The 144,179-nt window shown below is 49.0% G+C and overlaps 1 protein-coding gene across 1 annotated transcript; it reads right to left on the bottom strand.

Annotated features, from left to right (window-relative positions):
* Positions 1 to 51,776: 51,776 nt before the first annotated feature.
* Positions 51,777 to 94,134, bottom strand: STK35 (serine/threonine kinase 35). Its single transcript, XM_024559404.3, has 4 exons — positions 93,829 to 94,134; positions 92,635 to 93,235; positions 79,167 to 79,916; positions 51,777 to 56,374 (listed from the first exon to the last, which is right to left on the bottom strand). The coding sequence occupies exons 1-3, from the start codon at positions 94,132 to 94,134 to the stop codon at positions 79,204 to 79,206; spliced, it is 1,620 nt and encodes a 539-aa protein (XP_024415172.2). The 3' UTR covers positions 51,777 to 56,374; positions 79,167 to 79,203.
* Positions 94,135 to 144,179: the final 50,045 nt, after the last annotated feature.

The following is a 144,179-nucleotide window of genomic DNA, read 5'->3' as shown; positions in this document are numbered from 1 at the left end:
TCATCACAGTAGCCCTGGGTTTTACAAAGATGAGGGAATTCATCCTCAGAGACTTATCCAAGGGCACACGGGGGCTCAAATCCTCTCTGACTTTCAAAAACAATTCCTGGGAACCTCCACAAAACATTGTTTACCACTTAACCTGTGGATTAACCCCTAAGGAGGTTAAATCGGAGCCTCCCCTTCTGGTGAGTTGAGGGATTTCCAGAAAACAAAAGAGAAGTATTACAGTTATGAGCTGCACAATGATGTTTCCATCAGTGATGGACCCCTCGCATGGCAGTGGTCCCATAAGATTATAAGGGGAGGAAAAATACGTACTGTACCTCTTCTTCATTCAGATATGTTTAGATACACAAATACCATTGTATCACTATTGCCCACAGTAACATGCTTTACAAGTCTGTGGCGTGGGAGCAGTAGGCTGTGCCACGCAGGTTTGTGTAAGTGCATTCCGATGTCCACCTGGCGAAATCGCCTGTTGCATTTCTCAGAACATACCCCATGGTTAAGCGACACATAGCTGTGTTACCAGGTGCTCCAGCTGGGGGAGGTCAGCCCGGGAGCCCCAGTCTGGGAATCCTTGGCCGCTGTCAGGGAGCAGATTAGACGGCAGACAGGAATGCATTTAGCTGTGTAATGGCTGACTTAGAAATGAGGGTGGGGCGGAGTGGGGGCAGGGGGGTGAATTCAACTTCCTAGATTTTTTATTAGATGCAGGGATGGAACCATCCTCATTTTACCCCCAAATGCCTAGGTGTTTGTACCTATTAGAAACAGAAAGTATAAATTGGAAAACGATTACTCCCTGTTCTCAGAATTCCTACGGCATCTCATCTGTACCTTCTTCACAGGACTTGCCACTTTCTTACTGTTCTAGAGACTTGCTGACCAAGAAGATGCTAACTAATTCTTACTGAATACATTACTAGGAAAGGCCAAACATACATAAATAAATACCAGGCACCCTTTGTTGAAAGAGCCCTAAAGATAGAAGAGGCAACCGTGATTTGCCCAAGGTCACACAAAGAACCAAAATCCAGTGACTCTCAGTCCGGTCACCTTTTGAGAACACCATATTGCCTCTTGTAACCATGTGAAAGACTAAGGAGCTTTGAGAGGGAAAAGGAGAAATTGTGGGCAAACCTATCTATCATCTAGCCAGAGGCTGGGAGTCCTTGTAGCAGGGCAAAACCAATTGTCTCCAATTCACAAGCGCCCCTGCAAACAGGTGATAATAGTGATAACAGTAATGTAGTCACGTGTGGTAACCAGGGTGCCTGCTGTCATTCTAGGAATGATACAAACGTTAACTCATAATCCTCACAACTTTGTTAGGTGGGTACTAGTCCTGCCTCCATTTTTCAGTGAGGTAAGGTTAAGTACGGAGAGGTTAGGTAATTTGCCCAAGGCCATCTAAGGGCAACTAGCATTTATGGAGCACTTGCAAGGTGCCTGAAACCGAGTCCAGACACTGTACAAGTCCCCTTACCTCGTTTAACGCTTAAAGCAACCCTAAGATAATTACTACCATTATCGCCAGTTTCTGATGAAGCCAGTGACTTGTCCAAGCAATCTGAGCTCGGACTCCATGCCCTTAACCACCAGCGATGTCACCACTACGTGCGATGGGAGCTGACACAGCCTGGGCGTGAGGGGACCTGTTCACTGCAGGGCATAGAGTGTCCCGGCATAACCCTCGGCCAGGGCCACGCCAGGGTCTTCCTCCCCTCCAGACCTCCAAGCCCCAGCCCGAGATCTCTGCACAAGGAGCGGCCCCGCACCGCAAGCCGCTACTGCCCCCTGCTGCCCGTCCGACCCGTGCTCGTGACTGACGAAGCACCGCCGTAGGCCCTGGCCCTTAGCAGCGCGACCACCGCACCGGAGGCTGCCACAAATCCCCGGAGCCCCCTACACCCAGAAAAACACCGATGTCCACGGCCCTGCACTTTCAGCACTCTTCTCCTCGCCTTGACGTCCCTCTCCCCACTTCCAGCTTGCTGCACAACTTCGTCCCTTTCCCCTGGCCCTGCCTGAGGACCAACGGTGGAACCCAGGTTGCCATGGTGCTGCGCGGTACGAAGGGGCGGGTCCGGGGCTGCCAGCGCGCTCCGGCTCCTGCAAGCGCGCAACAGGAGGCCTCGTGGATCCTTATACGACTCGGGTCAAGGCACTTCAGTCTCCTTGGAGTCGGGGAACCCCTTGAAGCCCTCGCCTCAGGGTTGGAGTCACAGACCAACAAGAGGAGCAGGGGTCGGGGACTCCCTGGGCTCTCCGAATTCCAAGGGTGGTCCGGACGCACCGTTTTGGTCCTCGGTTACCCGCCATCAGTGCCCAGTAGTCCCCGGTTCCCGTGGTGATGCGGGCCACCAAGGAGGGCCTCGTCACAAGTGGCGCGGAGTCTTTTCTTCGCTTCCCCCCATCCGCTGGCTGTGGGTAGTAGACTGTGATGAAAGTCACACCAGAAACCCAACAAGACCTTTAGACTGTCGGGGTGGAAGGCTGCTTCAGGCATTGGACAAGCTCCTTGGGGCCCCCGAGACTTGTCCCTCTCCGGGAGAGTGCACGAAGATGGGGTGAGCCCTGTCGCTGCAGGACTGTGTGACCTTTTCGAGGCTGCCTAGGTTTTCGCAGCGTGGAAGTGCCGTGATGCATTTAACCAGCGTCCTGCTGGAGGACATTAGTTTTTTATTCAATCATTGTTACTACAAACAATGCTGTATAATATCCTTGTATATACCTCTGTGTACATGTGCAATTTTCTCTGTAGAATAAATTTCCAAAAGTAAAATTGCTATGTCAAAGCCAAAGGCAATTTTAATTTCCATAGATATGGCCAAAGTGCTCTCCAAAGGCACTAGCAAATTTACATCCCCATCGAAACTGGAGCCCAATAATTTTAATTAGGATTATATCATCAGTGATGAACTGCTGCAAAAGAATTTTCCAGAGCCAATGCCATTAAGCCAATTTGCTTCTTTGATCAGTTTGTTTATACAATACAGCTACACAGTATCCAATCCCATTTTATTTTATGGAAATTATCCGAGGTATTCTTTTACATGTTAATTTCATTACAGACATTCTTCTTATTTAATAATTTCTATACTGGTTTTACTTTAGTTTCTTATGTCAACATCATTTTACGAAAAAAAAATAATAATAACCCCTGACATTCAGAAGCTGGCCTGGCAAACTCGGCCAGGATACTCTCCCACTGGACATGAACAGCATCACAGAACACCAGCCTCAAACAAGGCCACTCCGAAAGCGCGAGACGAAGACTGAGCAAGTCGACTTCATCATTTTTTCTAAGACCAAACATGGTCACTGTCCCAGTCACAAAATCCCAAACACCCCCCTGTCTTAGCTAAAATGCGTGGCTGCTACCTCTCTACCACCTAGTTTTATCCTCATCACAGTCCGTCTTCCTTACCGATTAGATTCAGTGAGGCACCCAGCCGTAGAATTTCCCCACTGTCAGAAAGTATCCCGTCTACAGCATCATAGGCCCTCTCCGAATCCCTCAACCAAATCCCAAATCCTCTAACGGCCTCTTTCTGACCCCTTTCCTGAGACCCCACAGTTTCCCACGGTGCGTGTTCTCCCTCTTCGGAACAAGGGACTGTGTTTCTCACGGTCTCTGGCTAAGGGCATCAACACCAGCAAGTGCAACTTTCTTTGGTGAAGTCTTGCCGGTGTAAAATTTGTCATTGGCAGCTCTCCATAAATAGTTAATAAAGAACAGATTTTTAAATTATTTTCATCAGATCTGATTGTTCCCAGCTTTTGCAGTTTTCAATGTTACCCTGCAGGTAAGAGTCTCCTGAGTTTTTTCTTTAGTGACAACTTTAACAAGTGCCATCTTCACCTTTTCCATTTTATTTTGTATTACTTGTTCCTGCCAGTGATAGTCATTATGAATTGGACCACAGACTGATAATTTTTATCTACTTCTTGACTCAAGAACTATCATTAGTTCTTGAAATGGTGTAGGACCTGGATACACAGCCAAGGAAAAAATGTTGTTTCAATCGGCAGGCTTACCCCGTGCCACCATGCCCTTACTGGGCACAGGGGACACAGACCCTGCTGTGAAGGAATTCTCGGTCTAATTAGAGAGGTGGAGGAGCTTGCTGGTCCCGGGGAGGGAACAGCTGAATACGAGGTGTTTAGCCACTCAGTAAATATTTATTGGTGCCTGCTGTATGCCAGAAACTGAGCTGGGCAGGGGGATGCAGGGGTGACCAAGTTCCACAGGGCCTCTGGCTTCCTGGAGCTCTCAGTGCTGTGTGAGAGATGCGTATCAGCCACACCGATGACGATTAATTGGTGATGACTGCTGCAAAGAAAACCACGGGGTTCTGTGTGTGGCTGGGACAATGGCAACCTGGCCAGTGGGTTTCAAGGAAGGCTTCTTTGAGATGGTGATTTCTCATCCGAGATGAGTTGGGAGGGTGTTCCTGGCAAAGGGAACAACGCATGCCCTTGAGGGAGAAAAGGCTTGGCTCTTTTAGGGCAGGAAAGCAGGCCAGGGTGGCTGGAAGAAAGTGGACTGGGAAAGGGACGGGGGGAATGAAGGCAGGAGACAGGTGTCTGGTCCTGCAAAGTTTCATCCATCATGCCGAGAAGTTTATATTTTAACCTAAAAGCAGCAAGCCTAGGAGGAGTGTCAAGAAAAGGGGCGATGTGCCTAGAAATACATTTTATTATAATGTCTGTGTGGAGAACGAATGGGGCGGAGGGTAGTAAATGCTGCAAGACCAGTTAGAAGAAGACTACCGCAGGTGTCCAGGGGCGCGATGATGACCCTTACTGGACCGGGTGGTGTTCAGTGGAGTGCTGAGGCTGGAACGAGACTGGCGTGGATAGAAGAGTGTGTGAGGTGAGGACATGTCTAGTGAAAATTACAGAAACGACCCTGTGATGAGCTGAATTGTGTCTCCCTCAAGTTCATCTGCTGAAATCCCAATCCCCAGTACTCAAGAATGTGACTGTATTTGGAGATAGGCTCTTTAAAGAGGTAATTAAGGTTAAATGAGGTAATCTGGGTGCCCCTAACACCAAGATGGTGTCCTCACAAAAACAAGACGAACCCCCAGGGGTGCAGAGGAGAGGCCAGGAGAGGACACAGTGAAAAGGAATGCATCTGCAAAGACACAAAGAGAGTCCTCAGGAGGAACCAGACCTGCCCACACCCCTATCTTGGACTTCCAGCCTTCGGCTTTGTTAGAAAATGGATGTTTGCTGTTTAAACCACCCTGTCTATGGCATTTTGTTATAGCAGCCCTAGCAAACTAGTACAGACCCGGATGTCTATCTCAGGGCCATTGGGAGATAAATTATGATGCCTCTATACCACGAGAAAGAGTTTTACCCCAAGATATGCCCATGCAAGTTCAAGATTTTGGTGGTCTTCTTGGTGCAGGCTGCAGTTAAATGTGCTACGTTATAGCAGCGACAATTCCAGGCATCATTTGCATTGTTCCCTTTGTTTCTATTATTCTGCCTCCCCCCCAACACCCAGTTTCATAACTTTGAGAAGCATATACATGTTTTGTTTATAAACTCTTGCAGTAATTGTGTACCATCATTTTACATAGTAATTATCTTTTTATGAAAATTTTAAGAGCCATACATTAACCTCATAATGAGGGAGAAGATTATTCCATGCAAAGATTTAAAAGAATAAGGCAGGAAAAAATGAGGTAACTCCTCCAAAAAACGAGGTAACTCTATGTACTGACATGAAAAGATGTCCAAACCGTACGGTTAAGTGGGAAAAAAAAAAATGCATGCAGATTATGAACCTATTTTTTTTTAATAGAACCATTTGTCAGTAGATGTTTAGCGGAAAAAATCTGGAAGTATATGCAGCCAACTTCTAACGTATTGTAAAAATTCTACCATTGAAAGATCTGCGTTCTGTCGGGGGAACGCTGTTGGTGATCTTCTGTAGCAGGGAAACCCCAGACACGGTTTTGTGCTGCAGGCCAATGATGACGGAGAGTCACCGCCCCCAGCACTGCCCCTGCCAGGCCTGCTGTTCGTGACACAAGACCGAGGGTGGCCTTCGGGGTCAAACCACACCGTAAACACTAATACCGTAGTTCCCTTTATTTGCGGTTTTGCTTTTTGTGTTTTCAATTACCCATGGTCAACCACAGTCCAAAAATATTAAATAGAAAATGCCAGAAATAAACAATTTATTAGTTTTAAATTGTGCATTGATTGAGTAGTGTTCTACCCGGTCCCCCCGGGGGACACGAGTCACCCCTCGGTCCAGAGTATCCACGCTGCGGTATCTCCACGCTTGAGTTCAAGTCACCCTGACCGTAACCTAAAGCACAACGCCCAGGTCACCCGCCTCCCTTCACGTCATCACATAGGAATTTTATCATCTCGCGTCATCACAAGAAGGGTGAGTGCAGTACAAAAGATATTTTGAGAGAGAGACCATATTCACATAACTTTTATAATAGTATGTTGTTTTAATTGGTTGATTTCATTATTCTTGTTGTTAATCTCCTCCTGTGCCTAATTTATAAATTAAATTTAATCATAGGTATATGGGTACATGAAAAAAACATAGGGTTCAGCACTGTCCAAGTTTCAGGCACCCGCTGGGGGTCTCGGAACATATCCCTTGAAGATAAGGGGGACCGCTATAAACTTAATGTCTATCTTATTTAAAAAAAACATAACCATAAATACAAACCCTAATATCCTCTTCTCTCAGCCAGTGGGTCATCTGGTGCTCCCCCCATGTATGCTGCTTGACAGAACACAGTGTTTTTCTGACCATACAGCAGACCGCTCTACCAATGGAGTGAATGGTTATTCATCAGAACAGTGTGTTTATGCAATTAGAATACCATTTTGTACATAAAACACCTACTGTGCATGATTAGAGGACATGACTGTTCTGAGAATGGAGGTGCCAACTTTACCAGATGTGTGTTTTCTTGGCTGAGAAAGGAGGAAGATTGACTTTGATGATCTTTCAGAGAACTTCACACTGGCCTTCCGAAGCTCTGAGTCCTCTCCAAGCCATTGGCTCAGCATTCAAAGTGGCTGTACTGGAATGAAGTGGTGACCTTTCTTTAAAAAATTTTTTTAATTGTATTTTTATTTATTTTTAGAGAGAGTGGAAGGGAAGGAGAAAAAGAAGCAGAGAAACATCAATGTGTGGTTGCCTCTCATGTGCCTTCTCCTGGGGACCTGGCCTTCAACCCAGGTATGTACCCTGACTGGGAATCAAACCTGCGACCCTTTGGTCCGTAGGTCAGCACTCAATCCACTGAGCCACACCAGCCAGGGTCAGAGTGGTGATTTTAAAGGGCTCAGGGGAAACCGCGACTGGGATGACCTTTTGACAGTGTGCTCTGTGGCAGTCTTTGAAACATAGGCATTTAAAGTCATTTAGTCAATTCTGTCTAGTTCTTCCATGAATCTATTTTTTAGAATTTGAATTTAACAAAAGAATTTAATAACTATCTTCTCAGAATACATCCAAATAATTGGTTTTTGGGCTTTTAACTACTTCTGTTGGAGGTGGAGCTTCCATAAAGGAGCTTAAGCTAAAGGCTCAGCTCTGTTTCCAAGGGGGGAAATGAAAATTGCAAGTTGCCAAAGTGATGGTGTACATTTGGGAGAAAAAGAAATGTTTTTATCAAAATGAAATTCACAGAACTTTTAAGCCAAAGTGCACAAGTGATTGTAATGGCATTGAACTGGAAAAAGTTAATGGATCAGTAATAGCGCAGTCTTCACTGCATCTCTCTGCGGTGGGGCTGGCGAAGGAAGCGCGGAACTACTGGCTGACATTTGTTGCTGTTTGTTGACAGGCTGAGCCAGACCGCGGGGTGTTCAGGGCACTAATCCCTAAGCAGCACTAAAGCATCGGGGGCACAAGTAGGAACTCGGGTGCCAGGTACTTGAGCATTTCACACAGGATTCCTCCGTGGTTGGTAAACTGTTCAGTGGTCCCACCCCCACCAACAGAGACAGCACGGGATGGGGGTGGTAGGGCTTTAGGTCAAGACTTTCAAGCAAGGACTACCTGAATGTTCCAGGCAGAGGGACAGTGAGTGTGAATGTCCTGGCCCGAGGTGCCCAAGAAAGAGAAGGAGGCCACCGTGGCTGGAGCACAGAGAGCCTACAAGAGAGATGTCAGTGAGGGTGGGATATAGTCAGGAGCCATGGGAAAGAACTTGATTTTATTTAAATATTATGCAAACTACCATGGGAACACATTGAAGTTTTTAACAGGGAAGTGGCATGAGCTGACTTACCTTTGAAATGCTCCATTGGGCTAATGGATGGAGAATGGCTCCCAGAAGAGTGGATGCAGTGAGGTAGATAAGCGGCTACTGGGGTAGAATAGTAATCCTGCCCATAATGAAAGATAATGGAGGAGGGAGGTGTAGACGGTGCAAATGAAGAGAAGTGGATGGACTTGGGATGATACTTCTAGTTAGAACCAATGAGGTTTGCTAAGAGAAGATGGGAGATCAAATATGACTCCTAGGATTGTACCGCACGCATCGGGTGGACGGTGGATAGGGTGGCTGGTTTCTGATAGGTGGCAGACCTGGGAAGACAGGGTTGTGAGCAGAGGGTCAGGGGTTCTATTCGGAACATGTCAAGTGTAGGATGTCTATTACGTGGTTGGGTATCCAGGGAGAACTCAGGGAACAGCCAGAGCTGAAGATAGAAAACCGTGACTCAGTATGTAAATGCTTTAAATACCAGAGGGCAAGAGGAGATCCTCCAGCGGATGACGTAGGCAGGGAGGCAGCAAGGCTGGGGCCGATCTCGAGGAATACCGGAATACTGGTGTTCAGGCATCAGGTGGCGGAAGCCCTGAAAAGGCAGCTGAGAAAGAGCAACTGGTGAGCTCAGAGGAAATTCTTTGGAACTGATTCCTTTCTTCAGTGGAGAGTGGAAAATTCCAACTGAGTGTTATGTTACAATTAGTGTATGTGTAATACATGTTTTGGTTTTGTGTTTTACCATATAAGGAAGAGTCTCATGCAGAGTATCCATTTTTTACTGCCCGTCTCCTGCCTTTTCCACCCGCTCTGCTCGCAGAAGTCAGACATGAAATGCTGTTGAGAGAGTAGGGGAGTCTCACCCCAACCCCACTGGTAAAGCTCAAAAGTTGTCCTTGATCCCATTTTATTTATCACCCCCGCCCCCTGCCCTGTTTAAGCTACCAGCTAGTGGCTTCTATCTTCTAACCCCACCATCCACCCCTTTCTCACGCCCTGCCCTCGCTGCCACCTCCCTGTCCCAAACCATTAACTTCCCCTTACTGACAAGGACAGCCCTTCCTCACTGGGCAGGGATAGCCTGCTGCTTCCCCTGCCACTCCTGATGAGGCTCTTTCTAACGTAATCAGAATGCTTCTCCCCCTTAAACCCTTCAAGTGAAATAACCTAACCAATAGGGAACTGGTCAAATAAGTACTGGCTAGTGCTTACGGAATGGAATATTATGCCGATACACCAAAACAAAACAAAACAAAAAGAACAATTATGAGAACTCTCTACCAGGACTGAAACGAATGGTCTCTAGGACATGAAGTGAAAAGAGCCAAGTGTGAATATTACGCTACCATTTGTAAAAGGAAAAGTGGAGGGGAGAGAGCATGTGTGTATGTGAGTGTGTATGATGTAATATCTGTACCAGCAACACAGGAACCTAGCACAGAGATGGTTTCCAGGGAAAGCATCTGGGCAGGAAGGAGGGAGAGGGCAGGAGGGAGGGAGTTTACCTTTTGGTACTTCTGAGTTTTGAATGGGATGGCCATGTCACGTGTTCAACAATAACTCAATCAAATTAAAATGTTTACGTGAATTAGATAAGGAACTCTCTCATCTCACTTCCCCTCTCTCTTAATCAGAAGATCTAGCCCCCTCACTCTGCCCGACAGAAACTCACAGCAGGGCCCTGCCGGCATCTCTGCTCTTCCTCCCCAAGTTCCAGCCACTCTGCCTCCTCTTGAACCTCAACCTGCCAAGCGCAGTCTTGGGCTTCTGCTCTTTCTGATCCTGGTACCTTGGCTGTGCTCATAGCCCTCTGTGGCCACTGCCGTCATCTCTACTCCAAAGGCACGTCTTCAGAGGTGTCTTCCCCAGGCTCAGTATAAATCTGTGAACCCTCACCACCCATCACTGAAAATCCACGTTCTGCTTTCTTCATAGCAATTATCGCCATCTCAAATTACTTTGTTTGCTTGCTCATTGTGTGTCTTCCCATGGTCACCACTCGCTCATAGGCCACCACTATCAGGCGCCCAGACCAGTGCCTGGCTCACAAATATTTGTTAATGAGTGAATAGTTTTCTATTTTTTCTCATGGTGCTCCTGATAGCGCATTTATAATAATTCCTGTTTTGTTTCTTTACGGCTCCTAGTGACAGCATACAGACTGGAGTTCTAATCCCGGCTTCTCTTCTTAGTTTTGTGACGTTGGGCAAGTCACAGAACTCACCGGGTTTTGTAAAGAATAAATGCAATCTGAGGAATAAAGCGCCCGTTCTGGCAGGCCTCCCTCCGTGGACCCTCACAGCCCGGAAATGACTACTGTCCACTTGAGGACGAGGAGATGTGCCTGGTGGGGGAACGACCTGCCTGTCCAAGGTCATGTATCCGGGGCAGCAGAAGCAGGTCTCCACTCCAGGGCTTCTAACTCCACGCTCAGCACCGGGCACAGCAGGCTCATTCTCCTTATTGTTTTCGAATGCAGAGCCCCCCCCTCCCCTCCCCTGGGAATGGAGCCTAAGTTTATAATCAACCACCTCGATAATTTCCTCCTTTAGGGGGAATTGGAGGGAGAATTGGTCATTTATCTTTTGGTTTTCTTCTCATAAGTGCTTGCTATGTGTTGGCCTGGCAAACAGCACAGAGTTTCTGAACAACATCATCAAATTAAATGCGGTGACGCACTGACTTAGGAAAACCATTCATCTCCTCTCTCCTTAAACGCAGTGAAACGGTCCATCGGCTCTGCCTCCGCATGTTTGCCTGTCGTAACGGATGGAAACACCAACAGCGAAAGCCAGAGAATTGAACCTGCCTTCTAATCTAAGTGCTGAAATACGGAGTCATTTTCCAGACATCGTGTTCACGTGTTATTTTCTCAGCTGAGGCCGCAGACTGCGGGGACAAGGGCTGGGTTTGTAACGGCCTGCGGGAAGCAGTGAATAGCTGAAATTTGACAGCAGCTGTCACCCGCACCGCACTGCTCACAGAGCCGCTGGTGCTACCTGGCATTTCAGAGTTTATCCATTTTCTTTGCAGCAATAAAATTTTTTTTTTTGCAAGAATGCAGCACCTTATTGTCAAAATTTTCTGCCTCCTTGTGCCTCCACATCTTATCCTTTCCACCGCTGCAATCACCTTAGGAAGTCGCAAACGTGCTCTCCATTTTATCGATAGGGAAACCGAGGCTCAGAGTGGCCCAGTATTGCCCAGGGTCATGCAGAGAGGGATCCATGCCTACCGGTCTCCAAAGCTGTGCCACCCAGGGCCACTATAAATAGTCCCCAAACTGGGCCCTCCCAGGAGAGCTTCTACCTTGCCGACTTTTGAGCCAATCAGAGCTACCCAGATTAGGAATGTCAGACTGAAGCAGATCAATAGAGGCAGAGTGGGCTGAAATGCTGAACTGAAACCAGCAAAGAGAAAGCAAGAAACTCCCAGAAGCAGAATCCCAATAGGCCCCCCAGCTTGCCGCTCCCTGAGGCTAAGTCACATTTGAAAAGCCTGCTCCTCAACAAAACGTGCATCCTACTTTCCTTTTCCGCCTCCTCTCTGTGAAGCAGCAATCAGCTTTGTCATTCATCCTTCAGGAAACCAGTCAGCGTGTGCCAGGGAAACAGCAACTGAAAACTTAATGTCTCTTTCTTGCAAATCCAGAGATCAAGGAAGCTGTTTTGTGCCCTTTGATTCCTGTCAGTCTTCAATATTGCGCAGGGAATGTGTGAAACACACACCAAGGCTTGTGGGAGGCGAGGAGAGCAAGGATGCAGAAGTGGGAGGCACAATGACCATCCCACCCTGAGTGTTTGGGGTGGGGGACAAGGGCGACACTGGCACTTACAAGTCCCTGCACTGCACCAAGTGCTTTGAGAATTAGGTCCTATCTAAACCCAATAACCCTGCTAGCAGAAATAACCCTCATTTCATAGATGGGAAACCAGAGGTATAGAGGTCACATGACTTAGCCAGGAGCCAGGGCCTGGGCTGAAAGTCAACCCTCCTGTTGAACCAGCAAATTTCCGCTCTTGGTGTTCCCAGGGCCAGGCCCCTCGCCAGACCCTCATCCAGGTTCTGGGGTGGGCTGTGCCAGTGTCTGGCAGGGCAAGCCTGGGCAGGCCACTTCATGCCTCTGAGCCTCAGCTGCCAACCATAAATTTGGGATGATGACCATTGTTACAGGCTCAAATCAGGCCATTCGGCACCACTGCTGGGGCTCCCGCCGGAGTCGGTATTGGTGCCAGGCACTGCGGAGCACAGGGTCTTACACTTGTGCGTGGGGGGCCAGCAGGTGCAGGCTTTGTACTCTGTAAAGCACCACACAAAAATAAGTTAATATTAACTGATATTATTACACCATGGAAATGTGGGAAGATTCCTCTTCTTAAGATTAGCCTAAGACTAGGTTGGATTTTTTCAAATAGAACATCAACTAGGAAACTAAAGAAAAATACATCCACCAAAAAAATCGTTAAAAGAAAGAAAGAAAGTTAACCAAAGGCAAATTTCAGGTCTCGCTTTTTAAAGTCCTGTGAGCCCGGTGGACTGTTACATAGGCAAAGTGTCCGTGAAGGCTGAGGGAGAGAATTTCTCCCTCACAGTGGTCCACATGTGACTTCTGTGCAGTGTTGCTGCTGTCCCTCCTGCCCATTCATTAGTTCATCATCTACGGCTTCATTCATTCATTCATTCATTCATTCATGTCATTCCTCTTTTACCCAGTGCTTGGCATTAATGGTTTTCTTAAGAAAGCACTTAATACAATAGAAAATGATATTGTGTACAATTCCTGGGTAGTCCTGTTTTCTCCACTAAACCACCTCTACTTCTTCCGTCCTGGCTCCTCAGCTGGGGCCTTGCTCACATGATGCTAATACCCTCAGGCCAAAGGAGGGGAGAAAGAGAAAAGGGCCACACCAAGCGATGGGAACCCAGGAAGGAGCAAGCCCAGCCATCTGTTCCAACATGTGCTCTAGGTGATGCTATCACTCAAGTGTGAGAGACACTGAGCTAGGTCATGTCCAGGGGTCCGGGTGTAGGTGCCCAGCAGTCCCCAGTGCAGCCTCCTCCATGCCTTCTTGGCCTCAAGGTTTCTGGGGATTTTTCTTTATCTCCCAATGGGTCTTCTCCAGGTCATTCCATGCACATAATCAGTAGGTTGGCACCGGGGAGTGGAGGAGGAGATGGTTGGATTCCAAGTGCTTCAGTTTTGAAAACAGTGATCCAGGGGCCAGAAGTATGTCCAGAGAGAGACATCCTAAGCGGGTATGGCAGCGTGGGCCTGCTTGACCCATCCTAGGGTTGGTGAGTGGGCACAAGTGGTCCCTTAAGCAGCCTCACTTCTGGCTCTGTTGTCTCTGAGTACAGGCATCCGGCAGGACCCCAAACAGACGAGGGTGCAGCAACAAAGATGTGCAGCTGTCAGCTTCCTTGCTCTCAGGAGCTGGAGTGTAACCCCACTCTACCTCCTCTAGTTTGGTTTTCTTCCACCCGACATTATTCAACATACTTATCTGTTTATTACATACCACCCCTTGCCACCCAAATGTAAGTTCCATAAAAACAAAGACTTGTTGCCCACCTGATAGGGATAGGATAGGGATGAACCTTTGTTGAATGAATGAATAAATGAATGATATACTTGGCTGAAGTAATCAGCTTCATTGGGCAGGTATAGACACAACTTTGGGATTCTTGCTTTTGGGCCAAGGATAAGGCCTGGGTCTACAGTCTAGGCCAAAAGTGCTTATTGATCATTCATTCATTGTTAATACTCCAAATATATTAAATGGGCCCCTAGTAGTCAAAGGCTGTAAAGTAGACATTGGTGATACAGTGATCAGCAAAAACAAGCAGTGCCCTTACTATCCTGGAACTTGCCATCTAAATGCTGCAAAACAATCACACAAATAAAACACACATATGTTTTGAGGTGTCCCTCATTCCTCTCATGGAAGAATCTGAGCTAGTTGGGGCTAGTGGGGAGAGCGTCCCTGCTTCCCCAAGGAAGTGAAGGATGAGCAGAAGTTGAGAACTGAAGAAGAGGACAGATGATGGAGAAGAATATTCTAGACAATGGGAGCAGCACAGACTCAGATCCTGTGGCAGGACAGGAGCCTGCTGAGTGTGAAGGGGCAGGAGGAGGCCGGAGCTGCTGGAGCAGAGAGAATAACAGGGAGGATGACCTGAGAGAGCCTGGGACGGGGAGAGGGGCTTGGAGGTCACAATAAGGGATTTCTCCTTAGTCCTAAGAGCGACATAGAAGCATTAATGCATTTTCAACTAGGGTAGTAGTGGGCAGGTGGGTAGCACGGTCAGATTTTTGTTTTAATAAATCTCTCTCTGGCAAACCATTTTGAATGCATATACTGATCTCAAAGTTATATATTCAGGGTAAGGCAAAAGCATATTTACAGTTGGTCATATGGAAAGTAATACAATAACTAATAAATAATAATACAAGAGTAAACTCTGTGTTTCAAATACCCATAAATATAGGGTGGGTACGAACTCTGAACCTGGAATGTCTAGGTTCATCCCTTATTACCCATTACCTATGTATCCTCAGGGAAATTACTTAATCTCTCTGCTTCTGTTTTCTCATGTGTAAGATGAGGACAACAGTAATACCCACTATTTAAAGCATGTGAAGATGTTTAGAATAGCATCTGACTCGCAGTGTGCTTATAGTAACGTGAGCCACTATTACTGTTGTTGTGAAGTGTAGTGCGAACGGGTACTGCTGTCCCCATCGAACGGACGAAAAACTGCAGCACCGAGAAGGTAAAGCTCGGGTCCCAGGTTGTTGGGCAAAGAGGAAGGAACAAACCTGAAACCCTGCCTAACCCTACATTGTCAGACTTCTCAGCACCGGCCGTGTAGGTCAGATCTTGGTGCAAAGCTCCCAGATGGATCTGGAAAGTTTCTGGGGGCAGACTAAAGGGTGAATAATCCTAAGTAATTAGCTATCTTGACCACAGTCACCCATTTATTCCAGATTTTTCATACATATATACTAAGCACCAGGCCCAGCGCTACATTAGTGAAATCAATTTGATCATGGATCCTTGTCTTAAAGAGATCGGAGTCTAGAGGAGGAGATATGCCAGGACACAGAAAAAAATAAACCAAACACGGAAGTGTTGCAGGTGTTGTGTTTGAGTGCCTTGTAAGGTGGTTCCTACCTGATGTCACTTTCCTGCGTGGAGAAAGCCCTGCTGGCCTTGGCGCAGGCTTCATTAAGCTTAGCATCAATCCGGCTGCTGTTGGCTACCAGCAACAGAAACATTCAAAATAGGACTTTTTTTAAACCTCAATGACGAGAAGTCAAAGAAGCTCGTAGGCAGCAAACTCGAGTGTTGGCTAAATCAAAGATCCATGTTCCGCCTTTGAACCAACGTCCAGAATGGTGGCGGGAAGAGCTCTGCAGACCATCTTCCCAGTGAACCAACCATAACTAGTAACAATTGTTTTCTGGAAAAAAAATCTCTAGAAAGCGTGTTATGGGTATATAGCAATGAAGAAACATTCCATGATAAGCAAGAACAGCACAATCTGTGCGGTTTGAGCCACGGTTTCTTTCCTCCCACTGGACCAGTTCAGCACGAAGAAGCTCCGCCCCACGTGGGTGCAGATGAGAACACAGGACTCCCTCTTCCCCCAGATCCCTGCTGAGCCGAGGGTATTGCAGGCCGCCGGGAATTCTCGCCCCGCCTAGCTCCATGGTGCAGAGACTAATTCTAGGCAAGAGTGGCTGAGAAGTCTCAGACTACTTTCTCTGACTAACCCCCACCCCCACTCCGCCACCCGCAGGATGGAAGATGTACTTGTAGCGTGGCAGGCTGAGAACACTGGGGTCCCGATGGCTCCCAGGCTAGCTCCCTCAGAAGCCTGAGCTTCCACACCAGGAGAAGCAAATCAAGAAGGCCAGAAGCAATGACCCCACCCAGCTCTATGCTTACAGAGCAAGGATGTTACTGAAAGAGGAGCAGGCTATTGGGGGACTAGAACAGAGATTTTGCCCTGGGGTTGGGGGCGGTGAGAAAGGGAGGCCTAAAGAGCAGAAAATTCTGACGTTTTCCCAAGTTAACTGACTTTATTGGGAACAAAATAAGGAGGAGTTCAAGCCTAAGGATGCACTCAGAAATAACAGAGATTTTGGTGTAAGCAATTACAAGGAGGCTGGTAGCTCCTTGAATGCAAGAGCTAAATCTTAGAGCATCTAGTAATTTAACAGAGAGAATCATAAAAAGAGACAGCTAAGAATAGCCCTTCTGGGATGAGAACAAGTATTAGAGACTGGCCTTAAAGACCATTCTCTTGCAAAGGTATCCATCCAAATTTCACTGGAGCAGACTGTGGAGCAATTTATGCTCCAGGGCATTGTCGAAGGCGATAGAGCAATCAGTCATCAATTAATGGAGGCTGACAGCCAGGTGTGATAATAAGAGACACAGTTTAATATATCAGCATCTGCTTGGCACCTTCTCCTGCTCCTGTTCTGGAATTTACATCCTTAGCTCCTCTGGTTCTCAGGCTTTTGGACTCAGGCAGAATTATACTACTTGGTTTCCTGGCTCTCCAACCTGCAGATGGCAGGTCATGGAAAGTGCCAGCCTCCATAATTGTGTGAGCAAATTCCTCATAATAAGTCTCCTTTTGTATATCTACCCCTATATCTATCAGTTCTGTTTTTCTGGAGAAACTAATACAAAATATTAGTAGACTAAAGAATGAAAATCACACGATCATCTCAACAGAGGCAGAAAGGTGTTTGACAAAATTCAACACCATTTTGTGATTTTAAAAAATCAACAAACTAGACAGAAGGGAATTTCTTCAACCATATAAAGAGCATCTATGAAAAATCCATGTCTAACATCACAGGTAATGGTGAAAGACTGAATATTTTCTCTCTAAGAGGAAGGACACTAGAAGAATGTCTGTGTTCTCAACTCTTGGTCTCACTGCTTCTACTCTAGAGGTTATAACGAGGGCAATTAGGCAAGAAAAAGAATAAAGGCATTCAGATTAGAAAGAAAGAAGCAAAAATATGTATTTGCATATAACATAATTTTGTATATCAAAAAATCTTAAGAAAACCACCAAATCCACTACAATGAATGAATGAGTTCAGCGAGGTTGTGGGATCCAAAGTGGACCAGCGATGAACAACACAAAAGTGAGGTTCATTCACAGTTCCACTCACAACAGCATCACAAGGAAAAACACTTAGAAATAAGTTCGACAAAGTAAGTACAAGACTTCTGTTCTACAACCCTAAATACATGGAATGACATCCGATGTTGATGAATTGGAAGACTCAATATTCTTAAGCAGATAACCATCCTCAAATTGACCCACAAATTCAATATGTTCTCTATCAAATCCAAGTTATCCGCCTTGCGGAAATTCACTAGGTGGTCCTAAAATTCATTTGGAGTCTCAGGGGAGACCAAATAGCTAAAACAAGCCTGAGAAAGAAGAACAAAGCCAGAGGGTTCACATTTCCTGGTTTCAAAACTTATTACAAAGCTCCAGCCATCAAGACAGGGTAGTGCTGGCATACGGGTGGATGGATAAATCAATGAGATAAAATTGAGAGTTCAGAAATAAAGCCTTACATTTATCATCAATGGATTTTTGACATTGATCTCAAGGCAATTCAATGGAGGAAAGAATAGGCTTTCAACGAATGCCGAGAAAAGTGGCTATCTTCACATAAAAGAATGAATTTGGACTTGTATCTCACGTTCATTAGTCACCACAATTAACTCAAACTGGTTCATAGACTTGAGTGTAAGAATTAAGAGTATAAAGTTCGTAAAAAAAAAATAGAGGAGTCAATCTTTATGACCTAAACTTAGGCAAAGCTTTCTCGTTTATGATACCCCAGATAAAAGTGACAAAGGAAAAATTAGATGAGTTGGACTTTATTAAAGTTGACTTTTGTGCTACAAAGAACACCATCACAAAAGTGGAAAAGGCAACCCAGGGAATTGGAGATACCTGAAAACCACATAAATGATAAGCAACTAGCACCCAGAATGTATAAAGAGCTCTTAACACTCAATAACCCGGTTTAAAAATAGGCGAAGGATATGAATGAACAGACATTTTTCCAAAGAAAATATACAACTGGCCACTGTCACATGGAAGGATGCTCAATATCATTCACCATGAGGAGAATGCAGCTCTAAACTGTGAGCTGCCATTCACACCACTGGGATGGCCATAGCCAAAGAGACAAGCAATGATAAGGACTGGCAAGGATGGGGTGCGATTGTTACCCTTGCACATTGGTGGCAGGGATGTAAAATGTGTTTGCAAAACAGTCTGGCAGTTCTTCAAAAACTTAAACACGAACTTGCCATCTGACCCAGCAATTTCACTTACAGGTATCTGCCCAAGAGAAATACAAAAATGTGTCCATACCGAACATTGGTGCACAAGTGTACACAGTAGCATTGTTCATAAATAGCCAAAAAGCGGAAACCACCCCACAATGTCCATCAGCTGATGAATGGATTAAAAAATTGTGGTATATCTATACAATAAAATGTAATTCATCAATAAAAGGGAATGAAATATTGATACGGGCTCCAATGTGGATGAGTCTTGAAAACATATGCCAAGTGAGAGAGGTCAGTCACAAAAGGCCACATTCTGTATGATTCCATTTATACAGAATGTCAAGAATTGGCAAATCCATGAAGATGGAAAGTAATTAAATGGTTGCCTAGGGTTGGGGAAGGTGAGAGGAAATGAGGAATGAGTGCTTATGGGTAAAGGGTTCATATTTGTGGTGATGAAAAATTCTAAAACTGTTCGAGGGGATGGTTGCATGACTCTGAATGTATTTAAAAACCACTGAATATAAAATGGCCAGTTGTATTAATTACATCTCAATACAGCTGTTTAAAAAGTTGCATCTTGGCCACAGTTAGTATCAGAAGGTCCTCATCAGCACAAGAATACCGCCATGGCTCCAGGCATCACACCTTCAAGGGACAATGTCTAGAAGAAAATACAAAGAGGTGTGTGGGGGAGGAGGTATGAATTTCTTCCTCTTGGTTCTTCTTCAGATCAAACAAAACAAAACAAAACTTTCCCAGATGCCCTCAGGCAGACTTCCTCTGACACAACTAGGTGGCATGTCCTCACTTACAGTAAGGAGATTATCACTTCTCTACTCACAACCCTCTAAGAGTTTTCCTTCTTACTTAGAGCTGAAGTCCTTCTGATTCTCCACAATATGCTGCCGGGTTGAAATCTTCCCTGCCCCCCTCCTGACTGCTCGGCACAACCATCAGCAGCTCAGGCCTGAAGGGTGATTTGGCCCAGCCCAGTCTCGCAGAGTCCCCTCCTACCCTTTGCTCTGACACAGGGGACTGTCTTGTTTAGAAGGCTGTGTTTCCTAAGTGGGGAAGAATCTTTTAACTCCAAGAAGTTTTAGCATTAGTAATAGAAACAATGAAGTAAATGATACCCACGTTGAATATTTTTTGTGTGTTTGGTTTAGGAATAATTTGTGTCTATTTAATACTTTTAAAGGACTTGTAATGTTAAAGATTAGTTGGCATATTGATATAGCTGCGAGAGTAACATAACTCCAATTAAAAACTGTAATTGAGCAATTGATTTATGGTTTTACATTAAAAAGTGTAAGTGATTTCATTATGTGTGTAAACTGATTTGGAACATGTAAGAAGCCTTAAGAGTCAGCATATTGCAAGCATTACTCAGGTATTTAAAAGTTTTCATTTACTATTAAGCAGATAATTAAAGCACCTAAAATAAAATAAACTGTATTACATTTAATAATTCAGTTCCAAATGTTTAAGTGAATTGCTAAGGACCTTGATTATTGATGTTTGCTAGATCTAGAGATAGAATAAAGATTTACAAGTTGAACTTAAAAGTTTAAAGAACTAGGGTTTTAACATCTGACCTTCACATATTTAATGTTAAATTTAAATTTTAAAGTAACCCAAAATAGTCTTTTCTGTGTATAAAAGTCATCCTCAGGGGACTCACACAGATACTTCAGGGATGAGCACGTGACCACCACAGCCAATGAGATGTGAGAAATGTTTGCCGGGATTTCTGGAAAGGTGAAGCTGTTCTCCTCTCCTCTGTACAAGGGCTGCCATAGCACACCTTCTCCCTTCTCTTCGTCAATAGTACAAAGGTTTGTTGTCTAGGACAATGGGATCATTGTGTACATGGGAGAGCCTGGATGTATTTTGTGACAAAGCACATATGGGGTCAGAGGAAGATGCTAAGCAAGACAGTGCTGTGAGATCAAAAGAAAGCAAATCTTTGGTGATCTCCTTTGAGCTACTGGATCAAACCTTACCTGAATCCACACTAGACAATTTGGTTACATGGTGCTGCAAACACTCTTTTCTGTTTAAGTCAGTTTCAGCTGGGTTTTCTGAAGGTGTCCTAACCAGTGGAAGGAGTTGCTACAGTACTGGATTGAGCCTGAATTTGGATTCAGGCATAGCTGGGTTCAAATCCTGACTTAGCACTCACTGGGTTTGAGGTCTTAGGCAATACTTCTCCTTTCTGGGTCTCAGTTCTCTCCTGAAAATGGCGATCACCCCTCCAGATACATACCAAAGTACTCATCACAGTGTCTGTCACACACGGTGGTTAGTGAATGTGTTCATAAGTGAACATATGTGAATATGAACAAATGTACATGTGAACAAATGTTCATAAATGTGTTCCACACGTTCTAGTTGCTGGGGACCAATCAGGAACAGAGTCCCTGCCACATGGAAAAGTCCGTTCCTTTCCCTCCCTTCTTTTTATTTTTATATATGTGTATCACATGTACCCCAAGAGTAATTGTGCAGCTTAATTGAATCACTTCCTCTGTCCACCGGAAATACAAAGTCAAAGTTATCTCACTTCCCAGGACTCATTTTGTTCCTCTAGCGAGACTCCCAAGATCCCTTTAGGGCTTATGCTGCGGGTATTTGAATCCATGGTTTATTGTCCCTGTTACACTCAGAGCATCTTCCTGACACCCAGCATGGGACTTGGTATGCAGTAGGTGCTTAATAAGTGTTTGATGGATGAGTCAATCGATTTAAATCCAAAGAAAGCTCTTAAAGCGCTCATCCCATTTTCTCACATATAAAACAGGAGCCAGTTACCTACTTTGGGTTGGTTTTCGTTGCCCATGAATGCCTGCTCCTGTTCCTGTGAGGTGAGGCGACAGGCCCTTTTCTCTCTTGGTTGATCGTCCGTTTCTCCAGCGGGATCTGAAGCTGTTGGTGATTAAGGGACTGAAACCATAGCGGGCTAACAGCTGATGTGGCAGCATCTGTCGCTGGCTTCATTTTGCGGCCTTGGCTTTGCCTGTGGATGAGACTGAGATACGCTATTAAGTTTGATGCTTCACTGGAGGACTGTTCTGTGCCTTTGGTAATGAGATTTGGCAGTTCTTCTCTATTCTCTACTGAGCCTGGAGCTGAGCCTGTTGGTTCCAAGCATCTGATTAAAGTGTCCTCTGAATTTGTCTTTAATTCTCAAACACGAGTAAAACCAAGTCATTTGGGGAGCAGTTTCCTTCATCCACTTCTGTGCCAGTTAGAAATGTGTTTTGTGCAAGAAACAGAAAACCTGACTCTAGTGGTAACAAACCAATAGAGGTTTATTTTTCTAATATAACAAGACCAGAGGTAGGTGGCTGCTGCTTCTGGCTCAGTAGCTCAGCTGTATCAGGGCCTATGCCTCCCTTGACATGCTGACAAAATGGCTGTCACCACACCAGCCCTCACGTCTGTGCTCACGGCAGAAGGAGAAAGCAAAAGCTGTCAGAAGCCCCCAGCCCTACCTACACCCAACTCGGCAGACTTTTGTTTAGGTCTCATTAGCCAGAACTGGATCAGGAGGCCACCTTTAGCTGGAAAAGAGGGGAAGATTGGCTTTGCCAATTGTGATGTGTGCCATGGGCCTGGGCACGTGGTCTTGCTGGGGATGTCTGCCTCAGCCTTCTTCAGATGCTGCTGCTGCTGTGTTTGAGGGATGGGGGCTGCAGTTGTAATCTTTTACGTTGTTATGCAACTCCTGTGTGAGCAGGGGTCTCGCTACATCTTGAGATCTAAATAAGATTGGCTAGCACCCTTGGCTTCAAGCCCTGTTAAAGGTTTCCCCAAGGTGTCTGTGAATTTCCAGGGTGGGGTGGGAGAAGGGCTGATGCCCTCAATGCCAATTCCAGCTTTGGACACCTGTTTCCCCAAGTGGCATCTCAGTTCCACTCTGGGTCCCTCTAGATGTCCCCATACTGCTCCATCCCCTCCATCATCAACAATATCCTCTGCCAAAGATAACAAAACCCATCCACACCAAGCATTTGTGGAAATGGCAGACTTTGTATAAAGCATGGAGTCGTGGGGAGCAGTCGCATTGCACACCGTTCTACAAGCAACGTCAAATTTCATTACCCAGACTTGTTCTTAAAACCCATCCCGTCCCCAGCACAGGGGTCTTCTCCAGGGCGTGTGCCCCATGCAGTCCAGGCCCACCATCTCTCTGCGGCAAACCCCTTCCCTTCTCTGCTCTTTCCTCTCATTTCCTGCTCCCTCCCTGTAGAAAAACACGCTGTCAGCAAAGCAAACATCTCAGGCAGAGCAGTGTGGCCCTTTCTCTTTGGCACCCGGACCCTGCCAAGACTGAGCCCTCATCTTCTACCTTAGTGATTATCAAGGTATTTTTCCAGACACGGAGAGTTCCCCATATCTACTGCTCATCAGAGATACGTTCTGAGGACGAATATTAATACAATTTTACTTTGTTACATGCCCAGCTTTAGCTGCGGAATGGCAGAGGCCTCAAGTTGTTCTCGACTCCGGGCATTTGATGGAGTTGGGGCAAGACCAGACCGGAACACACGCGTCTGAGCTATTTTGTCCTGACCACACTGAGAACGGAGCGGATCGCCACGGTCCTCGTCACTCACTAGGATCTCTTCGCTGGCAGTCAGGGCAACACTCACCTGGTCACGAAGCGTCACCAGGCTTCCCCTTTGTCACAGCCTTCTTTATCTATATAGCTGCTCAGGGGGAGACGGCAGAGGGTTTTCATCTATGTTTCGTTTATATGCAGTGAACATGAGCAAATCAGCACACCAATTTGTATACATGTGTGTATACATGTGTATACATATGCACTTGACTTACACCAGCGTCCCCTGGCCGTCAGCTTGCCAGGTTTCCCAGGGACCCCATGAGGTGGGTGTGAGAAGGGACTCCATGAATCCAGAGCTGCCTGACTCCAAGTGTTCTCCATATGACAGCACCTTGGTTGCTCATGCTTCATGACAGGTGACTGGGTTCTCACCTCAGGCCCTTCTCATCATATGACCTTGGCCATTTCCCCCTGAGCCTCAGTTTCCTTTCCATTAAGCAGAAAAGAAATCCATAATGGTCAGGTTGTGTGGTGTGGAGTCACGTGGTGGCTTTGTAAGTTGTCAAACCCACTTCCTTCTTGGTTCTAGATCTAGATTCAAGGAACATATACAAGAGTTGGAAGGTGGCCCTGGCTGGTGTGGCTCAGTGGATTGAATGCCGGCCTGTGAACCAGGGGGTCACCAGTTCAATTCCCAGTCGGGGCACATGCCTGGGTGGGTGGCAGGCTGGGCCCCCCATGCGGGGCACTCGAGAGGCAACCACACACTGATATTTCTTCCCCTCTCTTCCTTCCTTCCTTCCCTCTCTCTAAAAATAAATAAATAGATAGAAGGTGGAAGAAAAGCAGTGATCATGTCCACGGTGGCTAGGTGGGCACAAGCCTGGCTTCTGGGCAGCGCTCACACCCTGCTGTGCCTCGACTGGCTCACCCTGCTGGCGGGGCCTGCAGCTGGGGCTCCTCCTGCAGTGTCTCTGGACCCTGGGCCAGGTTCATGTGCATCTCCCTGGCAAAGTCCTTCCCACAAGTCCTTCCCACCAGTCACTTGCCTCATCCCAGCTGGAGGCCTGGGACTGCTGAAAGACTGGGGTCCAGCGCATCCCTGGGGTCCATCTTCCTTGTCCTCTCCCGCTTCATGACCACCTTTCTGTCCCAGCCTCTTGCCTCACTCACTTCAGGCCCAGCACTGGGTCGGCCCCCAGAGTAGCCAGCCTCAGAAGCATCGACCATGGACAGATTAACTTAGCTAACTCCCTCGACTGCATAACGCCAAATACCTATAATAAAGCTCCTGTTCTTTTCTGGTGGATTTGTTTCTCACCTTGAACTCTGATGATACAATTAACAAAATAACATAGTAGGGCCTCCATAAATAGTCCTCTCCCTGCCATGATCCTCATTCCACTTTGTTCTCATCAGGTGAATTAATGCCGATGATGAGGGTTTGGGGGGCAGAGGGTCTTTGAGTTCCAACTTTCCATTTTAGAGACTCCCATTACAATAGTTCAGTTCCTGGTCATAAATAAAAGATACACCCACCTCCGCCCAAGGTAGTTGAAGGGAAGAATTACAGGATACAGATATTTCTCCGGAAGCTCCAAGGACAAAGGGATGGCACAGATTTGGGACCCAGCAAGCCCTCCTTCTCTGCCATGGCCACCAAGAACAGTTAAGGCTTTTGTAGTTCCTCTACTCAAGAGAGCAGCCCAAACTAAACTCTTAGTCCTGAATTTATATTCCCAGGAAAGAGATTGGTTCAGCCAAGTTTAGCCTCAAACTCGGTTTCACGCTTTGCTGTTACCATCTTGAAATTCTCCATACACTTCAAACGAGGGCCTCACATTTTCATTTTGCGCGGGGAAACACCCTGAGATCTGAGAGGCTGTGTGGAAGGGGGAAGAGTGCAATTACTGTGTTCCAGGCAGGGCACACAAAATGTGCAAAGGCTCAGAGGTGACAGAGCCTGGAGCATTTTAGAACCTGCAGTACTCTGGTCCTGTTTAGTGTAGAGGACACAGACGCCAGAGATTGTGGCGGAGGCCGGGCTGTAAAGGGCCACGCGGGTGCTCCGTGCTAGGAGTTGACTTTACCCAGGGGCCGCGTTGGGTGTTATTTATGAGATAGGAGGGCACAGGGGGCAGCCTGGAAGCAGAAAGCCAAGTTAGAGCTGGTCCCAAGAATCCAGGGCAGAGAGATCAGGAGAGCCTGGCTGATCTGAATGACATTTAGGAGGTGGAACGCAGTAATCGGTGACTGATTGACTGTGGTGGTGGGGTGAGAAATTGTGCCAAAGTCTACGTTTACTCAACACCTTTAACTGAGAACCCCAGGGTTGGCTCCCACAGACCTGGACATCTTGCCCCTCACCTACTGGCTTGTGACACCTCCCAGCTTAAGCTGGGGGAGACAAACCCTGCGGGGAGTCTCCAGCTTCTTTGCTCCCAGCTCAAACACAAGCTCCAAATGAGCTTTCTGCCTGGAACTTTAATATGTTAAAAATGACTGTGGAGCCTGCCTCTGCCTTTCAGCACCTGATGCTGCAGGAATTGAAGCCTCCCGGAATTAGGGGGCGGGGGGGCGGGTATGGGAGAGGAAGAGAAAGCTATGGCACGATGAAGGGGCCTGGCTTGACACCTCCTGAGTCCCCAAGGTCAGTCTGTCCCATCTGGTGAGTCCTAGAACAATAAATGTCGAAGCCAGAAGGAGAGTTAGTCATAGTCTCATCCAACCTCTTTCCCATTTTCTGGATGGAGAAACAGACCCTGCAGGGGAGAAACAAATTTCTCCAGGTCACAAGGGAGGGATGGAGCATCCTGGGCTTCTGGCTCCTGTTCTGCAGCTTATTCCACTAGATGGTGTTGTTTTCTTGACCCCTGACCCCTGACCTCCCCTACCTCAGAGGATTTGAGAGGCACACAGCTCAGGTCATGGGATGCCTTGGGATGCCTTCAGCTTTGAGGAACAAAAGCCTTAACCCCAAATTCTCTAAACAGTCTCAGAGTGGGGTCCCCAGACCAGCCGGCCTCAGCAGCACCTGGGAACATGTTAAAATTGCAAATTCTTGGCTCTACCTATGGAATCAGAAACTGTAGGGGTGGGCTCCAGCCATCTGTGTTTTCGCAGGTGATGTTAATTCTCGCTCAAGTTTGAGAACCACTGCCTGAAGCAGTAAAGATGTTCATCTCATAGAACAGGAGGCTCCAGCCCCATTACTGCAGTGTCTTGATGGCTGTGTAAGGACCCTGTCTCGCCAATCCTCCATCCTCCGTGCGTGGACCTCCGTCTCCACCATGAAATTAGGAAGAGAGGAGACTGGGTTTGACCTACATCTCTTTTAATGAGAGAGAAAGCTCCCTTCCTAGACCTCCCCCGCCCTGGGAGGTGCACCCCCTCACATCTCACTGGCCAGAAATGGGGCATGTGCCCTTCTCAAACCAGTCAATGGTCAGGAAAGTCAAATATTATGATTAGTTAGTATTCTCCACTACCAAGAGGAACTATAGTGTAATGACTAAATGAGCACAGATTCTGCAGCCCCTCCACCCTTTGAATCCTGGCTCTGCCATTTACTTCATTTCTTACCTTGGTTAAGTTACTTAACCTCTCTGCGCCTCAGTTTTCTCATCTGCAAAATAGATGTAACTATAACACCTATTTCACAGGATTGTTAGGGCTAAGCAAATTCATATTTATAGAGCACCTAAGACAATACTTGGCCATGTAAGTGTGCTAAATAAATACCATACACACTGTTTTTAATCAGGATTTTTAATTCTTTAAATTTATCTTGCTTTTGTGTGACTCACAGGACTTGAGGATCATCCAATAACAGCACAGAAGGCATTTCCTCATCTCTCCCGCCCCCGTTGGGAGTTGCAGAATATTCCATTGTATGAGTGCATATAATTTATTTAACAAGTAAGTTAATGTCTTTGCTATTACAATTCTGCAATAGATAAACTTACAGACACGTTGTTTCATGTGTGTGTGAGTATGTATGTGGGACCATATGCTAGAAACGAAATTGCTGGTTTGGCCCTGTCCAGGTTGCTCCGTTGGTTAGAGCGTCGTCCCAATAAGCCAAGGTTGCAGGTTAGATCTGAGCTCAGGGCTCATACAATGAATGCAGCAACCAATGAATGCAGAAATAAGTGGAACAACAAATTAATGTTTCTCTCCCTTTCTCTCCCGTCTCCTCTCTCTCTCTCTCTCTCTCAAATCAATAAATAAAAAAAATTGCTGGGATAAAAGGTTCATGTATAATTAAAAAAAATTTTAAATCTTCACCCAAGGATATTTTTTATTATTGACTTTTAAAAGAAAGAAAGGGAGAGAGAGCAAGAGAGAAATATCGGTGTGAGAATGAAACATCAATCGGCTGCCTCCTGTATGTGCCTTGACTGGGGGTCGAACTTGCAGCCTTTTGGGGCACAGGATGACGCGCCAACCGAGCCACCTGGCCAGGGCTATTTGTAATTGTGACACTCACTGCCGCATGGCCTTCCACAGCGCTCACACCAAAGACACTCCCAATGCAGCCCGTGAGGGGCCTGCAGTCTCACGACCAGAACAGTTTCTCAGGCCCCCTACCCTCATGACCCCCCACGTGCACTGCTGCTGTCGTTTGCCCAGAAAGACATAGGCCCAGGGAGGTGAGGTCACTTGTCTGAGGGTCATCAGCAAGCTCAGAGAGGACACCAAATGCGGACCCTCTCCGAGCCTGGCGCGGCCCTTCGGTTTACAGAGCACTTCCCTTTGGTGGTAGATGGCCCCTCAGAGGCCAGCCCCCAGTAGGCTTCCACTCTGGCAGCCAGCACCCGTCTTCAGAGGACCGCTCGTGGCCTGCAGTTGCAGAGAGCTGCAGTGCCTGGGAACGTGTGTCCTAACCCCAAGCTCCCATGCTCCCCCCAGTGGGACGACTCTGAGTTGCAGCCTACACTGTCTCCAAGGCACTGCTGCAGGCCTCGTCCCACAGGGGACTTTGAAATGACACAGCCTTGCTTAGCTTCCGTCCATTACCGTCCCGATTTCCTACCTTCTGCCAGCTGTCCTGGGAAAGATTCATGGGGAGCTGATAATGCACCATATGACAGGAGACGATGTGATGCGGAACCCTTTCTTCGCCTTCCCAGGAATCCTTGTTTCAGGGCCCACTACTGGGACCCCTCACCCGAGGCACCTTCTGAGGTACCCTTCACCTTCCCTGTCAGCACACCCATTGTAGAGATGAGAAAACAAACTGGGGAGAGGAGTACTTGGAAGTCACAGAGCCACCAAGTGGCCCAGGCTGGGACTAGCACCCTGAAGCTTCCCGACTGGCTGAGCATGAAATTTGCCCCCTCCTCTGTTCTCACCTCTTGAGCTCGGTGAATCTTCTACAAACACCTGTCCACGTGTGCCTCTCCCACATGGCATGTCCGTGTCTCTGGGCCTCCGCCTCATCTTGTCCCTGAAGTGATTATGCTGTCTGATACTAAACCCAGTTCAGCATTTCATGTCGGTCACATCCTAAATGCTCCCGAGTTGGACTATAATCGCAGCAGGCAAACCATAATACGCTTAACATACCCTGAGTTAGGACCTCTTGTATATATTTGCATCCTATTTTCATTTATTTGACTAGACAGGGAAAAGAATCAACCATGTATCTCCTGAGTCGGGGGGGGGGGGGGGGACTGGAGGCGGCTGAGTGCTAGGGGGCTCACCTGGGCAGGGGCCGAGGCTGTCACGTGAGTCGCCCCGCACCCCGGGACTCCCCAGGCCTAGAACTGGGGTGATGCCCTCTGCGTCCACCTCCCCACTCCCGTGTATTACCCCAGACCACGCTCTGTGAAGGCCGACCTCTCCTCTGTCTGGTCACTGCTGGCTTCTCAGAGCCTGTTAGATGAATGAGTGAATGAATGAATGAATGAGCCGCTGAGCGTGCCGGTGTGGTTTACCTTTCCAGAGCACAGTTCTGATCCTATTCCTCCCTTGCTCAACAACTCGCGGGCCCCCTATGAACGACAGGATACACCCAGGGCTTCATCCCGACATTCAAACAAAGCCTTTCACGTCTCACCCCGAACCTGTGAAGGTGTAAATGTCGGCGGCGTATCTACCGCGCCAGGCCTGTGACGACAATCCCGAGATTTGCCTGGAGAGGGGAAGAGGTGAGCTGTCTGACTCCCTACTTCTCCTTCTTCCCTCTTCCTTCCGCCCACTTAGAGCATTCTGAAGGTCCGGCCATGGACCACATGCCTGGTAGGGCGGAAAGGCTCAGAAATGATACCGAGACCCCGCCTGGAATCCCCCTGGTATCTGCAAAGGAGAGCTAGGATTAGCCAGCCAGGGTTTGTGGCCAGAACCTGACTTCACTTCCTCCACTAGTCCAGAAGGGGGCAGAAGCGTCCCTGGTTACAGGCACCCAGGCGGCGCAAACTCGTCTGTGGAGGAGTCTGGGAGTGTCTTGCACAGCAGCCAGCCGAGGCTGAGCGCGTTTGCGAGTGTGGGAAGAGGGTGATGGAATGCTCGCAGAGAGAACGTGTGTTTCTACAGGTGCGTTTATTCATTAAACGCTCTTGCTCATTCACAGGTGTTTTCACTCTGCCCCAAACGCCGCCTTAGATACTTAGGACGCAGCAGTGAGCCCGTTAAGACCAGAGGGCTAGGTAGAGGGAGACAAAGAAAAAGCATGCCAACTAGAGTGACGTCACAGGGTGATATAATGGCCTCAGGTGAGGGGCAGGGACTCATTTAGACCAGGTGGCCAGAGAGCACCTCTCCAAGGAGGCGGCGTTGCAGCTGAGACCAGAGGCCAGAAGGAACCAGACAGATGTGGAGACCATTCCCTGCGGAGGGGGCGGAGAGGGCGAAGGGCCGTTGGTGATGCCTGTTGGAGTCCAGTCTGAAGACTTGAGTTTTAGTCTAAGGATAGAAAGTCCTCCGGCTTTAAGCTGGGAGTGTTGTGACCAAGTTTGGTTAACAGTTTTAAATCCTCTCCAGCTGCCGAGCGGGAAGCGATCTGGCGCTGGGGTGGGTGGACACTGGAGGCCACTGCAGCTGTCCCAGCACGAGCTGTGGCGGCTGGGCCCCGCTGTGACTGAGGCTGAGGAGGAGGCACAGGCTCACGCCTCGTGGAGGTGGCACTGACCACGGGGACAGAGCAGGAAGCAAAGGCACTCCTGGCTCCTCGGCCTGAGCCAGGCTGGAGTCCCACGTGGAAGCAGCTGTGTCCGGGTAGGTTTGCATTTTGAAGGCCAGTCCCTGCCTGGGGCCTCTCTGTCACAGCTCCCTGGCCGTCCGACAGGCTCAGAGCTCTGAGGGCCAGTCCTGCCCCCCTCCTCAGCCTTTGGGAGAGGGGTTCTGGAGCGACGCCTTCAGCCCTGCCCTCCAGGCCTGCCCAGAGTTCACGGGCAGAACATTCTGCTCAGATCCTGTCATCTCCGGGCAGCTCCCTCACAGCGAAGCTTTACTCTCCCTCACTCAGTCCTTCCTGGGGGAGAACACAGGCTGTGGAGACAGACTGTCTCAGGGCTCTGGCTGTTGGAATCCAGCGCCGTGTTGTGAGGAAGCCGAGGCCCCATGCCAAGCAGGCCGCCAAGTAGCGGGAGTCTTAGCAGACAGCCAGGGCCAACCCCCAACACACGAGGGAAGAAGCCTTCCAAAGACTCCAGCCCCAGCCTCCGAGCTGCCCCAGCTCATGCAACAGGAGCAGAGGTGAGCTGTCTCTGCCAAGCCCTGCCCAAACTGCACGTTCTTGCACACTGTAAGGGTTGCTGCTGGAAGTCATTATGTTGTGGGCTAGTTTGTTGCGCACTAATAGACAACAGGAACAAATCACCTTGAATTCCAACCCTGCCCTTACCGGCGGCGTGAGCCCGAGTCAGCCGCCTAACCCTCTGAGTCTCAGTGTCTCCAACTGTGGGGTCAGGGTGACGGTGCCCATCGCGAGGATGACTCAGGAGAAATCCCCCTAACAGCCAGAGGGGTGGACTCACTTGTGAAGAATCCACAGACAGCAAGCAGAGACCTGGAGGCCAGCACAGGGCTTGTGCCAAGGCGCAGTGCAGGGGCCTCTGTCCCCACAGCCTGAAGCGCTCCCTAAAGGTCCCAGCTGGCCCGGCCAAGGAAGGGGCAAGGTGGCATCTGAAGATACAGGTCGGTGTGCAGAGGCTCAGTGCCTCTGGGGCCTCTATCCTGACTGTGTTTGTGGGGGAGCTGCCTCCGGGAGCCATGGCCTGGGTGCCCGCAGGCCTGTCCCGCCCCACGTCGCTCAGGGCCTTGACCACTTCACCTCCGGGACTGCCACCTCCACCGCAGTTGTAACCTGGACCGTATGTCACCAGGACTTAGGAGGTATCGCCCACTTCTCTCCACCTTCTCATCTTCCACCTCTCTCACCAGACCCCCTCCAAAACCTACCCAGGACCTCCGGTCCCTCCGCCCTTCCGCCCTTCAGGCGGAGGTTGAAGGGCTGTCTCCGTGGCCAGACACTGGGCCAGGATGGGTTTCAGTTTCCTCGCCTGTATGGGGGGATGATGGTCCCTATTTGGTGATTACAGCCAGGAGCACCTGGGTACTTCCGGGAGGTGCTGGAGGGCTGGAGGCAGGGAGGACCCCATGCCCATACCCCTGGAAACAGGGATGCTTTCCTCCAAGCCTCCAAGGGCTCTCTGCCTGCGCTGTTCAGCACCTAAGCAGATCTGGTCAGGGCTGGGGATGTGGTCCACACTGGTACCCTTGACCACCCACAGTGTGCTGTGGTACCTGTTGCTAGGCAACAGGCATCAGCTCAGGCCCTGAGTTCCCAATGTCAGCCGCCTACCAGCTGGCCTGCTATTTCTGGTCTGTGGAAGCTGCTAGTGGCCTCCTAGATTTCTCTTCTCCATAGAGTCTGGGAGGAAGGAAGGGGCAAGCCGTGTTTTGGGGACTCCGTGATTTGCTGTGCCTCTCGAGAGGCAGACCCAGGAGAGGCTGGACTGAGGAATCCCAATCTGTCATCAGGTTTGGGGACCAGCAAAGGAAAGGGACCTGCCAAGATGGAGCAAAGCAGTGGTGGATGGAGCAAGGGCTGTAGAACCCAGGTGTATCTCCTCATTCCTGTCCCCACTGGAGAACTGGAGAGATGATACAGACAGATCAGAGAGGTCAAGTGACTGACCCAAGGTCACACAGCAAGTGTGAGGCAGAGTAAGGATTCCAGCCACCTCTGTCTACTCCAAGACATCATTTATGCTTGTGATTAGCAGGCAGGACTCCTTAGAGCCTCCGATGACTGCAGAAGGGCCTCAGGGGCCTCAGAGGGCAGGAGACAGAGAAGCTAGCCTCACAAGTGGGACTCTGATACTCCTCCTCAATTTCAGGCATTTTATTTGGGTCTCACAAGGAACGCAGGAAGGCCAAACTGTTTTTGAAATATTGCTGACCCGTTCAACACCTTAACTGCATCAGTGTGGAAAGTGAGGCTTGCAGGGAAGAAGGGACTTGTACAAGGAGCTCAGCCAGGACTGGGAGCCAGGGCTCCTGACCCCCACCCAGGGGCTTCCCTGGGGGCAGGGGGATGAGAAATAACACGAATGGAGGACAAGGGCCTTTGAGTACATCAAGCAGCAACCACCGGTTAATGAGACGCTAAGTCCCCTTTTTTACACCAGTGCCACGGCTGTTCTATCACCCCTCCCACCACCTGAGCAGCACCCTGGCCCTCTCTTCTCCGTCCTTCTTCGCACACGGTACTGTCAGGGACCATTGAGATTCAGGGGCTCACCCCCTCCGTGCCAGCCACCCTCTGACTGGATGGCCAGCCCTGCAAGCTGGGGCTAGGTCCATCTTAGCTGTCGCCTCTGTCTCCGGGCACGAGGCTTGGCTCAGTAACAGGCATGACAAAGCTGAGTCCTCACAGCACCCTTAGCGGGGACACTGGTCATTTCTGGTCGTGTAGTATCCGGCCTCCCCTTCCTAGCAGCGGCCTGATTTCCTCTGGGGGAGTGGCCTTTCCCACACTGCATCTGAGCGACCTGACAAGTCTCTCAAGTAATTTCTGTCCTTCTCCCCTCCCACTGCAGAATACAATTAATAATAATAATAATAATAAACAATTAATATTCACTGAATGCTTTCTGAATGCCGGGCACTGTTCCCGGTGCTTTACATGTATCACTTCATTCATGTTCTCAATAAACCCAGGACACGGGGCGGCTCCCAGCCCATTTACGGAGGGCCAAAGGCAGCTCGAGGTGTCCTCGCCTGCATGTAGCAGGCTGGGACTTCAGCTGAGACAGACCAGCCTGGGGAGCATCCTGCTTTCTCACTGCCCTGTGGGTGTCTTTTCCTCGAGGCTTGCTTCTTAGCATGCTGACACCACTGAGGCAGGACATGGGATCTTGTGCAGCCAGATGGGACTGGAACTCTTGAGTGGAGTGACGTAAGGAGCTGCTCATTCCACAGGCAGGGCCCGCACAGTCTGGCAGCAACTATTCTAGTTCCTGCCTATGTCCTGGCTGTTCAGCTTTCCCCTCAGTTCTGTGATCTCCAGCAATCTCCCAATAAGCTCTCCTTCTACTCAAACACCAAGGAACCTAACGGATACAAGGTGAGGAGAGGGTGCATCAGTTAGCAGCTGCTGTGGAGCAAAATACTTCCCCCAATTAGTGGATTAAAACAACAAGCAATTATTCCTCACAGTCCTGTGGGTCTGCTGGGAAGTTCCTCTGGCCTAGCTCATCAGGACTACAGAGTCTAGGACGGCCCTGCACCTGGCAGTGGACAGGTCGGTTGGTCCGGGGACTCTGTCTCACATGGCGTCCCAGCCTCCAGCGGGCTAGCACGGGCTCGCTCACTTGGTGGTCGCAGAGTCCCAAAAAGCAGCCAGTGCTTTGTGAGCCTGTCTGTGTCATCTTTGCTGTTATGCCGTTGGTCAAAGCAAGTCACGTGGCTGCACTCAGAGGCCCAGTGAGGGGCAGCGCCAAAGGGCCCCGATGGAGGAAGGGCATAATGCGTGGCCACTGTCACCATTACCACGGTGGGTATTTTTAGAGGTGGGGGCTGTGATGGTCACTTTTGCCCAGACAGGAAACTAAGTCACAGAGAGGGAGAGTGACTTTCCCAGTAGCACACTTGGGCGGAGGCGGAGAGGGGCTTCCCAGACCTTCTGGAATCTCCCACCTCAGCCCACTGCTGAGGGCAGGGCCTGGTGTCTCTCTCTGATGTGAATCAAGCTGATAGAATAATCCTTCCTGCAACCAGCAAAAGCTACAGTGAAACATTTGTTGGGTGGAATTAGCGTGTCCCATTTCCTGTGTGGAGGGCTGACCGGGGATAATTGCCTTTATGGACAGAAAAATAAGAAAGGGACCTGAACACATTTTCCGGAGCCCCGAAAGGTTGCCTCCTTTAGAAAAAAATCAATTACCTATTCCTACTTCAGAGAAAACACTTCACACATGCATTTTACATTTTAAGTAGAATTCAGTGCTCCCGGCTGAAATCTACCTGGAAATTCCTTTCAGGGACTAAGCAACCAGACAAAGGCCCCCAATTACCTCTGCTATTGACGGCCCAGGCGGTGGCACGGCAGAAGGCAGGGGCTATCTCCATGATGAACTGCTTTTCCACTGAGAAGAAAATCCCAAAGTGTAACGTAAACCTTAGATTCAGTTTCTCCTCTGCCTGCCTGGTCTGCCCTCCACGTGGGCTCCCCTCCCACGCACGCTTCCTGGTCACGTGGAAAAGGCATGGAAGAAACCGTGTTCCTCTAGGTTGGAGTGAGCTCTGATGTCACACCCACCCGAGTTCAATCCCTTTCTGCCTCTTCGAATTGTGTGAAGCTGGCTCATGACTCAACGGCTCTCGACTTGATTTTCCTATCTGTGAAATGGACACCGAACAGGACATCACAGAGTTGGGTACAATGGCGTTGTTCCAGGTGGCAGTTCCATGTAGGCAGAGGTGAGGGAGTGGATGTCTGTCGAGTACTTTCTGGGTTCCTTGGGCCTCAGCCACCCCGCAGTCCTGACTGCTAGGCAGCCAAGGGTGGGGTCAGGCTCTGGAGCAGGACTGCCTGGGTTCAAATCCCAGCTCTGCCACTTACCAGCTGGCCGACTTAGGCAAGTCCCATACCTCATGTACCTTCATACCTCTGTACCTTGGTTTTCTCACCTGGACAAGGGGCTATCCATGGTGCCTGCCTCACTGAGCAGAACCTGCTGAGGCCTGGGGGAGGCGTGTGGTTTTCTCATCCCCGGACATGGGAGGAAGAGTATGAAGGAGGCTGGGTGTGGAGGGATGTTCAGCTCTACCTTCAGCCTGTTGACTTTCAGGGGCCTTTGAATGGGTGAGTGGACACACGGGCACACTGGACGCAGGGGTGAAGCCCAGGGCAGGTGGCTATGGCCCAGATGGCTAGAAGACACGGGGATTTCGCCTTCGAGCCATGTGACGGGGAACCTGTGTCTGGCAGCGATCTCTCAGAAGGAAGCGCTGTGTGCATCCGGGAGGAAGAGTTTGAGTTGTGGGTGGGAGGAGACCCCCAGCCTGGGCCCCGGCCTGGGCCCCAGACTCTCTGTAGAGGGAATCTCTCTGAGAAAGGCAGTGCTAACCCTCTGTGTCCATACCTAGGCTGCGCCAGCCAGCTCTGGTTCAAGCCACCGTCTCTCATCGAGCCCCAGTCCTCCCATCTTTAAAATGAGGACAGAAATGGGCAGCTCTCAGGGTGCTGTGGTCCTCAGCGATCGCCAGGGAAGGTGTTGAGTCTATGGTTGTGAGTACTGCACCTGCCCTGACACTCCACTCTCCTCCACTGTCACCAAATTGTCCGCCAATCCCAGTGGCTCTGCCTTCAGAATCTCCCCGGACTCGGACTACTTCTCACCACCGCTGCTGCCAGCCCGGCCCAGCATGGCCACATCTCCCAAGGTTCTGGTGCTGGCCTCCTGGCACTTTTCCTGCTTTTCCAAATCTATTGGAGAAGCACGCCACCCCAAATCTATTCCCAACATGGAGGCCAACGGACCCTTTGAAAATGGAAGCCAGATCTGTCATTCAGCTCACAGCCCTCCGAAGGCCCTGTGGAGGCGTCCAGGCCCTGTGTGATCTGATGACTCCAACCTCCTCTCCCCTGCTCTCTTACTCTGCTGAGCCCACCCTGCCTCCAGCCCGTCGAGACCCTCCACTCGGGGCCTTTGCACTTGCTGCTCCCCCGCCACAGGCACCCAGCAGGCCCACCCCTCACTTCAGCCAGGCCCCTGCTCAAGTGTCACCTCTGCAGGCAGGCCCACCCTGCTGCCTTGACCCTCTCTATCCCGCTGCCCTGATCTCTCTCCTCCAAACGCTCGCCGCTGCCTGCTGCATACCTTTAGGTATTTACATCTGCCTCCTGGCACTGAGCGATAGGGGCCAAGAAAGCAGAAGTGTAACGAGTGCCTGGCTCTGGACCCCCAGCAGCCGGCCTGGGCCCGCCTCAGAGTGGCCCCTCCGTGCCCGGGACCATGACAGCAGCCCTCACTCGCTGACCTCTGAGAGGGAGCCGGACCTCTGGCTTGCGTTACATCTCATAGCTATGTGAGGTCACTCACCACTATGCCTCCCTGAGGCTGGCAGAGACCCGTGACCTGCTGTGGTCCCTCTGCGGGCGAGAGGAGGTCTGAGGCACCCGGCTGTGCCCCTCGAGGCAGCTCAGGCCTCCAGTCCCAGGACAGAAAAGGCAGTGGGCCGAGAGGCAGATGCTCAAGAGCACCTGGAATCCCAGGCATGTGTGGGCAGGTGGACAGGTGAGTACAGCTTCCCGGGGTCGCCGAGGCCCCAGGCAACAGCCAGTGTCCACGAAATACCAGCGCCTGAGCTCCTCCCAGGCCCTGAGTGCCCATGTGTGCGGCTTCCTTCACAGCCAGTGGGCAGAGTGACGGGCAGCGGGGTCTGTCGGGGCGATTAGGGAGCACAAAGCTGAAGGGCTGGCAGCTTGAGGTGCGTGCGGCCTGGGAACGCTTCTCCAGGCAAACAGAATGAAGGTCCTGCCAGCCCTTCTCACCCCTGCCCGGTGCCAGATTATGTAACATGTTGATGCCTCCACCCAAGTCTCCGAGAACTCTGCCCACACTCCAGGAAATGAGTCTCGGGGGTGGCCCGGCGGGCTCCCCACCCTTTGCCCCAGCCTGCGCAACATGTGCACGCACACACACACGCACGCACAGCACTGTCCAAAGGAAGGCAGACACTGGGCTTTGGAGTCAGTCACTCAGTAAATCTTCACTGAGCACCTGCTATGTGCCAGGCACTCTTCTGGGTGCTGGGAAAGCAGCACGAGCAGGACGGACAGACGTGACTGCCCTTGGGGACCTGGCATTCCGGCGGGTGGTGTGGACAGTGACCAGGACCAGGGATGTGTGCTCAGGAGGAGAATAAAAATAAAGCCAGCAAGGAAGACGAGGGGAGAGGGAGGGGGCTGGGTAGATTTCAGGAGGGACGGGAGGGGCAGAGGGGGAGAAGCACTTCAGGAGAGCGAATGAGTGCTGTGATGCATGTTCCCCGAACACAGAAGCTGGTGGAGCTGGAACAGTGTGAGTGAGGCGCGGAGCGCAGACGAGTTGGGGAGGGGTCAGTGGCAGACTAGGGGCCTCTATGGCATCCATGGTAGGACTTCAGTTGTGCTCAGTGACAGGGACCCCGCCCTGTGAGCGTATACCATGTCACTCGTCCACACATGGAGCTGGTGGCCTCGCACCTCTTGGGGCCCATGCGGGAGGGGCAGGAGGGGACTGAGGAGGACACCCTTCCTGCTATCAGTGCCCAGGCCACACAGGGCTGTGGCTGCTGAAAGGAGAAAGGAGCAGCTGGTCAGGCGGTAGGTGGGCAGAGACCCAGGTGCTTCCTGGGGGTCAAAGGTCTGAGCCTTGATCTGACTCTCCCTTCCAAGCCAGCTGCCCACACCTGTCTCCTCCAGCTTTTAACTGGTGTCTTTTTATACCAATACAAAAATTAAAGGAAGCTTGCAATGAATGAACACCCCACATACCCTTCACCTATGTGCTCCCTTTCTCTTTCTCTTCTGACCTCTCTCTAGGAAGAGAGAGATGAGTAGGAAGAGGAAAGAAAGGGGGGAGGAAGGGAGGGAGGGCTGGAGAGAGAGAGAGAATGAATAGAGGTATAGAGGTTTAGCTATTGGGCTACTTCACCCCTAAATACTTCAGCCCGTACCCATGCATCACCCCCAAACAAGGGCATTCTTCTATACAACAAAACAGCAAACACTACAATAAAATAACCAAAATGTTTAACAGGGTTAGGATTCAATCAGCATGCAGCCCGTTATCATACAACCCAGATTCCGAGTTCCCCGGAAGTAGAACGCCATTTGATAGATGCTTTATTTTAACGTTTTCCTAGCCTTGGTTTCATCAGGGAGTGGAGTCTTCATTTGGCTGGTGCCTTCCTTTGGTGTCTGATCTGGAATGAATCGCACCCGCTGTTCCACCACGCTGCCTTCTTTTCTCTCATGACCCTGGCATTTGTTTTGAGACGGCCCAGTCGTCTTGTTCAATGTCCCTCCATTCGGGCGTATCTGATCGTTTCCTCGTGGTTAGGTTCGGGTGCAACATTTTGGGCAATAACACCACAGAGGTGAGGTCGTGGCCTCGACAGTGAATTACATAAGGAGGGCACCGCGCCAGCTCGCCCCATCGCTGCTGATGCCGAATGGAGGTGACTGTTCGGTTAAAGTGGTTCCAGCAGATCTCTCCATTGTGACGTTAATCTCCCCTTTGTAAGCGACAAGTCATCCGTGGGGTGGGTTGTCTGCTCGAGGCCGTGGGGCTGTCCTGCGTGAGTTCCCTCACACAGGACCACTCCGTGATTTCAGCAGCTATGGATCGATGCCTTTTCCGGATTATTTTGTTGGTGGCCGCGACAGGGAGAATTTCCTAATGCTATTATCCTCTCCCTCCACGGGGTCGTTTGTTAGTACCATTACTCAAAGTGTAAAAATCCATTGTCATGGGTATTTTTGACGTTCAAATTGTCCCAAGCTCGGCCTGTGGGAGTCCCCTCACACTGACTCTTATGTCCCCTACTTTTCTGTGTACCAAGTTTATCAGTGCATAGTTGACATTGACGTGCCCACATTTGAAGTGTATAATGGAATACTTTCTGATGTGTGTGTGCCCGTGAAGCCATCGCCGTTCTCGGCATAGAGCACGGGTCCGCGCCCACGAGGTCTCCCTGTCCGTTTCCGCTTGCGTCGTGTCGTCCTCCTGTCCCCAGCCCTCCGCCTCCTTTGTCTCTCTCAGGTCCAGTCCTCCTCACTCGGCAGAATGAGCCTGAGGTTCACGCGCATTCCCGTGTGCCGATCACCCTCTTTTGTTGCCGAGCGGCATTTTGTCGTGTGGATAGGTCACAGCTCGCTTATCCCCGTGTCGATATGTTCATGGGCATCTGGGTTATTCCCAGTTTAGGGCTATTACGAATAAAGCTGCTGCGAACAATGTTTCTTCTTTTCAAATCCTCACTCGAGGACGAGAAACATCCATGTGAGGGAGAAAAATCGATTGGTTGCCTCCCCATATGTGCCCTGACTGGGGGCCAAACCCGCAACCTAGGTATGTGACCTGACCTGATATCAAACCTGTGGCCTTTTGGTGTCCAGGACGACGCTCCAACCAACTGAGCCCCGCTGGCCAGGGCTGGACGTAGGAGTATTTCTTTTTCTCTTGGGTAAATACCTGGGAGTGGAATGGCTGGACCATATGGGAGGTGTACGTGTCACTGTAGGAAACTGTCAATGTGTTTCCGTGGCGGTCACAGCATTTCCATTCCCACCAGTGCGGTGTAAGAGCTCCGGTTCCTCCGCACACTCCCCAAGGTTGTCACGGTCTGTCTTTTCATTTCGGCCATTCTCCTAGGTGTGTAGTGGTATCTCATTGGTATTTTCATTTTTTAATTTAAATTAAAGCATTTTTAATTTTACTTTTTCTTAATGACAAATAATGTTGAACATCTTTTCATGTGCTCTTTGCCGTGTGTTTATTTTCTCTGGTGACACCTATCTATTCAAAGCTCTTGCCAATTTTTTATTGGGTTGTTTGTTTTCTTATTGTTCAGTTTTAAGAGTTCTCTAACTACTCTGGATACAAGTACTTCATTAAATACACACTTTGTAAAGATTTTCTTCCAGTCTGTTTTGCCTTTTCCTTTTCTTAACTGTCTCTTGAAATCCAGAAATTTCACATTTGGATGTAGTTCTATTTACCCACTTATGAGCTGTGCTTTTGGTAGCATATCTAAGAGGCATTTTCTCCCGTTTTCTTCTACTAGTTTTACTATTGTAGATTCTACACTGAGGCTTATAACCCATGTTGAGTCAATTTTTGTATACAGTGGGAAGCATACATTGAAGCGTTTAAAAATTCTTTCATGTGTTTATCCAGTTTTTCCAGCACCATTTTTTAAAAGCTGGCCGTCACTCACCGCATCATGTTCATAAGTTGTAAAACATCGGTGGTCCAAATGAGTGTGCCGTGTCTGGGACTGTGTTCTGTCCCGTGTCCCGCTCGTCACTAGGCTGTGCTGCTCTCACGGCTGTGGCCTCCTCACAGTTACTGAAACCAGATGGTGGCATCCCTCCAATTTTGTTCTCTTTCAGAGCTGTGTTGACCATTTTAGGTTCTTCATATCTCTATATGAATTTTGAAATCAGCCTGTCCATTTCTACAAAAGAAATGCCTGCTGGGATTTTTTTTTTTTAATTGGGACTGCATTGAATCTATAGGTAAATTTGGGGAGAATGCAATCTCAGCAATATTGAGGTTTCTGACCCACGAACAAAGTACAGACGATTCTCATTATTTCTGGTAGTTGTGGTCTGGAAAGTCTTCATGAACACAGAACTGATGAGTACTGAATGGCTGCTCCTACGGGAAGTACGGGGCTGGGTTCCTGTGAGCCTCTAGTCCCAACACTTTCATCAGCTGATCAAGACAGAATCTTGTTTTATGTGTGTTTCTGCTTAAAGTCACATTGTGTAATATCGGTTGTTGCTTCATTACCACGGAGCTCACGGCCAACAGCACTGTAAGTCGTGCCTGAATGAGGTTCATCTAACACACAAATTTTTCTCATGAAAGTGCATCACCGCCCTCTCGCACAAAGGAACACTATGCGGCACTTCAGCACCCTGCTTCGGGGCCGTGTTAAAGTCATCGACACAAATACAAATGCGAGAAGCGTGGCACTAAATAGACTGCAGAACAGACACTTGCTTGTGGGACGAGAGCCGAGACAGGAAGGCGGAAGAGCATCGCCTCGTCTGACCTCCCTGGGAATGTGGGCGCCGGGCTACTCAGATGTCGTGCTGCCCTGCGCCTGTCTGCGAGGGACTGCGTCAGCACTGCCGCCTGTGACTTGTGGGTTACAAAGTACTCTCGGCTAGTACATGAATTCACAGATGCAGAATCCACACATGATGAGGATCGACTTACATCTCTTCGTTTATTTAGGTTTTCTTTCATTTCTCCCAGCAATATTTTATAGTTTACACTGTACAAATTTTTCACAACTGGTGAGACTTATTCCTAAGTAGTTGATATTTTTTGATGGTTTCATAAATGGTATTTTTTTTCTATTTTAATTCCCAATTATTCATTGCTAGCATATGGAAGTACAATTGTATATTGGCCTTGTATCTAGCAACATTGCTATACTCAATCATTTCTAGTAGTTTTTCCTTGTGGATTCCATTGGATTTCCTACACAGATGATCATGTCATCTGCAAAAAAAGACGGTTTCACTTCTTTCTAATCTCATGCCTTTAATTTCTTTTGTTTTTATTTGTTTGCACTGGCTAGTAACTCTAGTACAATGTTCCTGATGCGAGGGCACAGTCTTTTACCAGTGACTGCGATGTTAGCTGTAGTTTTCATACATGCCCAAGGAAGGACAAACTTAGAAGGGATCTAAGCCCCTTGGGAAAGGTGTAGTTCAGCCACTGCGGAGAAGAGAAGTTTGAGGGTTCAGCCAGGCTGGAGCTGGTCTGGAGTTTCTGGACAAGCAATAGGCAGCCTTCCAGAGTGCATGTATTGGGAGCAGCCGGCCCTCAGCAAACAGTGCCATGGGTGGTGGGAGAATGGGCACTAGCAGGGTAGGAGGCCTTCAGGCTTCCAGGGTCACACACGGACCTACAGAGGGAGAACTGCTGGCTCTGTGAGACTCTCCAGCACACAGGCAACTATGTGCAAGCCCTGAAGAGGCTTTGGTGTTGGAAGGGCTGCAGAAAGGTCATCATTGGGCTGAGACTGCAAGGTCGCAGACCGAAGGTGTTTTGCGCCTGTGACTGAGGTGAGGATCCACTGCAAACCCTTCACCCAGAGCTGGAAATTGCAGGAAGCCTTTTCCTCCTGCAGCGTCCCTCCAGGGTCCTCTGTTGAGAGCTCAACATCATGCTCACTTGAAAGGAGAGATGCTTACAGGAATTCTGTTGCTTATCAGAGAGCACATATTGAAGGAGCCCTTGGAACTGAGGCAATAAGTTAACAACAGGAGGGTAGGACTTACCACTTTAGCCACTCTCCAAAGCTGGCTGGGGAGGGAGTGTGAGGGTCTCAACAGTAGGATAGGGTAGGGAAGGGGTCAAAGGTTCAGCCCTGGGAAGCAAGTCTGGGGCCCTGAGAGCAGAGAACTGGCTGGGCTCCGGGGTGAGGGCAACTGGCTCAGCTGCCCAGGCATCCGTGGCTGATCATCCTTTGTTCCCAGATTACCACTCATCTGACAACCCAGGAAAATAAAGGACCATCTCTCTGTGCTGGAATCAGGTGGCCTCCTCTCCCAGGCCCCATCCACAGGCCTGGCCTGGCTGCCTGTCTAGAATTGTGGGACACGGATGCCCACAGGCTGCATCCCACCCACAGAGCTGGGACCAGACCCCATGTCTCTTAGCCCCTTAGCTCCATCTCGCCTGAGCCAGAGTTCTCGGGAATGTCCTGTGTGCCCCACTCCAAACTGCACACTTCTTTCTGCCCAGTCTCCTCCAGGACCGCCAGCTTGTGACATGGAGCTTGGCACACAGTAGGGGCTCAGGAAATATCCCAATGATGAGGGAATCATGTCTAGATGTATTTCATCTAGGCACTTTGAATCTCCAGTGCCCAGCATAGCAGGTGCTCAGGGAGCGCTCAGGATGGGCAGGAAGGAAGCAAAGTAGGTGTCAAGGAGCTCCATGGGCCCATGGAAGAAACCAGGGCTGGTTTTTCAGTGTTGAAAGCACTGTATTTGCAGTCATTCATTTAACCCTCAGAATAATCCTGTGATAGTGGTTATCATCTCCACCTTAGGGATGAAGGCACTGAAACCCAGAGAGGTTAAGTAAATTGGCCAGCATCACACAGCAAGTGGCAGAACTGGGATTCTAAACCAGGGACTGTGTTGCAGACCCCATTCCATCCCCACAACATGGCTCTTTCCCCATCTCTTCTGTATCTCCGGCCACAGGAGGCTGTGGCACACAGATGCACATGCAGATGTGTGTGTACACACACGCACATACAGATATGTGTGTACATGCACACACACACACACGACATGCCAGCAGACAAGACCCCAAGTCTACGATGCTCCCAGCATCAGGTAGCTCTGCTGTTTGCACCACACAGGTGCCATTATCCCAGCTCCGAATAAGGTGCCCTGGATCCCCTCTGGCTAATTTGCTTCTTTATTTCTTTTTTTTATACCCAGGTCTGCAGAGCTATTATTAATAACAATAATCCATCTTTATCAGAATGCCAGAAGCACACTTGTGGGGCAGAGTGGCTACTTGCCTTACCCAACACCAAGTCTCCCCTCAACTTAGTGACAGGACCACTGCCCTGCTTCCCCGTTGCTTTGGCATCGGTGTGGCCATGCGCTAAGTTCTAGCCAAGGGGACGTAAGTGGAAGGGAGATGTGGGGCTGCAGGGAAGGTTCCATAGAAAGAGGAGGCAAGCTCTCTTTCTTCCTCTGCCTTTTGTGCTGTTGCCCGGGATGAGGAGAACATGCTGGAAGCCATCCTGGACCAGGAGGTAATCTCGAAGATGGAAGCTACTTGCTGACGAGGCTGGAGCTGGAAGGCAGAGGAGATGGGGTCCCAGTGACCTCCTGTAACCAGCACAACAGCCCTCGACGGCCCCCTTCACTCGCCCTTTTCGGGGACAGAGAAACCTACTTCTTCCTTGTCCCGTCTGATGTCATTTAGGGTCTCCCATTTAGCAGCAGCACCGAACTGTCACAGACGCAGGTGCAGTAGTTTTCCCTGTTCGACAGATGACAAAGCTGATCTGAGCCCAGGCAGCCCCACAGCCGGCCTGCGTGCAGAACTGCTACCTACAGGTGCTTCCCAGCGGAACGCTAATTGCTCCCTGCACTGGGTAAACAGTAGCAGGAGGGTGGCTGCGCTCTGCCAACGTGGGAACCAGGAATGTGAGGGTTTTGGCAGTGGCCTTGGGCTGCTGGCGGGGGCAACGGCTCTCTGTGTTCTCACCGCACTGCAGTCGTCTGGGCCAGGGCCCCACAGCATTTTGGCGGGGGACCAGTCCACGGTTATTAAATTCCTCATATTCTGATCTGCCCTCAAGGAACCGGTAGACTGTTCAGAGGCAATTATTGGAGGCTTTGCAACGGGAAAGTGATTCCAGCCCCATGAGCAACAGGATGGGGTGGCTGAAGCCCCCTGACAGGGAGTCAGGATCCGAGAGCTGCAGAGACAATCTCATTCAGCATCTCCCAAAGCGGGCCCTCAGCGACTGCCCCAGAACACCAGTACTGGGAGAGGTGAACAGGTGTTCAAAGTGGAGGCAACGGTGGTCCAGGAGGCTCGGGAAACAGAACTTCCTACACGACTTCTCAGGGCTTTTTGTGTATCGGGACACCCCTGGAGGGGAATGAAATGTACAGTATTTCTTAACAGTATTTATATTTCGAGTCCTTTTTGTTTGGTGTTTTTCAGAAGTATCTCAAAGGATGTTTTCCCCTTTAAAAAGTATTATCAAGCCCTATCTCAGTTGGCTGGAGCATCGTCCCCTGCACCAAAAGGTTATGGGTGCGACCCCCTGGTCAGAGCACACACCTAGGTTGCAGGTTTGAGCCTGGTTTGGTGTGTATGGGAGGCAACCAATCAATGTTTCTCACATCTCTCTTTCTCTCTCCTCCTCCTTTCTCTCTAAACATCCTTGGGTGAGGATTTTAAAAAAATTATCAAGAGATACTACCCCTTGTGGGTAATTTGCTTCATGCCAGGCACTGTGCTATGGATTATACTATACATGCATTACCTCACTAATTCTCAGAAAAACCTATGAAGTGGGTACTGGTATTGTTGCCATTTTATAGGTAAGAAAGCGGAGGCTCAGGGAGTGACAGGCTGAGGTCACAAGACTGTAAGTGGCAAAGCAGCAGCCCAAGCCCTTCCATCTGATTCCAGAATGCACTGCACTATTTGGCCCAGAGAGCAGAGCATTTGCCACATCCCTCCCAGGGGGCAGGAGGCTATGCTGGATCTGGATTCTAGTTTCTTGAATCCTGTTACAATTGTTTTTTTTCTTTGTTCATGCTTTGCTGCTTCTAGCTTCAAGAACATATATTATTTGGAGCTGTGACCAAGAGACCAGCTGGAGGCAAAGCAGAACTTCTGGGCCCGGTTCTTGCTTCGCCAGCCATATCCTCCAATGACCTTTATGGACCTGCCATATGACACAGGGACACCTCCCTGACCTGGATCCATCAGTTATGGGGCCATGCTGTCCACCACGGGCCCAGCTCACAGAAGCAAGCCCAAGACACTGCTCTGGGTATGAGGTTTTCACATTTTTAAACGGTCAAAGAAAAATAATATTGTGTGACCCTTTGGTGGAAGTTATGCGAAATCCAAATTTCCGTGTCCCTAAATAAACTTCTACAGGCACCCAGCCGCGCTCATCTGTTTACCTACTGTCTACGGCTGCTCAGGTGTCACAATGGCCAAGTGGAAAAGCCTCGGCAGGGGCCCACGGCCTGCAAAGCCTGGAGCAGGTGCTTTTGTGCCCTTAACAGAAAAAGTTTGCGCATCACTGTTCCAGATGAAAGAAATCAAAGCCCAATAGTATCTTTGCCCACAGCTGGTGATTCCTTCTCAAGGAGCTGGTTTCATTCCTCCTCTCAGGGGCTGACGGGAGTGAGTCGGGCTGCGGCTAGCCCTCAGGAATGGGGAGACGCTGCAGGCCAGGCCACGAGGGCGGGCGGGGCTCGGGGGTCCTGGGTTCCTGTCTCAGGGCTGCTGCCCCACCCACTGCAGGCTCCCGGGCAAGTCCCTTCCACAGGGGCTGTTCTTCCAACTGACAAGACGTGCTCTCATCCATCGACTTAATAAATATATACTGAATGCCTACTCTGAGCCACGTCAGGCACTGCGCGAGGAGAGAGAGATGATTTAAATACAATTGAAATTTCCGATGTATGACGGCCCGGCTTCAGAGGTTTTGACTTTACTATGGTGCACAAGCGGTACCCATGTAACCCCTCTGTTTTTCACTTTCAGTGCAGTGCTCAATGAAATACATGAGATATCTAACACTTTATTATGAAGTAGGCTTTGGGTTAGACGATTTTGCCCAACTATAGGCTAATGTAAGTATTCTGAGCATGTTTAAGGGAGGCTGGGCTCAGCTATGATGTTCCATAGGTTAGGTGTATTAAATGCATTTCAACTTAAGATGTTTTAAACTTACGGTGGGTTTATCGGTATGTATATGTATATGTTTGTAGAATATATATATATATATATATACACACACTCCTATATGTATTACATATATATGTATGTAATATGTAAAACTTTCTGCTAGTGGTAAGTGCTGTAAAGAAAAATAAGGTGCCCTGGCTGGTGTGGCTCAGTGGACTGAGCACCTGACTGGAACAGAAAGGTCACCGGGTCAAGTTCTGGTCAGGGCACATTCCTGGGTTGTGGAACCGGTTGGTGGCATGTGAGAGGCAACATCTCTCACGCATTGATGTTTCTCTCCCTCTCTTTCTCCCTCCCTCCCCCTCTTTCTAAACATAAATAAAATCTTTAAAAAAATGAAAAATAATGTTATATGCAAATGATACATCTGATGAGTTAACACCCAAAATTTACTTACCCAAAGAACTCATACTACTCAACACCCCCCCCAAAAAAAAATCCAATTAAAAAATGGGCAGAGGGCCTGAACAGACACTTCTCTAAAGAGGACATGGAGGATATAGAGAATAATAGACATGACAAAGATGCTCGATGTCACGAATCACCAGAGAAATGCAAATTAAAACCACACCTGTCAGAATGGCTCTCACCAATCAATCAATAAACAACAAGTGCCGGGGAGGATGTGGCAAGAAGGGAGCCCTGGTGCCCTGTTTGGGGGAATGCGGATTGATGCAGCCACTGTGGAAAACAGTATGCAGTCTCCTTAGAACATTAAAAATGGATCTGCCTTATGACCCAGCAATTCCATTTCTGGCGATTTATCTGAAGAAATTTGAAACACTAATTTGAAAAAAAAACCCATATGCACCCCCATGTTCATTGCAGTGTTATTTACAATTGCCAAGCTATGGAAGAAGCCCAAGTGCCCATCAGTAGATGAGTGGGTAAAAAAAGCTGTGGCACTTTTAAACAATGGAAAGTTACTTGGCCATAAAAAGGAGGAAATCTTAACCATTTGTGACAACATGGATGGACCTAGAAGGTGTTATGCTCAGTGAAATAAGTCAGAGAAAGACAAATACTACCATATGACTTCACTTAGATGTGAATCTAAAGAACGAAATAAACAAGAACTGAAACAGACTCGTAGACACAGAGAGCGAATCGGTGGTTGTCAGAGGGGGCTTGGCGGCTGGGTGAAAGGGGTGAAGGAACTGAGAAGCACAAATTGGCACACAAAATGGTCATGGGGATGCAAGCAAAGCACAGGAAATATAGTCAATAATATTGCAATAACTATGTATGGTACCAGTTAGGGAACTAAAGTACATTATTGTCTAACCACTAAGCTGTACGCCTGAAACCAATACAAAATAAAATTAAGAGGAAAAAAAAGAAAAATAACGCATGTCTAAGAGACAGCGATGGTGATGAGGTATTTCTTTAAAGTCGGGGGCCAGGTAAGACCTCTCGGGTGTGCGAGCAGACACCGATATAAAGCAATGAGGTAGTGCATTCCAGGCAGAGGGAACAGCCAGCGCAAAGGCCCTGCGATGGAAATGTCTTGTGTGTGCATAAAGGACAGCAACAAGACCATGGTGGCTGGAGGGTAGAGCCTAAGGAGTAAGCAGGAGGAAGGTGGAGAATGGGGTCTTACCAAGTGGAGGGTCCAGGTGATATCCTACGTGCAGTGGAACTCTATAGAGGGTTTTGCACCATGATCTGTTCTGATGATTTAAAAGGAACTCTGTTGTGTGGGGGCTGAATTAGGGGTAGAGGGTGGAGGTCTCAATGCCACAGGCAAAGATCTCCCAGGAGGCAGGGAGATGCTGCCACCCCCCAAGTGGAAAGGCTAGCAGAACACAAGTGTGTCTGGCCCGCTGCAGTCTGGCAGGCCACTGAAGACTGAGGGGCGGCAGCACGGCCTGGAGAGGGCCAGGGCCCTGGCCAGGCATCAGGCTGGACGGAGGGTGGGTCTCGGAACTCATTCCTCCAGCAAGTCTCCACTACACCCTCGCTCCACAGCTGCTGGAGATTCTCTCTCTCTCAGGCCCAGCAGGCCATGATGACATCCCTGCCTTTCCTGAGCCCTTCCCCCTCTGGACCTGGAGCTCCTGCCAGCAGGGTCTGTCTGGTTCACAGGCACTGGGATTGGCCGGGAGTGTGCATTTACCCACAAAGCCAGAGGCTGGATGGGCAGATGGCAGCAGGTCAGGAGGGGAAAGTCAGCGAGGGAGGTCTTGGAAGTCTAACTTCTCCTTCCAATGGACTGGACACAGGCCTGCTCCAGGCACACTGGACCCTTCCCTGCAGGGCCTGGGTGGCACACCCCTCTCATCTGTGTTGAGTCTGGCACTTAACGGACCCTGTTACAGGGATGCGTCCCTAGTTCCTCATCACCAACGCCCAAAACCAACGCAGAGCCCCTCAAAGCCCCTTCCTTTCTGAACCCTGCCTTCATTAACTCCATGGTGCCAAGGGCACGGGGTGAATGCTCACTGGTGTGCCCCCACGGATTCTGCATGAAAATCTTTAGTCCTGCCAACCATCCTATGACGTGGATGTTGACTACTTTGCAGATGAGAAAATGAAGCCAGAAAGGTGGCCTGCCTCAAGGTCAAAGAGCCAGTAAATAGTACAGCCGGTCTGTGTTCTCTGAGCTCTGCTAGGCATCCAATACTTGCTGGATCAGTGACTGAATCGTGGCTAAAGCACCGATTTGTTATTTTCCCTACCTTTTTAAATACCGTTTTTTAACATTTAAAGAGAGAGAGCCGACTTTGTTTTGCCACTCATTTATGCATTCCTTGGTTGGTTCTTGTAAGGGCCCTGACTGGGGATGAAACCCTTGCAGTGTCGGGACGATGCTCTAACAACTGGGCTACACAGCCGTGGCGTTATTCTCCCGTTGCCTGCTATTAATAGTATCAGGATGTAGACATCTGTAACGCCCACCAGGACGGCTATAAAAAAAGACAGTAACGAGGGTTGGCAAGGATGCGGAGAAAGTGGAACTCTCACACATTCCTGGTGGGAACAGGAAGTGGTGCTGACTCTTTGGAAAACAATTGGGCTGTTCCTCAAAAAATTATAGTTACCATATGACTGACCCAGCAATTCTACTGCTAGATACATTATGTGTCCAAGGGCATTAAAAACATTGGTCTAATCTGCAACTAATGCAAAATGTTAAATGTGAGCTGTAATGGAAAAAATAAACACCCATAAATTATGCAAAAACTTGTGTATGTTATAGCAGCATTACTCATAACAGACAAAAATGGGGGAAAAACAGATGTCCGTCAGTTGATGAATGGATAAGTATCTAGTATTTGCATACAATGGAATGCTACTCAGCAATAAAAAAGGAGCGAAGCGCCGATACCTGCTGTGACGTGGATGAGCCTTGAGAACATCGCCGAGTGAAAGCAGCCAGACACCAAAGGCCACGTCCTGTGTGGCTCCATGCCTATGGAATGTCCAGAATGGGCAAACCCATAGGGCCAGGAGGTCTATCTGTGGCTGCCAGGGCCTGGGAGTGCACATTGGGGAGGGGGTGAGGAGTTACTGCTGATGGGCATGAACTTCTTTTTGAAGTGATAAGAATGTTGTGGAATTAGGTGATGATTGCACAACTCTGCACAAACTAAAAACAACTGGCATAAACAGTTTAAAAGGATGAACTATCTCAACAAAGTTGTTAAAATAGCAAACTTGTGGGCCGTCCTTCTCCAAGCTCCAGGCTGCTGCACAGGCTGGGCACAGAAGCCTCCTCTGCAGAAGCCTCACCCCAGCAGGCACTGGACACCAAAGCCTGGGCCTGGAATGCAGCTTGTTCGCTCAGATTAGGCAGGAAGCCTGTCCTATCTTTTTCTCTAACGCACAATCCAAAGTCCCGATTGTCCTCCCGCAGTTTTGATTCCTGGGTTTACCAGGTCTCCTGAGCAAAGACCTCAGTGGTGAGCCCCATGCCGAACATCAGCTCTTACTATTACAGACTGATGAGCTTTCCCGAGGCCGTGGGACGCCAGGGGCCAGGGCTCAGTGTTCAGCGGCCTGGGAGAATCCCAAACCTCCCTGTTTGGTTAAAGAAAACTATAGAATCATTCATTGAGAGCCTACTAAGTGCTGGGTCTTATTTAACCTTCAGCTGCACTGAAAGCAGCTCTCCCCTCCATTCTGCTCGAGGAAGGGGACGTGCAGCGAGACTGGATCCCCTGCTCAGTCACAGGTGGCGGAAGTCCCTGTTCTTCCAGAGCGCTCAGCATCCACTCACCCAGTACCCTGGATTCCCCTGGGCTTGTGTCCTCCCCGGCACAAGGGCTCACACCACACCTACCACACAGGCCCGGTGGCGGTGTCGGAAGTACCTGGCTTTTAATGAGTACCAGTCCTCATTCCTCAGGGAATGTGGCTTCTGTCGGCCAGGCAGAGGGAGATGGGCCGTATGTACTTCCTCCCACCCCCAGACCCACCCCCATGGCCTCGCTTGATTAGAGCCCTCTGCTCTCTCGGCCTGGCTACTTCTCAGCCCAGAGCTGTCCCGCCTGGCGCAGCTCTTCTGAGCCCAACTTCTCGCTGCTATGTTTTGGAGACCTTGTCTCAACATTAAAAATCCAAGGGCAGAACTGGAGCAGCACAGTGCTGGGGCTGAACGGGCCTTTGAGGTGTCTGGAGGAGGGGCCCACCCTGCTGGCTGAGGGTCTGGACCCCTGTGAAGGGCACTAGGTGTGGGGTGGACTCTTGCCCCCCTGAGGGACGCTCCTGGTCTGCGCGCCTGCTCCCAGATGCGGCGTGCGAAGACTGGTTGGAGTCTTCCTCTCATGTTGCTCACCCACTGGGACCAGGCACAGGGGACAGGAGAACTGTCACACAGGTTGGCTTCTCCTCTTTCCCAAACAGGTGGTGATAAAACCACACTCGTTTTCAAACCACATACAGCTCTTTGACCCCATCAAATAACTTTATTCACACAAACGTCCCTTAATTTACAAAGCCTCAGTCATTCATACATATTAGGGGGATCCACAGTGTTCGAGGAACTTAAATATAATGTATCATACCAACCCAAGTAAACCAAGTACAAAAAATACTTATATAAAGTTGTTCACACATAGGTCCTAGATTACCAGCTTCTGTGCAAAAAAAAGAAAATAAAGGAAAACAGACCTATTAACTAGTATTTGAAACGAATGTTGAGCCTGGGTTAGAGCTCCCCCCAACGGAAATGGCCCCATGGCGGTTAAACCATGGTGGCGTACCCCTGGCTCTGACGGCAAGAGGCCCCGGGGTACGTATCTCTAAAAAGTCCCTAAATGAACTCCCTCCTGTTACCCCCTACAATCTTGGGGGGGGGCGTGCTTCAGGCAGCCGATGACAGTGGGTTCGTCTCTTGATGGCTGTGGATGTGTACACTAGTCAACCCTCACGTCACATCTCCCAGTCGTGCCCCACCCCCCCTCTCCAAGCTGAGGCGGGCAGGATTGGAGACGGGCTTGTGTCGTCCCCAAGACTGGGCCTCAGCCCGGGGCCCAGCAGTCTGAAGCCCTGAATAGTTCGAGCTCGGCTGCAGTCAGGTTGCCGGTTCCTAAGAGATCTAGCAGCTGTCCGTCTAGGGACCACCAGGCAGACCGAGGGCGGGGAAAGGAGTCAGGTAGGGCAATAACCCAAGGGCCCCACTTGAGTCAGAGCCACCAGACCCCCAATGAGTGTGGGCACAGCGGGATCAAGGGTGGGAGGCACACTTGAAGGGCGGGTCTGGAGGCCCAGGGGACATGAACATAGTGAGGGCAGAGTCAGACTCGTTTCCCCAAGCTTCCAAGACGCCCCGATGCTGAAACCCAGACAGCCATCCGCTTCCTAAGGCAGCCAACAGCATGGAGAGGAGTCCCACAATGTCAGCTCTTTTCCTTTTCTTATAAACAGACTCCAGCAAAAAAAAAAAAAAAATCATCTTATTGCTCCAACACTGGTTCTCTAGGAGGTGACTGATATGTTAAGGAGCCGAGAATCTTAAGGAAAGGAATGAGAGGTGGGGAATGTCCAGGGGCCAGATGGCCGTGAGGAAGGTGGCGAGTGGTCCTAGCACCGCTGGGTCGGGGAGCAGAGGGAGCGCAGGGAGAGCGCCCCCGCCATCTCTGCCTTCGTTCACTCCAGGGCCACCACGTGGGGGCAGTGCCATGAAGGCAGCCAGGCCCTGTCTGTCCCGAGAGCCAGTCTCCACCTACTGCTGGGCACGATTCTCCTCTGGCTGTAAACAGGGTTATTTCTCAAGTAAACAAGATACACTCCCTCAGAAAGGCAGCTGCCAAGGGCAAACCACATACGGGCAGGTGAGAATTCCCATCCTCCTGTCCCAATGCCTCTGGGGTGAGATGAGGCTGAGGCCCGTGACCTTAGTTCCTAGTGCCCAGGAGGGGGCCAGATGGAACCGGTCTTGGATGAACCGACTGTGGCATCCTCCTGGCTAGAGGTAAGAGGCAGGGATCTGCTAGGTAGTAAGAGGCAGAGTGCACCTGTCGGAAGCAGTTTCTCCATCCTCAGCTAAAGCTTCTAGAGTGCCCTGGTGGTGGGTATGGCGAGGTGTGCCTGGCTGCAACCCTCAGGAAGGGATGGTGGAGGGAGTGCTGGGAGCCTAACCCTTCCCATGCGGCTATCTGTGAATGGGAGTGAGAGTTTGAGAGACAGATGAACACAAGTAAGGAGGGAGAAACATACTCCAAGGGAGGTCAGGGGAAGGCAATGGAATAAGGCACTATGATCCGTCTTGCTGATTCCTCTCACTTAGGGGGAAACCGAGCTCACACCCACAGGGCTGAGGCCCAGCCCCTCCCTCCAACAGGCTACCCTTTTCACAGATTGAAGGAGGAGGGAATGACTATTTTAAGGTGTGGAAACTTCTAGAACTTGGACAAGCTTAACAAACTTGGTGGCACTGAGATGATGCACCACAGAGCTGCTGCCAGGCCTGAGACCCGGGTGGAGAGGATGAAAAGGCAGAAAGAGGTGTGGAAGGTGACCACAGCGGGGACAGGTGGCAAGTAGCTGAGAAAGATGGCAGGAGCCACACGGGCTAGTCCACTGACTGGGCAGAGCCAGCACTCAACAGTGCGGACCCCTCCCCACCCCCGCCAAGCTGCCTGGGTGCTTCCGCCCCACAGAGTGGAGAGAGCAGAGCGCAGGAGGGAGGAGGAGAGGGGGAGAGAGGCACTTGGGGGCTAAGGAGCGGGCCCTCAGGAGCTGGGGAAGGAGGGCTGTGAGTCCCACAAGGTAAGGTTGTGTGGAAGCTGACTGCTCCCAGGCTGCCCATCTCACCCAAAAGGTATGGGCATCCCAGGACCTACAGGGGATACTCTGGTGCCAGGAAAAATAACCAAGGGGGAGTACCGCGCTCCCAGACCTCATTCAGGCAGAGCTGAGACACCTGGGGAGGGCAGGAGAAAAAAAGAAGCAAACGGTAAATAACTTGTTAGGCTTGAGCCCTCACTAGGGACAGAGCATGAGCCACAGCCAGGGAGAGTCGAGGGTGCTAAGTCTGGGGACTGTTTTTCCCATTTGCTCGTGTAGGGAGAGAGAGCTGGCCCAAGGGGAGGCGGGGTGGTGGGGTCGAGGAGTGTGCTCTGCAATTAGGGGATGCTGTGCTCCCAACCTCCCAGCTGCAGCTGAGTATACACAGAAGTCAGAAAAACCAAGAGACAGGTGACCACGAAGGATTTCAGCTGGGGAAGGACAGGGCCCGGCTACCCCCTGCAGCTCTGCTGGATCCCGCCAACCACAGCCAACTGCCCAGGAGGAAGAAGCCTCAATATCTGAGGGGCTTGAGAAAAGGCTGAGTGTGAGCAAACATATTGCCAAGTGTGAGCTGATGCGGTGCCCGCCCCTCCCAAGCCCCCCAAGCAGCAGGACCAGGACTGCTGCAGTGGGGGGAGAGCCCCCGCAACCTGGCCACACACAAATGTTCTCTCCAGCTATCTCCCCTACTGATCCTGTGAGGGGTTTGCGAAAACAAGAAACAAAAATAAACACAAAGGAAGAACTTCTCCCCCTTCCCAAAGACCCTTTCCTGGACTAGCCAAAGTAGTGTGCCCAGGTGAGGAGGGACAGTGCAGGACGGGCTCCCGCCCTTGTCCTTGCACAGGGGACAGGGTGCTGGGATGGGAAGCCTGCGAGGGCTGCAGAGCGCAGGAGCTAAGACACACTGACAGACACTGCTGGTGGGGTCCGAGGGCGCACAGCTGCGGAAGCTCTGGGGTGGCTGACCCGCAATCGGGCACCTACAGGCCACATGGGACGGCCCGTCACCTCCCTACTCTCGGCAGTTCCCTCCTTTTCCCATCAGACACACTGACACCGAAAGCAAGCACCTAGCAGTACGTCCCTGGGGTGAGGGGGACGGTGCCTGACGCTGGCACCGTGAGTGACCCATGCCACTCGGCACAGAGGGCACGCCCTGCACTGCAGCAATAGCCGGTCTAGGCCACCCAGTTCTTATGGCGATGGTCGCAACTGGACCTCAGGGGCTCAGGCGGCCTCTGTGACGACCTGGTGTCTGGCAGGCCCATGTGGGAAGATGATGATGCAGGAGCCGGGAGGTGAGGGGTCAAGCTCACAGGTGCCTGCTAAAGACCCAGCGGTGCCCCAGGCAGAGGTTTGGCACGGCAGTTTGTTCCTGGGGACCTTTTTCGGGAGGAAGATCATTGACAGAAAGGTGGGCTTGTAGAGCTGGGGTGGGCTGACCGCTCAACTGCCAGGAAGTGGGAGATGGTCACCTTCTGTCCCATTCCCCCAGCCCCTGCCACCCACCACACAGACCAGGGCTATAAAGGGCAGTAGATGGAATGGATTCCCACCACTGGAAGTCCTGGTGTGGCCTGGGGTTTCCAACAGCTTAAAGGGAACACGCCCACAGTTTTAGAGCTTTGTTCTTGAGTTCTCTGGGCCAAACCCTGGTGTCGTCTGTTCCAGGTGGTTCTTTATCCAAGACCCAAGGTCTGGCCAGGAGCAGCCCACCAAGGAGCCTGGCAGTTCTGCATCTGGTGGAAGGGTGGCCCAGAGGCTCCTTCTGTCTTCATGCCCCCCATGCCAGCAGACATCCCCCCATTCTCCATGGAGAGGCAGGCCTTCTCCAGGGGAAAGGAGGTGTTGTAAGTGGAACTGAGAAATGGGTAAAAGGGAAAATAAAGGACAAAAACAAAATAGCTCCCCAAACCCTTAAAAACAACTAAAAATGAAACTTATACATAGGCTTTGTCCATGTTACATTTCTTTAAAGGAACTGGTGCCTGTCCGCAGCACAGCTTCTGTTCTTTTGAAGTCTTAAATCGTTTAAATTAAAAAAGAAATAGAAAAGAGAAATAAAAGAGAAAGACAAAAAATAAAACAAGTTAAGCAAAACTGAAGAAGGGGGAAAACCGAAACAAAAGCTTCACATTGCTGGAGATCCAGCTGTCGGGAGGTCGCCAGCGGCCGAGCCACCACCTGTACCCTCTGCCGTCCTCTGTGAGACTGGATGAGACTGTGGGTCCCGAGGTCAACCTGGAAGACAGAAGGCAGGGAACGAGTGGACGCTGGGTCAGTGGGCCTGGGGTGCCTCCAAGCTCCAGGTCTCCCGCCAGGTGCCAGCACCCAAACCGGGTGAACTCGGAGCTGTCATGTGCTGGGGGCAGGAGGAGAAGGTTTCTAAACACTTTATCTGAGGCCAGCTGAGCTTCACCGTTACCACCCTGCTGCAGTCACACATTCCTACCACTCAGATAAAGGAGCGGAGGTGCAGCCTAAGTAACATGCCCGAGGTCGCGTGGACTGAGGGGCAGACCCTGGCTGGGAGGCTGGGCAAACAATTCCAATTGTGAATCCAGTGCGTGTCTAATGGCTACCTGCACTGTTTTTTTTTTTTAAAAAAAAAGGCCCCCAGACCCTAGCCGTCTGTCCCTGTAGGCCTTGGAGGCCCTGGTTCGCCTCCCTCTCTAACTGTGCTGCCCTGGAACTTCAAAGCGACTCTCCTGAGTTTACTTAACCCACTTCAAGAGGCAGGGAAAGTGAGGCTCGGGCCTCTGAGAACCTGTACCAGATGGACAGCCAAGGTGCTTCTGTGTCAGGAGAGGCCAGGGTCCCACCACCAGGAGCAGCGCTGGGCCCAGAGCCGTGTGCTGGGTGGGTCCCTCGCTGCCGTGGTCAGGACCAAGGTTCTGAAGCCAGAACCTGTGGCTGAGTCCACAGGCTCTGCCTCTGGGCTGTGGACAAATTTAAGTCCTGGTCCTCTGTTCCCTGGTCTTGTCACCTGTACCTAAACCACAGGTTATTATGAGGACCAAATGAACTAATACATGTAAAACTTAGAACAGTGCCTAGTTCCGTTATTATTGGCCATTATTTGGGAATGAATCACCTTGGTGCTGGGCCTCAGGAAGAAGACAAGCCACCTGTGCTTCAGGGACCTGTCCTAGTGGAGGCCTAACGGCAAGCCCCTGCGGAGGTCAGCCCTGGGCCCACCCGCACCCCAGCCCAGCCTTCCCAGCCTGAGCCTGGTCAGAGCTAAGTGTAGCCCTGCCCTGGGCAAGGTGGCACCCAGGGCAGCAACGCCCTGTCCGAGAGTCACGTAACTCATCTTAGGGCTTCGAGGTGCCCACTCTCCCCCTGAACTGAGTCAGACAAGTCTTTGGTCGTGCGCCCGAAATCCCCTCATTGGCTTCAATGCTCTGTAAGCTCTTTGCAGTGTGAGGGGCGCGCCCTTCCAGCCCAGCGATGTCCCACCGTCACCTGCAGCCCGTGCCGTCTGCCAACACTGGCCTTCGTCCTCTGGTCCTGGCTAGTCCTCTCGAGGGGCAGGGGGTACAATGAGATCCAACGGTTTATGTCCTGTCAGCCTCAGTTTCCTCCTCTGAGGAGTGGTGGGAGTAACTAAAAGAACCTGGCCCACAGCAAGGACTGACGCACTTAATGTGCCCATCCTCTCCCAGCCAAATGTCCCCACCAGAAACAATGAATGCTGTTAGATTCACTGTGGCCCTCAGCCACTGAACCGCCGACGCTGCTTGCAGCAGGCTGGGGGCACGCAGCGAAGCCTCTGGAGAGCAATCTGCCAGCGTGTTTTCAGAGCCTCTGACGTGCTTGGACCTGCAGACCCCATAATTCCACCAGATGCAGCCTGACCGAGCGCCCCGAACATGAGGAGGACTACATGGAGATGCTGAGTGCGTTTAGATTGTGCGGCGACCACCCACAAGTCCCAAACAAGAGGTTTAAGCAAATGACCCACCCGCTCGATGATATCTGCGGAGGACATGAGAAGGCTGTGTGGCATTTCGAACGACACTATGGCAGGAGCACTTTGCTGGGTTAAGTGGGAAAAAGTAGGCGGCGCAGCTCTGCGGCACACAGCATGACCGTAACTACGTAAAACACAAACCTCCAGTACCAGGAAATCCGGCAAAAAGTACACCACACTGTTGCATTTGTCAGGGGTGTGTTTCTTCTCCCCCCGCTTTCCTCTGTAGTCTCAGTACTGGCACACGTGGCACTGTGACTCCGTAAGGGACAAAACTGCGTACTCCAGCCCACGAGGAGGGCCAGCAGCTGCGACAGAAGGTCCGCGGAGCAGCGAGCAGTCCAGGGAACCAGCCCCGCGGCTTCTCTGGGCTCTTCACACAGGGGACGCAGAGAACTCCCCATCCGTCAGACCTCAGAGGTGAGGCTGTGACCCCCTCCTCGGCTGCACTGGGGAGGTGACCCACGTCTGTGTGTGGGGTAAAGTAGGGACGAGTGATAAAGGCACCAGAAAGAAAACCCTGGATTTCTCAGGTCCAACCTTTTCCTCTGCTGCTTCTGTTTCCCTGCCCGTCAACAAAAATCCAATGGTGGCCTTGAACCTCAGTTTCTGACTCGTAGAAATAGAATGGTCACAGGCATGTCCGTGATGACCCAGCGGCCGCCCCACCTCCGGCTTTGCTCAGGATGCCTTCACCCTGTGCTTTCAGCGGACACAAGCAGAGCACCCAGGAGACGAGGGGAAGGGAGAGCGTGGGGAAGACCGCACCTCCCAAGACACTCTTAAGTCCTCGTGCGCTGTGACAAGAAAAGCCTGGTAAATTGTATGGTCGTGTGTGATCTGCGCAGATAATCTCTGGGACCAGTTACATCGACCTTTCAACACCTCTTTCCTCCCTCCCCTGGTAGGAACCAAGCTAAGACAACCTCCTCAAGAGGGTGATCAGCCACAGGAGGGCGGCCACCGGCAGCAGAGGCAGTGTGGCCCAGGAGGCAGAGACTCAGAAGCCAGAGTGCCTTTCTACACACTAAACTGGCGGGACAGAGCGTGATGGTGGAAGGTCAAACCCGCAGCACGGTACTCTGCGAGAGCGCCTGAGACACCACGGGCAATGTGCTGGAATCACCAGGTCCCCTGCCAGGAACCAAGGCTGACATTTCCCACAGGCTCTCCTGCCCTCCTGCCAGCTTTGGCACTGGTTCCGGCCCTCCTGGAAGGGCTGTCGGCCTCACTCTGTGGGCAGGGACAGGGAAAGGAGAGGGTTCTCTCTTCCATGGAGATGACCTGGACTTTTGAGTCTCTCTCCTGTCTCCCTTTAAGGAAGGCACAGCCTTCCAGGAAGCCAGTGACAGAAACGTCACTGGAAGATGGTGGGGGGCCCCTTCTACAGCTATGAACAGGAATGCTCGGGCTGAAGCACTGGCAGGCCCTCCCAGGCACTTGGAGCAACTGTAAATGACCTAGGCCCCAGCCCTGGCAGGTGTTCGCACTTCAGCCCAGAACGGACCGCCCCTGCTGGGCTTCACTGCTCGGTTACCAGCATCCACCAACCAGGGCTTGCCTGGTCTTTAGTGGAAGCCCTATCTCTGACCAGAGCCCTGTGCTTGCCCACTGAAAGCTTGTCCACAGGGCGAAGGCCCGCTGAGGGCTAAGCCACACCCACTGAGCACAAACGGACCTAGAGGTGGCATCAGCAGCACATTCCGTCTTTCACTTTCCCGGTCATCACATCTGATGAGGGGGGATTTGCACATTTTAAGAAGGAAGTAGGCCCAGCGGGATGGAGCAGTCTGACCCACATCACAGCTGCTGAGCAGTAGAACCGGCACCGAACCCAAACTTCTGCAGCCCCTTCACTGCCCAAAGTCTCTCCACTATGAGTGTTCGTTCAGTGCTTTCGAAGCCGGCTCGGCCAGCGGTCCTAACGGCCTGCATTTGACATGGTCTTGAAAGGCAACGGTGTCAGCGACTGGGGAAGGTGTGTTGGCCCATTCTGCCCTGTCTTATTTCAGCTCTCGGACCAGTTCCCTCCGCACATCTGACCTCCTTATTCCTCTGTAATCATCACAACAGCAACCACTTGTCAAGTATTTCATATGTGCCAGGCATGTTCTATGTAGACAGAACGCTTCATGTGTGATGACTCAGTCATGCAACCGTCAACCCTCCTACGCTGCTTTCCACTCACCGCGTTGCGGAGTGGACCAAGTGTTTTACACTTACCGCCTCCCTTCACTCCACAACCCTCTGAGGGAGGAGCTGGAGGCACTCCACGTTTAGCGACGAGGAAACGGGAGCTCAGAGATCTGCATGGCGGTAAGTGGTAGAGGAAAGGGTTTGAACCTGGGTCTGTCTCAGTCCAAAGCTCCTGCTTTTAACATGTCACTTTTAATGTAAAATCCCCTCCTACTGAGACAAGAAGAGCTTACTCAGAGTTAAAACCCATGTAAGCCTTCCATTTACAGATTCACCTGGAAGAAGGCTCCCAGAAGGCTTGGCTCAGGCACCTCCACACAGGTCTGGCGTCCAGAGCAGAAACAGGGATGCGGTGCCAACCAGGCAGTGAGGAGCCTTCTGGCAAGTGCCTCTGCTAGCCAAGCACTTGTCTGGTCTGTGCAAGGAGACTGGGGCACCCAACTGTTCCCCTATGGCCATTGGCAGTGAGTATGGAGACCACAAGCTGGGGAGAGCTGCGGTAGGAGCAAGCGGTGATGGGGCTGGGGACCAGTGGGCTCACACTGAAATGAAGCCATCTGGTTGGCGTGCTCGTAGACCAAAGCACAGCATGAACTCAAATTGCGGCACTGCTGGGTGGGCGGCCAAGAACTTACCCTCACCTACATTCTCCCTGCAGTCCTGTGGGTGATATCATCACTGTAGCTACTGATACATTTGATATGCCAGACACCATGCAAGACTTAATATGCAATGCTTCCTTATGCTTCCTTTGTCCAAACAAAGGACCACGTAGGAATTCTCTCCATTCTACTGACTAACGAACCGAGGCTCAGGTATTAATTTTCAGCCTATCATGCCGCGGAGGTAAAGAGGCAAAGGTAATCTCCAGGTCACAGAGGGCAGGTCTCCTTATAAATAGGATTAGCTTCAAAATGAGTCATCCTTCACTTGTTTATTAACACACCAAACAAAGCAGCTGGCTTTTTCATACTCAGCTATGAACATGTCAGCCCTTGGGGAGTTCAGTGGCCCCAGCGCCACTGTCAATTCCAATCTGTCAGAGGGACGGAAGCCAAGCTTTCTGATGCATCCTTCCTTTAAGGCTGAGCTAGCGGCAGCGGTGCCAGGAACGGGGCAGAACCAGGGACTGCGCTGTGAGCGGCCCTCGGCACGGCGTACGGGGGTCCTGCTGTCAGGGGAGGAAACATGGGGTAGAGGTGACAAATGGGGTCACAGCATTTTCCATCTTCAGGCCTACAGAAGGGGCATGGTGTGAGGCAACAGGACACAAAAGCTTACAGATTATCAGAGCACACCCGCCAGGCGCTTCAGGGCAGCCACACGCTCGGGAAGGTCAGGGAGCGCTATGGTCTTTTGAGCCCTGACCAAGAGACCAAACCCAGGTAGAAATCTAGGAGCAGGTCCCCAACTGGGGATGAGAGCAGCACCTTTCAGAGAGCGTGTGTCACAGAACGGCAAAGAGGGGGTGCTCTGCCAAGGACATGAGCTCTGGAGCAGGGAGACCTAGAGCGCATGTCCCAGCTCTACCAATCATAGCTTTGACCTTTTTACCAAGCCAGGGCCCCCAAGCCTGCTTTCTCAACTCAACATAAGGTGACGCCTGCCTCGCAGGGTGTGTAGCCCAGGGGCAGCATTTGCGGTCGGCACAATGACACGCACAGGGGCTATTGGACTTAAAAGACTGTGACAGAGGCTTTAAATCACACCCAAAAAACCCAAACCAAAACCAGACCTCACAATCATCTTGGGCTCAGGCAAAAATTCCAGACAACTCGGCCACAGGCCAGTCTTCTCTCGAGGTGGCAGCCTTTCTGCTTTGGGCCTTGGCCACTGCTGATCTGGCCACACACCCCACCCATCCCAGTCCCCAAACCTGTCCCCTATCTGCTCAGGTGGCACTCACCTCCTCCCACGAAGCAGTCCCTGAGGAGCCAGGCTCCAGTGAGCAGGCACAGAATGACCACAGGCTCCCCACTAACCATGCTGTGGGTGCCACGCTTACCACCCCCTAATTGCAAGCTTCCTGAAGGCCGGGCAGTCTGCTGCCTCTCTCCAGGCTTCAGGGTGCCAAGCACAGGGACTCCAATACTGGGTGATCAGTAGGAACTGGGAGCTAGTACACAGAAATAAAAAATTAATCTATGAACTTCGCAGCATCCTTCAATCAGCGTGATGGGATTTTAACATAAAAATACGGTCATGAAAATCCCTGCTTTTGCTTCAGGGGCAGGGAGGGCCGGGCCAAGTCTCCAGGCTTCAGCAGCAGTGGTATTTTCCTCCCAGGCTGTGCTGTGCCACGCCCCTCCCTTCACCTTCAGAGCTGGGAGGGAGACACGAGGCACATGGGGGTGACTGGCTTTCCTGCCATGACACAGGCACCAGCTGCAGAACCAGGAGGCTCCCTCTCCACTCCAGCTCTCTCCACTACTCCTTCCCTCACTTTCTCTCTACCCCACCGCCCTCAAGGGGAAAGCTGTTTGCTTCATGTGGAGCCTGAAATACTGGTGTGGCCAGTTGGAGCTGGCCTGGCCTCAGAGAATGTCCCGGAGCCTCCATCAGTCAGAGTAAGAGCTCAATGAGAAGGGCAGTTAGGACTGAAGACATGGGTTTGGGTGGACTCGCCCAGATCTTACAGACCCACCATGGCGGCCTCCTGCCAGGCCTGACCCCTGCAAGGTGGTAAAAATGCCCAATAGCTCTCCCTGGCTGACAAGTGGTTCACAAGACAGTGGTGGAGACCTGGCTGGGGTGCTGTCAGGCAGGCAGGCTGGCTCCCCTACCATGGAGACAGGCGATGGGGGAGGGGCAGCCCTGAGAAGAACTGAGCTCCATCCCTCGCAGCCAGGGGTCCAGCCTCTGCCTAGGAAGCCAGCCCTCCCATCCTCCACACCCTCTTCACCTGCTTAAGGTGTGTCCAGATTTCTCAGAGACGTGGACTGTCTCCCAGGTCGTGACAGCACAAACCCAAGGGCGGCAACCTACTGAGAGCCAGTGAAGTAAAATGCGTTGAATGATAAGGGGTCTTGCCTGGTGGTGATGGCAGGGGGGTGGGGAACCTGGCTCCCAGGGGACAGCACTTCTTCCTGTGCCAAGCAGAGGCTTAGGACCAGGGCAGGAGTCCTCAACCTGGGGTCCTTCTAACTCCAAGGACGCACAGGTCTGCAACCCCTGTGAAGGCACGTGAAGTAGCACAGAGTGTAAGTCCCGTGCGTTTTTCTGAGAGAATATCCCCAAAATTCAGATTCTGAGAAGGGCCTGTGACACAAGGAATACCGAGAACCAAGAGGATCTTTGTAGGCTCATCATCAACAACTCCAACCAGAAACAGCACAAAAGGGCCCTGACCAAGGCGGCGGCAGCACCTGCGGGGCTGGGACCAGGGTGGTGGGGGGGAGTGCTGTGTGCAGGGCGGCCAACTTCAGCTCCCTGCACCAGAGCCCTTCCCAGCAGTGGGAGGGTGACGTCCCTCCCCCTGACAGCCCAGTAAAGCAGACAAAGGCCACTGAGAGGAGCCAGGCTCTCTGCCGTGCCAGCTGAGCGTGGCCCACTTACCACAACGAGGGCACACACTGTTGTAGAAACAGCGGGCAGGCCAGTGGCAGCCGCGACGGGCTAACGGAGGGGAAGGGAGCGGGTGGAGCTCAAAGCCACGCACACAGAGGTCAGCTTTACCCCAAGTGCGCCTGGCAGTTCAGTCTGGGCCGTGAGTGGTTCCACACAGACTAGAGCCAACGGCGGATCATGTTGTCACCGTTGCTAACTTGCTTAATATTGTTTTAAACTTTTTAGTTCCTTGGAGTGTGCTGCCAAAATGCTAGTATTTAAGTTTGCCAAATGCACAAAAATAAGAATCACGGGGCAAGACCTAAGATTTAGTGACTTGGTCTCTCTGGCGACCCACCATCAGCAGGACGCACCCCTAGTTGTCACACCTACTGAAAGGCCACTAAAAGCTGGTCTTTCCGGCCTTGGAAGGCATACACAGAAGCCCTTAGGGCACTGGGGTGGTGCCTTCCCCTAGCAGCCATGGTGGTACCTGGTGGGACTCACTCCAAACAAACTAAGGGGGAAGGTTGTCTCCAGCAACAGCCCTAGTAATTAGCAGTAGGCTACAGGGAGACCTTAACTAATTCCCTTCCTCAACCTATTAAGAGTGGGGATGAAATGAAAGCTGCTAACTGCTTCAATTGGCCCCCAAAGAGACCGAGGTTCAGGTGTGGCTGCTGTGATCAGCAGAGAAAGGGCTCCCGGGAAAGGCTGGGCTCCCGAGGGAGCTCTCCTTGTGGGCCCTTGCCAGGAGGAAACGGTCTACGGTGCAGCTACTGCTAAAGGAGAGAAGTCACTCTCCCATCTGGGGACAGGACAGTTTGTGGTTAGAAAAGGAAAGACTCACACAAGGTCACGCCCCGAGGGGTCTGGGCCAAAAGAGACCATATGGACTTCTGGTCACAGCAACCAGCCCAAAGCCCCCTGCGCCGAGGGGGGCTCACTGGGGGCACTTGCTGGGGGGTGGGGGGGGGGGGTTGGAGCTCTCTTAGGGAAAAGAAGGGCACAGCAAATTATTCAGAATGAAGGGAAAATGGATGACTGGCCTATGAGGATTTGGCAACAACAGGACACGGGCAACACACAGAGCCACCACGACTGAGCTCTCCCTGCACGCAGCGATCAGGGCCTTTGTATTTCCTGTACATTCCGTCCTTCCAACAGCACAGTAAGCGTCCGTGTTCAGTGAGTGTCAGTTACTGGCCAAGGAAACGAGACCCCGCAAGTTGGGCGACTTGTCCAAAGTCACCCGGCTGGTAAGTGACTGAAAGCTGTGATGGACACCTAGGTTCCTCAGCACATCAGGTTCAAAAGCAAGTCTCTCAACGTCCTGGCACCAACACAGAGGCGCAGAGTTCCTAACTGCCCCAGTCCGTGGTGCCTTTTCTCCCTCCCCGGGCTCGGGAAGGCGCCTGTGCAGCCTCACACCTCCTGAAGGCTGGTTCTGGCAGGTTGGCATCTCATCTCTCTGGCCCCCCGCCGAGGGCTGACATGTCTCCCGGCACTGCAACTGACTCATCTGCCAAAAATACAGCTTTCTACCCCACCCCACCCACCTTTTCTACAGGGTGAGGTTCATCCCCTTAGGCTGACATTCAAGGCTCTTGGCGACGTCGTGCTGTTCTGCTCTCCCACTTCAGCCTCTGTGGGAACCAACTCAGACGGCTTTCCACACCCGCTCTTTCCACAAACGCCCAATGTCTGCCTTCGCTCACGCTGCGTCCCCTCATCTGCTCTCCCTTCTCCAGGGCCATCTTAAGCCACACGTCCTCCACGTTGCCACTACTTACTTCTTCAGCAAAAAGCCCACATTCCCTTCTGTGAGCTCGTGGGAGTGCCGGACAGTCCTGTGCCACCGCAGACTTGCGAATGGGACCTACCCTCAGATGCTCGTGAAAACGGCCGCGGCGCCAGAGAGCTCCAGTCAGGCCCCCAGTGGGCAAACCATGTCCTCTCTGGAGTGGGAGTGGGGAGGACACCACACCCGCACACAAACGAGGACTCAACACAGTCACAGAAGGGGGAGAGTATGAATGAAGTCTGGCAAATAACATGAGCTCAGTGACTTCCAGGGGGAGAGAGGGGTCCATCCCTCCCCACCCCACGTGCAAAAAGACTGGAGGCTGCACAGGCTTATTCCCACCCTGAAACAAACAGAGTGCAAACGAGACCACCAGCAAGCTGCAGAAGCTCTTGGCGAGCATTTGCTAATAAACCAGTGCCAGAAAGACCTCGACTGTCCTGGGTGCCAGGGGAGCAGATGTGGCGAACAGGCAGGTGGGGCCGGCGGCCACCCTGCGCCCTATGCATAATTCAAACCAAGGGGGGAAGGAGAGCTGAGCTGAGGGGCTGGCTTTGAAGCCCCTACTCCACTGGGTGAACGTCCAGTTAAGGCCGCGGGGCCACCCCTGGTACTTGCACTTAGAAATTCGAAGGCAACTGGAACCAGAGGTCTGCGCCCCACCCCCGCCTTTCCTTAATCCAAAATAAAAAGGTCCTCCCAATTTATAAAATAAAGCGGTTCTCAAAATCAATTTTTTAACCAGTAAGTGGTCCTGATGTTACATAACCAGTTAAGAAAAAAGAAACGAGTCAGATGCCGGTGCTAGGAAGCCGCTCTTTGGCAGGGCCCCCATCCTACCCACGTGACAGGGCACACGCACAGGCTCTCAGCTCTAAGAAGCAAAAGTAAACACCAAACAGCAACATGCTATGTTCTTGAGACATAATTATAGCATATGCAAATGGAGACAGAGAGCTAGAAACATCAGTCGCCTAATGAGAAGCTGATTACAAGGGGAAGAACAAAAACACAGATTCGCCATCAAATGAAGGCTGTGAACACGGCCCTGGGTCCCAGGAGGTCACTCTGAGTCTGGGAAGGCACCCTATGTTCGGCCCCAAATTTGGGACTCAATGGCCCTTCAAGAAGACCCAGACAATCACCCACAACTTACCAAACGCCCTCCAAAGACCTCCTCCTGCAGCGTTCACTCTCTCAAACGGCTCTGCCCTGCTGCCCAGTGACTCAGGCCACAAAGAATGGAGGGTACCCCTGGGTCACCCCTTCCTTACCTCCCTAAACTAACAGTCCACTGGCAAGCCCTTTAGAAGCCACCAAGCTGCACCATATATTCACCTCCCCCTCTCTGCTGTGCCATCCACCCTGACCTGGAAAACTGCAGCTCTGACCGGGCCCCCGGCTTCCAGGCTCGCCTCTCCTCATCCTACCGACCAGAGCCACAGTGATCCTGTAAACATGGAAATCAGGGAGAAAGCCACTGTTCAATGACTTAGCACGATCTACAAAGCTCGGCGTTATCGGGTGCCTGCTGCCCTTGCTCCTGCCAGTCCTTGCCCCTCGCCTTGGCAGAGGCCTCGTCCTTCAGGTCTTAGTTCCAATGCCCCCTTCTCGGAAAGACTTCCTCTGACCGTCTTTCTATTTCCTTCACCTGTACACACCTAAAACTGGAGCTGTAGTTCCCTGTATGACATGAATTGAGGTATAAATGCCTCAAAGAGCTTTGGCTGGTGTGGCTCTGTGGATTGAGTGCCAGCCTGTGAAGCAAAGGGTCACTGGTTCAATTCCCAGTCCGGGCACACGCCTGCATTTCAGGCCAGGTCCCCAGTAGGGGGAGCGTGAGAGGTAACCACACATTGACATTTCTCTCCCTCTCTTTTGCCCTCCTTTCCCCCTCTCTAAAAATAAGTAAATAAAATCTTCAAATTAATAAATAAATGCCTCAAAGAGAGGGACCCCACCCCGTCTGGTGTTTCACTGACATACTGCCAGCACCTACGACATACACACAATCAATGCAAAATTCACAGGCCCCTCTGGGAAGCGTGTTCTTTGGGGGGGTGGGAGGGGATGGGGTGGAAAGCACACGAACCCGCACCCGTTATGAGACAACACCTCCAGCTGTTAACAGCATGGCCGAAACTGGTATGAAAGGATGGCGGGACTCAACCGCTGTGGAGCGCCTACCACGCTCCTAGGCTGGCTTTACATTCGTTCTCCATGGACTCTTCATGAAAATCCCATCGGTAAGTGTCAGCAACCCATCTGATAAACGAGGACTCCCAGGCTCAGAGAGATGCCTAAGGGCTGAATGGAGTGAGGTCAGGGGTTAGCTTCCTCTTGTGGCCTGTGCCAGACACACAGCAGGTGCTCCATACCTGCCTGTGGGATGAACAAGTGAGGTTTTCTAGCCTGCTTCAAAGCCATGTCTACGACTTCACATGGGGACCTAGGCCCTCTCTGTGCGTCCTGTGGCTGCCCGCTTCCCTAAACCTTGCTGCCTCAAAAACTTCCCTTCCTACCGCAGGGGCCCGCTATTCCTGATGGTGCTCACCTGTGATGCCCACTGTTACTACAGCTCGAAGCCCACCGCCCCAGGGCCAGGGGAGTCCATGAGAGGTTTGATTGCTCTCTTCTGCCCTTTTTCAGGGGCTGGCAGCCACAGAACCTCACCTCATCCTCACTAAGGGAGAAACCAGGTAAAAGCCAGGAGTCCCCTCCTAGAGCCACATCCACTGTGGAACCGCGCATGTGCCAGGGCTCAGGGACTAGGGAAGAGGGGGCCAAGGGTGGTCCTTTGGGTACTCTGGTTTTCTGGATGAGAAAACCATGGCCTAGAGGAGTGACTTATCCGAAGTCCCAATGCTAGGTAACTATAGAAGACAGGGCCAGGATTAGAACCTAGTGGGTTCCCAGCTCTCAGGCCTAGATCCAAGCTCTTTGAGGGCACAGGGGTAAGAGGCGAGGCTGTGGACTGCAGGTTTAACAGCTGATCAGGTGGTGCGTGGTGCCTTTACCCTCTGGCAGTTTCAGAGCAGTGTGCAGCAGCGTCACTGGGGTCGCTGAGCACCCCTCCCCAGTTTACGACTCTGAAGGTCTGAGGTGGGGTCAGAAACAGGCATTTCTAACAGGTCCCAGGGGGTGCTGCCAGTCTGGGGACCAGGCTCTGAGAACTGCTGAGCTAAGGCCTGTCACCGGCACTGTGCGTGTGTTGAGGGGTGGGAGCTAGTGAGGAGGGGCAGGGAGGAGTGTGGCAATAGCTTGTCGGCACTTTCGAGTTCACAGGACAGAATCGCGACCTATTAAGCAGAACCCTTCTTACTCAGGACATCCTCAGTTCCTCCCACTGGTAAAAGGGAAGCAGTCTTTCTACCCATGGTTAAACCTGACTGCAGCTCAAGGCTCACATCTGGGTCTGCCCACCATACCACCGTGTTGTGCCGAACTCAGTAAAATCCCAGAGTAGGTGGGAAAGTGGGGACAGCTGTCCCACTGCCAGAGGACTTCCGAAAGCCCGGGCTGGAGTGACTCCCCTCCAAAGGCGCTCTGCCTGCACCTGGTCAGTGCCCATGCCGAGGAGCTCAGGGCAGGCGAGGGAGGAGGATCCTGGACTGTGTCGGTGGTGACATCTGGATTTCAGTTTAGGGGTTTGGGCCTGAACGCCCAAGTAATTTTTTTAAAAGGCAAAAGTCACCCTGTTGTTTGTCTCGGGTGTGGTATATTCACACTCGTTTCTGCTGCCCCATGCAAACCAAGGGTTCCTTCCAAACATTCATCAAATCCAAGCAGACAATCTGGTTACTAACAACAAATGAGTCTACACTATGACTCCAGTCTCCTCTGTCTGGTGCAAGGCTGAGCCGTGCTGGAAAGGCCCGTGCGTTCTCCAAGACCGACAGCGCCACGCTCGCAGTCCACGCCTCAGATCTGCCCCAGACTGCAGCTTTCAGCGAGGACATGTCTTAGACATGTCTGAAAGAACAGAAAGGCAAAAACTCCAGGGTGTTCCACGTGGTGTTTCAGGGTTTCCTTTTTCCAAAAGGACAGAAGTAAGGGCGTGCAGAATGAGTCAACTGGCTCACTTCATCTGTGGCTTTCCCAGTGGAACAGATGGTCAACACTGAACTCCAACAGGACACACTACAGCCCACCTGCCTTCCACTCCTACTACAGTACCACGCATCGGAATCACGAAAAACCAAGGTCACCGTTCCTGAGATCACCTGCCCAGGCCCACGTCCAGCTCCTCTGTGCAGCCAGGGGGAACAGACGCATTTCCGTCTCCCGCACCAGGCCCTCGGTGTGCCTGGGTGGGTCTACTCCGTTCCTCCAGAGTCTCTCGACATCACTTTCCTTTCCAAAGAAACAAAATACAGAATTCTGACCTGTGTGCGATGCAGGCTGAGTTAGAGCTCTCCCCTGGCACCTCTAACCCAAAGTGAAATTCCTTTAAGTTGGGAAATTCATTGCAGTACTTTATGGTATTGATTTATCTTACACGTGGCTGGCAGTTTTAAGGCCCGCCATGCCTCCGAATCCTAGAAATGCTGCGGGAGGTCTCCATTTTCTCAGATTCTGCAACACCACTGAGGACTCACTAGTGGGAATGGAATGAGGGGCTGGGAGCTTATCTACTGCCGCCCTCGTTTATCAAGACAGAGCCTCGGGGAGTCTCCCCAGGTCCTGGGCCTAGAATGCATCTCCGGTTGGGAACTTCCCTAGGAGAACAGGGCCTGCTCCCGTTGCAGGCTGAGTCCTGCAGCCCACAGAGCCTCAGTATGCCAAGGAGAGTTTCTGACGGACACCGAGATGTGACCTCTTCACTTACCTGGCCGCCAAGGTGCCCTTAAACCCGCCTTTAAGAACCAGCCCACCTCCACTAGAAAGCTTCCCCTGCACTCTCGCCAGGCTTCCTGCATGTCTCCAAGTCACACCTACTACAACGAAGTGTGCAGGTCTCGCTCGCACTGCCCAACTGAGCTCCCAGAGGGCACGCTGCGCTCTGCACTGTCAGCGCCTGCCCCGGGCAAGTGCCCGCCACAGCCAGGAGGGCTCCTGCTCACCAAGCCTGCCTGGGCCCCAGGCTTTCAACACAGGGCTGGAGGCAGCAAGCCAGCAACAGGCACAAATGAGGAAATCCCTCACGTTAATCAGGATTCAATACAGGAGCCAGACGTGTCAGGAGAAACCCAGCAACCCTGCCATTTTGCTTTGACTCCTCACCAATCTCAAACGCCCAGGCCAGGTTCGCTTGGCACGGACTTCAGCTACCGCCACTGGGGAACAGGGACAACAGGGTGCCGTTGGGCCACACCAGAGCCCCTTCCTTGTACAAAGGCCACAGCCTGCTCCATCAGCACTCCCCGGTGCCAGTGCTGTCCTGCCCGCCACCACAGGGGCGTGCTCTGGGTCTCCCACTTTCCAGTCTTGTTTTGGCAATTCTGAAGACTGCCTGCGTATGTGGCTTCTGCCTGCTGTTGCCTGGCTCTTGGTTATCCCGGCCTTGCCTCCCCTCCCCATGCTTGAGGCTGCCTCCATATGACGGCGGAGGAATCTACACAGGCAACCTCACCCGAAAAAGCGGATGGTGGCCCTGCTGCAGGGTGCTCAGATCAGCAGCTGTCAGATCCTGAAGGACCCCCAGGGGGCAGCACTGCCCACTAACACGTAGGGGGCCACCTTTGTGATGCCATTTGGAGGGGAGCTCACAGTCTGCCTCAAAACATAAACCCATCAAAAGCTGCTTTTAAAGAGGCTGCAAGAGGCAGAATGGAACAGTGGAATTTCCAGCCAGGTACCTTGTCTCAAATCCTGACTCTCGAAACCACAGGACAGTGATTCTCAGCTTCCCAGCAGCGGGATGATGGCAGGGACCAGGGCGGTTACACAGACAGCTGTATGACAACGTGTGTAACGTACTTATTCACGGCTGGAGATAAAAGGGCAGGACCTTTGCCCTGCACAAGTCAGGGGGCCCCTCAAAGTAGGTTTTCACAGCCAGGAGCTGTTATTGTTGGTGGGAGTTTCTGTGTGTCCCTTGGGTAAAAGGAAATGGGAGTTGGAAGGACCCCAGCCATCAGGCAGCTTTGCTCACACATGGATGACGACAACAGCTATTTTGGTTCGCCCAGAGGGAGCCTGTCTAGGCTAGGAAGAGCCGAGGGTGCCAGGGAGATGGAGCCTGTGAGCAGCAGCAGCCCTGGGGCATGCTCTCCCTCCACAGATGCTTCGATGTCCTGCCGGGCTGCAAGGGACAGGTTCTCCCTGGGGGCCAGCAGCCACATTACATAACCCACAGCTCGGCTTCCTTCTGTTGATACCGCAGGAGCAGACCAGAAATGGCAACGGCAGGGGCAAAAGCTGCTCAGGCGAGCTGCCTGACCTTACAAACACCAGCGTTCCCCACCTGGGGGAACTCCCAGAAGACACCAGTAGACAGACCAGGCCCCAGAAGATGTCTCATATGCTAGTTCCTAGGGCTGCCAGGTCTCCACAGTGAAGGCTGAGCTCTACGTTCTTGGGGATGGAGAGGCAAACCGTCTGGCTCTTCACTCACAGCCCCGGCCCTCAGGCCCAGCTCCATGAAGTCTGGTGAGAAGGGGTAAGGCAAGGCCGGCACTTCCATTTTACAGACAGGGACTCGGAGGCTCAGAGGTTCCAGGTCTGCTTGGACCAAAGCATTTACAGTCACTGGCTAAAGGCACACCCCTCCCAATGATCTCTCTCGTGAACTAAAAAACCCCCATTGTTTAGGGATCTAATCATCCACTTCAGGGTAGGCTGGAGTTTCCCTTCCTTTGTCCAAGGCTCCACCAGAGACTAAGTGGGACAAGCCTCTGGGGTATAAGAATCAAACCTCTAACTTTGGCCCCTTTGGCAGTCACCTCTTCCGTGAAGCCTTCCTTGCTTACACTTTCCTGTGGGCTATCCACCTAGTTGTTCACCAGCACACTCTGAGCTTTCTCAGAGAAGAAACAACCTCCCAGCTGGAAACCTACTCAGCACCAGGCACCTCCTGTCCACTTGACTCATCTCAGAAAGAGTGGGTGCTAGGAGGGCAGGTCACTCAATCTACTCAGTGCTCAGCTGTTTGCTGAATTCAGTTAAAAAAAAATCTGAGAGTTAAAGATGATTCAATGAGGTAATACACCACGTTGGGTAAAAGCCATCCATGGCTTTACTCCCTATCATCTCTGTGACCTTCGGGAAGTTACTGAAGAAGTTAACGAAATAATGGTCACGAAGCACTGAGCCCGGGGGTGACCAATAATCACCGTCTCTGGTCGTCCTCGGCACTGCCGCCCCCTTCAGAGCCTAACCCCGCAGTCCCCCACACTCAAGAGGCAAGGCTGCAAGGAGAGAAGCCCTCTCACTCACCACCCCCCGCCGGGGCAGGGGGCGGTCCAGTGAGGGAAGAGGGGCATGCCCTAGGTGCCACCGTGGTAGCTCCCGGCCCTCCCGCTGGCTGGGCCAGAAAGTCACACTCAGCAGAAACAGGGACCTGGAAACCTACCTAGTCCTGGGTTCCCAATTGCTCACCTAGCCCCCCCCTCTAGCCTACCCCTCCATAACTGTTTTGAAGACTTTGCTGTTTAGAACAAACCACATCAGTTACAGTCACGGGGATATAAAGTTCAGCACAGGGAATGCACTCAACAATACTGTAATAACGACGTGTGGTATAAGATGGCTATGAGATTTACTGGGATCTACAACTTAGTTACATACATCTGACCACTGGGGCGTACACCTGAGACTAATAAATATTGTATGTCAGCTGTAATTGAGAAATAAAAAATGACTAGAGACCCTTCAGAAATAAGAACTTAAAAATAATTAGATAGAACAAACCACGGCAGTCAGGCATTTCTTCCCCTTTGTCAGTTTCTGTCACTTATGACTCGCTTGATGCCGATAATGGACACTGGGGGTGTGACTCCAGCCTGAAGGGAGCCGACGAGCTGACTGGCTGCCACGGCTGTGCGTGAACAAACGTGCCACTGCCTGTTGGAGGAGCTGGAAAGTGTGTGACTCACAGTGTGTGACCGTTAGGGGTCCAACTGGAGGTCTGGGGACCCCCACGTTAAGAAACCTCAACTCTTATAAAACATGCAAAATCTGAAGCCCAGGTCAACGGGCCAACCCAGGTCACCCCGCTTGTTAGCCCAGAACCTCATCTTCTGATCCCAGGCCAAGGGTAAGTATATCACTTATCACCACACTTCGGCAAGACATTAGGCCCAATTCCTTTCTCTGACATTAAGCAGCTACCAAAACCACACGGAGCAAAGACTTTTCTATGACCCCTCAGGTCATACCAACATCTGATCTCCTTCAGCAGGCTTGGGCTGCCTCTCCAAACAAATGTCATTCAAAGGCCCTAGTAACCAAGATTTCTATACTCGACAGCGAAGTTGGCCATGAATGCAGATTCCCTCATCCCGTAACACCCTGTCTGGTAACACGGAGGTGGTGGCACCTGGAACATGAGTTCGTCTGGCCTCCCACTCAGGGTATGGCTTGTGGCTGGCTGGTAGGAACTGTTAGGAATCATTAAGCAGCTTCAAAAACCTGACATTAAGGGAAAGCTAGAATCCATCTCTGAGTAATCTTTAACATTAGATAATTTTCCTGAAACAAGCAACTGGACAGAGTTGCCTGGAGTATAGCTCTGTTCGGAAATAAGAGAAGAGCTATTTGGTAATCATCAGAAGCAAGGCCCCCACTAAAGACCCCTGCCTTCGAAAAAATCAGAAGGCAATACTTCTACCTCAAGTCAAAGTGTGCGTCTAAAATTCTACCACTTAACATTTCATTTAGACAGTTTTTATAGGGCACTTTCACAACCTCTTGTGATTCCCAACAACCTCAGTAAGATAAATATGATACTTTCTATTTTATGGATAATAAAACCCAGAGAGGTAAAATAACCTGCCTGAGGTCACATAGCCAGTAAAACACAGAAACGGGGCTCAATCCTAGACAGTTCACAGGGCACCATTCCTCTCAGAGGAATCCCAGTGCATTTCCATTCATTGTTGCAAAACGCTGAAACCACCCGGCCCTGATTCAAAGATTGCTCTGCAATCTCCAGCCCTAGATCACTGAGGCCTTTCTTCGTGGGGCTGGGGCTGGGGATAAGCGTGTTTGCTTCCTGCAGCTGGAGTCAGAGCCGAGACAGCAGGTCTAAGGGAAAAGCTGCCTAGGAATCGGGACACACAGGAAGGGAACCTGAACAACTTCCTTCCTCCTGGGCCCCCAGCTGCCACCTACTTCTCAGCTCCCCTCCCCAGCAGGACCCCCAGGACGGCCATCCATGCCCCCGCCGGCTCTCAGTGTGCTCTGGAGTTCGGGGCTCCACGGAGCTAAACCATTCATAACACTAGGATGCTATCCGTCTTTTCCCCTTTCATTCTCTTGTAAGTATACAGTGGAGTTTTCCAGAAGTTCCACGATGAGGAAGGTGGCACCAGGTTATCATGCAGACACAAGTATGAGAATCCAGCTGGATATTAAAGCAGATATTAGATTTGCAAAACTATAAAACAGTGCCATTCTACTCTCTAAATACTTGTTTTTGGAAGTAAATCTTTCATAAATTATGATGGTTATGTTAACATGTAGCCAATCTACTATTATTGATATTCACTTGAAAGAAACACTTAAAACACTTCTCAGTTTTAATTTCTAATACTGCAAGTATCCACAGATAAAGCCTAAAACAAAAGCTCTCTGGAATCCTTGGTTTCTAGGGTATAGCAGGGTCTTCGGACTGAAAAGTAAGAATCATTGGCTTATTCTCTGTCTCCAATTCTTCTTTCATTCCCTCTCAAACCTACTTGAATGAATGGTTTTCCCCACTGTGTGCCACCTAAATTGCTCACGAGCACGAAGGACTTCCCGGTTGTTAAATCCGATGGCCCACCCTCAGTCGGCACCTCACTCAATCTCCTGGCGTGTATGCCAGGGCTGACTACTTCTTCCCCTTCGGTCTTTTCTTCACCTGCTGAGGACACCAGACCAGCTCTCCAATCGGATTCCTGTTCCTCTCCCAACCCCAATGGTAGGTGGCCCAGGGCTCAGTCGTTTATGAAATCTTCTCCACTCCCACCGTAGTGCTTGGCCACGTCTAAACTTTCATCTCCAGGCCACGTCTCTTCCCTGAACTCCAGACTCATCCAGCTGCCTGCCCCACCTCTGTACTTTGATTCTAAGTAGCCACTCCAAACTTCTGGGTGATGAAAACCTAACTTCCTTCCTCCAGTCGAACCTGTTCCTCCTAACGTTTTCCCCATCTCATTCGATGGCAACTTTAACCTTCCAATGGCTTCCAAGGCCAAAACCTTTCCGTTATCCTCAAGTCCTTTCTCACATTCAATCTAGTGGGGAATCCTGCTGGCTGACTTCCACATTGACCCCAAATTCGACCATCATGTCCCCTACTCCACCGTTCACAGCCACCTCTACCTCTTACCTGGGTTATTACAGGAGCCTCTCATCTCAGCCCCGCACTTGCTCCCCTATAATTTACTTTCAGTGCAGAAATCACAGCAACCCTTTTGAAAGATCAGGTAATCACACAGCTGAATACACAGCAATGTCTTTCCGTCTTTCCCAAGAATAAGAGCCTAAATCCAAAAGGCCTGTTCTACTTGCCTCCGAGTTACCTCTCTAGCCTTTCTTCCTACACTGTCCTCTCTGCTCTCTATACAGCCTTCAAGGCTCTATGCTGGCTGTTCCCTCCGTCTGGAATGCTTTTGCCAGAAATCCAGGGCTTGCTCCCTCAACTCCTAATGTCTGCTCAAGTGTCACAGTCTTGAGGAGACCCACCCTGATCTCTTTTGCTTAAAAACACAACTCCAGCCTCACCCCGCAGCATCCTGATCTCCCTTACCCTGGTCCACACCCCTCCCAGCACTTAGCACTTTCTAACACTTTGCCTACGTTCGTCCGTCTCCCTAGTAAGATGGTTCCCCAACTTCAAGAACGTTTGTCTGTTTTGTTCACCAATGTATCTTCTGTGCCTAAAACAGTCCCTGCCAAAGAGTTTCCCAATAAATACGCTGAATCAGTACATGGAATTAGCTTCTTTATCTATAAAGCCTGGTGGGAGGGAAGGTGCTTGGACTCGATGGATCCTCCCAACGTTAGCCAGGCAGAGTTCACTTACATCACAACTGACTGCAAACCTCTGGCACGGGCTCAGCTCCTGGTCACACAGACCCGGGCCCGGGCCCAGGCCCAGAAATCTAGGTTTCCGGCTGGGCCTGGGCAGGAGAGGCTGCAGTCAAATAGGCACCAGAAGACCAAGTGAGGTCCTCTCCTCCTCTCAAGGGCACCTAAGGTCCCCCACCTGCAGGAATCACTCCTATTTAGCTAAAACCCTGCCCTACAAAACAGCACCCACCCCAACGGTGGGTGTCCAAATGCACGCTGTGGTCTCAGTTCGTTGTGACAACTCCTTAATAATCCTAACCCAAATTCAGATCCATCTTCCAACGACCACCTTCTTCTGACCCTGGGGCAAACTTGAATTCTAAGAGGTTTTTTTTAACGTGGAAAAGATGAGAGGGGAAGTGGCAGCATGAAAACAATGAAAACACTCTCTAGCCATCCCTTCTGGGGGCTCTAATGTGATATTAGCCCAAACCTAGCTTTAGGGAACACCATTCTCTTTCCCGTCGGGCATTTGGATACCCGTCTGGCCTGGCATCTGGAAGGTACTCAATGAATGTCTGGGCGATGGGAGAAACAAACCAAGTGAGTCACTCTAGAATAAATACACTGAGAACACTACACATGTAACCAGGCTCAACTCAGCCTGAACCACCTCCAACTAGAAATTTGAGGGTGATGACGGGAAAGGAGGGGACGAGAACCCAGCCAGGTGACCGAGGGCGGTGTGCCTGATGTGCCAAGGCCCCTTCCTTGTGAGCGACCATTGCGATCAGTCCCATTTAAGTCTCATCTCAAGGCTTCAGCGATGTGTAAGAGCAGCTTATTTCCAGCTTGCCATATTGATATGAAGAAAAAAGGGGGGAGGAGGGAAGGGCATAAGTAAGACACACCTGCCTCTAATTTAGCAGGATATTGAGTAAATGCCTTCATGTCACAGAGTTAGAAATGAGGCAAAATGGTACATGTGAAAATACCTAGTAAATATGGTGGTCCATGTCCACCACCCCTGCCCGCACCACCCCCCGCCCCGACAAAACGAGGCTGGAGATTTCTGTCCAGAAAAAGAATTCAAACCTGACCAGAACACTGGCCAGCATGTGTGCCTACTGCCACTAGTGTCCATATCTACTACTCTCCTCTGCTCCCACATCCGGTCAGTTGTTTTGCCAATTCTCTGCCCTGACGACCAAGGCACTACTCCTCTGTCCTCAGTGCTACTCAATTTCAGGTTCAACAACATCCCTCACTAGAGTGAATAAAATCGATCCAACTCGTCTCCAAGTCTCCAGCCTTTTGTTCAATTCCACTTGCACACGCTAACGTTCTTGATGCTGTAATGTTCTGCTCTGGTCCACAGATGGCTCCCAAGCCCGCAGCGTCAAGGTCAAATTCCAGGGTCCCAGGTTTCATCTAAATTCTGATCTCATTTCCCCTGCTCACACCTGAGGCTCTGTGCAACTGAGCTCGCGGCTCCTGGTCCGCACTTTGGGATTTCCCGCCTCAGCCCTGCCCACACTCTCCTGGCAGGTCCCTGTTCTGCCTGATTACATTCTTCACTGACCCAAATTGGTGAAGTCTCTCAACTGTGCCAGGGTCCATCTGGCTTCAGGTCAGAGGCTAGACCTCCTACCCAGAATGCTCCTTGTCCCCAATTCCCTACTCTCGCCTCTGGGCACCATCCCCTGATAGGTCCATTTTCCTTAATACCTCTTCTCCTTTGCTGCAAAGCAACTATGACAAATATTGAGTAATGTTTTTCTCCCCAACTAAGCTGCAGAATTCGTGAGGATGGGGCAAGTTTCTGATAACGCTTACCATTGTTACCCAGAGCCTAGCATAGTACTTGACAAGTGAAAGCCCGCAAGAAATCTGGGAAATAATTTGAACAAGCAAAGACTTCCAAATAATATTTACTCACACACTGTTTATAGTGTCTAAAAATGGGGACACCACCCGATATCTAAAGTGGGAGAATGGCTACGCTGTGGTTCATACACTCAAACGTCAATTACTGAAAGCCACGCTTCCAGAGTGTGAACCGAGGAAACGCTCAGGATAGGGCCGACGGAAGAGCAGGAAACAAAACCGCACTTAACTGCGGCAAGGTCTGACTGTGTAGAGCCAGGCGTGCGAGCAGGGGCTGCAATTGGGGATGGTGTTTATCCTCTGAAAACAACAGCCCGTACCTTTTTTGCACACTTGCTACAGCAAACATAAATTGATGAGAAAATGTGTCTCCAGACTACTCAGCCCAACTCCACGGGGCCCACCCCAGGGCCCAGGGTGAAAAATCCAGTCCGGGAAGACTGCATGCACAACAAAAAGAGTACACTCACCTAGTTCAAAAACACCCAAGATGCTTTGCCCTGAATTTTAAGCAGCACATGTGACCTGGTCCATTCTGGTTTCAAGTTCAAAGGCATCAGGCCGGTCCTGTGGGTTAGCAGCTAACATATCTTTCAAGAGCTGCTTGATCCCCTCAGACATGGAAGTCCTGCGTTTCTGGGGGATGTGCAACTCCATCTTTGGGTTTTCTAGCAGCGCCTCACCAACCGGGACGATCTCAGTGCCCTGTTTGATATAGGTCCCCAGGAGCTCCTTCTTGGTCTCAGAGTCAATGAAAGTAATTCTTTCTATCATTGCCCAGATGATAATGCCCAGGGCAAAGATGTCAGCCTTGGCCGTGTAGTGTCCCTCCCAGACTTCAGGGGCCATGTAGAAGTCTGAGCCGCAGGCTGAGGACAGCCAGTACTTATTCACATTCACATTTTTGTTGTCTTGATTGCCCTCTTTGCCTCGGGGGGCCAGCCCAGCACAGACCTTGCTTAGTCCAAAGTCTGCCACCTTGAGGATGGGGGTGCCAGACCTTTCCGTGATAAGGATGTTGTCTGGCTTTAGGTCCCTGTGCACGATGTGGTTTTTGTGCAGGAAGGCAATGGCGCTCGTGAGCTGTAGCATGAAGCTTTTGTTGGTGGCTGGGTCCGGCCTCCGGGACAGGACGTACTGATTCAGGTCTCCACCTTCACAGAACTCCATGACAAACCAGAGATAACAGGGCTCCTCGGCATAACCCAGGATCCTTTCTCCTAAATCAAAGGAAGACCGGAAAGAGCTTGAGTGAGCTGGGCACATTCACACCACCTTTAGGCTACAGGAATGCAGTATATTAAAGTTAAGAGTGACAGTGGTGACAATTGCTCCAATCCAAGAGGACCAGCACCATTAGTACAAGCCAACTCTACACGGGCCAGCCCATCTCTACTCACACAGGTAAGTCAGAGGATAAGAGGACACAGTATGGCGGCTTAGGGTGCCTGGGCTGCAACTCTGGCTGACTGCCGACTGGGTGAACAGCCAGGAGGCAACTTAGTTCACCTTTCCAAGTTTCTACTTCTGCTTCTTCACCTGTAAATGGCCATGTGTAAGCACTTACGGAGTGCCTGCACTGGCACGTGACATTCAACTTACTATTTACCACTACATAAGGAGACAGGAGGAAATATCCCCATCTTATACAACGAAGAACCTGAGGCTCACAGAAACTTACGAGTTAAAAGCCTCAAATCCATTTGACTGTGGAACCCCTGCACTCCGTTACACTGTCTCCAAACAGGCAGAACCATACCACCCGTACCTCCCAGGGCTGCGCCTGAGACAAGGTAAAGCAGCTGAGAGAAGGTTGTGAATGTCTCTTACTTCATGCGGAACAAATGACCTTCCCTCCTTTCTTTCCTGACCTGGGCAATGATTCTGGTCAACGTGCCTACAATGGCCCTACAGTTCTGTTTATCCCAGAGGCACGCCCCACATCATCAGTGGCTTCTGCTGGCCCACTGCGTGCCTCGCACAGTGAGTGCACCAAACGCCCGTCTCTGTGAAGCTTCGTTTGAAGGAGATAACGTATCTACAATAGCAACTATCGAAGCTGTGCGTCTACGGCAAGGTCATTTTATGAACAGTGAAAGGTGGGTCAGAGTTGCCAGATCTAAAGAAATCAGCAGGGTTACCTCTAGCGGACAGGCAGTAGATGAGCAGGGAGAAGAAAGAAGGGTGAGAGAGGGGATGGATTACGGAACAAACAAATGGACGGGCCGTGTAAACAGGAAGTCTGGTGGGAACAGTGGGGTCCAAAGTAGATGTACAGGTGCAATCAAACTGTGCTGGCTTGAAACTCTAGCTCTATCTTTCCCAAGTCTTTTCCTTTGAACCACAGAAGCTTCAGGAAAGCTGGTAACTGGCATCTACTATCTTCAGAAAGCAATTCATGGCACACTGCGCCCCTATGTGAAGTTATTTGGTAACTACCACTGCCCCCAAAGCTAAGCCTAAGTAAACAGATGTCTCACCTAGCTGATGGTTGGGCCCGCCCTAGGTGGTCACATGGACCATTCGTGACTAAGTCAGGGCCCAGAGACAAGTCCTCCAATCCCCACTGTGGGGTCTCCATTCTAGCAAAAGTGAGGGCTGCAGGTCCTCATACACCCACTCCTGGAGGGTCTTTTTTCCTACCCGTCATTTACTCTACTTTATTATAAAGAAAACTGGTGATCCAGATGCCCCCCCCCTCCAACCCGTGTGGCCCCGAAATTACCAAGGCACACAGTCTGCCAAAGCCAGTGGCTTGGGAGTTCTAGGTTAAGGCAATAACATGGACGAGGCAAAACCCTTAGATTTCAGACCATGACCTGCCAGGCTTCATCTCCCCTGTCATTATATAATTTGTTCATCTGTATTACTCACAATCAGAGCAATACAGGTAGAACCAGTTTAGGGCAGATTTTTTTTTTTTTAATCAGTTGTTCCCCATCTCATAATGCTCTTCTTTCTAGGTCATCGGCTCCGGTGGACTGAGGTTCTTTAAAAACACTACAAAATGAAGTGGTGATGTGAATCCGGAATCAATCTAGACTCCAGAACAAAGACTCATAAACAGGAGAGCAAGAAATGTCTGCTGGTGGGTAGAGCCAGAAAGGAAGCTATTAAAAAGCCATCAGATCTTTTCTGCAAAGGGCACATCAGCAAACAGTGCAACTTTTTCACTGAAACAGCGGGGAAAGAGAGGGTGGGGAATGATTACTTTATATACAAAGTTGGGAACTATGGCAACTGAAGTAAAGAAAACAAGTCTGCAAAACAGACTACAATGTAAGTCCAGGTTACCAGAATCCAGGGAAAGAAAGAATGCTGTGTCAGTGAGTGGGTGGGGCAGATGGGGCTCAGGACTGGAGAGCTTGCTCTGGGGAAGTGAGCTAAGCTTGGGAGACGCTACAGGAGGGGGCTATATAGTGAGAGGAAAGCACCGGAGAGGAAGCAGTATTCTCAGAATCAGACACAGCACCCATGAGCAAGATAGAATGGAAAACTGGGGGCGCAGCTACTTGTCCTGGAAACAAAAAGGACTTCCTTGCACAGGCGTATTTCATGAGAAGCTGCAGCAGGTTTTCACACGGGAACCCTCAGCTGCCCACTAAAAACCTCAGCGGCATGTCAGAATCCCAGTCCTTTCCTTCAGACAAATGGCCCACCCGGGCCTCTGACTTACTCACAGGGAGATTGGGGGGGCGTGGCGCAGGGGGCCGGGGGGGGGGGGGGGGGGGGGGCTTGGTACTCGATGCATTTCTCTCGAGCAGCAGGCCAAACTGAAGAATAGGAAGAGCACACACCAGAAGGCAAGGAGTCCCATGGGTTTACTGACTGGTTTCTTAGTTCAAAGGGCACACGGGGAGACTGAGGCGCGATGGCCAGAGCTCTGGGCAAGTCCCTGACCCTCTCTGAGCCTCAGTCTTGTAATCTACCAAATGAGAACGACACCGCCCCACATAGTGCTGGGAGTTACATCACAGGCATGAAATACACTGTGCGAAGTGCAAGGTATTTTGAGGGCATCACATCCTGACTGTCACTCACATCACTGTTCCTACTGGACCGCAGCCTAGTCCCAGGATGTCACCGACTCAATAATCCCAGTGCTGCAGGCCATGTATTAAGCAAAAGGTGAAACAGATCAGAAAGTGAAAGTGATTACACATCCCATTTCTCAGGCTATTACAGTTATAACCCATGTTGCTGCCAGGCCAGGCCGCTATTTTATTTTACTTGTTTAGGTGAGCCCTACCTAAAAAACGCCCATCTCCAAATCTGAATGTGTACTTTAGTGCTCAGTTTGAATGCCCACCTACTAACCTTGCCGGACCTCCCAGGACCCCCCGTTCGGAGCAGCCGAGGCTCTGGTCTTACAATTTACCGAGGTGACCGCACTGGAGGAGGGGGAACGGTCAGACTTTTAGGGACTACCAAACACTGGTTCTGAAATGACACTAATTCCTAGAGACCCTAAATGTCACTTGGGCTCACCAGTCCGAGTAGGGGCTCCTGGGGGGTCAGGGGGCCCGTGGAGCTTTGGCTCAGCTCTATATCTCAGTGGGCCCAGTGGGTCCCCGAGCCAGCCTGAGGTGATTTCCCAGGTTTCAGGATCTATAATTGGAATAGACACATGCAGCAACTAGTAGAATCCCCAAAAGAAATTTACAGTTTTTTGAACTGATAGGAGGGGAAAAAAAAAAACCTTTACTTAAGGTCTAAAATTCCCTTGTTTGGTATAATTTGACAGTTCTGTAAGATTAAAGAGAGTTAAAAATCTGGCTTCCCAGAGGGGAGAAAACAGTAACAGTGTTACTTGGAGGTGGGAAGGAGGTGAGGCAGATTAACCTTTGAGAGCCCCATGGGTTCCGGGCACTATTTTAAAGGCCCATTACGTGCACTGTCTGCTCTCACCGGACACTCTTTTAGAGGTGGGAAAACTAACAGAAAGGTTAAGCAACTTGCCCAAGACCACTGCCATGAATGAATGGTACCACAGGACATGAGCCTCTGCAGCCAAGCCTCTTGCACGAGACCGTGCTCTCTCCCAGGTCCCAGGGGCCAAGAAATGCACTTCGCTTCAAGAGAGGCAGACCCACCTTCAGGACGGTTTTATTACCTTTCCCCCAAGTCCAATAGCCAGGAGACCATGAAATGAACTCTGTACTTCAAACGTATCCTATGCCAAAGCGGGGAAAAAGCAAACAAAACAAAACATATCCTACGCCAAACTTTGTGGGGAGAAAGAGGAAACTGGGAGTGGGGAATCAAGCAGGTGTCTCACAAGGATGAGATCTCATTACTCATGGGAATAATAAATGTTGAAGTCTCCCCAAAACGTGGCCACCTCTATCTAGAAGCGTGAGGCCAGCACACTCAGCGTAAGAGTAAGTCAGTATGAGGTGTAGAAAGGCAGGCACCTCCGGGAAAGGGATAAAAAATACCCAGGATTTTATAAGCCTGTGCCCAAGTTTCCTCCAGAAGTTAGATTTCCATGCTCCAGTACATTCCACCAAAACACTTCCTGAGAACACAGTGCTTGTCAGATACCAGAGATGCAATGACTTAAGAGGTGGTCCCTGCCTTATAAAGGTCTGTGGCATTAAAGTATAGCGACTACAGCTTTGAGAACAACCAGCAGGGCTTCGTGCTACCTGAGGAGCAGAGGAAGGAGGTGAGGATGAGGAAAGGCAGGCTGAGCATCATGGTGAGCATGTTCCTTGAGCTGTGTCTCCCAGGATGAAGGAAGAGGGTGAGCACAAAGTACAGTGGGGTGTGAGCTTCCAGCAAAGGACCGAAGTCATGTGGGGTGATCACAGGGCAGATGCAGACAGAGAGAGGCGGAAATGAGGCTGGAGATGAGGAAGCTGGAGTCAGGTCTCCAGAAACGGTGTCTGGCAGACTAAAGGATTGAAAGTACAACTCTAAGAAACTGGAAGCAACTAAAGCTCTCAATCTATTTTAGAAAGATATACTGCTTATTGAACCTAAGTCATCGATTTTAAGACATAACCATTTAAGTAAGATCTACAGGCTGCTGACGATACCCCAGTATGCCATTGACTAAGCTGAGTTCTGACTTCAGAGCCGTTTTGTGAAAAGAGCATGTCTGAGAATTGAGGAAACAAGAGCCCTCTGGAAGCATGAGGAGTTGGAGATGGAAGACTGACCGGTGGCCAAGAGACTCACCAGGAGGTTTAGAAAGCCAAAGAAAGTGTGGACTGGCAAGGGACGGAGAGGGAAGGGGATGGGAGGAAGAGGTCTTGGAGGGTTAGAATCAACAGAACTTAGTATCTTATCACATGTTCTGTGTAACAGGAAGAATCCAGAGAGTACTCCAGCCAGTACCTCTTCTTACTCCAAACCCGTCTAATTAGATGATAATTATATCCCCTTTCGCAGATGAGGAAATTGAGCCTCAGATGATTAAATAACTTGCTTATGGCCAGCTAGGGGCAGGTCCCAGAGTCCCCATAGCCTGGATTCCTAACTGTGATGCTCCGATATTGCCTCTGAGTGCCAGCAGCAGAATATAACACCGAGATGTTTTATTTCCACTCTGTCCTAAGCTCCTTAAGTGCACTCTTATGTACAGGATGCCCCCACGGAGTTTAATGTTCATTCAGCCCCCAGTGCTGATGGTCCAGCCACACAGCGATCAGATCCATTTTTCAGTAGAAGACTAATCACGATGTTGATTTAAATATGCTGAGATGCTAGTTCAGGGATACGTATCACAAATCTCAAAAATGCTCACTCCGTTTGACATAAAAATCCCCCTCCAGCAAATTATTCTAAGTGAAGAGCACCAAAAAGACAAAAAGCAAAAACAAAGAACCTCACCACCAACAGCAACCAAAAAGGAGCACCAAGCACCAAAAAATAGCCAGAACTGGTATTCCATAGGGCACAATGAAAGTGAAGAGTTGGAGACAACTGTCCAAGAGTAGCTAACAGTTAATTTTATGATTACTACTTCGTTGAATGCTTTAAAAGGCCACATTTTACTTCAACAAAATTTATTCAAGTTAAAAAACTACTTCATAAGCATGTTTAATGTGAAGTTTAAAAAAATATACAAAATTACACTGCCAAAGAAAAAGAACTATAAAGGAAACTAGAAAAATGAAGTTTGAACGGGTTGACTATAGCCATCCCTGTTTTTGATTAGTTGTAAGAGTGTACAGTAATGTATTTTAAAGTGGCTCAGCTGAAGATCAGCACCGAGAAGCTGCTGAAGACGAGGACCCAACTCCGCATGTCGTCCCGGGGAAAAGATGAGCGCACAGACCAGGCACTGGGCCCCGTCCCAAGCGACCCTGGGCTGTCACCACAAGAGGCTGGGTGCAGTGTCAACACAGCAGGGTGTGTTCAAAGCACTTCCTAAGATTAGTCAAATGTCATTGTGCACTAGAGAATGGACCCCTAAGGGCCACTGCCAGGGCCACACACAATGTTCTACAGAAGCCAAGTGGCCAGTTCTGAATCTGCAGGCCGAGCAGAAAGGATAGGGAGACAGCCAGGCCTGGGGCCAACACCATCCCCACTCTTCCACCTCCAGGGCTATGTGGCCCTGGGCAAATGTCTTAAGACCCTATGAATCTGCTTCATTTTCCATAAACTGGGAAGAGACACCTACCTCACTGGGCTGGTGTCAGGCCTGACTGTGACACAGGAAGCATCCCGCACAGTACCTGAGTACCACAGCAGGCCCCTACTGAGTGCTGACTATGGCAGTGTGTCTAGACACCACTGGCAGCTGTCCAATCTGGTCAGAAGACAGCATGTCAAGAACAAGGAAACCACACGGTCCATCCGGATGCAAACCTGGAGCCTGACCCTTCACCAGGGTGGTCCAAGCCAAGTCGTTTGATCTCGATGGATCTTTATTTTCTCACGCGTAAGAGCAGGTTACAGAAACACCAACTTAAAGTGGAGAGGATTAAATGAGAGAATGAATATGAAAATACTACGAAAGGTTAGCTATTCATACTTGAACATTCCAGGGATCCTGTCAAAAATGCAGCTTCCACCAGCCAGGCCGAGTGGGGAGTAGCCCATGGCCGTCCTGGCTCATTTCTCTCTCCATATGCAGTGGGCCTTCCCACATACCTGGGCCTTACCTCTCTCGTCAAGACCACTTCTGATTCACCTACTTATAGTTCATCCTCCCCTGACCTAAACTTAGTCCACATTCCTTGAAGCTGTTTCCCCCAGCGCACCTCTCACAGGTGGCAGTGAAGTACCATCTGGTGTGATGTGTCTGTCCGTCTCCTCCAGCAGACGGAGGGTGCCCAGAATGGAAGGGATGTCCCTGGGCTCCCCACAGTGCACCTCACGTATAGCACTCAACTGGGTGGAATGAACTGAGGTGAGAATTGTGAGCTAGAGGCTTAAAAAAGAGAAGAAAGTTCTAGAATAGGGAATGCAGTGTATGTAAATTAAAGACACCCAAATCTGAAAATCACTAAGCAGGGCTCCTCGCCCTAAGGACACCAAAGGCCAAATTTGAGCTGAAAATAAACTGATGTCTACTAGGAAGCTAAGCTCTCCTTGAGAGTTTACGCTATAAGAAGCCCTACCCAAATGCAACGCCAATTAACCGCAACTTGCAATTACGGAAGGGCTGTTGGCACCTAGAATCCCCAATGAACACAGAAAGCAAGCAGTTGTTCGCAGGAGAGAAGTCTGCTGGCTGTCCCAAGACATGCAAGAGCAGATCAGGAAGGAGGTAAAGGGTCCCTGGCAGCTGAGACATTTAGTGAAGGCACCAAGAGAAATCAGCAGTGCCACAAATGCTGGTTAATGTATAATTAAAAATAAATAGTAGCCATCAGTGTCTGTGTAAAATATAATTATGCTCACTTAACAAGCCAGAAAAACAGAACCACTCAGAACCTAAGCCCCCTGTCCCAGGAGTGCAGCACAGCTGTTAAGGAACTTGGACTCAATCTAGAAAGCCTGGGCTTGGATCCTGGCTGGGCTGGCATCCTCACCCCAGGCAGTTTTATCAGCCTCAGTGCCTCAGCCGTCTCACCTGTGACACAGGGCTAATTACAGCCCTGACTTCCAAAGCTTTTGAGGACTGAGTCAGTTAACAGGTACAGAACCTTTAGAACAGACCTGGCACTTTGCAATCAGTAAGTTTTAGATCTTATTAGCAGGGTGACGCTGGAACTGAGACCTCCTGACTCCAAGTCAATACCAGTGTTCCATTGTCTCCCATTAATTTCCAAGGCCCCTAATGCCACCTTTTATCTATGTCACTATCACCATAGCCAAAAAAAATCGCCACCTAGTCCTCTGCCTTTACCTGGGGGATTGCTGAACTCTGAGGCAGAGCATTCAGAGCTGCTTTCGAGAGGCCTGCGCAGGGGTGGCCCAGTGCTGAGACTAAGGTTTCCCTAGGCATTCAAGGGGCTGGGGGCAGTCTGCTGGCTGACAACCAACCCACTGCTAAGACCCTCACTACTCCACGCTCAGCTTACCAAGTCTACCTCCTTCCCTGTTTCCCCTTGCCTCTACACTCCCAGAGGGAACCTCTACTGTTCTCTAGAACCCCTATCACTGGTGACCCTGTGCTGTGGTCATGTGGGCGCATCTCTTCTGCCCAAATGACAAACCTTTGGTTGTCATTCAGCGTCTGGCTCACAGTTGTCACTGGGCATTGGTAAAGACAAGACTGTCCCCCAAGGGCCCAGATTCCCACCCATGTCAAGCCACCTAAAGGTAACTTGAGAACAACAAACATCAAGTAACTGGTAAAAGCAGATCTAGTGTTTGCCAAGTTCAGTAAGCTAGGTTCCCGGCTCTCCAGGTTGGTTTCACGAGCCACGAGTTTGTCCTGGTTTAGTTTGTTCGTTTGTTTGGTCCTTAGGACCAGTGTGCACTTTAGAGGGCACTAGAAATTCTGAATCTGACAATGAGCTCAGGCTCGTCTGCTATCTCCTAAGAGGCAGCGATCTTGAACTTAGTTTTAGGTGCTGTCAGGACAGGGTCCTTTAGCAATGGAAACAAGGAGGCAAAAATGACCTGTTGATGCCTTAACTCCTTTTTGCAACAAGGACTTCAAGTTCAATAGACACCAACTCATCAACCAAATAATTCACAGGATTGCTGATCCGGTTTTAAAAAACCTGGGAGGCTGGTTTGAATGCCACCACTAACTAACTCCTCTGGGGCAAGTCCTGTGCCTCGTACGGGCTTCCGCTGCCTTCCCTGCGAAACTGAGGGCCAGACATCTAAGACCCCTACTGACTCTGACGCTCCTGCTGTCCAGGTAATGCTCGGGTAGGGCTGGTCTGGTGTGTTCAGAGAGAATGAAAGGACAGAGACAGATGTCTGCTAAATGCAGGTGCAGAAGACCAAGATCTGCACTAAGAAGTTTCCCTTTTCTTTTGGATATTGGACTATTTATATGTCAAATAATTTGTTAAATCTATAAAAATGCCTTCTGAGTATTCACTACAGAGTTGCTGCTGATGGGGGGGAAAATGCTATTTCCTATTTGGCCCAACTGTGAAATAAATTATTCCACCTTCTGTCTTCCCTACCTAACCACAGGTCGTAAACTACCTTCTTTCAAGCCCACCTCCTCTGCCAACTTCTGATTCTCATTCCTGTTAATTCAGTACAAAGCCCTTGTTAATGGGCCAATTTGCTTTTTCCTCCTGTGACCTTGATTAGCACTTCAGTCTTCTATAGGTCCTCAAACTTTTCAAATTAAGCTCCTCCGGGGCATGCCCAGACCTCTCATTAACCACAGCGAGAAGACAGTCTGAGACTAAAGTGAGGAGCTTGTAAAATACAGGACAGCTAAAGAATTAAAGAACCCTATTGGGCTTCAGTAAAAGTGTAGGCATACCTCATTTTATCGCGTTTCACAGATTTTCCTCTTTTTTTTAAACCAACTGAAGACCCTCCACTAGCAAAAAGATTATGACTGATTTTATTGTGGGGTCTGGACCCAAACCTGTAGTATCTCCAAGGTGTGCCTGTAGGGGGATTTGGTTCAATTGAGACTGTAAAGCAGATTAACACTTTTTGGTCTGCTTCAAAATTATCCTAAATTGCCGGAGGCTGGGTAAAGGTGGCTGCAAAGGATCTATTTAATGATAGAGCTGAACCAGATTATCTCTAACATTCCTTCCAGCTCTCACATTTCCGAATGGTATCAGTATGCTGTCAAGTCAGCATCCCAGGGAGGATTAAGACTGCTAAACTTTGGAAGCTGAAGCCAAGAAAAAGGAGTAATTTAGATCTTTGTTCTCTACTTTAATATCAATAGCAATCCCCCCCCATGCCTATCTACCACTTTCTAAAGTAACACTTGACACATACATTTCAATGTTAGTTTCATAAGCAGAGCACTAAAGACTAAATCCATCACCTCCACCTCCCCAGCCCAGAACATTGCCTGACCCCTAACAGCGGGTGAAATATTCAAAACTCTAAACTACTGAGAGGGACATATTAAAGTATGTGACCTAAAGCAAAACCTTTCCTTTCTCTAGGCCTGTTTTAGTGCACAAAGGCAGGCAGAATATACCAGTGTTTCTGTCAACTTGGTGTCCTGATAACACAGGAAATAGGATGTGTTCCACGGTCAGACCAGTCCGGGAAACTTGAACTGTGAATCTCAAAGGAGATGACGGTAGAAGATTCGGAACACAGCCTGCATCACTGGCACTTCCAGGCGGCACGGCCACCAGGACATTGGTGCCCTGGTCTTCGGGATAAAGCAATGCCCCCCACAGGCTTGAAACTACTCGCCCCAAGTCTCATGCAGTCAGTTTAGACAAGCCAGGACTAAAGTTGAGTCTAACTCCAAAGCCTACTGTTTCCTGTGGAGCTGGAACAAATTCCACAGGTGGGGAGAGTTTAACAGTATTGCTGACTGTTGAACAACAAGGGCTAGAACTGCGCGGGCCCACTTATACACTGATTTTTTTCAATACCTACTGTAGACGTTCTTTTCCTTCCTTATGATTTTCTTAACATTTTTCCTCTAGTTTAATTTATTGTAAGCATACAGTATTTAATACATATAACATACAAAATACACTTTAAGTGACTGTTTACGCTATCAGTAGGGCTTCCAGTCAACAGCAGGCTATTAGTAGTTAAGTTTGGGGAGAGTCAAAAGTTATACACAGATTTTCGGCTGTGTATGGGGGGCAGGTGAGGTCAGCGCCCCTAACCCTGCGTTGTTCAAGGGTCAACTGTATTTGTATGTAGGGAGAGAAAAAACTTCAAACCCAGGTTGTAGTTTCAAGACTGGCATCAATGAACTGAGGAGGGCAGGAGGGGATTGCTTGGCAAAGCAGATTCCCACATCCCAAGGCAGTGAGGCACACTGAAGTCCAGACCACTCATTAACCACAGTGGAGGTCAGCGGAGGGCAGTCTGAGAAAGAAGTGAAGAGCTTGTAAAATACAGGTGAGCTAAAAAAAAAAAAAAAAGCCCCACCAGAAAGTCTTTTCAAAACAAAACACTGGGGGGAGGGTGGGCTTTTCAGGAGAGATGGGGCAGGGGTGGGCACAAGAAGCAAAAGTCTATTTTGAAAACGGACCCCAGGTAATATTCATCATGTTCCTCAACTCACTCTCGAACCCTGACTTGCAGTGGGACAGGGAGTTCTCTTAGGCTGCGTCTGTAGGCTCTTAAAGTCAGGGGAAAGCTCCAAACAAGATGCCCTATCCAACTCCACCTCAAATCCTACCCACTCTTAAAGCTCAGCTCTAGTTCATCCGGGGGTAGGGAAGGCACCATTGCCCATTCCAAAGGACCTAGGCCTTGAATCAAGACAAATCTGGGTTCATAGCACTTGATCTATAAAAAGTGTAAAGAAACCAGGAGTACAACGCAACTTCCTTTATAAGCTGATTAACCTTCAGCGACTTATATTTGTTCACGTTTAATTAATCCTTCATTTCTCCATTTACAGAGGAGAGGTAATAATTTTAAAATTATTACCTGTAGTCACTTCTGGAAGACATCTAAGACATAGTTGGGACTCAAGATTAGTAGCCTCTCCCCTGAAGAAGTCTGCTTGGACCCTCCTAGCCCACCGGTCCCCTCCTCTCTGAACAAATCCTTGGCTTCGTTCAGCAGGTACAAAATACGTGAGACCTGAGGACTCAGGATGAACACACTCCCTCACTGCAGTGAGAACTGGGAAACTAGGATTAGACGTCCCAAGGACTGCAAAGCCCCCTGGGCTCAGGGAGTCCCGTCTCTACCATAAACAAAACCACTTCCATGCCACCTCAGAGGATTAAGAGAGAGATAAAGAATGTAAAGTGGATGAAAAAGATGTTAGGTATTGTTATGTGACAGCTCTGGGCCCACCTGTGGGGTTATTATTCTGCAGGCCCCAGAACACGCAGCCAGAAAACCGACAGTTTGCTTGACTGCCCCGGGATGAAGCGCTGGTGGTCTCAGGAGAAAAGACAAGGAAGCAAGAGTTTGGCGGGTGGAGTTGGGGGAGGGGGCTGGGAGGATATTTGGAACCAGACAGGGAGGAAGAGCGGGTAAGTCCAGTAAAGTTTTTTTTTTTCCTTTTTGTTTGCTTTGGGAGGGAAAGGGAAGAGGCCCTAGAGAGTGAGGGGGCTTCCACCAACCCTGAACCCAACCCCCTCCTCTCCTCGACCGATTTTAGTTCATAATAATGGCTCACACATATCGAGCAATTAATAAGACAATAGTTAGAATTTAGCGAGCGCTTGTTATGAAAATACCTGGGAACGTCTGTGCTAAGGACTCACTCTGGGTCCAAAGCTGAGACGAGGGCCCCAATGACTGGGCCCCGGAAAGGAGGGTGTGTCTGGGCCCAAGATGACAGGACCAGGGCCTAGCGGTCCCGAGACCACTTTGGGCCGAGCCGTCCACAGCAGTGGGTCCAGCCAGGCCCTACGCGGGCGGGATGGCCCGCAGTGCTCCTACCTTTGAGCGAGGTCTCCACCAGGCGCAGGTAAAGCTGCGAGCTCTTGTTGCCGTGGCTCATGCGCTGGGCTAGCCCGTTGCGCTGCAGGACACACTCCTCAAACTGCACCACGTTCTGGTGGCGCCGCTTGAGGCTGGTCAGGGCCCAGAATTCCGCCAGGGCCAGCTCCACGTTTTCTGGGGCGTCGCAGCGGATCTTCTTGACCGCCACCCGGGCCCCGCTGCGCCCGGCCACTGCCTCGTAAACCACGCCGTAGCTGCCGCGCCCGATCTCCGCCAACAGGCTGTAGCGCGGCCGCGCGGACCCGCCGCCGCCTTCTGGCCGCCGCCGCGCCAGGAAGGCCTCACCGGGGGCCTCGGCCGCCACCGGATCCATGGCCTGGGCCGCAGCCGCCGGCCTCAGCTTCGCGCCGGGCGCCCGCGGCACTGGGCTTCGCCTTTTCCGCTCGGGGCTTTGTGTACCTCTGCGGGCGCCGTCCTCCTTCCCCGTTTCCATGGCTGCGGGCGGTGGACGGAGCAGCAACGGCGCTGCCCGGGCCCCCCCTGCCTCATCCCTCCGTCCAGCCCCGGGACGCGGACGAGCGGGGGCTTGGATTGTGATCTGCGGGGGAAAGAATCGGTTAAACGACCAGGCCGAGGCGGGGAGGCCTGGAGCGCAGGCCAGAGCGCCCCACCTCCTGCGGCCTCCGCGGCCCCTTTAAGACGAAAGCCACGGCTGCCGAAACATCCAGGGAGGGGAGGGGAAAGCGGGAAAGACGAAACCACAGACGGCGGCTCTGAGGGGAACCGGAAAGAAAAGCAACACCTCCAACACACCTTCCCAGTTAAATTATCGTACAGGACTTGTAAAAACAAGGGCTACCATTCTTCGCGATTTATCAAAATCGCCCTATGAAGCAATCTGCACTGTGGACGTCTTTTTTCCTGCCCGGGCCCTAAGTGGGATTCCCCCTCTCTGCGTCCCGCCTAGTGTTTTCCAGCGTGTAAACCGTCCATTGAATTAAGTCCGAGCGAAGCCCAGCGGACCGACCCAAGTCCCCGAGGGTGGCGTGTGGGAAGGGTTGGCTTCAAACCTCGGCGTGCCAGGGCGCGCCGAATCCGCGGCCCAGGTGCCCTCCCCGAGGGCCCGAAGCGGTGGGGGTAGGTCTAGCTTCGGCGCTTACTTTTACTCCGCAGGCCGCCCCCCACACCTACCTGGCCTGAGCCCCTCCACTTCCGGGCGATCGGTTTCTCCCCCGAAGCCTCGGTCTGGGGATGGTCGGCTCCCGGGTAGGGCAGCCTTCGGTACCGAGCAGCGCGAGCGGCCGTGGCCCGCGCCCGGCGTGTGCCGGAACTTGCCGCTTCACTGGACGTGGCAGCGGCGCGCGCGGGGCAGAACCCGGCGTCCAAGCACCCGCGGCTCTCCACGTGTTCGCGCCAGCTGATCCCTTTACATAACCTCTTTATATAAACCGCACCTCCCGCGGGCACTCGGGCCAGCGAGGGCTCCTGGTGGCCCATTCCCCGGAGGCCGACCGAGGACCGAATCTCCAGGGTTCTGCCAAGGCCGACGGAGCAGCCGCAGATCCGCCCAATCACAGGCGAGAACACCCGACCTACAAAAAGTAGGCGCCAAATTCCCACGAGCCGCTGCGGCCGCGAGTCTCCACCGCCGCCTGCGCACGGCCGCCTCCTCGCCTCCTCAGTGCTGAGTGAGGTGAACCGCGCTCAGTAGGTGCCCAATAAATACTGATTGGTTGACTGGATTATCGGGTTAATTGATTAAAAGCTCGTTCCTGGAAACCGCCCAGACTGGGTTGGAATTGACACCCTGCCTCCAATTAGCCCCTTGATCTTGCGTAAATCCTCTGCAAAATAGGTAGACAGCCTTACCTCCCAGGGTCGCATGGATTTAAAAAAAATACTTAGTTCATTGCTTTGTACCCCAGTGCCTAGTAAACGCCCAATATTTGTTCATTGCATCTACAGATACTTACTAAATTCCTAAGTGCTGGGCACCCTTCTACATCGCTGGGGAAAGAGCAGCGAACAAGTTTTTTTTTTGCCTTAGTTGAGGTTCGGTGCCACCGGGAGACAAATCCTGTAGGTCCCCTTGGGCATGCTAATAAACTCGTTTCCCCATTCCTCATCTGTAAGGTGGGAGGAACCGGAATTGTGGGATTCGCTGAGGTTACACAGTTAAAGCACTTAGAGCAGGGAAGGGAATACCGAACTTTGCACACAAGTTGGGTATAATTAAAAATACAGGATAACTTTCGACAATAAGTGGGATGGAGAAGGGAACTAGAGAGTGCCTGGGGGTTGGGGACAGGCCACTTCTGATAGTGTGGTCAGTTAACGACTGTTACTCTTTTTATATGTAAAATTGCAAGAATTTTACATATTCTTGAATATGTATAAATTGCAAGAATAGTGAAGAATTCTCATATACTTTTCAACCAGAATAACACTGTTCTATTTTGCTGCAATATCACCGTCGTGTTCTGTGTCTGTGTATAAGACAGGAATTTTGTTTTTTCCTTAATCATTTTAGCGTACGTTTCAGACCTACATCTTTCTCACCGTATACTCTGTGTGTATTTCCTGGGAACAAGGACATTCTCGTGCATAATCTCAGTACAACGATCAAAATCAAGGCCTGTGATAATGATACAATTCTTTTATTTAATATACCTTCCATATTTAAATTTTACTCATTGTTCCAATAACGTCCTTTCAGGTGTTCCCAAAGATCCACTTCGGGGTCACGGGTTGCATTTAGCTCCCTTTAATATGGAAAGGCACTTAGTTCCTTAGCCCTGCTTTGTCTTTCGTGACCTTGACATTTTGGAAAAGTACTGGAGAGTTGTTCTGTAGATGTCCCTAAATTTGGAGGTTTGATCTTTGCTCACAATTAGATTCAGTTTGTGTGCATTTTGTCACGGATACCACAGAAAGTCGTGTCCTAAGTGTATCCCAGTGGGAGGCCCGTGGCATTGGTTTTGGCCCATGGCAATACTGGGGATGTTAACTCTGATCATTGGATTAAGGTGGTGGCATTGGTTTTGGCCTGTGGCAATACTGGGGATGTTAACTCTGATCATTGGATTAAGGTGGTGGCATTGGTTTTGGCCCGTGGCAATACTGGGGATGTTAACTCTGATCATTGGATTAAGGTGGTGTCTGCCACGGTACTCCACAGAAAAGTTAATTTTTTTTCCTTTGTCACTTAGCATCTTGTAGGAAAATATTTTGAGACTATCATGTTCTTTACCAGAGACTTACCCATTGGTTTTAGCATTTATTGATGATTCTTGCCTGAATCAATTATTATTATTATTATAATGGTTGAAAAATGGTGATTGAAAGGCCTCTGTATTAGTCTGCTAGGGCTGCCATAACAAAATACCGCAGACGGGTGGCTTAACAGAAGTGAGTTCTCTCACAGTTCTGGGGGCTAGATGTCCCAGATCAAAGTGTTGGTGGGTTTGGTTTCTCCTCAGACCCAATCCTTGACTTTCCGGTGTCCTGCCTGCTGCCTGTCCTCACATGACCTTTCCTGGGATATCTTTTCCTCTTGAAGGACATCTTGAAAGACAAGTCATATTGGATTAGGAGCCCACCCTAATGGGCTCATTTTACCTTAATCTCTTTAAAGACCTTAACTCCAAGTATATTGCATTCGAAGGTACTGGAGGTTTGTGAATTCAACACGCAAATTTGGGTATAGGTGAGGTGGATGGGGACGGTCACAATTCAGTCTCAACAGTCTCCTTGGAATATGACATCCAAGCTCAGACCGAAGCCGGCCACGCTAAAACTTCTAGAAAGGCATTTCGGGAAGAGAGAACAAGTACAGAAACCGTGAGACAGGAACAGGATAGATGTGAAACTTCAGCCAGTTGGTGAGAGTGTAAAATTGTACAACCACTTTGGGGAAGAGTTGGGCAGTTTTTTATAAAACGACTATGGCCCAGCAATTCCGTACCTTGGTATTTACCCAGGAGAAATGAAAACTCATGTTCACAAATACACTTGCCTAACAATGGTTACTATGGCTTTTCCCATAAGAGTCCCAAACTGGAAACACTCCCATGTTTATCTACAATAAGTGGATAGAAATGAGTGGCTACCCACTTGTGGCATTCCCATCCTGTGAAATGCTGCTTGGGGCCGGGGAGGGGCTGGGGAGGAATCAAGCATCCGAACAACAACATGGATGAGTCCAAATAATTACGCTGAATGCAGTAAGCCAGGCATGGAAATGGACATTCTTGCAAACAATTCTTGAAAATGCAAACTAGTTTGTGGTGACACAGAGCACAGCAGCAGCTGGAGGCGGGAGTGAAGGGTGGGATGTGGAGGTATAGGAGGAAAGTTTTCGGGGGGACAGATATGTTCATTATCTTGCCATCACCTTGTGCTAATAGTTTCAAGGCTAGAACACTTCAAATGGTATATATTAGGTAGGTGCAGTTTGTGTACATTCATTTTACAGCTTCACCTCAAGAAAACTAAAAAAAAAAATGGGAGAGAAAGCGCACATGGGAGTCTGCTAGTACAAGGTCAAGCAGCACTGATCCGTGGTGGCGGAAATCATACTCGTGGTTGTCTTTGGGGTGAGAATTGACCACCAAGGGATACAAGGGGATTTTCTAGGTGATGGGATTTTATCGTATGCAGATTATACTGCAATAAACTTGATTGAAAAGGTGAAAAAGCAAAACCCTGCTGCCAGCGATGCCCGTCTCTTCACTTAGAGCTTCAAAAGACCAGAGGCTGCGCGTGCTCAGGTAGAGCTGGCCCAATTCTGCATCACTGGCCCTGAGCAAGGCCGGTGGAGTCTCTGTTCCTGTTAGTTTCCTGACTTGGAGTTTTAAGAGAGATTGGGTCTGAAGTCCTAGGAGGACCCAAGGCATATTACTTTTATTGTATGCTGTGAGAAGGACCGGGCTACTGCCACATTTGTTGATGGCTTGACCAATTTTTTTTATTTTTATTTTTCTTAAGTTCCAGCAGTAACCTATTTTTCTTACTATGGCTAATAGCCAACTTTTACTCAGGTTTTCCATCTGTCAGGCACAGAAGTGAACAAAAAATCCCCATGCCAACCCTGTGATGTAGTTACTATTGTTAGCTCCGTGGTACAGATGAAGAGACAGGGAGGTTACACAGCTGGGATTTGAACTGAGACCCCTCCCCGCCCCCAGGCTTTTCACACCTCCTTACCCAGCTTGGCCCTTCCCAAGAGAAGCATTTTCAACAAACCTGCCTACTTCCTATCCCTGGAGCCTCAGACGTGCTGAGCACGTGGCTGGAGCTCAATACTTAGTGACAGATGAAAAAGGGGAAGGGCGGCAACAGGTTTGAGGCCCTTTCCACAGTCCCCTGCCTTTGAGAGACCGACAGAGACAATAAGACCTAATGGAATTAATGTGATTCCAAATCACATTAGTTCTACGAAAGACAATAAAGCAGGTAAAGGGATAGCGAGGGACAGGGCTGTTTTAGAATGGCTGGTTTGGAAAACCAAGATAAGAAGGTAACCTTTGAGCAGGAGACCTGACCAGAAGTAAAAGAATCAGCCAAATGCAGATTTACTAGAAGAGCAGTTCACGTCTGGGAGGAAAGAGTAAGTGCAGAGGCCCTGAGCGAGGAGCCTGGGAGGAGGCCTGCATAGCTGGAGCAGAGGGAATGGGGAGGGGCGGTGGGACCTGAGGAAAGAGGTGGGGGCGTGGGGGACTGCCCCCCTGAGACGGGGACTTGTGGACCACGGTGGGGACTTGGGCTTTGCGCACCATTTGCAGTATTTCAAGCACTGTGGGCAGTGGTGTATTTGGAGAGAGCTGACGCTCAGGCAGGACGTTATTCTAAGGACTGTCAGAGAGGGAAGGCAGAGTGGCAACGCTCCTTCCCATCCTCAGGGGGTGAGGACAGCCTTGGGGGCGGTTCCACCGGAAAGCAGGGGGCTCGGGGCCGGGGAGGCAGGGAGGACTTTGGAAGGGTGGAAACTGGGAGAGGGGACAGCTCTGACGGGCAGAGTGAAAGGCGGGTGGGAAATGCGGAGGCAGGGCTGGAGGTGGCATGGGGCTATGGTGGGGAGTCGTGTGCAATGGCGGTTGTAGCAGGGGAGCTGAGAGTGGGCAGGGGTTAAGGGGAGAGAAGCTGGCACAGGGGTCTAAGAGGAGGACTTCAGAGGGCCATGGAGGTACTGAAGGACAGAAGCTTGAGGTAGGTGCCTCCAGGGGCCATCTCCAGGAACAACGAGCTTGTCATGCTGCCTGGCACCGTGCAGCTCATAACAACTACATGGGAGAGATGATTTGTCTCCATTTCATGAATGGGAAGATTGAGCCTTGGAAGCGACATCATGAACAGATGGAATGGCTGGGATTTGAACCCTGGCAGCCTTAGGTTTTTGTATCCAAGCTCTTAACCGTATGCAGATGTTCTAAAGCTTAAGGGCACATCGGCATCGTGCTGGAGGGCTGGTCAAAGCCCAGATCACTGGCCCTCCCCCCAGAGCAGCTAATCATAAGTCTTGGGTAGGGCTTGATAATTCACCTTTCTAACAAGGTCCCAGGTGAAAGCTGGTGTTGATGTTCCTGGCCCGGGGACCACACGTTGACAATATTACATTACACTGTACTGTGCTCGTGGAGTGAGCACAAAGCTGAGGCCATCAATTGTAGAGGACTGGAGTTCTAGCAGAGAATTTAGGGGAAAAGTGGCGCTATTACACAGAAAACTAAGCAAGTAAGACATGAGGTGGTAATTAAGGGCAAGACAACAAAAATAATTTATAAGAAAAGCATCGTAATCATCATAAACTATAACGCTGAGCTGGAAATAATATTACACTGCATTATAATGCAGAAACAATACATTGATTTAACCAAAAATTATGATACAATTATTTGGGGAAGATGAAGAGGGTGTTTGCGTCTCTGCGTGTAGACAGTAAAGACAGGAAAAGTAAATTCTTTTCTTCCGTAGCTGCAAGTTGATAGAAAAGTTCTAAACTTAGACTATCTGGAGGTGATGCTGTAATCAGGATTGAAGAGGTCACCACAGAATTAGTTACTGCTTCATGGGATGGGACTTGGGGTGGCACAGTATTTTTGTTAGAAGCTCAGGAGTAGTATTTAACTCGAAGTAGTAACTAATCTTAAACATTATGTATATTTATTACTAGGGTTAAGATTGCAATTAAAAGTAAAAGTGGGCGTGGGCTTTAGCCACTGCTGAAGCAGCCTGTCAGCTTGGTGGCGCTGTTCAGCTTCTGGCCACGACGTTCACCTGCTGTCCTGTGTTCCCTAAAAGCATCTGGAGGGTTACAAGTAACCGGCGCCCAAATCCCACAGTGGGGACACTGCACTAGAGACACTGCCCCCGGGAAGGCACAGGGAGGATCTCTTGTCCACTAAACGGGCGTCTGAGTCACAGAAAACAAAGATGGAAGCAAATACAGCCACCCTGTTTCAGATTTCGAAGGTTCTTCCTATCAGCCACCGAAAAGGCTCAGGAAGTCCAACATTTCTTCCTCTGCCATCTGGCAGTTGCATAAACATCCTTTGGCAGGCTATACGTGCATTAGAGAATTGGCTGCTAAGTTCATAGCAGTTGTTTGTGATTTTTGGAAAGATAAAGGAATACAATACAGAACTAGCGGGGCGAAGTCTTTAATTCTGTAACTACCGGGACATTCAGAATAAATGACTGGGGAACCTGGTTGAGCTGTACACAACCGAGAGGCGGCAGAATGCACTCATTGCTCAAAGCGTACAGCAATAGCGGCCTTTTAGGGAGGCAATTTGATCGCTCATCGTTTATTAGTATATTTTAAAATTAATTCGCTTTGGTCCAGCAATTCCATTTCTAAGATGTATCCTATAGAATACTCACCCAAGTGTGAAAAATATATGTGCAACAAGGATTTGGGTGGTCATTTGTAGCAGTAAAATATCAGAAATACTCAAGTGCCAGAGGCAGGGGATTAGTCACGTACCACCACACATATGAATGGTATATAAAAAAGAGGGAATTAGCTCTGCATGTACTACCACAGAACAAACTGGCACTATATATTCCTGCATAAAAAAGCAAAAGGAGGAAAGTGGAGACGACTGTACTTGAACAACAATAAATACATTTTTTAAAAAAGTAAACGTGAACTAGGATCTACGGTGTGACCTCAGTTTGTTTCAGTATTTATGCATAGTTGCTAACCTTACTTGAACTGTGTGTCTGTATTTTGAGCTGTCCTAAATACTCTATATGGACTAAATTTATTAGTCCAACAAGCCCATAGGGTAGGTTTTATTATTTTCTCCATCTTCTGTAGAAATTGAGGCACAGACGGGTTCCATGAATTTTTGAAGGCCATGCCGCCAAGAAGGTGGAGCTTGGGTTGCAGCGCAGGCATATTGGATTCCAAAGCCTGGGATCTTAAACCATCACTTGCTACAGCCTCTGTACTTAGTGACTCGTGTCTGTTTATGCACACGTAAAGGAAACGTTTGGGTAAATAAACTCTAGATGACAAGAAAAATTCTCTGTAGGTGATTCTTTCAACATTTTTGTATGATTTGAACTTTTTACGTATGTCCTTTTGGTATTAATGTTAAATACATTTTTGTAGATAGGAAAAAATAATAAAATTCAGTTAAGAAAATAACGTGCAATAATGCAGACTGCATCCCGTCACTCATTTGCTCAATGAGAGCTGATCCAGCTCCTACTGTTTGCCAGATCGGGGACCAAGACGAGGAAAACCCAGTGCGTGCCTCGGAGGAACTCGTTGAGGACACAAAGAAAGAAATGCCCAGTCCACAGTCTTTTCTGGCTCTGTTGCACTGTGATTTTACTTTAGCTTTGGGTTGGCCAGTGAAAAATGAGGCTGCACCATAGATATCAACACTCCAAGTGTTGCCTCTCTCAACTAATGGGAACCAGGTGCTGGGCCCTGAACATTAATTACACACTGTCTTTCTTTCTCTATGAAACTTACGGCTTCAACCAACATTTACTGGACTTTCGGCCCTATGTGTGAGCTGGGGATTCTGGGATGAGTAGGACAAGTTCCCTGCTGGCAAAATCTGGTATTGTCAAGAATGTCATGTTTATAAATAGTTAGAGTTCCCCATTGTTAAAAAAAACTCCTAACATTTAAAAGCACTTACCAGGCACTGGTTGATACACTTCTTACATACATGAATTTATTGAATTCTTAACCCTGTGATATATTATGATTTTCTCTCTTTTATCAATGAGGAAACTGTGGCACAGAGAGGTTAGGCAACTTGACCAAGATCACACAGCTCGGAAATATAAGATCAGGGAGTTTCAACCCCGTTAATTGCTTAGAGGAGTGCAGCTGAAGAGACCAGCTTGTGCTAGAACAATCACACTAAAAATAGTATTACCGACTGTAACAGTTACCCATCACGATCACATGGAGCTTTGTGAGTTTTAAGTGGCTGCACAGACTTGTCTCAGTATTAGGTGGGCCCAAATACAAAGGGACCCTCCTGTTTTTCACAATGAGAAGATTGCCAGAGGAAAAAAAAAGTTTGGGGGGACCAACTTAAATATACAGGGTCCAGCACAAATAACACCCCTCCGTTATTACAATATCATAAGCAAGTAATTCTGCAACATAACAACATCACACTGAAGCACACCATATGACATTTTAGGTGAAATGTTAGAATTAAAACTATAGATTATTACACCCATATTGTTGCCCTACTGGCCACACTCATGCAGGCGTTACTTCTGCCGCACCCAGTGTACATTCTCAAGGCTGTAGATGAAATAATCAAATGTCTGTAGAACATTTAATTTATTATTTTAGGTCTGCACATACTTTCAAGGGTATTAACACACTATTTAAATAATGTATTTAAAAATATACTATAAATAATATATTACTTCAGAAATACTAGGAGTTTTTTTCCACGCTTGCATTTTACAAAACAATTTTATCTCTTGTGTGCCTTTGATCTCAGTACTTTTATTGTCACTGGGGAAGGTTTCCGAATCATCTGACCCACCTCCTGGGTCACATAACTTCTACTTCTATTTAACTTGCTTGCAATCCGTCACTTTCTGAGCCTTTAGCCGGTGCTGTCACTGAAACATTTTACCCTCAAAGCCCCAGTTCACTCAGCCTTAGGACAGCATGGTCTTTCTTTTTGTCCTGTTGACTTATATTTGTGATCACAACGTCTTAACATTTTAACGCATTGCTTCTAAACCTCCTCTTTAGAAGGCTTGCATCTGTACAAGGGTTATGATGTCAACTCCCGGTACTATGACTACGTCTGTGTCAAATACTGTTTCTTTCTTTTAAAACCACTTCCTTCAGGTGACTTGGATTAATTGGTCTTTCACAGAAAAAATGCTTTGCTGTTTAAAGTAAAATAATTGAGAGAGTCTAGGGAACGTGGAAGATTCTGTGAGCTTTCCTAAGAACTTAAAGATAAGGCAACCCTTCCTTCTGACAGATACTTTTTTGGGAAAAACACCCTGCCTTCTATCTAGGTGTAGGCCACGTGTTAACCTCATCTGTTAAACGCGGCAGAGATGCCTGAACCAATCTGTGTGGTGGGCACTATCCTTCCTTAACACGTGAGTAAGCTGAGACTCAGAAGGAGAGGTGACTTGCTCCAGGTATCTAGCAAGTTGCAGATCTGGAATACATGTTGAATCCAAGTCTGTCTGGTCCTCTCACGCCCACCTCTCCCATTAAGGCACTGGGCAGTTTCTAAAGCAGCTTCCTAATATAGATTGCTGGCCCTGGCAAGAACGCAGGGCTGGTTGACAGAACACTAACACTAATTTATTATTCTTTTATTGCCTTATGCATGTAGCCATGTGCAATATTTCATAAAGAGAACGGCAAAGCAATTTGCAAATGTAAAACCCAGATGCTTAATTTTAATTTCTGGGTTTTTGCTTCAAATCCATTGCAAAAAAGGCAGGTTGTTGACACCATAAATAGACGCCTGGTATCTATTTATATAGGTCCTATTTATATAGGTCCCTGGAAGCTACTCTTAGGTCCTTAAGTGGTGTATCTGCTTACATTTGTTTTCTTCTTGAAAAGCAACCCTTTCAGCTATGAAGTGGAAGGAGTCAGGGGCCTTCCTTGGGAGTGCAAGGTCCCTTCCCCGACGGTGCTGCAGCTGCTTCCTCGGGGCTCCTGAGAGCTCACCGTGTGCATCCCTTCGCGGCTCTGCTCAGTGAAATCACCTTCGACAGCTTGGAACCAGCCCCACGGTGGGAGGATTGGAAATTGGCAAATCCTACAAATAAAGGTTCCTTCCATTTCCGCCCACCCTGCCCTTCTCCCAAATGATTTAACCTCCCTGTGCCTTGTGAGTAGTCAGAATACTTATCTTCTAGGTTATTGTGAAGATTTAGTGAGATAAGGCATGAAAAGCCCAAGGCACTCCTTCCACGTTTCGTTTTTTAAATAAGTAATGCATACGCAGGGTTGAAAAAAATCAATCAAGCAGAAAAGGTTAGAGTGAAATGTAAGTTTCATTCTCAGCCTGGACCTCCATTCCAATTCCCCTCCTGAAAGGCAGCCTGTTCCTCTGAATCCGTCCAGAGATGCACCCTGCATAGATAAGCATACGTACATGTATACACATGTCCGTGTATTCATAGCAGCCGATCACAATAGTGTCCACCCTTCACACATACAGGAGACACATACATATATTGATCTATATCTATTTATCATTATTCTAAACTGGCCTATATAGATCTTACCTGCCCTTTTTAAGGGCTGCCCATTATTCCATTTCTGGGACGCGACCGGCCCTCTATGGGTGATATTTAGGTGTTTCCCGTCTATTGCCAGTATGAACAATGCACATTGAATACCCTGTCTATTGCACGTAGACATGAATGTATCGAGGCTCAATTCCTGGATACGGAACGACTGGGTCAAAGAGTATAGACATTTTCATTTCTGGTTTGATTGGCAAATTGCCTTCCGGGGATTGTGCCAATTTTCTCTCCAACCCCTGGTGTAGGTGAGTCAGGAATCCCATGGTTTGGGGACATTGTCCAACTTTTTGATCTGTGCCATCTGAAAGTCCTTGTCTCCCAGAGAGCCAAATGGTCCCCATTATTATTTCTGATGGAGAAACTCAGGTGCAGGGAGGAAAGGGACTTGCCCTCCCCCCTCCCCTCCCACCCCCATCCAGGCTTCTGCATACAAAGCAAAGGGCTGGTGGGTCCGGGATGAGACTCACACCATCAGCCCTGCCAGGAAGCAGGGAGTGACCCTCGGGCACTGAGGTGCCATGAACTCTGCCTTGCAGGCTCTTTATCATCCCTGTTTTTCCTGACTGGCATTTCTCAGGAACATTAAGGGGCAAGAAGGTGAAAAGCTCCAGTGCACTGGGAAGCTTCGGGATCGCTTATTCCCTACCGCGGAGCAGAATCAGCTTTCTGAAAACACGGGCCTTGCCATCTCATGCTTTCTGTGGCTCTATATCTCTGAAAGATCCCGGACTGGCAACACCAGGATCCCCTGGGAACTGGTGGGAAATGGATATTTTGGGGCCCTTCTGCAGACCGACTGAATCAGATCCTCTGGAGGCAGGGCTCAGTAACTGGGGTCCGACACACCCTCCGATGATGCCAGCATGTGCCCAAATCTGAGAACCGCTGACTTCCAGAACGAAGCAGTCCTTTCACCCTGGGGCCCCAGCCCACCTTTCCTACTTTGTTTCCTTCCCCCCCAGAACTTCTAGACACACCTCCCTCTGCTTTCTCACCTCTGCACTTGGGGCAGAAACTTAAGAGTTGTCTGCCAATTCCTTACAGAGCAATAGAAACTCAAATATTTAAGATGCATTTCCGAGCCTCCTTTGCAACTATGTTCTGGGATGTGAGCAGAAGTAAGCTGTGCACCTTCTGAATTGGGCCCTTTGAAGGAAGGAACATGCCTGCCCTTCTGCTTGCCCCCCTCCACTGGCTGGGGTGCAGACCCGGTGGTTCTGGGCCACAGAAACACACGAGGGTGGGGCCTCAGGTGTGCTGGAGCCGGAGGAGGAGAAGGGTCTGGGTCCCTGGCACTGTGGAGTTGCCACGGGAGCCTTAGGCCACATCAGCCTAGACGGTGGTGACAGAAAGAAATAAACTTCCATTTTCTTTAGCCCACTGGTACTTGTTGCTGTGTGAACACAATTGACTGTCTTTCCTAACACAGTAACTTCTCCTGGCGTGCTGCTTCTCCGCCTTCCTGACAATGGCCTTCTCCTTCCTTCCAAGCACAAAATCAAATGTACCGCTTCCCTGGTCCAAGGAGAGGTGATGTCTCTCACCAGGTGCTCATTTCACTTCAGAGTCCTGGTTGGGGACTCGTGGAGCCATTTCCCCACTAGAGCGGGAGCTCCTTCAGGGAGGGGCCGAGCCTCGTCATCTCAGAATGCTCTGCAGGTCTGGACATTTTTCACTGGCAATTTTAAGTGAGCCTGTGCATTGCACTGTGCTCCCTGCTAAACTGCGCTTTGATGGATATCTCGAATGAGAACTGGGAGCCAATTTGTAATTTGGAATAATGGCCAGAAACTGCGTGCCTCTTCCCAGAGCAGCTATGGACCCAGCGGGCTAAGACTGGCCATTAACGGGTGCTTTGGGGGTGACCTAGGGGGTTAAGGGCGCAAGGATAATAAGTCAGGACAGAAGAATTTATTACGTCCCTGGCCTCTAAGTCCCTTTCTTCCCATGCTCCGTCTGGCTGGTGTGGAGAGGCCTCAAGGTCAAAGCTTGTGAGAAATTATGACACAGCAAGACCTTTCTCAAAAGGCCACTCAGTCATTGCAGATTCATGCTTTACGCCCCAGGAGCCTCCTGGTTTCTCAGAACAATGTTTGTTCCATGGACCAAACTATAGCAGAACACTCTGACCTTTATTCTGACTCAGAACTGGAAGTCTAAAGCAATTTGCTGTCGACCGGATTGGCAACCTCTCTCTTTCTCTCTCTCTCTCCCCCTAACAAGTCATTAATATTCCATGGACTCATCAAACATTTCCTGGGGATCAGCTTTATGCCAGGCACCGTACGCTCTGCTTGGAACACAAAGATGAAAGAGGTGCTCTTCCCATCCTCACTCGCTATGTTCAGGAGCAGAAGTGTGGGTGAAGGATCACATTAACTCAGAAGTTTCCAAAGCGTGGCCCCAGGACGCCTGGGGTGGGGGGCTCTGAGACCCTTTGAAGGCATCTGCGTGTTTTCACAATAAAACTAAGACATTACTTGCCTCTTTCCCTCCCAACTTCTCATGCGTGGACAGTGGAATTTTCCAGAGGTGGCATGGTGCGTGACAGCAGAGCTACTATAACGTAGACGCAGACCCAGAACCCAGCTGCCTCCGGAGCCAGACACGAAAGAGATTCGCAGACCCGTAAAACATTTTGGCCCCTCTCACTCCTTCCGAAAATGTACTTATTTTTCATCAAATGTTTTGTTCATATTAACATTTAATGGGGTGGTTTTCATTTTAAAAGTAAGTTAATAAATACTTTGAAAAGTCTCCATTTTTGTTTCTAGTATAGTAAATACTGACTGATACTGAACACACACAAAATCACTTTTCAGTACTCAATCCTTTTTCAAACCTTTCATTTGGAGATCATTGTAGGGTCACAAGCGGTTGTAAGAAAGGATACAGAGAAATGCGGTGCACCCTTCACCCAGAATTCCCCAGGGCCAACATCACGCATAACTTCAGTACGATAGCACAACCAGGAAGCTGGCAGTGAGCCAGTTCACCCATTTTACCCAGATTGCACGTTTTACATGTGTGCATGTGGATGTGGGTGTGATTCTGTGAAACTCCATCACCTGTGTAGATGTGTATGACCACTGCCAAGGTCAAGGTACAGAGCAGTTCCTTCACCAGGACCTCACACTACCCCTTTGTAGCCGCAGCCACCTCCTCCCCTCTCCCCTTCCTCCCCCCTGTCCTCTCCCTCTCTATAATTTTGTCATTTCAGGAATGTTATATAAACGGAATAGTACATGATGTAACCTTTTGAGATTGGCTGTTTTCACAAAGCATCATTCCCCTGAGACCCACCCAGGTCGGTACGCGTGTTGCCAACACATTCCCTGCTGTGGCTGAGCCATGTTCCGTGTGTAGACGTGCCACATGTTGCTTCATCAGTCTGCTGTGGATGGACATCTAGATTGTTTCTGTTTTCTGGCTATTACAAATAAAATTGCTTTGAACACTTATATACAGGTTTCTGTATGACCATACGTTTTCACTTCTCTGGGTCCAATGCCCCCAAAGTGCAATTGCTGGGTAGTTAGTATGGTAAGCACATTTTTAATTTTGTAACACGTCACCATACCTTTTCCCTGAGTGGCTGTACCATCTTACCTTCCTACCAGCAATTTATGAGTGGTCTAGCGTCTCACGTCCTCAGCAGCATTTGCTGTTATCACTACATTTTATTTTTAGACATTCTAATAATTGTAGTGATATCTCAATGTGATTTTAATTTGCATTTTCTAATGGCTGACGATGCTGAAAATGTTTTCATGTGCTTATTTGCCAACCGTATATCCTTTTCATTGCGCTGAAAATCCTGTTCACTCCTCTTGCCCATTTTCTAATTGGACTGTTTTTTTCACTCTTGAGTTGTGAGAGTTCTTTAATGTATTCTAGACGCCAGTCCTTTGTCGGATAGGTGGTTTGCAAATATATATTTTCTCCCAGTGTTTTTGTCTTCTCCACTGGGTCTCTTTCAGAGCAAAAGGTTTCCATTTTGAATGATTCGACTTGTCATTTTTTTCTTTTATGGATTGTGCTTTTGTTGTCAACTCTAAGTACCCTTCGCCCAGCCACAGAACTTGAAGATTTTCTCCTATGTTTTTTTTTCCCTACAAGTTTTATAGTGTTACATTTTTACATTTAATCCTTGATCCATCTTGATTACTTTTTTTTGTATAATTTGTGAAGTTTAGGTCGAGGCTCATTTGCCTATGAATGTCAGTAATTTCTAAGGGATCCTGGGACTGAAGATTTGAAAACTTCTACAATGAGGTGAATGAGGTACTCCAAGACAGGTATCTGCAAAGTATCATGGGGAGGTTAACTCTGAGCAAAGCAGTTCTGGAAGGCTTCCCAGAGGAGGTGACATTTATGTTCTGCTTTGGAGGATGAACAGGGTTTTCCCAAGCAAAGAAGTCTTATTTTCTTTTCTCAGTCTTCCATCGCTAGTGATATTCTCAGTGACGAGGTTAATTTTAAAAGGGGAAACTGTGGGAAATAAAGAGGGCCTGGGGAGCTGGGCATACCTTGGTTGAAATTTTTCTTAAATAGCTAAGTCACATTTTCTAGGCCTCAGTTTTCCTATCTGTAAAATGGGGGAAATAATTCTTTCTTTTCAGGGAAACTGTGAGGGTTAAGTGGGATAAGTGTGTAAACTGACCAGCATGGCACCTGAGACAGGGTTCAGTGACTCCCCTCCTCTCCCCCTTTCATGATTCCCTCAATCTTTTCTCCATAACATGAAGTTAGACCCCTCCTTCGATGTTCAGCCTACACTCCATTGCATTCTTTCCCCTATATTGCTCTAGATGAGTGGTTCTCAAGCTGTATGTATCAACCATCACAAAGCAGATACTCAGTATTTAGTTGCGGAGGTCTTCTTAAAACTCAGATTGCAGGCCTTTTGATTTAGGAGGTCCGAGGTCGGACCCAGGAGTTTGTATTTCTAACAAATTTCCAGGTGAAGCCAATGCCACTGGTCTACAGACCGCCCTTTGAGAACCACTGCTCTGGACATTTCCAATAACGGTATTGATAGATTGTATAGAAGAAGTCAAAACATTCACATTCCACATGTAATAGATTTTCAAGGAAACAGATTGCTGGGTTTGTTTTTCAAAATTCACAGAAAACTCCAGGGGAGACTTCTGGTTTTAAGATGGCTGAGTTTTGTTTTGTTTTTAACTACAGTAAAAAACACATACCGTGAAATTTACTGTCTTAACCACCTGTAAGTGTACGGTTCAGTGGTGGTAGGTACACCCAAGGATGGCTGAGGTTTTTTCTTTCCTGTTCTCTTCTCATTAAATCCACCCCAGACAATACAGAGAACGTGCAAACACCTCCTGCATCTCTGATGGAACTGGGAGACGTCTCTAGCCCTAAAACAATAGATGACGACAGGAACTGGGTTGGGGAATGAGAACTGATTTGGCAGAGGGGAGGAGGGCCAACTCTCCTGCGTAAGGAGAGGCATATCTTGAGGAACAGCCAGTTCACCCCAGGGTCCCAGAAGGCTCAGGAATGGGCAGAACCAGGTATTTCAGGAGGCGGAGGTAAAACAGGCGCCCACACAGGAGAACTGCCTGAGGTCTTCGTCATGGGAATTTCAACCACATGTAGTCGGGCACTTCTCACCCTGAAGAGGGTTCAGTGTTAGTGATCACTGTCCCAGGGTAGGGAAGAGTGGAGGTGGGGTGGGGCTGAACTAGACACAGGGGTTGCCTAAAAAGCTGCATCCCCAATGATGACACCCCACCCCGTTCTTAGCCAAGCTCCAGATTATTCACATCTCGGCTCACAAAGCAACCCCAACAGTGGATTGGAGCTTCCTTTCAATGAAGAAACCCAGCTGCCCCAGAGAAAAAACCCCCAGTCATGACATCTGGGGCTTCTCATGAAGTCGGTTGCTGTGCAGTGACACACGTCAGTCCTCAAGCCCTGTCCATGCTCACAAAGCTTCCAGTCAGCTTGGACTTGCCTCACTCTGAAATAAGGATCATCAGTCACTTGAGGTGAGCTTCCAATCTGAATGAGCGACACCAAAGAAAATACCATTGCAGAGGCAACACTTAGCTGGGACTGCCACTCGGGCCTTCTCTGGGCCTGTTGGGGCATCTGCGAATGACAGCTTGACTATTATTATAAAGGATCCTTAGCCTGGCTGCCTGCAGCCCTGGCAGTGAGTGCCGGTTTCGGCGTGTGTGCAGAGGGGCTCCAGCCTGGGGCGGAGCCCTCGGGTTCTCCAGGGGAGTCTGACATGCATGAGTAGTCATGAGCCGCCTATTGACCAGGTTTCTTTGTTGTTGTTGTTGTTGTTGTGATTTAAAGCTTTTTTTCCTATATGAAAATGTTTAATTTGAGAGAGAGAAACATTGATTTGTTGTTCCACTTATTTATGTGTTCATTGGTTGTCTCTTGTACATACCCTGACCAAGGATCTAACCTGCAAGCTTGGCGTATGGGGATGGCACTCCAACCAGCTGAGCTGCCTGGCCAGGGCTGGCTAGATCTCTCCGCTCTCTCCCTGGGTTTGTTTCCTCAGTGTATTTTGCCTTTCACACCTCTGGGCCTCCGCACATGCAGGTACTTTGACTGGAGCACCTTTTCATTTTTGGTGTAGTTCATTCTTAATCTTCCCTCCAGACTCCTCTGAAATATTGGGTTTTCCAGAAAAACCCTCACTCCCGACTCCGTCGGGGTTGGGTGGACCCTTGGTACCTCCCCAGACCTGTGCAAACCTTCCTCATCCTCTTTAGAGGGGTGTGTCTGTTGCCACTGTGTGCAAAAACCTGTATGCCGCTGGGAGCCCTTTTCTCCCAACAGCCTGGCCGGAGAGCTGAGTGATAACGTTCTGGTAGCTCCTGCTTGCCCAGTCTCGGGATAAAGGGCTTGTTAATGGAACCGAGAGCTGGTCTGGTAGGTAGTTGGGAGTAAATCAGCTCGGGCTTTTGAATTATACTTCAAAGCTCAGCAGAAGGCAGAGTGAGCTAACTGAAAAAAAGAAAAAGGGGAAGACAGGGCAGTTATTAAAACTCGTTTTGCTTCTGTTTTAAGGTTACCCAGCAGGGCTGAGCTTACTGAGGCTCTTCTGAATACTGTGAACTTAAACTTGAGCTTGGTCAAGAGAATTTGAGGTCAGGGCAACACCCCGATTGTCTGACTTAGCACTAGATGCTACCATCTGTCAGGAGAAGGGTATGAGCTATATAAGTCAGTCCAGCCCTAACCTACATGCTAGGGGTAATAGACATTGTTTGGGGGCCACCCTGCCCTTCAAACGCTTCGCTCTCTTTGGAGAATTCCTTATTCTATGAGGCTTCATGGGAAACAAAGACCATTTCATTTCTGTTCATGGGTTTTAAGCTCTAACATATAGATAGAATTTATAAAATGAGATATATATATATATATATAATTTTCTTAGGATTTCCATCCCTCTGCTTACATGACCCGTCTGTTCTTGCACACTGTCTACTTTTTTCATCAGAGCCCTTAGTATATATATTAATCATATTTACTTTAAACTTCCAGTCTGATAATTCCAACATCCCTGCTACATCTGAGTCAACTCTGATGTTTTCTCTGCGTCTTCAAACTGTGTTTTTGCCTTTTAGTATGTCTTGTCATTTTTCGTTGAAAGCCATGCTATATAAAAGGGACTCTGTTAAATAGACCTTTAGTGAGGCAGTGGTAAGGTGTAGGGGGAGGGGAAGCATTCTAGGGTCCTTTGATTAAGTCTCAGTTTTTTAATGGATCCTGTGTCTCTGGGCTGTGAACTTCACAAGTGCTTCTCAGTTTGTGCCTCCCTTAGATGACTAGTGAGGTACTTGCTTTCCCCTGGATCAGTTTGGCTCTGATAAAACCCCATTAGGTACAATAGTTTCTCCCAAGGGCTGGCCCTGTTAAGAACCGAGTGCTTGGGTGTTTCAATAAATGGCGTGTCTCCTCTCTCCCTGCCACATGAAAAGATTTTTCTCCCCTATTCACCGAAATTCTAAAATTTACTGTGAGAGCCTGGTCAAGCTCCTGGAGGCAAGACTCACAAAAGTGTGGGCGCTCCACGCGTCCCGTTCCCCCAGAGTTTTTGTCTCAGTCCGATTCACACTGAGCCTCCGGGAATTCACCGGTTTCAGTTCGGGCTCCCCTCCCCTGGCACTGGCTCCCTCGGAGGTTTCTGCTTGGGTAGGCTGTGATTCTCCGTACCCACCTGTCAGTCTCTCTCATTTGGGGGCAGCAGCTTGACCCCTGACCTCATGCTCACAGCTCTAAGAAGTGTTGTTGGATTTTTGGTTTACTTATCTTCTTACTTGTGAGGGCAGAGTGACTACTTCCAAGTAAGTAGTCACCGGAAACCGGAAGTCAGTGATTTTTTTTTTACATATTTCCGTTGCAGTAAAATATACGTAACATAAAATTCATTGTTTTAACCACCCCGTAAGTGTCCAATTCAGACGCAGTAAGTACATTCACACTGTTGTGTGACCATCCCCACCATGCATCTCCAGAACTTTCTCACCGCCCCAAACCGAAACTCTGTTGTCTTTAAACAATAAATCCCCATTACGTAAATGCTGGCGTTTACATTATTATTGATGCTGTCACTATTATTATGTGGCGAACAACAGCAACTGTCTGTTAGGACATTGGGCGTCATCCTCAAGGACATGTTTTGGAGAGGGGCACCATGACATACTTTTAAGAAAGGGACTGGTGGAATCGCTTGGGAAAAACTGGGGGCTGAGAGTGGTGTTGATGCTCATTGGAGTCAGAACGAAGCAAGCTGCCCAGAAAGTCTGTTCTAAATGGGCACATTTATCAGGGTAAATGTCCTGAGTCCACACTGACTTCATTTCACTGGTTTTGTTTTATTGTTTCATCTGCCCAGGAACCTTGGAACTCTCAGAGAGATGAATGGGAAGATTCCATGTGCTAATCTCATTTCCAAATGTAATTGGCACCTGAATTACGAAGCTCTCTGCTTCCAAATGCGGCGTTAACAGAGCCATCCATCCTCCCCTCCGTCCAGGCGGGCCGGTGTGCCTCTGTGATGCATGCTCACTGCTCCAGCAGCGGAGACGTGGTGGGGCTGGTACAACCTTTCTGGAGGACAACTGGGCAATCGCTATCAGATTCTGAATGTGCAGAACCGGCAGCCCAGCGATTTCACGTCATGGATTTAATTCATCTCGAAGAGGTAATTGGACAAGTGGGTAAAGATGTGTGTACAGAGATGTTCAATGCAGCTTTGTTTATAATTGTGAAAAACTGGGAACATTCTAACTGCCCCACAACAGAGGACAGTTTGCATCCATTATGACACAAAAGGGCGGATGTACTGAGTAACTGTTGCCAGAGACAGGGGAGAGCTGCAGGAAGGAAGAACCTCCGTAGTATTCGGGCATAACTCACAGCGTGGCCCCCTGGTTAACATTTCCCTGGGAGAAGGGCTATTAGTTTGTAATACCCAAACTCGGTAGAGTACATGTGTCTCTCAGTAACAATGCGCTTTGGGCAAACTGAAACTCAATAGAACATTTTAAACAAAATTACTTGGGGAAAAAATGATTCACATTCTATCCCAAATAAAATTGGGAGATCAGAGTTACATGTAGAAGTGTGGAAAAACCAGCTGAGGGCCCCAGACCCTGCACTACCAGTCAGTCGGGCTGATGAATGCGGTGGAAGTCCCTGGGTGACACTTCCAGGAAAGCTTTTATAGAAGAAACAGACTCTATTTTCTTGCCTCCTTTGGCCTGCCCCCCACCCCTTTCCTGCCTGCGATATTGATGTGCTGCCTGGAGGGGCAGCAAATGTCATGCAACTTTGAGGCTACAAAACCCCAAGATGAAAGCCTTTGCACTCTGGCAGAGAGGAGAAGGGAAGAGGAGGTGAGCCCAGGACTTCTTGTTACAGGAGATGTATAATAAGCCTTTTATCGTTAGGTCTCTTTCGTCCTATCTTCTGCCATACGCTTCCAGCCACAATCCTGCTCCAGCTCTCGTTTTCACTTCCCCGTCCTAAAAGCAAATGATAAAAATAGACTGCGTACTAATAAATATAACTGGATGAATCAAATCAAAAGATACAAGAAAAAAATCAACCGAGTGAAAAAGGCTTGTGTACCTTGGCTGCTGCTCGCAGCGAGAAGCCATGTTACTCTACACTAAGCAAAAATGTAACAGCCAATTTCATTGTTGATGGTCTGGAAGTAATGCTGAGCATTTTACAATGTAACATGATCGTTTTTAAAAACAAACACGCACATATACACACATTTTACTGAGTTCAGTAAAGTTTCAGGAAATTGGTTTAGAGTTTTGCACTTATGTTTACATAATTTTTCCTATTTAATATAATGAGAATAGGTTTTCTTTTGGCATTTTCATTAAGAACATCTTAGCGAAAATTTTAGGACCCAATTAGTGGACTATGCTGTCTTAGAGGAGATCCTACCGCCCTAGAGCCAATCCCTATGGCCACTAGTCTCCAGGTCCAATTTCTCCCTTTTCTTCCCCAGAGCCCAGGATCTGCCCACCCGCTAACCCTTGCAGGGCTCCCCCGACCCTGACCCCGACCCTGACCACATCTGGCACAGTCCCTGGACCCCTCCCTTCCTGTGGCTGAGCTGGGCCTTCTCTCTTCTATTATCCCCTTCTTCTGCCCCCAGCACCCCCAGTCTGTAGAGAGGAGATACTTTTTAGGTTCCCAGCTGGAGCCCCTCAAATGCCTCATCAGTTCTGAGTCCTCCACCACCCCCACCCCCACCCCCACCCCCACCCCCACCCCGCACCATACAAGATCTCCCTCACCAGCCATATGGAGGTCTAGGAGCAAACTACCAATAAACGTACAACTGCAGCATAAGTTAAAAAAAAAAAAATCAAAGAAGCCAAAACCACAACTAAGTTACAAAGCACGTTATAAACACGCACGCTGCTGTCATGTACAGAGGCCTTAACCACGTCCCTCTTTGAGACTGAGGGAAGCTCTCAGAATTCCTATTAGATTTCTGCTCCTTCTTCTCGGCAAGAGCTGGGTCTTGTGGCCTCTCTTGAAACCAATCCGTGGCGAGGGGGCTGGGAACACAGATCTCAGCCCCCGCTGCGGATTAGCAATCCTTGCAAAGTCTCGATGATGACGGAGCCCACAACAAACCACAGCAAAGCCCACCACAAAAGGCTGTGCTGGGACCCGGGGCTCTGTGTACGTTCTTCGTTCCTTCTTCGTTCCGGCGGGGCCCCAACCATTCTTTTACACTAATCATAACATTAGGGTTGCTAGCAAAAAAAATTACAGAAAGTGTTTGAGGTGGTGGCAAATGACAGTGTTTGACATATATAGCATGCTCCTATTCCTTTAGGTTAAAAAATTATATAACTGTGTAAAATGATGTATATGCCAAGAAAAAGTTCTGGAAGACCACAGACGGAACTTTTAATAGTGATTATCATGGTGTGGGGTCTGGGAGGATTAAGTACAGCTGATTTCAGCTTAATTGAACTTTCACAATGAACGTTAATCACATATCAGAAAAACAATGACGATACATGCATTTTAGAAAACAAGATGTTTTTAAAAAGAAAAAAGCTTGCAAGGGATGAAATGCTGCTTTATCCTTGGGAGATAAACTCTGGGAGGCCAGCCCAGTTCCTTGTTCAGGAACTCTTGGCTATAAGCTTAGATTTTATTACTGACCCAGCTGTTGCTTCTCTTTTCCACGTGACTAAGAAAAAGGTAAACTCTGATCTCTACAGTCCTATTTTCCTTGCCAGTGATTGGGTAAAGCCAGAACATGGGACGCAACTGTGGTCAATAAGATTCGAAGAGGCATCAGCTGGGGGTGTGGTGTGTTTCTGGGAAATGTTTCTTTACTTGGCAAAGGGACCCCGGAAAAGAGGGGCTCCTTCTCCCAGACATGCTCTTGACTATATGTGACGTCTGAACATCCCAGCTGCCATCTTATGATTATATGGGGACAAACCGAGGGTAGCAGAGTGAAAATCCTTGGTAGCACGTTTTCAAAACTTACGTGTAATTCACATGCCATGAAGTACACAAATACTAAGTGTCCACCTTTGCGAATTTTTATGCATGTACACACTCACACAACCACTGCCTGATCAAGTTGTAGAATCTTTCTAGCACTGCAGAGGGCTTTCCCTGCCCCCTTGTAGCCGATATCCAGTCCTCACAGTCCTCATTCCTACCTCCATGATGGTTTTACCTGCTCTTGAACTTCATATACAGGGATGCCCATAGTACTTACTCTTTGGTGTTTGGCTTCTTTTGCTCAATGTGCTTTCTGTGAGATTCATTCATAGTTTTATGTTTATCAATAGTTTTTCTTTTGAAAAGTCACTATGCTGTGTTCCATTGGTGCCGCAATTTATTTTTCCCATTTCCTGTTGAGGGACATTTGAGTTATTTTCAGTTAACTATTATGAATGAAAAAAGGTACTGTGGAAATTTCATGTTCCTGTTTTTGGGTGATAGCATGTCATTATCTCTCTTGTGCACATAAATACCTGGGCATGAAATTGCTGGCTCAGAGAATAAATAGCTGTTTTCGCTTTCGTAGATACTGTCCAAGAGTTTTCCAAAGTGGTTGAACGAATTTACATGCCCACCAGCATTGGGTGAGATTTTTAATTACCCTGTGTTCTTGCTGACACTTGATATTGTCAGTCTTTTTAATTTTGTCCATTCTGGTGGGTGAACAGTGGTATCGTATTGTAGTTTTAGTTTGTTTTTCCCTGGTGACCTTTTCAAATGCTTTTTGGCCATTTCCTTTATAATAGGAGCCTATTCAAGTCTTTTTCCCTCCTTAAAAGTGGATTGTTTTGTCTTTTACTTATTGATTTGTAGGAGTTACTTTATGTGCTGGATATTAAATCCTTTGTCAGATGTATGAAATGCAAATATCTTCCCCCAGTCTGTAGGCTGCTTCTTCACGTGCTTGGTAATATCTTTTAAAGAGCATAAGTTCTTCTATTTAAGAAAGCCCAAATTACCAATCCCTTCACTATAGTGTTTTTTGCACTCAATTTGAAATATTTGTTTATCCTCATAATCATGAAGATATTTTCCTATGTTTTTTAATAGAAGACTGATTCTTTTTAACTTTTGCATTAGGTTTAGAATCCAAACGACATTAATTTTTGTGTATGGTGAGAAGTAAAAATTCCTTCCCCCCCCCCCCCCCCACAGATTACCTTTGCATGGATATCCCATTTCTCCAAGGTGACTGAGCTGCAGAAGCACCCTTGTAGATCAAATGAGTGTACGTGTTTGGGTCCATTTCTGGACTCTCAATTCTGTTCCATCGGGCTTTATCTAGCCTTGTATCAATACCACCCTGGCTTAATTGTTATAGCTTCATACTAAACATTGACATCTGGTAGTGTGTGTTCTTCTTTAAGATTGTCTAGGCTGCTCTAGGTTTCTTTCTTTCTTTCTTTCTTTTTTGTATTTCCATATAAATTTTAGAATTAGCTAGATAATTTCCATACATAAACCTTGTGAGAATTTGATTGCAATTGTATTAAATCTGTAAATCAATTTGAGGAGGATTGACAACAATATTGGGTCTTCCAACTGGTGGTATATTTCTCCATTTATTTAGATCTTATTCTCTTTTTTTGAGTTTTCTTTTTAAAATATTTTATTTATTTAATTTTAGAGAGAGGGGAAGAGAGAGGGAAAGAGAGTGAGAGAGAAAAAAAACCATCAATGTGTGGTTGCCTCTTGAGTGCCCCCTACTGGGGACCTGGCCCACAACCCAGGCAAGTGCCCTGACTGGGAATTGAACCAGCGACCCTTTGGTTCTCAGGCTGGCACTCAATTCACTGAGCCACACCAACCAGGGCTATTTAGATCTTATTCTTGGTGACATTTTTGAATATCTGGTTTAATTTAATCCACCCTGGAGTTGCCTAACCTTGGTTTTGTTGATATTATATTACAACATTACATGCATTTATTATATGGTACATTTTCCTTACTGCTCAAACCATTTTTTTCTGTTTACTTGCAGCCAAAATCATCTGAGTTGACAAACTTTCCTTGAAATGTGATGGATTAAGCAGAAGGCTTGAATCTATGCTACTCTCTATGTGGCCATGGGTAAGTCACCTAACCTCTCTGGGCCTGTTTCCTTATCCATGGACACCTCACAGGGTTGGAAAGTTGTTCTCTTTTTCACCAACTGGTGAACGCTGACTCATCTTTCTTGTCTCAATTTAAGTATCACTTTGTTAGGGAAGGCTTCCCTGACTCTTCCAGAAAAACCTAGCTGTTCTTCTCCTATGCACGCCTCTCAAAGCAATCAGTGCACGTAACATCATCATTTGCCTGTTTGTCTCTGTCAGTGCTTTACTGGATCAGTCAGGGATTCCGAGGGAACAGAGGGCACACTTAGAGGGCTTAATTAAAGAAAGTTTAATGAAGAGACAATTACAGAGGAGTAGACAGAATTAAGGGAACCTCTAAGGGATGATGAGGCACCCCAGGGAATAACCAGAAGCAATGATTACCACTCTTGAGTCTGAAGGATTGAGATGAAGGCAGTCTCGCTGGAATGCAGTGAGGCCATAGCTTTGGAGGGGCCACCCAACAGGAGCTATGAGCTTCGGGGAACATAGCCGTCATGAGAACCATGGGCGGGTGAGGGGAGGTGGCAGAGAGTAAACAACCCACCCTCTCTTCTCTCATTCTCTGATTCCCTTCAGCTCTCATTGAATCAACCCAACCGGAACTCAGAGGGCAAAGGAGTGCAGGTGACACCATTTGTAGAGGTCAGCCTCCTGGGGGACAAAGCAGAGCAGCGAGAGGCAGTAAATGAATATAGAAGAAATAGGTACTAGTCAGCCTACTCACCTTTAGCATAAACTTCTTCAGAATGGATGCTAGGTCTTTAAAAATAATGCTGCCATAGTGTTTTAAACATTTGTTACGAAAATCCAAACATCACAGAAAATAAAAGACCCCTATTAGTCCCAGTAATAACTGTAGCTACCTACTCATTCTAAAATATTTCAGATTTTATATACTTGTACTCCGAATAGGTAGGCCTGTGGAAGACTACTGCCAAAAATGACCACAGCAATATGGCTGGTCTCCCACAGTCTTCCTGACATTACCACCCCCCCACCCCCATCATGAGGGGAGCCTATTTTCTCTGCCCCGAACCTGGGGAGGGCTTTGTGACCTCCTTGATGGGAGGAATGTGGCATGAGTGATGTCGCATGGCTTCAAAACTAGGTCATAAAAGGCAATATCGCTTTGCCTAGAAATCTTTCTCTTGGGATGCGCACCCTGGAAACACAGCAACCACATTGCTAGCGAGCATTCAGGCCCATTGCCCCGCTGAGGTCCCAGCTGACACCCAGCATCCACCGCCACAGAAGTGAAAGAATGAGCTTCCAGGTGATTCCAGCTTCTAGCATTTCAGTGACATCATAGAGAATAAAAGCATTAGGGAGTTAAACTCTCAGGCTCTGGAGTCAGACTTCTTGGGTTTGAATGTGGTCTCTGCCTCTTATTCCCTGTGTAATTTTTGGCAAGTTGTTCACATTTTGATTCTCAGTTTCTTCATCTGTGAAACGGGAATAATGATATTAACAATCTCACAGAGCAGGATTAGGGTATAAAACAATCAGCTCAGTTCCTAGCACATATTAAATTTTTATTATTATTGATCATGGATTCCCTAACGGGCCACCAGGAGAACTTGCTGATTGAATAACGCTACACTTACTGCTAGCAGAAAGGGAGAACAGCCCCTTGAAAGAGTCTTAGTCATACTGTATCTCCAAGTAACGATACTACATTAAGAAAGGAGATAGGGTTTTAGCCCTGGTCGGTGTGACTCAGTTGGTTGGAGCATCATCACATAACCAAAAGGTTGTGGGTTTGAATCCTGGTCAGGGCACATACCCAGGTTGCAGGTTCAATCCCTAGTCAGGCATGTGTGACCCCTGGTCCAGATGCTGGCTATCCCCAGTCCAGTTGCAGATCCTAGCGTATGGAAGACAACCAATTGATGCTTCTCTCTCACACTAATGTTTCCCTCTCCCCTTCCTCCCTCTCTAAAAGCAATGGGAAAAAAAATGTCCTCAGGGGAAGATTAAAAAAAAAAAAAGAAAAAGAAAGAAAAGATATAGCATTTTAAAGACTTCACTGGCCGGTTTTAGGTGGGTCACATAAGGCAGGTAACTGGTTGGGATTGGGCAGTATTTATGACACAAGAGCTCTGGATTGGTCGATCCAGAAAGGCAAGGGCCTTAAAGTGAGTCTAGATGATAAATCAAATGTTTATTTGGTTCCATCTTATGTTAAGAGCAAGCATTTCCCAGAGCAAGCAGCTAAATTATTACCTGGTACCAGTATTATTTAATGCAGACAGAAGAGTGTGTTGCTTTCAATTCTCATTATTATCCTTTTCTTTTTTCATAGAAAAGGAATCATACCCTATCCCACCTATTATATTGAAACTTGCCTTTCCATTTCATAACATAGCATGGATATCTTTTTTTATCAGAACATATCAGTTCATTTTCTTCTTTTTAACATCTGCTTGATATTCCCTTGTACCATGATTTGTTTGCCCTTCCACATGCCAGCAATCACCCGTGTGCGTGTAGTGGGAATGGGAAGGGGGCCCAGCCCCTGAGCACCTCGCCTGGACCAGAGGAGGCACCAGAACGGGCTTGTTCTTGAGAGGAGAGTGCATCTGAAATCTGTAACATGTCATGTACATGTAAGGTATGGTGGGCAGGTGGGCTCCCCCATCACAGCATCTTCTCCCATCCCAGTTTTGTCACCTGCGTTAGGAGTCATCTCAGGATGGGAAAGATCCAGAAGTCACCCAACAAGACACAGAGGAGACTGCTGAGAGGCATGCAGAACAGTAAGCCTGAGGAGCAGTAGGGTGGCCAGCTGAGGCAGGGCCAGATGGAGGATGCAGCTGAGACTCAGAGGTGCTCAGGTGCCCAGGATGGAGGTGGTGGCATTGAGTCGGTCCCAGCGAGAACAGATCACGAGTTTCAGTGGCTGTAGACTTCAGCAACTCATGCCGTCAGGACGCCGCTGACCAGGCAGGGCACGGGACACCTTGTGCAACCAGCAAGGGCCCAAGGGACAGTGGGAAGGCCACCTCTTCGCATGGCCACAAGACCATTTCCCCTACATCCAGATGTCACCTTCGGGAGAAGGACGACGTGGAGGAAACAACAACAAACAGGCAGGCCCCGTAGGGGTTTAAATCGACAATCGGACACAACATTTGTGACAACAAAGTTGATACAAAGTGAAGGTTGAGTTTTTCAAGGACAGGTAGTAACACTCTCATGGGGAGCGTTTGGAAATAATGGGGCATTTCCCCCCACTTTTTTGTTAGAAAAAATTTTCAACAGAAAAGTGAAAACGATAATTACACACTCGTATCTACCACCCAGCTCTCTCAGGTGTTATGTTTTCTCCTTCGAGCATAATTATTGAATCTATTTTTTTTCTGAAGTCGTTTAAAGTAAATTACAAACACCCTGACATCTCACCCCGAATGCATCTCTGAAAAATAAGAACACTTTTTTCCGCATGAGGTGGAGGCGTTCCTGGCTGACCCTGCGGAGTGCTGCTGGCGCTTGCGTGGGCGAGGGGCGGGGACGCTACACGTCCTGTGGCCCGCGCTTTGGGTCAGCTCGGGAAGAACTGTCTGCTGTAGCGCAGAGGGCGCCGTCTCGCACAAAGCCTGCTCTGCGGAAGACAGGCGTGTGCGCGCGGGTGGGCAGGGTGCCCTCACATACTTATACATCTTATATGCGTGTCTTTATTATAAAAGTCACATGCAAACTGGTAAGATATGGGGACGTTCAAAAAAATTATATAGAAGCAGTAGGAAAATAATCATCTGTAATTCCATCCTTTAGGGTCAACCACTGTTAACATTTTGGCATGTTTCCTTCTCGTCTCTATGTTTTAAATGTATCCATGTATTATGTAACATATGGATATATTCCCATTTTAGAAAGGCATACTTTAAATTGGTTGTTTAAAGTCTGACCCCTGTCCATTCCCACAACTTCATAGGGTGGGGAGCTGGGGAACAAGAGATCTGTTTCTGAAATGAAAAATATGCTACTTTAAAAAAAGGGAACCTGTTTGATTGCTTCCACCCCGCTTACTTGTGACCTCAGTTAATCCTCAGCATGGCTCTGTGACGTAGTGCTTGTTGTGCCCGTTTTCTAGATGAGATGCCTAAGGCCAAGGGAGCTTCGGAAGGCTGCCCACGGTCCCACAGCCTGTGCGCTTCACCGTTCTGACTTACAGCCCCTGAATCCAACTCCCCTGCCCGGCTCTGAGGTAGGAGCTGGGTTCTCTCAGTAGGCACTTGGCCCAGGGGTCTTGGGAGATGGGAGACTCACAGACTTTCTTTTATAGAATCTTAAACAAGGAGGATGTACCATCCAGTTTGGAGCGGCACCTCTTTCCCCCTTTGAAGATCTACTTCCTGGTTGGGGATGGTTTGGGGAGGAAGAGATTACCCATCTGTGTCTGCGTACGTGTACCTGGGGCCAGTACTGGGGTGCAAACACAAACTGCCGGTAGAAGGGTAAAGATGGGTGCAGTTCTCTGACATTCTTTCCATTCAAGGGGAGAGATCTGTGCTCTTCCTTTGAGTTTGGGCAGGCTCAGTGACTGCCCGATGAATAGAAGACAGTGGAAGTGAAGTTGTTACCATTTTCAGGCCAAGACCTTAAGAGACTGGAAGCTCCGCACTCTGCCTCTTGAAATACTTGCCCTTAGCACCTACCTGCCACGCTGTGAGGAAGCCCAAGCAGCCCTGTGGAAAAGCCTGTGTAGAGATAGTGGAGGCCCCTGGCATAGAGCCCCAGCTGAAGTTTGAGCCGTTAGCCAGCCACCAACTTGCTTCACATGAGTGAGCCATCTTGGACGTGAATCCTACAACCCTATTCTAATCTCCCTAGCTAGTGCTGCATTGGACAGAGATGAGCCAACCCTGCTAAGTCCTGCCCAGATTACAAATTTGTGAGCACAGTAACTGATAGTTGTTATTTAAAGACACTGTGGTTTGGCCTTGGTGGGGTAGCTCAGTTGGTTAGAGCTTCTTCCCGATACACCAAGGTTGTGGGTTCCATCTCAAGTCAGGCCACACACCGAAAATAACCAATGAATGCATAAATGACAGCAAATCTATATTTCTCTCTCTCCCTTCCTCTCTATAAAAATCAATTTAAAAACAAAAAATCATAAAAATAAAATAAAGCCACTATCTTTTGGAATGGTTTGTTATTCAGAGTTAGATAACCAGAATACCACCATTCTGAGCTGATCCTCTAAGCCAAATTTTATGTGACACCTTTCATACATACTATCTCCTTTTATTCTCGTACTTCCCTCTAAGTAAGAAAATCGGCAACTAACATTTATTGAGTGCTTGTTATATGCTTAGTGGAGTTCGAAATCCTTTTCCTATGCCAACTCATTTAATGGCCCCGAGAACTCAGTTTCATAGGTGCTTTTACCTTCATTTTGCAGGTGTGAAGGCAGGCACAGAGCAATTGGAGCAATTGCCCCAAACGATGCAGCATGTGGAAGACTCAAGAACACAGCTGGCTGATTCGAAAGCCAGCAGTCCTCACCCCTGTAATTTTCTGCCTCTCCCGCAGAGGGCTGATGAGAAGACTGAGTCTCAGAGAGGTGAAGCGACTTGGCAAAGTTACACAGCTAACCGGTGACTTTGGACCACTTATCCTCTGGGTTCCCCCCCATAAAGCTGCTGTGGTCTTGACTGACCTTTGGACCAGTCTCTGTGAGAGCCATGTCTGGCTCTCCATCTCTGATAGTGTCCCTTAGCGTGATCTTCCCTTCGGCAGCTGTGGCATCCAGTGACCTCTGGCTGTTCCCACACATTCAATTCTATCCTCTAAGCACAAGATTTTTCCAATCAAGAAAGTTCTTTAGAAGAATGTGCTGCAGGCTCAGAAGGACTTTCCAAAAGTACATTCCAACATTCCGAGAGTGGCTTGTGACTTGAGCACTGCCTGACTCCAGGCGACCTCTCTGTCCTTCCTGCAGTCTCTCCACTCCCCTGCGCCTTCTGCCTTGTCTGCTTTGCAAATGAAGGATGGAGATGAACAGGGCAGGGCATCAGGGATAAGAGAAATTGGATATGCACTCTGAAGTCACACAGAGTTTGTGGCCTAGGCAATTATTTAACCTCTGTGAACCCCTACTTTCTTATCTGTAAAATGGGATTATGAATGGCTTCTTCCTCATAGGGTTACTATGAGGATTAAATGAGGCAATGTTTGTATTTCCCAGAGTCCCTTTCAGTACAGAACCTGTTGCCTATAGCTCCACAATTGCCTGTAGCTCCAAGGTAGGTGATTTGTGGGGAAATGTCTAAAGGCTGCTGCAGAACCCTTTGTGGCCATCTGTTAAAGCCCACGTGTCTGTCCGCCAGTGCAGAGGAGAAAATTGTGCCTTCTGCCTCCCAGATCTCATGCAGATCTAAGCTGGAAACCTGTTGACAAGGGATTCTGGGGAATGTGTCTTCCAGGCTTCTGGAAGCATAGAAGGGTGAAAATGGTGCTGAGCTGCCAACAGGAAATCAAACATATTTTCACTTCTAAAGAATCAATGGGCAAGGGCAATGCCAGGGCATTGGGCAATGGGCAACCCAGATGGGGACCAACAGGCTTCACTGGATGAAGTGGAAGAGGTATTGTTGAGTGGAAGAGAGTGGAGAGGAGCAGGCTTAGCTTGCGGGATGCAGAGTTTGCCCCTCTTGATGGAAGGTGAAAGGATGATATCTGGGTCTCAGGCATTTTGGCAGCTAGGTCAGCACTTGGGGCTTGGCTCAGCCAACACTACAAACCAAGGGCTGGTAACACAAGGATAATGGAGGGGTGGGGAGCCTATTGTGGTGGCAGAGGCAGCAAGGATGGCAGTAAAACTCTATTTCTGGGGAAGAGTACCGTGTGCCAAACCTACAGTAGGGTCCTGTGCCCAGTCCTTTTGGGGCAGTGGTGTGAGCCACAGACAGGGTCTAGTACACCACAGAAGCAGCGTTCTCATTAGACTAGTTCTATGGCACAGTTTAGGCTGTGATTTTGGTTGCAGAGTTTCCAAGCCTAGTTCTCTAGGTTTCCCCCTCCCAGTGATTCACTGGGTTAGCTAATATCTTTCCAGTAAATCCATTTTCTGCTTAAATTAGGCAAGGTCAATTCTGTTTCGTGCCACCAAGTTCTTGACAATACTGACCTTGGAAGACCATTGTGAAGCGTAAGTGTAAAAAAACTCAGCACCAGTCCCGGTCATTGTAAGTACCCTGTGTCAGCCAGGCTCTGCTGCAGATTAACAGAGACCACTCCCACCAGGTTAAACGGAAGGAGATTTAATACAGGGCCTTAAATGTTTGCAGGATTGTCTGGCGTGCTGGAGGAGCAGGTTCTGGGTAGAACTTCCAGGAATGTCTCCCAGATGTGTCCACAAGATTGGCCCACCAAGAAAGCTTCTAAATCTGCTGTGATCAGCAAGAGGAAGATAGAGGAAGTCACTTTCCCAACTGCAGGCTCCAGGCCATGTTGGCTCAGCTGAGCTGAACCGGTCAGGAAACTCTGCTGTTGCTGATGGTTCCAGGGCCACACTGCATCCGCCTGCATCGATGACAACAAAACAGATGTCCCTCTTCTCAATGAGACAAAACTGGGCAGCAGTCACTGGACCCCTGCTATCCCAGCTGCAAGAACAAACAAATGCTCCTAGAACATTCTTGCCAGTATAGAGTGGAATACATTCTCCACCTCACTTCTAGCTTCCAAACAGTTCCTCCATTCTCGGAAGCTAGGTGACTCCAGGACCCAGCCTGTAGACTTGGGTTTGCCAGCTCCTAGCACGCAGGGAAACATTCACTAAGTGGTGGAATCGAGTTACTCCATAATGTCAGAAAGACACCCTAAATCTAGGACCCGTGTTTCCTGTTTGCTACATGGCTTTGCACTTAATCACTGCCACTTTTTGGTGCCCTGCTTTGCTGGTACCCTCCGCACATGCTCAGTCTGCTCCCCTTAGACTAAGAACCCAATGAGGAGAAGTTAGCAGCCACAACTGGGACCTTCCAAGGCAGAAAGACAGAAAGTGGGCAGAATGTCCATGTCGTCTATGCTCGGATGAAAAGTTTGACAGGATGAAGAGCCTCGCCATGTCACCTGTCTTTGCAAGCATAGAGGCCTGCACCCAAAATTAATTTCCCCAAGGAGGCCCTCACAGGGTGAAGCTATATTGTGCCTCTGGGGCATGTGTGGGCAGAAGAGGCCAAAGCCCGAGGCAGGTAGAGAGAAACTTTCTCCCACCCACCTGAGCTATCAATTAAGAAGGAAGAGACACAGAAGAAGACATTCCAGTTCCTGGCAGCAGCTTCTCCCAAAGCTAATCTGGGTCATGCCTGACAAGGGCAGATAATGATTGAGATATCTGAAACCTGAGGTCTGAAATAAGCATAATTGGTCAACATGTCAGAAATCAGCCCTTGGCAGCTCAGTGCAATGTCAAGGTTAAACGCAAGGGCTCTGGAGTCAAACAGTCATGGTTCTTATGTGTACGGTGACCTGGAGAAAGTGACTTTCACCCTCCAAGCCTTTGTTTCCTCTTCTGTATAAGATGGTCAATACCTGTATCACAGGTGTGGGTAACACTGAGTACAGTGCTTGGCACAGAGCAAGCCCTTGATTTGCTAAAGCAATTATTAAAATAAAGAGAATGGACTCATATTGAGGTGCTCTCTCTATACCATCTCCTGTGGTTTTCCCAGCAGTTCAGTGTCTCTGCGTTATGAGTAATTGCCCCTGGAGTTTGCAGCTTAGCAGCACAGTAGCAGCCCTGTGAGGCAGGAATTGTCTTCCCCATTTCAGAGGGAAGGACACTGCGGTGGAGTGGGAACTTTTGGGGCCTCACCCATATCCTCCTGCCCTTACCACCTCAGTGACTTCCAACAGCAGGCACCTGCATTTTTCAAAAAGATTTTATTTATTTGTTTTTAGAGAGAGGGTAACGGAGAGACAGAGGGAAAGAAACATCAATGTGGGGTTGCCTCTTGCATGCCCCCTACTGGGGACCTGGCCCGAAACCCAGGCATGTGCCCTGACTGGGAATGGAACCTGCAACCCTTTAGTTCGCAGGCCCCTGCTCAATCCACTGAGCCACACCAGCCAGGGCTGCATTTCCTTTTTTAAGATTTTATTTATTTTTGGAGAGGGGAAAGAAGGGAGAGAGTGAGAAACACTGATGTACAAGAGAAACATTGATTGGTTGCCTTCTATACATGCCCTGACTGGGAACCGAACCTGTGACCCAGGCATGAGCCCTGACCGGGAATCAAACTGGTGACCTTTTGGTTTGCAAAGTGATGCCCAATGCACGGAGCCGCACCAGTCAGGGCTGGCACCTGCATTTCTTTGCCCAAGTTTTTCCTGCTGGCCTGGCATCCTGGAAGTGCTGGAGCATTGACCACCCTCTCCCCGGCAGATTTCAACCACCAACTTGTGGGAGTTTCTGCAGAAATACCCCATTTCTCTTACCCTTGGTGATAACCCTGAGGCATGCATGGTCTACCGTGTCTCCCAGAAATCCCCAGTGGGATTAAGTGTTCTACCCAATAAGATAAAGCTATTCTTATGACAAGTGAAGTGCTATCACCCTGTCCCTCAAATGGGGAGAAGCACCATCCAAAGGGCCATTGTCCCCATTTCTAGCTATATTAACTGTTCCTCAATTCTGTCACAGTCCCACTGAATAGTCTGTTATTTCAAAGCCATATTGTAAAAATTAAGCTTCAAAAATGTGTATATAAAACAAAAATAAGGAGACAGTATAAAATAAGCCCATACATATATCAAACAGAAAATATGCAGAGCTACCACAGTCCTTGATTCTCTTGGCCACGAGGTCCGAGTTGATAGCTGTGGCTTCCTTCGTCCACTCCCCGTTCCGTATTTCCCTTGCTCTCGGACAGAACCTCAGCCAATTAGGATTCTTTATTCACTTCAGTGACCCGAACCATCCTTCTCAAAGGGTCTGAATCCTCAATTATTCTACTTTTTTTGTGTGTTTATTTGTTATAGTTTTACCTTAACATTTATGATTAGTCATGGGCACACTAATAGGTGACCCAGAAAACCCACCGTGTCTCAGACATAGTTCTTGTCCTGATTTTCAGACAGCAATCCAATTAATTTCCTCTTGGTAATCAACATTAAGTATTTCATCCTATTAAAACATTCTTTTCTGCTTACTGGTTCAGTGGCATAAGGAGCCCAAAGGGGCCATGTGACAGTCTCATCTCCCAGTCAAATGGAATCATTCTTGTGTCCTCTGGTTGAAGTGTTCCCATCTTGAAGACTAAGACCTCCAGACAAGCAGAGTTCAAGGTCCCTGAGGTGGGAAGCAAACATTCTGTGAGTAGGGTATTGGGTATAACAGGGAGATGAGACACTTTCATTTTTACCCCTTTATTGCTGGACCCATGCACTCCATCCAGCTGTGGCTCCTCCTAACCAGGCCCAGTGGGTGCTCTCTGATTTGTAGTGCACACTGTGTCCTGCCAGACAGAACCCTGATCTTTCAGGAGGCTGTCTCACAGCTTGTGCAGTAACTGAGTCTTCGGCAAGCTTCCAGCCAGTCCAGCCACTTCCGGATGATGGGGTGTGTGGCAAGAACAATGAATTCCATGGGCATGATTCTATCTCTGCATTTTCTTTGCTGTGAAATGGGTTCCTTGATGAGAACTAATCCTTCAGGGAACACCATGATGATAGACAAGGCATTCTTTGAGTCCACGGGTGATGGTTCTAGTAGCTGAATTACGGGCAGAGAGGACACATCCACATCTAGAATATGTGTCTTTTACAGTGAAGCCAGGTCTCTGTCCCGTTCACGATGAGAGAGATCCAATGTAGTCCATCTGCTACCAGGTGGGTGAGCTAGTCCCCCGGGGGAGTCGGGGTTCATTTCTTCTCTTCACTGATCAGGCACTCAACAACAGCCTTGGGCGGGGGGACATTAAGTTGTTGGCCATGGCGTTGATCCTAGGCATGGCCTCCATTACTACCACCAAGGCAACTTTGTTCATAAACCCACGGACTTGCCACCGATAAGGGAAACTCAAAATGACTCGGACGTTCAAGATTGTCGGTTTCATCTGGGTCCAATGAGATCCTCATTTCAAGTTTTATGGTCCCATTCTTTCCCAGTCAAGTTCCACATGAAGAGTTTGATGCGGCTGTGAATTCAATTGATGCTGTAATTCAACAACTTCAACAATTACACTTTATGTTATATCTTCAGCAATCTCAACCTTGCGTCTTTAAGAAATAAAATGTTATTTTAATTTATATTCTTGTCACTTCTCAGACCATGATTTGAACTGAGCTTGGCATTTTCTCTCTGTAAGCATTCAAGTCCACTCGAAAGAATGTATCCCAAACTACGATCGCTGTAGTCATTATTGCTGCCATAACCGTCAAGTGAAACATCTAATTGGGCTCCCTAGGCACTGGTTGTAGTTGGCTCTTCATCACAATCAAGCGCAGATGATGGCTTATTTAATGGGCATGGCACGCGATGGATTACTAGCCTCCCATTTCCCATCGGTAAGGAGCTCATCGCTGCGCTCAAGCCCAAGGGAATGACCAAACCAATATTCGAATCCCATATTTATAGGTCTGTCTCCTCCAACTACTTCTAAGTAGTCCAAAGACTTTAAAAACCACAGTACTGTGAACAGAGAAAGTTCAACATAAAAATTATTAACTATAATAAAGGATTGAAGTAACAAGAAATTGGTTAGTAAAAAGTAAAACTATAAAGAATACAGGAATAGTGGGCATAAGGTCCTAAGGGTAACTTTACCCTTAGGACTGACCTGGAGTGCCCAAGAAAGGGTCCAGGTACCAGAATGTGATCCAGACCTTGCCGGACAGGGCAGGTTTTGGCTTACTGGACAGTGGGTAAGTCTCTGAGGTCCTGCACCAGCAGGGTTTTCTGGGAAACTGCCTCTAGGGTTTCAATGGTGGAGCCGTCCACATAGAGATGCCATGCTTTAGAATTTGCTGTAAAACTACCCAAGGGTTTCTAAGAAAGGCTGTCCACAGGGAGGTGCTTCATCTGTAGCATTTCACTCTGAAGTCACCTGAAGAGGTTCTGGGGAAGCTGCTGGCCTCTGGGCATTGCCAGCTGCAACACCTGACAGGAGCTGGTGCCTGCTCTTTGGGAGCTAAGTGTTGGAGAAGTTGCTCACCCACTGGAACCAGGTGCTGGGGAAGCCCTGTGTGCTGCGGGAGCTGGGACCTGCAGAAGGCGCGTGCGCTGCCAGAGCCTGGCGAGCGCAAACCCGGCAGAGCTGTGCAAGACAACACAGAGGAATGGAAATGGGAAGAGAAACCCCTTCCTCCTTCAGTGTCTCTCCTTTGTCTCTACTGACAAAACTTAACAGTGTGCCAGCTGGCAAAGGAGAAATAATCGCAAGGTCAACTTCTTTACTGTAGACGAGGCACTGACCTGCCGTGAATTTGGGAGCAAGAGGCGGTGAGTCTGTGGCTGGCACACGGGGAAAGTGCTGTGGGTTATCTAATGCCGCACTAATACAATGGCCACATGTCACATGTGGTTAATACAGTCGCACCTCCGTACTCGACGGCTTCAGAACTCCTCTAACCCTGCACTGTTGCACTTTGATGAGAAAACAATGCTTCAGTGCTCGGCGCTTGGTTGGGACTTACTGCACTTGCTAGAAGTTGTATGAGTCACAACGCTGCCCCACAAGAAAAAATGCTTCATCGTTTGGTACTCATCACGAGTTCCGGAACGAATTAACAGTGAGTACCGAGGTACCCCTGTAATTAAAATTAAGTAAAAATTTAAAATTCTAGTCCCCTGTCACACCAGCCACATTTCAAGTGCTCAAGAACCACATGTGAACGGTACAGATATAGAACATTTCCATCATCACAGAAATACCTATTGAACGGTTCTGATCTAATGAATCTTGATTGCCTCTTTGCTCCAGCTGCTAGAAATCTTGGAGATAAATTCAATCTCCAAGGTCAAGGATAAAGTCACTCTGTAGCAAAGTACAGGCCTGTATTCTCACCCATGGCTCTCTTCATCTGAATTTCCTAATCAATTTGCTTCATCCTGCTCTGTTCCTTTTGGTGACCCTTTTAAGCATGCATTTGGGAATTAGGATGGGTAAAATAAAAACCTTTTCAGTAAAATTAAATTATGTCTAAAGCTGGATGAAATCAACCAGCTCATTTTTCAAATATAGAAGCTAAAGCCCAGAGAGTGGAAGTAAGTCACCCACAGGCACAGAATGAGAGCTGGAAGTCGGTCCAGGTCTCCTGACTGCCATTCCAGGTCTCAGTGCGCAGGATCTGCTTTGTGTCTAAGATCTGAGAGACAGGGTAATGCCATCCAAAGAAATAATTAGATCTGTGATTTAAGCCATGATTCATGGTTCTCTGAAGCTCAGAGACTCAGATGCGAAGGGAAATATTAGCAGGTACCGGGAGGCATCGTGGCAGCTCACGACAGACCTGCCAGGGTCACTTGTCACTCTTATGTTGTTCTCCTTATTCTTGGGCGGGGCCTAGTTGTTCCCCAGCAGCCATCACTCAAAACCCTGATCAGACCTTGGGTGTGTCTTGATTCCAGCCTGCCCTGCTGTCCTTCTGTGAATTTCTTTTCTACAAGGTCCCCAGTGACCTCTGTCCACTCAGCTGGCATTGTCCTTGTCTCTTTCCCCTTATGAAACTCTGAAGCCAAAAGAACTCACAGGCCTCCACTCTAGGAAGACAAACAATCCAATTAAAAAATGGGCAAAGGATCTGAACAGACACTTCTCCAAGGAGGACATACAGAGGGCCCAGATATATATATGAAAGGATGCTCAGCCTCACTAGCCACCAGAGAGATGCAAATTAAAACCACAATGAGATACCACTTCACACCGGTCAGAGTGGCCAACATAAACAAGTCAACAAAAGACAAGTGCTGGAGAGGTTGTGGAGAAAAGGGAACCCTAGTGCATTGTTGGTGGGAATGCAGACTGGTGCAGCCACTGTGGAAACAGTATGGAATTTCCTCAAAAAACAAAAAATGGAACTGCCTTTCGACCTGGCAATTCCACTGCTGGGATTATACCCTAAGAATCCTGAAATACCTATTCAAAAGAACCTAGCACACCAATGTTCATAGCAGCACAATTTACAGTAGCCAAGTGCTAGAAGCTACCTAAGTGCCCATCAATAAATGAAAGGATGAGAAAACTCTGGTACATTTACACAACGGAATACTACACAGCAGAAAGAAAGAAGGAGCTCCTACCCTTTGTGACAGCATGGATGGAACTGGAGAGCATTATGCTAAGTGAAGTAAGCCAGGTGGTGAAAGACAAATACCATATGATCTCACCTATAAGTGGAACTTAATCAACAAAACAAACAAGCAAGCAAAAATATAACAAGAGACATGAAATAAAAACAAACCGACAGTAACCAGAGGGATGGGGGAAAGAAGGGGAAGGGTTGTCAAGGAACATGTATAAAGGACCCATGGACAAAGCCAAAGGGGGGGAGGACTGAAGGTGGGAGGTGGGGGTGGGTGGGGTGGGGGAGAGTGGTGGTGGGGGAAATGGAGACAACTCTACTTGAACAACAATTTAAAAAAAAAGAAACTGCGAGGCCATAGCCTGCTCTAAATGGCAGGAATTACTGATAGATATTTGAAGCCTGTCTATGTATACATATGGCTCATAGAAATAGACAGAGCGACTGAGAGGGAGCCCGCAAGCGGCCAGCCTTGTGCTGTGTGGCCTCGTGTGCACGTACTCACCTGCTAATTAGCTCCTGAACCTGCTCACTCCTCTAGCCTCACTGCCACACCCCTAGCAGACACCAGCATCTCTTATCTCCTACAGGTAAAGGCCTTCTAATCATCCTCCAAACCCATCTCCTCTCCTTTCTGGAGCAAACCTGTTCTCCTACGGGCACAATTCACGTACAGTAAAATTCACTCTTTGTGGTGTACAGTTCTGTGAATGTGACGCACAGGGTCAGTAACCACCACCACAATCAAGACATAGAACAGGTCTGTCACCCCCAGCAATTCTCTTGTGCCCCTTTGCAGTCCACCCCCTGTCTCCCCTGCCCCTGGAAGCCACCTATCTGTTTCCTATCCATGAAGTTTGGGCTTTTCTGAAACATCATATAAACAGAAGAATGTAGGAAGGACTCTTTGGGGCCTGTCTGCTTTCATGCAACATGATTTTTATGAGATTCACTCTGTTATTACATGAAACAGAAATTTGCTTCTCTTTGCCTCTGAGTCGTATGCCGTTGAAGGGGGGGGGTACCCAGTTTGTTTACCCCTGGACCAGCCAACGGGCATCTGGGATGGCTGCATTTCGGGGTGAGTATGTGTAAGGGTGCTGTAAACACTCTTCTCCAGGGAACATTTACGTTGTGCGCGAACACGTGTTCAGTTTCACCTGGGCAAACACCTGCAAGAGGGATTGCTGAGGTGTGAGGTCAGAGTATTTTTGGCTTCATGCAAACTGCTCAAGTGTTTCCCAAGTAGTCGTATCGCTTTGCATTCCTACTGGCCGCGCATGAGAGTTCCAGTTGCTTCACGCGCTCACCGGTGCTGGGTATGGCATCTTTCAAACCATAAGGGGGTTCTTCAAAAAATTCAAATCTGATTATTTTGCTTCCCTGCTGAAAATCCTCTGTTGCTTCTTATTGCTCAAAAATTTTCAAGGTGGCCTTAAGGAGTCTGCAGTTTTGCCCACTGACTTCCTGCTCTCCGACCAAACCTTACTTCTTCACCTATCCTTAACCCCACGCATCACGGTGTCTGTCACACCGTGTCCTATCACAATCGTAATGCGATAATTCACTCTGTAATCAGGTGCTGAATACCTGCTCCCTCGTTAGAACCTTCACTCTAATGAAGGCAGGAGCCCATCTATCTCGTGCACGGCTGTATCTGCAGGGCCAGAACAGAGACTGTACATAGTAGGTGCTTAATAAAGATCGCTTGGGTGAGAGGGCTCATGTACTTGTCTCAACAACCCTGAATGGAAGGATAACTATTTTCATTTTACAGAAAGGCTCAGAGAGGTGCAGTAAATTGCCCATGTCACTCAGCTGGAGCTAAGATTTGAGTCCTGGTCACCCTGAAGCTGTTCTTCTGCTCCCAGTCATCCAGGCTGAAGGCCCTCTGCCCCCAGGGTTGCAAATGGCTGGGAGGACCTGGAGCCCAGAGAGGGGGAGCCACCTGCTGACAGTCACCCAGGGACTTATCTCTCCTCACTGCAAAGGTCTGTATGTTTCCAAAGCCAGAGAACCAAACTGTGAAACCAACTGAGCCCTGCCTTTGGTCCCAGGGCATCTCCCTAAGGTTTCCCAGGAAGTCAAAGCAGAGAAGCGTTGGCTCGCCCAGGCTTGTCACGTCCCTCCTTCCCGTGGCTGCTCAGAGCAACCCATTTCACCCATTTCAGTGGAGAAGAGTGAGGCTCCAGTAAAGGAGAAGGCCTGGCTTATGTGACACAGCTGCCGCTGCCATTTTTATCCACCCAAGGGGAGGACCCCAGTGGGAATGTTTAGGAGGAGTGAGGGGCACCCATGGCAGGGGGTCCCAGACGTCACCATGCACCATCACCCAGAAGGCCTGTTAAAACCAGCACATTTATGACTCCACCCCCTGGTTCAGTGGGCTGGGTGGGGCCTGAAAATCTGCATTTCTAACCAGTTCCCCGGCAAAGCTGGGGACCACACTTTGAGGACCACTGCCTTATGGCACGCTTATTGTTTCAGGCCAGTGGGGCCTCTCACTGCCCCCGGAATCCCCATAATAATAACACCCAACATTTTGTTGAGCAGTTACTCTGTGCTTGATACTGTTCTTATGACTTCACAGGCGATGACTCACTTAAACCCACGATATTCCCATTTCCCATGGAGAAACTGAGGCACAGAGAGGTTAGGTAACTTGCTCAAGGTTGTATCACCCGTAAGAACTGGAGCTGGGCTTTGAAGCCAGCCAGTCTGGCTCTAAACCCACATCCATGAACGCCGCCCTATAGGGCCCACCTCTCCTTAGTGCCGAGGAGAACAGTCCCATCTGAACACTCTACAGGTCAGGGACCAGAGGCCATGTTCACCACTTGGTTTGCAACTACCTCCCTGCCCAGTTTAGATCCCGGGCAACCCTTCTTTAATTCTCCAGCAAGTGGCAGCTGACAGGTTTGCTGGCATATTGTGAGCCCATCTCCAGCACAGAGCTACTGTTGACAACTGCTCCTAGATGCAATCAGCAATTATGTACTGTCAGAGGGTTATAAATAGCTCCCCCTCAGCATCAGTGACTCTGGAAGGCAGAGGTGACTTGAAGAGGATTCCGTAGGCGTAAGCTGGCAACAACACCTGAGGGCTAGGTGAGGGCCTGGCTGGGAGAACAAAGCTTTATATTGAATAGTGGCCAAAAATAACTCTTTTATATTGGGAGGGAGAGCCAATGGAACTTCATGGTAGTCAGGGGGAAAAATGCAGATGTCAACTTTCCTAAGGCTGTTATAAGTGACTAAAAGTGGCACAATCAGCCACACCGTCCCAGAGACCATTAGAGGGAAGTATAAAGTCAGAGCTGGAGATTCAAGGATCTGTGAGCCAGCAGCTTTGCATCCTGTAAGGAATCTAAGGCCCAGAGAGGGTCAGGCTCTGCTTTAGGTCCCACTCGAATCAGTTTTCTCCCCCACCCCCCTTCCCCATCCAGTGAATGAGCTCTGGAACCTGGGGGAGAGATGCAGGTTGTCCCGGCAAAGGTAGGCTTGCAGAAGAGAACAGTTCTGTCTTCCTCTGTCATCACAGGGGATATTTCTAGTGCACACATTTTATCAGGTTATTCCCCTGTTTAAAAGCTTTCAGTGGCTTTGCATTGGACAGGGTGAAGTCTAAAGCCTTGTGGAGTGGGTAAAGTTCAAGGTCTCACAGGACAGTACAGCATGGTGGCTAAAAGCAGGGACCGTGGAGTCAAAGAGAAGTGGGTCCAAGTCTTGGCTTTGCCACTTATTAGCTGTGTGATGTTTAATAAGTTATTGAATCTTTTCCAAGCTCAGCTGCAAATTGGGCTAAAAGTAACAATTAATCTCACATATTTGAGAAGATTAGATGAGATAATACAAGTTAAAGTGCTTAAGAGTTTGCTTGACTCGTAATATTTATTGCTATTAATATTACTATTAATTATTCTATATATGTCTTTCAAGACAACCCCCCCGCCCCCAATGCCCGGTCCCAGCTACCTCTCCAGGTTTGTCTTTTTCCCGACTCTACTCTCACATGCTGGGAATACTTGTTCTGACTCCTTGGTGCTAGGCCCTGTGTTCTTTCAGCCCTGACAGCCCTTTCTTCTCCTGGCCTGCAGCTTAGGTAGCTCCTTTCCTGCGAAATATTTTCTGACTCCTCGTTGGTGTTCTGAGCTTTTTCTGTGAAGATAAAAGTCAATCACAGAACTTGTCCACTGGGGTTAAGAATGGGATCGTGGAGTTTTCAGCAGCCTGCATCTGAGTCCCAATTCTTCCAATCGCTTGCTGTGCAACTTGGAGGTGTGTCTGTCTGTGCTCCAGCTTCTTTACGGGTGTGAGAATACTGACCTCCGGACTGAGGTGAGTTGGGCTCTGTGGAGGATTAGTGCAGGCTCTGGCCCGTGGTAAGTACTGAACTGTAGTACTTGTTAACTACCTTCAGGAGCTGTTATTTTAACAAGGAGCAACTGGGCACTTGAGTACCCGACTATACTCTGTTGCTTCTTCATCTCCACTTCACTCTGGGCTAGTGCCTGATCTAAAGGTTGTATCCCACGAGCTCTAAGGTACAAAGCAATTGCATGCCTCTGTCCATCTATCCACCATCCATTCATCTTTCAACTATCCAGCTACCCATCCACCTATCACTCTTCCAGCCACGACACACCCATCCATCCACTGTACCTGAATCTAGCCACTGTCCACCCATTCGTCTGTGCCATCCGTCCGTCTATCCCTCACTTTTCATTTATGCACCATCCAGCCGTCTCTCCACCCCCCCCCACTATGCATAACTATCCACCCTTCCTTCCCCTCCACCGATAATGATACAGCATCTGCTGTGCTTCGGAATTTGTGGAGATGTAGAGAGAAAACAGTGAAGGCAGTGGGATGTCAGAAAGATCAGGAGCTATGGCATCGGAAAAACCTGAGTTCTAGATCAGGCCAGCTTCCTGGCCCCTAATATTGCGTCACTGTGAGAATTTGGCAAGCCACTTCTTGCACCACATCTGTGTGTGACAAATGTCCTCATACCGCGCCTCCAGGCACCGCTGCCGCTGTGAGACGCCTTTCATAGGGGACTCCTTTTAATCGTTTGCATTATTATTTTGCTTCCCCCTGCATTTTATATTCTTTCCCCAACCTAGCTGTGAGGTCCTTAAGATCAAGGACAATTTTCTAGGCCCTTTGCATCTGCCTCCACATCGAATACCATGCTTCTGCCTGGCAGCTCTCCATGATTGCTTGTCTATCTTTGCCACCTCTGAACTTTCTGCAGTAATAACAATAATTGTGGCTAATATTTACTGAACACTTCCTATGTGCCAGGCTTTGCCTCTGAATTTATGATTTCGCTGGAGCTTTACTGCAATGCCATGTAGTAGGTGCTTTGAAACCCCCATTTAACAAATGAGGGAACCAAGGCTCCAAAGAGCAGCCGCTGGCCCAAGATTACAAAGTAGCTAATTGGCAGAGACAGAGTGAATGCAGGCAGTCAGCCGTGTGAGCCTGGGAAACTTCTCCGTGACACAGCACTACCCCTCTGCTATCAGAGGGATGGATATGACTATATTTGTCCCTCTTGCGTCAAAGGATGGTCTGAATACAATGAAATGAAAGAGCTGCAGAAGGCTTTCAAAAAGAGTTAGGAGTTCAAAGGAAAAGCATTGTCATTAAGCCTTGGGGATTTTCAGACGTTATTAAATAGTTCCTGTTCCCTGACGTTATCCTCCAGCACCATCTCCCCTCTATTAATTCCTGCCAAGGGAATGATGCTGATGAGAAACTAGTGGTAATTGGGAGGAAATTGCTCCTTGCAGGTCTTTTAGAAGCAACTTTAAATCTCTGCTTTGCAGATAAAGCAGCTTTTTGAGAAGTTCGATTTTGGTGCCTCATTTGAAGAAATGGCAGAAAAATAAAAACTATGTACCCGTTTTGGATTTGGAGTACTAGGAGCTGGATCTGCATTTTGTCTGTCTGCCTTTCTAGACCCAAGGATTGCCTGCGGCTAGGCCTGGGCTTTACTCACTTCTGTACCCCTGGTTCATTTGAGGTATTCCTTATCATGGTGAGAAAGATAACTTAGGGCAGACACTACTTGAGATAATGCTGATCCTTAAAGTAACCTCTCTGGCCTGGAGGAAAGAGCTTTATCCAGACCTGGGTGGGCGGCTCCCACAGTGACAGTGGAGGAAACAGAGTTAACCCCACTCAAACCACATTGAATGGTTTCCTCTCTGAAAAGGCGGCGGGGGCGGGGGTGGGGAAAGGTGCTCTAAATCACAGGTGTCCGGCCGTCAGACATCCAGATTCCACAATCTGAGCAAGACCTCTTTCTGCACATCTGAACTGTGACCACCTTATCTTGCACTGACAAGAAAATAGCCGAGCTCATTAGTGGGGTGATGACTTCCTGCCAAATCAAGAGAGAGTCAAGACAATGGAATTATGCACCTTTAAAGGGAATGAGGCAGATGACAATGACAGTTAACAGTTTCTGTGCCGAGACTCTGATACACACCTTAAATAGTGAAGACACTATTTAATCGCACAGGCTCAGGAGCTACGTTCCCCGGTCATCGTCCTTTGACAGAGCCTGCGCTTAGAGAATTGGCGTCACCTCCCCAAGCGGATGGTGTAGATTGGACTCTACAGGCCACATCCCTTATCCCCCAGCTTTTTATTTCGAAAAATTTCAAGCCCACTGAAGACTTGCAAGAATAGTATGGTGAACACCCGTATATTCTTTGCGTAGCTCACCGATCATTAACATTTCGCTGTATTTGCACTGCACTCAGGGAGTTCAACATTCATACATTCTATACATTCTGCATTCAAATTTACGTTCTCTATTCAAATATCTCCAATTGTCCTCAAAGTGTCCTTCCCAGCGAGTTTCTTTCTGTTCTAGAATCCTGCTACATGTAGCTGTCCTATCCCTTTAGTCCCTCCCATCTAGAATAGGACCCAGCGTTATTATTTTTCTCTCCCTTCACGTTGACATTCGGGGAGTCACATTCCCGACTTGTCTGTCTGCTTCCGGTTAGACTCAGGGTGTGCATTTTTGGTGGGAAGGCCTTAGAAGTAATCTCGTCAGTGCATCAGGTAAGAAGACACGCGACAGCAGCGTGCCCCTCACTGGGGACGCCAAATTTGATCCTTTGCTTAAAGCAGCGTTCCTCAGATTTCTCATTGGAAAGGAACTCTCCTCCCTCTACAAATGGGGAACCCGTGGGGTGATACATGGAGACTACATGAATATTCTGTTCTTCATACATGTAAGTCTACTGCACATGCAGACTTCTGTGTGCAGACATGGGAGGTGTCCACGGAATGGGTAAATTATTAAGTTTAAAAAGCACCTGGGAGAATGGTGTGGATAGGTGTAACCTCCCCTCCTTTGTAAGTGATTATCCACGTAAGTAGATGCACGGGAGAAAGGTGCCGGTTGGGAAAGGACTGGCTGGCTGGCTGTGTATTCGCAGGAAGCCCCAGTGTGAACACCTGTGGGCCTCTTCTCTTGGGCGGTTCACTTTTCCAGAGTGGAATCTTCCAGTTGCTTGCCTGGTGGAGTAAAAGCCTGACTCAGAGTAGAGAGGATGAGGCCTCCACCTTCACATGATACCTCTAATTTAGCCCCTGCTGTTTTCCAGGAGGAACCCCCCGAGCCCGCGCCTCCTGTTCCAACCCAGAAGACCCCAACTAATACTACGCCTGGGCGAGGGCCCTCTCCCAGGTGCTATTACAATGGCTTCTTTCATAGACTTTTAACAACCCTGCCATTTCCTGCTCCATGTGTACCCTCTTCTAAAAGGCACGTGACACCCCCAATTCCTGAGCCTTTGGGGGAATTCCCAGCACAAATTTGATGGCTTTGCTGCTTCTCCACTGCCTTGCTAGGTTCCAGCTTTCTTGGTCTGCTGAGCCTGTCACCACGTGTCCGTGGGCAGCATGGCATCGACGCGTTAGAGCGGCTGTCTTCTCCCTCGTTCTCTCCACGCCGTGAGTCGCCTCTCCCACCTCTTTCCTTGAACTGTGTGGGGATTTGAGAGGGTGCAAAGGTAAGCCCATGTGCTGCACTGCTTATGGTTAACTCCCGGTGCATACCCTGTAGGGTTGTTTATGGTCTCAGCTTTTTAAATGAGCCCTTATTTTGTAAAAACAAACTAAATGTTAATATACCATTACAGCCCTGGCTGGTGTGGCTCAGTGGATTGAGTGCCAGTCTGCCAACCAAAGGGTCACTGGTTTCCAGTCAGGGCACATGCCTGGGTTGCCAGCCAGGTCTCCAGTAGGGGGCGTGCAAGAGGCAACCACGCGCTGATATTTCTCTCCCTCTCTTTCTCCTTCCCTTTCCCTCTCTCTAAAAATAAATAAATAAAAATCTTCAAAAATATGTATCATTACATGTATAATATATAACACATATTGTATATTAACATTTAGTTTGGTTTACTATATATATGTAACACATATATCTGTAACTGTCATGTCAGTGTATATACACTAAAAATGTGTTTTTTAAAGTCACCACATACAAGAACATAATAGTCAGAAGTCTTCTGACTGCAAGTGAGAGAAATCACCTCATAGTGGCTTAAATAAAGGAGGGAATTTATTGGCTCACATAACGGAGACGTCCAGGGTCAACCCTTGGGAACTCCACGGACACCAATAATGTCGTGAGGAACCTCTCTTTTCATCTTTGCTTTTTTTTGTTACAACCTTTCTCCATTGCTCTCCATCTGCACATTTTCCCACCTGCAAAATGGGGCTGTCAGGAAGAATGATGGAAAGGGCTGAAAATGAATGCACTCAGCAAACAGAGAAGGTTTCTGAAATCCTAACCAGTAATAAGCATAATTGCTTTTCAGAAATTTACCCAAAGCTCCCGCCCCCAAGAGCAGGCACACAGTGAGGCAGAGGAGAATCTTCAGCTTTGCACCAGGAACTGCCTGAGCTGAGATGCGGGAAGGTATCAGAGTGAATGAGTCAGTTGTCAGCCTTGGCGCGGGCTGATCTCTCTACCCAGGTCCGGGGAGCTGCACCCTACTCAAGAGTTGCTCCAGGTGTCCTTGTTCTTGAGGCTGAGGGCTGAGGATGCTGAAGGGAGAGGTCTCAAGGTCATTGCCATCTTAACTTTCATGCTGACATGGGCATGTGTCGGTGACGCATATCTCCAGCTTTTACAGGCTGAGTGCTCTGTTTTGCAGGCTGAAGGATGAGGATTCAGTCTATTTGTCCAGCAGATACTGAGCTAATGGAAGAAAGAGGAAACAATAGGAGGGAAGTCATGGGGGCAACAAGATGTGCTGCAAGCTCAGGGTCAAGTAGCTGGTTCCTGTTGCCAGGGCAGGGCCCCTGAGAGTTTCTTAGGCTGTGTGAGTATAGGACCTCAGACAAATTATGTTATTTCTTTTATCTGAGGTTTTCTCATGTATAAAATGGGGCAACCCGGTAAGCCCCTACTTTATAGATGTTAAAAGCCGGAGAGAACATTTTATTTTCCATTTTTCCTGTTCTTTGTATAAAAATAAATACTGCGATAAGCCCATGGCATGTTGAAAGCACCAAAGGCGATTTCTGTGCAGCTGCACCGACAGGGAGAGCAATGCGTTTTGCTCCCGAGAGGCTGCGAGAACACAAGAAACGAAGACGTTGGCTAAACAGTGTGTGGCAAGCCTCTTGCCCGCTTGCTGCAGCTCCCAAGGCTCTGGTCAGGTTGACAACACAAACGCTCTGTGTGAGTGGGGTCTTGGACACACGAGTGAAGAGGCGGAGTAGGTAGGGGCTGAAACACAGACAATCCTGCAGAGGGTGTGGTTAAGAAGCCCCTTTGCGGAAATCAGAAGGGAGGACTTTGTAGCCATGAAACTGGGGTCTGAGCAAAGCTTTTGATCTGTAAGGCGGGGACCCAGCAGAGGGGCCTTTACACGTGACGTCTGAGGAGGTTAATCAGGATGGTGCTGGAGAGTCTTGGGTGCAACACCTGATCATAGTTAAGGCCCTGTAACAGTAGCTACTACTACTTAAATTATTATCGCAATTAGTTCTCTTGTTACTTTCCCCTGCCTCGCAGGGGCTGGGGGGCTGTGGGCCTGAGCCCGTCCACTGTCACAGGCATTTTGCTTCTCCACCAGGAGATGCAGTTTGCACAGCAGGAGTTGAAATGTATTGACCTGGATAAATATCCAGTTGGTTAAAGTGTCGACCGGATATGTCAAGATTGCAGATTTGATCCCCAGTCAGGGCACATATGAGAATAAACCAATGAATGTATAAATAAGTGGAACAACAAATTGATGTTTCTCTCTCTCTCTCAAATCAATACATTTAAATAAAATTATTGAACCTCATTAGCAATAAAAATATGCAAAACCAAAATATTAAAACCACAAGATAGCATTTTGCCTATTTGAAAAAGATTTTGTTTTAAAGTATTAGGACCTGGTATGTGTATGCGTGGGGGGAAATCAGCAATCTTAGATCACGTAGGTGGGAGCATAGATTGTTACAACTTTCCCTGAAGACGATTTGACAAGAAAGCATCAAGAGGATTAAAAACATGCATGTCCTTTGACTTAGCAATTCCACAACTAGAAATAACACATAGTGGATGCTTGCAAAGATTCAGTTAGAAGGCATGCTGTGCTGATTATTGCAGTGAGAAATTGGAAACAGCTAAACATTCAGCAACCAGGACCTAAATAAATAATGGCGCCCCCATTCATAGGCCCACAAAGCAGTCATTCTGATTGATGTCGGAAGCATGCTCATTGACATGGATATAAAGTTAATCAGGAAAAAGCGGGGAACAAAACTTCACGTGTGGTACGATCTCAGTAGTGAACGTGAGCTTTTCATCTCCCCAGGCTGCACTTGGGCAGACCCTGATGTTAAACGCCCCCTGGGCTATGGCTCCAGCTGGACTGATGCGGTCCATCCCCAGGATGACAGCCCTCTCAGGAGAGAAGCGACTCTCTTTCTACAGGTGTAAAGCCTGGGAACCGTGCATGCCAAGAGCTGTAGTGTCTCTCTTTGCCATCACATGGGAGAGCTTGCCTGAGATGAAACAAACAAGGGGAAGTAGAACCAACAGGTGGAGCCAGATAGATCCTGATGACATTCATTGAGCCCCTGGATGCACCTACTCCTGAAGTCCAACCCCGGAGATTTTCAACTCTATGAACCAGTACATTTCTTTTACACTTAGATGAGGGTCTAGATTAAAACTGATCCATTTTTATAAATATCGATAACAAAAATATCCCTAAATGTAGACACCAAGATACTGATTGTGAATTTTCTCTTGGTGAGCAGGATGTGGTGTTGCTTATCACCTTCTTTTTCTTAGAACATTGTCGTGGGTTTTGGTTTT

Source organism: Desmodus rotundus, chromosome 6 (genome assembly GCF_022682495.2).
Source record: "Desmodus rotundus isolate HL8 chromosome 6, HLdesRot8A.1, whole genome shotgun sequence".
Taxonomy (NCBI): domain Eukaryota; kingdom Metazoa; phylum Chordata; class Mammalia; order Chiroptera; family Phyllostomidae; genus Desmodus; species Desmodus rotundus.
This window is presented reverse-complemented; position numbering and strand designations above follow the sequence as displayed.

Bases quoted from the DNA above. Each gene is read 5' to 3' on its own strand.
- STK35 (XM_024559404.3), bottom strand. From the start codon at position 94,134: ATGGGCCACCAGGAGCCCTCGCTGGCCCGAGTGCCCGCGGGAGGTGCG. The intron at 93,236-93,828 runs GTAGGTGTGGGG...TTTCCCCCGCAG, and splicing joins AGTGGAGGGGCTCAGGCCAG to ATCACAATCCAAGCCCCCGC. The intron at 79,917-92,634 runs GTAGGAGCACTG...CCTTTGATTTAG, and splicing joins GGTGGAGACCTCGCTCAAAG to GAGAAAGGATCCTGGGTTAT.